The 144,179-nt window shown below is 30.8% G+C and overlaps 8 protein-coding genes and 1 pseudogene across 14 annotated transcripts; 4 read left to right on the top strand and 5 right to left on the bottom strand.

Annotated features, from left to right (window-relative positions):
- The first annotated feature begins 6,520 nt into the window (after positions 1–6,520).
- Positions 6,521–10,204, top strand: LOC122578519 (luminal-binding protein). The gene is made up of 7 exons (XM_043750494.1): positions 6,521–6,696; positions 7,573–7,840; positions 7,924–8,138; positions 8,226–8,468; positions 8,582–9,061; positions 9,147–9,384; positions 9,469–10,204. Exons 1-7 carry the CDS (start codon positions 6,657–6,659, stop codon positions 9,968–9,970), a joined length of 1,986 nt encoding a protein of 661 aa, XP_043606429.1. The 5' UTR covers positions 6,521–6,656; the 3' UTR covers positions 9,971–10,204.
- Positions 10,205–10,476: 272 nt separating this feature from the next.
- On the bottom strand, positions 10,477–14,094 carry LOC122611015 (annotated as a pseudogene).
- A 10,033-nt stretch (positions 14,095–24,127) lies between these two features.
- On the top strand, positions 24,128–28,003 carry LOC122580060 (trehalase). The gene is made up of 12 exons (XM_043752331.1): positions 24,128–24,256; positions 24,410–24,947; positions 25,126–25,245; positions 25,337–25,452; positions 25,534–25,634; positions 25,718–25,827; positions 25,914–25,986; positions 26,075–26,242; positions 26,442–26,529; positions 27,012–27,111; positions 27,209–27,422; positions 27,595–28,003. Exons 2-12 carry the CDS (start codon positions 24,415–24,417, stop codon positions 27,679–27,681), a joined length of 1,710 nt encoding a protein of 569 aa, XP_043608266.1. The 5' UTR covers positions 24,128–24,256; positions 24,410–24,414; the 3' UTR covers positions 27,682–28,003.
- A 6,730-nt stretch (positions 28,004–34,733) lies between these two features.
- LOC122579586 (short-chain dehydrogenase TIC 32 A, chloroplastic) lies at positions 34,734–39,570 on the top strand. 2 transcript variants are annotated; one of them, XM_043751775.1, is made up of 8 exons: positions 34,734–35,353; positions 35,550–35,796; positions 35,878–35,957; positions 36,088–36,244; positions 38,108–38,189; positions 38,530–38,617; positions 39,080–39,126; positions 39,229–39,570. In XM_043751775.1, exons 1-8 carry the CDS (start codon positions 35,230–35,232, stop codon positions 39,424–39,426), a joined length of 1,023 nt encoding a protein of 340 aa, XP_043607710.1. In that variant the 5' UTR covers positions 34,734–35,229; the 3' UTR covers positions 39,427–39,570. The 2 variants fall into 2 exon arrangements, with proteins under 2 accessions (XP_043607710.1, XP_043607709.1); XM_043751774.1 differs by having other exon boundaries at positions 38,530–38,626.
- An 8,677-nt stretch (positions 39,571–48,247) lies between these two features.
- On the bottom strand, positions 48,248–61,661 carry LOC122610034 (transcription factor MYB8-like). Of its 4 annotated transcripts, none has more exons than XM_043783009.1 (3): positions 61,455–61,598; positions 49,358–49,440; positions 48,248–49,026 (listed from the first exon to the last, which is right to left on the bottom strand). In XM_043783009.1, exons 1-3 carry the CDS (start codon positions 61,502–61,504, stop codon positions 48,359–48,361), a joined length of 801 nt encoding a protein of 266 aa, XP_043638944.1. In that variant the 5' UTR covers positions 61,505–61,598; the 3' UTR covers positions 48,248–48,358. The 4 variants fall into 4 exon arrangements, with proteins under 4 accessions (XP_043638944.1, XP_043638945.1, XP_043638943.1 ...); XM_043783008.1 differs by lacking the exons at positions 48,248–49,026; positions 49,358–49,440 and adding exons at positions 60,145–60,942; positions 61,607–61,661 and having other exon boundaries at positions 61,372–61,514; XM_043783010.1 differs by lacking the exon at positions 61,455–61,598 and having other exon boundaries at positions 49,358–49,528.
- Positions 61,662–75,383: 13,722 nt separating this feature from the next.
- LOC122579130 (uncharacterized WD repeat-containing protein C3H5.08c-like) lies at positions 75,384–79,063 on the bottom strand. Of its 2 annotated transcripts, XM_043751235.1 has the most exons (8): positions 78,706–79,063; positions 78,480–78,562; positions 77,045–78,173; positions 76,867–76,957; positions 76,621–76,778; positions 76,480–76,531; positions 76,227–76,397; positions 75,384–76,123 (listed from the first exon to the last, which is right to left on the bottom strand). In XM_043751235.1, exons 3-8 carry the CDS (start codon positions 78,137–78,139, stop codon positions 75,561–75,563), a joined length of 2,130 nt encoding a protein of 709 aa, XP_043607170.1. In that variant the 5' UTR covers positions 78,140–78,173; positions 78,480–78,562; positions 78,706–79,063; the 3' UTR covers positions 75,384–75,560. The 2 variants fall into 2 exon arrangements, with proteins under 2 accessions (XP_043607170.1, XP_043607172.1); XM_043751237.1 differs by lacking the exon at positions 78,480–78,562.
- A 15,341-nt stretch (positions 79,064–94,404) lies between these two features.
- Positions 94,405–96,878, top strand: LOC122611226 (dof zinc finger protein DOF2.5-like). 2 transcript variants are annotated; one of them, XM_043784213.1, is made up of 3 exons: positions 94,405–94,547; positions 95,158–96,134; positions 96,492–96,878. In XM_043784213.1, coding segments are annotated over exons 1-3 (1,002 nt in total). In that variant the 5' UTR covers positions 94,405–94,523; the 3' UTR covers positions 96,493–96,878. The 2 variants fall into 2 exon arrangements, with proteins under 2 accessions (XP_043640148.1, XP_043640147.1); XM_043784212.1 differs by having other exon boundaries at positions 94,406–94,547; positions 95,158–96,878.
- A 4,576-nt stretch (positions 96,879–101,454) lies between these two features.
- On the bottom strand, positions 101,455–106,860 carry LOC122578598 (ORM1-like protein 2). Its single transcript, XM_043750583.1, has 3 exons — positions 106,458–106,860; positions 104,971–105,119; positions 101,455–101,722 (listed from the first exon to the last, which is right to left on the bottom strand). The coding sequence occupies exons 1-3, from the start codon at positions 106,641–106,643 to the stop codon at positions 101,584–101,586; spliced, it is 474 nt and encodes a 157-aa protein (XP_043606518.1). The 5' UTR covers positions 106,644–106,860; the 3' UTR covers positions 101,455–101,583.
- Positions 106,861–108,212: 1,352 nt separating this feature from the next.
- Positions 108,213–110,782, bottom strand: LOC122578127 (BTB/POZ domain-containing protein At3g05675-like). The gene is made up of 2 exons (XM_043750016.1): positions 110,490–110,782; positions 108,213–109,790 (listed from the first exon to the last, which is right to left on the bottom strand). Exon 2 carries the CDS (start codon positions 109,751–109,753, stop codon positions 108,467–108,469), a length of 1,287 nt encoding a protein of 428 aa, XP_043605951.1. The 5' UTR covers positions 109,754–109,790; positions 110,490–110,782; the 3' UTR covers positions 108,213–108,466.
- Between the last annotated feature and the right edge of the window lie 33,397 nt (positions 110,783–144,179).

Here is a 144,179-nt window from a genome sequence, read left to right as displayed (position 1 = left end):
AAGGTGTTACTCCATATATGAAATGGTAGAAAATCTTCGCGAGACAAAAAAACTATGTGGATAGGATGATCTCTAAAAAGAATGGAATTCTTTCTGTTTATGTTATTACTAGGAGAATGCGAGTCTTTATGACTGAAATGTACGTGACCTTACTGGGGTAACTCATACCTGTATTCAAACCTTTGTTTGACCACCTTCAAGATTGTGTCTAGCAGGATTCAAATCTTAGATATCTTAAACCACTAAACCATCTTCGAGGTGAGTGGATGGGATGATACATGATTCTTTGAAATACTACCATCATATGGGATATGGCTAGACCCACCTACGATCTACACAAATTTTTATCGGGCTTGTGAAGATACATCTTGCTTAAACCTAGTACATCATAGGACAGTTATGTTTTGGATCTTCTTTTTTGGGAAATTGACCTAGTTGGTTCTATTTGCTTAGAAATTCCCCTCTTTGTGGAATAAGATGTACATGTATTTTGGTAGTATTTAACTATCCATTGGTAATTATAAGGTATAGCCAGAGTGTTTAATTAATATAGATAGACCACATGTGTTAATATCGTTGCCTCGTTGGACACGTATTGTTTGTAAGATGTTACATATTGATTTAATTTTACTATTTATTGTGCAAATTACTTCTTCTTTGAAAATCTCCACCGACTTAGCCTTGCAATACATCATTGTTACCGGGATAAATTAATATATAACATGGAAAATTTTTCGAGCAAACTTAACTATTTTCTGTCACGCTTTAATGAAAAAGGTCCTTAAATTTAAAACATAGGATATCACTGTAATTAGAAGTAATATGACTTACCAAAATCGGGAAATTTAGACGAAAGCTAACAACACATATATAGAGGACCTATGAAACACAAGAATAGAGTAAAAAAAACAAAAAACAAAAACAAACAAACAAACTCATTCTATAAATTCTCAACATTGGGTAAAAATTAATTATTAAAATCTAACAGGATTCAAAAGACATGCTAAAATCTAAATTAGTTGAGCCCATATGGATGATTAATAGATGGGACTAAATCTAAATAAGTTGAGCTCGCATAATAAAGTTGGTTGGGGTGGTTAATAGTTGGTTCGGGTTGAAGTAGTCTTAAATGGAATTATGGAACCCTCTCACTTGTAATTTTGGATTTATCTTAGACATATCTTGAAAGTTTGCTACCTTAAAACCATTAAAACAGTGTATAAATATCAAGTTTATTCGAGCATGTAACATCTCAATTGTCTAACAAGCAGGGCCGGCCCTGCATACGGACGGGTTGGGCGACAACCCTGTAATTAGGGGCATAAGGTCTAAACAATATTTTATCATACTTGAAATATGTTTTATGTTGTTATGGTAAAATTTAAAATGAAAATAGAACTCAAGTTTCCGTTTTAATCTTAGGTGAGTGTTTATGAAGAAGATGATACACAATACACATTTTATCACTTCCGTTTTCTTTTTTGTTTTTAAAACCTTTATGATAATCTAAAAGTTAATATTAGTCCCTAAACTTTTTGTGAGGAAAAATTATGGAGCTCTTTTGACTAGCCCATATTTTCAATTTATCCATTTGCTTTGTTATTTAGGATTGCTTTATATTTTAAGCCATTGATGGTTTATTTAATTATTTTACGTATGATATTTATTTTACTTTTTGTCTGATAAAGGATTTGATGTTGTAATTGTCAACATTTTATTACATGTTCAATAAATTGTGATTTAAAAACTAAATACTAATCAAAAGGTTACAATTAATTATTTTATTACTCATGTACTTCGATAACAAGCTTTATTTATTAGGTACTTGTAATGTAATGTGAAACCTTTTCTCAATTCATAAATTTTAATTTCATAAGATCAGATGTATTGATGAGTCCCAGTTTGACAATGTTATAAAAGCTTAGGTCGTTTGCTTATAAATTTCTATATGGGGCAAATTTTAGTTATCTCGCCCATAACATCAGATAACTCAGAACCGGCCCTGAGTAACAAGTATAGTAAATTATAGATTTATCTTTTCACGCGGTAGTTATCAATGGAATAAATAAGTCCTTTTAATTAGTGTGTTTAAAATATTCGTATTTGGAATCACAATATGAATAATTCCAAAATCCGATTCGAAATCATATGGATATCCGAATATCCGAATTTGAACATCCATTGACACTTTCGAATTGTGGATCATTATATAGAGTTCTAAAATCATTAAATCACGTTGGTCAATGCATTGCTAGAGTCATTACTACATTGAGTGTGGTGAGTTAAAAATGATTCTAAGAAAATATTGAGCTAAACAAATCAATATAGCTAGTGATAGCTTTTAATTAGCCTTATGTCCAGATCGATATGAGTTTATATTGATATATTCGCATTGCATTTTGTTATCACTTTTCTACATACATATGTCTCTCCTTTTTAAAATCAAATACACCATTGAATAATATGATAAATGTCCTTGAACTTTAGCTCAATTGTTAAAAAATCATCCCTTTTTGCATTAGGTATTGTGTTTAAACCTTGGTGTGGATATAAGAATTAAGTATCTTTATGAGGGTTTGGTTTGGGTATACCCTGGTTCAAGTCTGAGGGGACAGGGTTTACCTCTATTAATCGTCGTGCCTTCGGGCAGATTAGTAGGGGTTTTCCCCCATCAAATATTTGAAATAGACATTTCTACTTGGAATGAGCTCTCTAGCACGGATCCGGTTAAGACAGCGTATGCTAGAACCCCCGCTGCCGAATCAGGACATGAAGTTTTCAGCGAAATTCACCTTTCAAAAAAAAAAATAATAATATGATAACTGGACTAATCCAACCACTTGAGCGAGGTCAAGTGGTCAACCATTACCTACAAAGCACGGGTCCCACCTGTTCTTTAAGACGCAGATTCTATTCAGTTTGTAAGTATGATTGATAAATATTTAGGTATTACTCAAGTATGGGCCTATGGAGTGTTGGTCTTGATCGTTTAACACTAATTAAAACGCTTAATCAACATCATAATAAAAATAAAAACACAAAATTGTTATAGTGTTAAGCTTTGTATGCAAATACTTTATGATGTTTTATAGCTCTACGCCTCTATCGCGATTAATTTTGATTTATAGTTTACGATGTTGTGTATATTTATAAAATAATATAAACTAATTTGCCAGTGTTTATATATAACCTCCACGTGTTATGCAGATAATAATCTAGTACTCGTAGTTTAGTATAGGAAAATTGATCAATTATGCTACTTGAAAATGGGTGGAAAGTTTTATGGTAAGGCAAAGAATTATAACAAGAGCAATGCTATGGTGACAAATTTTTTACAAATAAAAAATCTACAAACACATGTGGCATGAAGTTGGTTCAATCAACAAAGAGAGAGAAAGAGAAGAGAGATTACATAAATATAAACATGATTTGATTGGTAGAAATTATGTTTGTAAAATGTTTGTAGGTCTACTTAGAGTCTAATTGGGCTGGGGCACTTAGTCCAAACAAGTTTATGAATACACTGTCTAGTCTAGTGTCTACTACTCTAATGGATACTTTAAAGTCAAATTCTGGACAAAAATACTTATATGGCATTATGGCTTATTATGAAGTTGGGTTGGATTGGGCTCATAAAAGGTGGTCTAACTTATTCATTGTTTTTGTAATTTTAGTACTCGTAACAAATTGAAATTGGGAAAATAGTTGTTAAAGATAATTTAAAATTCAATCTTGATAATAAAGAAAACTAAACTTATAAATATATATATATATATATATATATATATTAAAACAGTAGTTATTCGAGTTTTTTTAGTCCTCCTCCACAATTCAAAGATATCCTTAAACATTGATACATTGGATTTGTCTTACGTGTCATCTCCATATTTTTTACACAATATTTATTTTTGTTTATTTATATGAATATCTAAAGAAATCTTTCAAATCTCATAAATACAATATAATAATTCAACAAAATCCCGTACAAAATATATGAAAATTTATGAACTATATGTATTTCACTAATTACATCCAATTTTATAGGAAAATATAAATCTTCCACCATATTAAAAAAATAAATTGCCATACACATTTATCGTTTTCCATCGAGCAACGACCACAAAATTGATTTGTCATTAATACATGAAGAAAATCTGAACAAAATAGCTAATTGTTAATTTTTATTGATTGCTATTCCAATTGATTTTTTCAAAAACTCTGATCAAAGTTCTACGATATATGTAACAATTTGTCGGCACATATAAATGTCTTTTCTAATTATATTTTATTGTTAGTTCATTATTCTTTCAAACTTTTTTGACGTATAGATGTCTTATAATTGCCTCAACTATTGTTTTGAAAGTTTTTTAGATTCTTTTTTATTTGTTTTAATTATTCATTTTATTTGTTTTAATTATTCATTGCTCCATACAAAATTTTTAAATAATCGATTATTAAATACATTACCATGAGCCATTACAAGTATTCAGAGGGAAAAACCCCAAGGTTTTGTCATCCCTAAGGATCGAACTCAAGACCTTGGGTAAAACTGAGAGTGCCTCTGACCAGTTAGACTGAACTTAATATGATACTTTTATAATTCATAAAAAAAGCGCAACTATAAGATTGTTTTCTATAATGTAACTAGCGAATTTATCCGGGTTTAACCCAGACGTTTTAATAAATTATAAAACTATAAAATATGCATGTAATTTTTGTTATTAGTTATAAATCTATATGGAGATGATGAATTGAATAACATAATAACTATTAAAAAAATTTCTTTGTTTGTAATAAAAGATTAGCAACTTTAAATAAGTATTTAGTGAGTTATTTTTAATTAAAAATATTGTAAACTATTTATGACATCATAATTAAAATAAAGAGCTTTTAAGAAAAAATGTAGACTGCACATCACAATTTTTCTAAAAATACTTTTGAAAAATAGTTATCTTTTATTTAGTATAAAGATTAATTATTAATTATATGTTTATATAACTCTATTTATGCTAAAAGTTTTGTTTAGATACAACCAACTTTAGTTTTTATTTTAAAGAAAAAACTTCAAAATGAAACGACATTTGAAGTAATGGTAAAGAAGTTTTTAGTTTAGATGAAGTGTTTTTATAGTAAAACCACATATATACCTCTTAAAGTTGCAGTTAAAACTATTATACCAAAGACCTCTAAAAGATAAAGTTTATAGCTAACAACTTTGTTTAAAAGCTACAACTTAAAGCTAAAATAAAAGTTATAAATACAAGCTACAACTATTTTTGCCAAACATACCTTAGATATATAATTTTTGTTTATATATTAACAAATAAATAATACATTAGCATTATACTAGTAACTTAAAGAAAAACAAGATAATCAATACATTAGAATTATACTACTAAATCTAAAAAAAAAAAAAACAAAAACAAATAATTAATCATGATTGACGTCTACATTATAAGCTTTACCAATATCGAATTCAATTAAATTTTTTAATAGCCGCACATCGTGCGAGTAAAAGAACTAATATATATAGTATTTGAATTCAGCTTATAATCATTAGTAATGTATTGTCATGGTTTGTATTAGTATTTATATGAACGAATGGAAGTATAGAACCACATGTATACATATAAAAATATAATAACATTTATAGCAAAACTGAAGATTAAAATATATTTTAATAAAAATCATACTTAAAACTAACTAGCATGATTCTGAGACAATGTGACGGTTGTGATCGTAACAATGACCTGGTGGTGCCTGCGATAAGCGGTGATGGCGTGACTATTGGTGTTGATGACGTTGAGTGGTATATATTGATGTAAATGTAATTAATCTAAAAGGATAATAAATATATTTTAGAAGATAAAAGACTAAAAATGTAAATTATTTCATTAAAAGTATAATAGTTCTTTCGTATCTTTTGTTTTTCTAATCTTTTAACAAAGATCCATAATCTTTATATAGTAATATAAAGTAAATAAGTATATAAATAATTTAGATAAGTCTTACATTATTACTAATAAAATCCAAATTTAACAGACAATTGTTTAAGGATTGTGTAAAGATATCTTTAGTTTTATCTATAAATTTTGAGTTAGATTTTATAAATTAACAAACCAATAAGGTTTTTCTTTCAATTATGTTGAATCACATCTTGTCCAAAGAAATAAGTTTGACATTTTTAATTTACATATTTACATAAAATAGTCTAAAGAAATAAGCATCATATAAACGAAAAATTGAAGTTTCTATAACATTCTCAAATTGTGGAATGCTCCCGTTACAAAAAAGGAAAGGCACATGACGAAGCAGAAGCCAATCAGAAGAGACCACGTCAGACGATACACGAGATCCATCGTTATTGGTTCGAACACACCTCACTCCAGATCTGATTGGTCCACGTAATCACCGATGACATGAAATTACCCGCGATAGATCCGGACAAAGCCCACTCGCATTTATATAAACCTCAAAACCTCACGCGCTATTTTATTGTCATAGGTATATATTCATTACACACACAGCATCCAACACACTCTCTCTATAAATATAAAAATAAAATTTAGAAACACATAACTTCATCTTTAACACCATTTTCATTCTTTGAATTTAATTCAATTAACGGATTTTGGAGACATTTACACGATTTTGCAATGGTTGGCCGCGGCGTCGTTTTAGCCATCTTCTTGATTGGTAAATTACATTCTCCTTCTGCATTTTTATTCTCAGATCTGATCTATTTCTCTTATATTATATTATGTTTTAGATCTGATAGAATGTGATTACTTATTCAGCTCTGTATTTCCGAAATGAATTGATCTGTTTTGTTTGTTTCATTTTTGATATTGTTTGAGATCTGAGAACTGCCAGGGTTTATCATTACTATTACTGTTACCTACATATCACTGTATCTATATATTATTGAGGATTTATTACTATCATTGCAAATGTTTTGCGTTGATTATTTTGTGGATTTAGCTGGTCCAAATCTATTCATGCCTGAATATAACTGTATCTATATCTCTGATAATAAGTTTTTCAAGGAATTAGTCATGCAAATATTTAGGAAGATGATCATAATTTTTAATTTTTCTTTGTTGCAATTATTATCTTATTGTTAGGATTTAATTAATTAATTATAGCCCTCACGGGTCTGGTACTATGTTCAATTATTTGTTTAGCAGCTGGTTTTTTCTTATGGACAATAATAATACTTATATGTGAGAACATATTAACCATAGCCTAATGGTAGTTATGAAATTAATAATAGTATGTAATACAATATAATTGCTTATAACGTAGAGTTGTAGATAATTAATAGTATGTAATACAATAATTGCTTATAACGTAGAGATGTAGATCAACGTTGAACACTTAATTTGAATTTTAGTTTCTGCTTACATTTGGTCTCCGAACTACAGTTTGTGTGGCTTATCTTAACTATATATGTATATATATATATATAGTTAAGATAAGATGTTCTATATATACTTAGTTCTGAATTATTGATGATAGTGAAAAGTTAGGTGATTGTTATGTATGATGTACTAAAAGGATGATGTGTTACAGGTTGTTTATCTGTGGTTTCCATAGCAAAGGAAGAGGCTAACAAGTTAGGAACAGTTATTGGGATAGATCTTGGTACTACCTATTCGTGTGTTGGTGTTTACAAGAATGGTCATGTTGAAATTATAGCCAATGACCAAGGTAACCGTATTACTCCTTCGTGGGTGGCATTTACCGACACTGAGAGGTTGATTGGCGAGGCAGCTAAGAATCAGGCGGCTGTAAACGCCGAGAGGACTATCTTTGATGTTAAGAGACTTATTGGGCGAAAGTATGTACTGCATAAATTTTTATTTGCATGCAGCATTTTAAGGTGTTTAACAGTATATTGATAAGGTAACTTTTGCATGTCAGATTTGAAGACAAAGAAGTCCAGAGGGATATGAAACTCTTTCCTTTCAAGATTGTGAACAAGGATGGAAAACCTTATATCCAAGTTAAGCTCAAGGATGGGGAAACCAAGGTTTTCAGTCCTGAGGAAATCAGTGCCATGATTCTAACCAAGATGAAGGAGACAGCCGAAGCGTTTCTTGGAAAGAAAATTAAGGATGCGGTCGTCACAGTTCCCGGTAAGTAATTAACAGAAATGTAGAATTCTATGGCTAAGATCCTGAAAAATGTTGATCTGATGATTTTTTTTTCAATTAATTTTGCAGCATACTTTAACGATGCCCAAAGGCAGGCTACTAAGGATGCTGGTGTTATTGCTGGCTTAAATGTTGCTAGAATCATCAATGAACCTACAGCCGCTGCCATTGCATACGGTTTGGACAAAAAAGGTGGCGAGAAGAACATTCTTGTTTTTGACCTTGGTGGTGGAACTTTTGATGTCAGTATCTTGACTATTGACAATGGTGTTTTTGAGGTTCTCTCCACAAACGGAGACACCCATCTTGGAGGTGAGGATTTAAGGTTTTGCTTTTAACCCATATGTTATTACAGAGAATGGCTGCAGCTATATTAAGCTTGTGCACAAGGTTTTAAGAGAAGTTTGGCTTTTAATAACTTGCAGGTGAGGACTTTGACCAAAGGATCATGGACTACTTTATCAAATTGATCAAGAAGAAGCACGGAAAGGACATCAGCAAGGACAACAGAGCTCTTGGAAAGCTAAGGAGGGAAGCTGAACGTGCCAAGAGGGCATTGAGTAGCCAGCACCAAGTCCGTGTTGAAATCGAGTCACTCTTTGATGGTGTAGATTTCTCCGAGCCATTGACCCGTGCCCGTTTTGAGGAGTTGAACAACGATTTGTTCAGAAAGACCATGGGACCCGTGAAGAAAGCCATGGAAGATGCTGGTCTTGAGAAGCGCCAAATCGATGAGATTGTTCTTGTTGGTGGTAGTACCAGAATTCCAAAGGTGCAACAGCTCCTCAGAGACTACTTTGATGGCAAGGAACCCAACAAGGGTGTGAACCCTGATGAGGCAGTTGCCTATGGTGCAGCAGTACAAGGAGGTATTTTGAGTGGAGAGGGTGGTGATGAAACCAAAGGTAAGCCAATTTCTCATAATAGATGCCGTTTTTTTCCTAATCTGTGAAAAGCTTTTGTTATATAATTTGATTCATTCTGATGCAGATATCCTTCTTTTGGATGTGGCCCCCCTTACCCTGGGAATTGAAACCGTGGGAGGAGTGATGACCAAATTGATCCCCAGGAACACCGTTATCCCAACCAAGAAGTCCCAAGTGTTCACCACATACCAGGACCAGCAGACCGTTGTCTCCATTCAAGTGTTTGAAGGTGAAAGGAGTCTTACAAAAGATTGTAGGCTGCTTGGAAAGTTTGATCTTTCTGGCATTCCCCCAGCCCCAAGGTTTGTAGACGGATTGACTATTGACATAAGTACAAGAAAATGCATGTGATTTTGTGGATTGACGTCTTTTTGATATTGAAACAGGGGAACCCCACAAATTGAAGTGACATTTGAAGTGGATGCCAATGGTATCTTGAATGTGAAGGCCGAGGACAAGGGAACTGGAAAGGCAGAAAAGATCACCATCACCAATGAAAAGGGACGATTGAGCCAGGAAGAAATCGAGCGGATGGTTCGTGAAGCAGAGGAGTTTGCAGAGGAAGACAAGAAGGTGAAGGAAAAGATTGATGCTCGTAACGCCCTTGAGACTTACGTATATAACATGAAGAACCAAGTGAGTGACAAAGATAAATTGGCTGACAAGCTGGAGTCTGATGAGAAAGAGAAGATTGAAGCAGCAACAAAGGAGGCTCTCGAGTGGTTGGATGATAACCAGTCGGCAGAGAAAGAGGAGTATGATGAGAAGCTTAAAGAGGTAGAAGCCGTTTGCAACCCAATTATCACAGCTGTTTATCAGAGAACTGGTGGTGCCCCTGGTGGTGGTGCGGATGACTCAGCCGAAGATGATGAACATGATGAACTGTAGGCTTTTTATTATATACAGACAAGAGATAGGAAGGCTCTGTTAGTGCAGCTTTTGGGAGTACCTTGAGTCGGATTTTTTGCCCTTGTTCTTAACCTTGACAAACATGTATTATGCCCCCTTGCTTGCGTCAAATTTCTTCTTACCAAAGAAGAAATTTTGAGTTTTACTCCGTTTAGGTTTGTTATTGAAAAAACATTTTCGTATTTTAGAAATCAATCTTGATATGTTCAGTCATTTTATATACATTCTGCACATCGCTTTAAATATAATGAGACTAGTCAAAATAATTACTGATGTGATATGCAAGTTCAACTTGTTGCTAACTTGAACCTTCAACACATGCATTATTTGGTTGATAAGCATTTGAAAATTTTGTTCATCTAGCTGAAATAAACATGTTACATTTTAGCTTTGATCATATGTGTGTCAAAGTTGGTGAACATCGACTGTTTCCATCATCTAGAGCAATTTGGATTTTGGATCATATGAATTCATTCAATATTTAACTATAAGCGAAACTTCTCCCCTTTCTGCCAATATGCCAATATTAGACACCACAGTTTTCTCTTACCAGGTAGAAAAACTAGGAAATACGTTCGATTTGTATGACAAACATTGGTTCCCTCGTTTGCTAATTCCAGGAATATAACCTTATTATTAAACCTAATAGAACTTTTAATCATGAGCACAACTTTAAATAAATGAATCCCATTAAATGATTGTATAAAGTAACAACAGAATGGATATCCAGGATAGACCTTGAACATAGACACAGGACCACATCGAAAGATCTTCCTCAACCGTCCATATGCTGAAAGTTCATTATATGTCATTCCCATGTCCACCTCATCCAGCTAATTCATATAATAAACAAGGAAGTCAGATTAGATGTTTGAAGAGATTGTTTCAAATTAACCAATACAAATCATAGGTATTTTACCTGACTGTAATTTGAACTTATGGGTTCCAGCTCAGCTGTTGATGGGGCCGCTTCAATCTCTGATAAAGATGAAAAACCAAGATGGGTGGCAGCCCATCGCAAAAATATTCGAAGATCCTGTTTACTAATACTTCCAATTGGATTCAAGTCCGCCGAACTACAGTCATACTACAAAAACAAGGCGAAAAACATGTAAAGGCCTTAACTTCAACTATTAGATCAACATACTAATCGTTTGATTCTAGAATTGCAATTGAAGTACCTTGGTTCGGTAACCACACAATGCTTCATCCACATTGGAGCTGCCCAATACAAGATAAAACCCTGGTTTGTTATGAACCCATGGCAACAATGATGCTAATGTAAATGCCAGAACCATTCTAATCCGAGCCTGTATATTCTGCAACCCTAAATTTTCAATGTTTGATCCCCCATCAACCTGTCAGGAAAAATTGCAGGGGAAAATTAATATTACTAATGAATAGACCATGTTGTATTAAGTATTAACATCTTACACCGACTTTTATTTTTTGTGTTACCTTGTAGCGAGGGCATTTTCCAGTAAGCGTTTGAAATAGCGATAAAAAGGCAGACACCACTGTGTCTATAGAAACATCAAGATGCCATAATTCAATCTCATCTCCTAGCACCCTTGCCCGCATTCGAGTAGCATCAGAACTGTTTTGATACATAATCTTCGTTATGAGCTCATGCCAATGATCCTATGGTAATAATTTGGGGATAATTGGGTTATGTTTTCAAGAATTTACCTGTTCTCAGTTCCCATGAAAACCATGTAGAATATGCGTTTGGCAAATTCTTTGCTATCAGTAGGATATTGTCCATCAATATAGTTCCCAATTGTTATTGCATCTGACTTAATTTGTTCATCTCCATTTGCAATATCTACATGAATATGTCCAACTCCTGGTTTATGCTATTTATATCTGTAGTACACGGATCTTTTTTTATGAATCAAGCCTGACCTTTTACTGAAGCTACTGAAGAGCTATCGGCCCCACCCGAGAGTGGAAGTAAAAAACCATAAGCTCCACTTCTTCTTAGGTAATCCCAGAGCCAGCAAGCAGGTCCAAAGGCTATTTCTTCCTCAGGAGAATGATACCGAATCTGCCCCATTACAATAGTGGGTAACTAACATATTGATTCTAAACCAGAACTTGAAATAGCAGTATATGCCACAAAAATCGGTAAAATGTCTCTAGATAGTAATCAAGTTTCACAGTAGTTCCACTTGGCTAACTCGGTGTTTGTAAGAGCACTCAAGTTTTGCAGGTCAATTTCTTTACGATATTTCACCACCAGAAATAGATTGGAACTTAAGTGATTATACCTCCAAACAAAAGTTTGGGTGACCGACGTGGAAGTTGGAACAATTGTGAAACTTGGTTACTGTTTAGTGACATCTGCCCCATAATACATATGGTTGAGCTTAAACACCATCGCCAAGAAGGTAGCTGACCTTCAACGGACTTGAGAGAGACATCTGGAGGTTAAAAGGCTTACACAGCCTGTAAGGTACATTTACAGAGGAAACATGTTTGCTTAAAGCCTGCTTGCTCTTGGAAACTGCTTATAGATCCTCTAAGACTAGCAACCTTCCATCACATGAGATATAAACAATGCATTTGATACTAAATCACATAGAAATCTTGTAAAAAATTTGAAAAAAAAAATCTGCTCTACGATATGTACCGCATCTAGATCAATTTGTGCAACCACCACCTCTCCTTTATCGAGAACTGTGAGCCTTGTGCAATTACATCTCCATTAACAACAATACATGCACATCCATCTGTGATATACAGAACCCATGAAACTCCCGAGAATCTGACACTCTAGGAATTTTACATGTTGATAATAAAGCTTAAATGGAAGAAACACGAGATCATTTACCATAATACAGGCGGCCGCCATCACATCCCTGATGATTACTATACATGTACACTCCGCCACGCGTATTTGTAGCACCTATAAACGCATGCATACGGAGATCGAGCTTTCTTAGGGGTGATAACTTCCATTAGCATTCATGAACACGTTGACACCATTTAAAGCAAGCTCGGTGTGAGGAGGAATTGGAGTAAATAGCTCTTCACATCTGCTGCAACAGCTCTGGTGATCACAAGAAATATATACATCATTACATACATAAGCACTCACAATTCTTTTCACTAAAACAAACAGAAACACGTTTGAGCTTACATGTCCAAAAACTGCATGAATCCATAGCCAAAAGGCACTGTTTTTTGTTGCAGAGCATCAGAAATGTCACTTGGAAGCTGAAATTCCTCAACTTGGTCTTTCTGTTTTTCCATGCTGTAAACCACCTAAGTTCCCGATAGTTTCCATCATTTGCAAGCCACATTTTTGCTCGAATCATGATAAATTTTCTGTTCAGGCATAGAACTTGACAGTTGTAGCGTTCGGACCCTTTGATAACAGGCATACCAAAACTACATAATAAATCATCTGTCCAATCACCAAGCAAGAGGTCCTTTAAGCACTCCCACCTGCACAGTGGAACATCACTAGTTCACAACCTTAAAATTTGTCCTGCTAAAGATTAATTGGACACAAAGAAAATATAAAACCCCAAAACGACCGAACAATATGTATTGTGTATAATTGAAGGCATTCAACAATAACCCAAAATCTATTGTGTGTATCCCAACTTTTGACTTCGAATGTTGCTACTATTATACGTATCCGATGGGACTTTTGCAGACATGACACATTCTACAAATTATTTGGGTGTCATGCCATGTCATCAAAAGTCTACAATAGCAGTATTTGAAAGGCGAATAATGTGTTTATACACATACTGACATACCTACCATATAAAGTCGAACACAATTAAAAACACTTTTGCCTAATATAAAAAACAAAATTCACTCCACTAATGACAGAGAGAGATTAATTAATTAATGCATGGTTGAAATGAAATATAAGAATATATAGGCCGGTAATGATCTAACGCGTGTCAAGTTCTAAGAAATGATCTTCACAACCATAACCAGTGATTTCAAGCTAGCTCTGGGCCAAGCCTGATAATAGCTCCAGATTCTTTAGCCTTAATTATGGATTCTTTAATGTTTTTCAAATTGCAATCAAAATCCATTGCCCATTGATTCAGATTGCATGTAGCCACCTTCAACAACCTCATCTTTTTCTTTTTTCCTTTTTTTTACAATGATTCTATTTCAATCTGAATATCCAAAAAGAAAAACAAAACAAGTGATTGAGACAAGAATATTTACTACTTACTACTCGTACAAAGGAAGGTTTTGAAGTGATCAGAAAAAAAGGAATAGTGGCATATGCAGTAAGGCGGTGTGTTCAAACATCAAAGTCCAACCTGGTTTGGTATATTTTTAATATTTTTTCCACTCAGATAATCAATAATAAAAGACTCTATTGAAAATTGAGTATATTTATTTTTACTATGTTATAACGAATGAAAACAAAGCAGCTTTTGTGTATGTTTATTTTTTTCGGCAGAAATATTTACTGTATAAAATAAACCATTTTAAACATCCCTTATTCGAAGGGTAACTAGTTCTAAGTAAAACATATAAAAATGCATTACACAGATGTTCGCGCCATACACCAACGATGGTGGTAATGGTAACGGCCGTAACGGGTGGTGACGTGTGGTGATAGTCAATCTTATCTGCTTTAATGATTCAAAGTCTTTTTCTTTCCGAAATTGTAAACTGACTTGTCACATTATTACATTGACCAAGATGATAGTGCTACTTTTTATTAATATAAATACCATATATTATATATATAAGTTAAAACAATGTTAGACGATACACATATTTGGTGTCAAGTTATTTCTATTCTCCATTGACAAAACAAGAAATATATATACTAGATCACTTAAGGGTAATGTGTACTACGATGATCATAACACGACTGTTTGAGTATTCGACGAAACCAATATTGTAACTAATTAATCCCCATGCTCGCTCGAACACAGTAGCTTGTAGATGCACTGGCGTATAATATACCATTTTGCTCTCTTTTCCTCAAACCTTTTTCTTGTTGTGTGCATTCTCGACTGCCGCGTCTTCTGTACATAAGAACTTGGGATTTCCATGGCCTCTTCTCTGTTGCAGGGTCAATTGTGATTATGTTGATTGAATATTGGAACCCGTCCCCTTTTATTGTTGGAAACGGCTTGCTAGTTTAATGTGAACCGGCCTATTTAGTTCATAGTAGTTTCAAAATTTAAAACATGTTCCTTTTATTTTGCAGTGAATCAAGGAATTTGGTCCTTTTTGGGCGGATTGCTTTGCAGTATGCAGTTATACGATAAGTGGCATACCAATCTACTTTTCTGCATCCGTGTGCTAGTAACAATTTCATCATGATTATTAATCCCGCATTAGTGTCATTTCTCTCGACCAGTCATCATGTCTTCATGATATTTCCACAATGTATGAACTTTTATGAAATCCAAAGTACCTTTTGACTTCTTTATCATATTTGAATGCCGACTCAGTGATGTTTTAGTTTGCTCCTTTTCAATGTTGTCTCAAATTGGATATACCATGTTCCATGATATCTGTTTAACGGATGACATAATTAATGCCATGGATGAGGAATGATTAATTGGTGATGCAATTATGTCTGAATCATATCTGACATTCACTGAAGGTTGACCTTCTCGTTGACATTTTACTATGTCAAATTGGTCAAAGTTTTATCAAAATCCATCTAGTATATACAAATAGAAATGAGAATATATAGAAGTTTACTAGAAAGGAAACACGTCTAAAATGAGTCGAAAAGGCTAAGGGTAGAGAGTCGTCCAAAGTGACCTTTTTTTGCATGTTGTCTTCTGAATCAATTACTAAAGTTTTTCTCGTAAAATTTTAGTACCATAATGGTCTATCTGTTGTAATCATATTTCAAGCATTAATTTTTTTATAGAGAAGTCAGTCGAAAAAGTTGTTATCAATACAATTATACAAGCTTGGCATGACCCATTTTGACTTGCACTAATAAATACCTGTTTTGACCCGTTACCAAATCTGTCCAGCTCACACGAATCACGCAACCTCTAATATTTTATTATACATAAGGTAATAGTCATGGATTGATAACTGTTTTTGTTAAAAGTAAAAATGTCATAGTCACAGTAAAGTTAATATGTGTCATAGTACTTCATGCATGTATGTTATGAAGGCAAGATCATTTGATCATATGCAGCATTTACTTATTATGTCTTGCTTAATTGTAGACAAAGATCAAAGATGCTAAAGGCTAATGTTAGTGGACTAAAGCTGGAGAGAAAGGAAGTCAAAGGACTCAATTGAAAGGAAGCAGAATAGAGGGATTGAAGATATAAATTAGTGGGTGTATATATACAAACACTATTTTCCATTTTAGGGTTAATACCCATTCAATCATTTTTCACACACAAAAATGTGCAGCCATATTCCTTTCTTTTTAGATCAAAAATAAATCTGTATCTATATCTCTATATCGTATCTTTGATTCATATTTCTCTTTATATTTATCATTGTATCAGAACATTTAAAAATTAATATAAATCATTCATTCATTCGGGTCTTATTTGTATTACTTATCTCTTCTGTAAGGTTATTCTTGGATTATGTTGTGATTTCTTACATGGTATCAGAGCACTACGGTGATTCTGGATTCTTATTTCATATTATGGTTGTTATTTCTCAGATCTAAGGCGGATTCCACCACGGAACCTTAGATTTGATTTTTTAGGGTTTGTTCATCTTCGGTTTGATTCTTGACTAAGTGAATCAAGATCAAATCCTGGTTGTTTGTTGTTTTGTATCTTGACTAAGTGAATCAAGGTCAGAACTATTTTATCTTCAGATCCTGATTGTTTCTTGACTAAGTGAATCAAGAAATAGTTAGGGTTCCTCTTCCTTCCATCCGAGAGCACTGTTTGTCTTTTTGTTCCCTTCTCCCTTTATTTTTTTAATTATTATCTGATATTTATTCTTAACAAAAATCTTCTTATTGTCTCTTCTCTACTCTGAAATTTTTAATATATATATATATCAAATTTTTTATTTATCTTCTTCTCATAAAAACAATAGCGTTAATACTTGACCTGCCTTCATACGAGAGGTTAGGAATCCTGTCACTGGCGCTGTTGTGAGATTAAGATATACTTTCCCAATTTTTTTGAGAAGAGATTATTTGGGGTTTTTTGTTCACTGTGTTTTATGTGTTATTCTTGAACTGCCTTTGTTGTGATTATCTGTTATTTTTTGGCTTTGCTTCTTGTCTGGTTCTTACTCTTTATCTGGTTCTATTGCATGCTCTGTTTTTTTTCTTGTCTTGAATATTTAACATTTCTTGCATTCTTCATACTTATTTCTAGTTTTTTACTATGTCTGGTTCTGGTACTACTCCACCTGTTCATACTGGTATCACACCACCTACTCCACCTACACCTAACTTAAATGAAACTGAATATGATGAAACAACCAAAATCAGTAAATTAGATTTTGGAGATCCTCTGTATTTGCATGCTAGTGATACTCTGAGTACACCTTTAATTGGATTTAAATTGTTAGGAACAGAAAATTACAAAGTGTGGTCTTGTGCTATTGAGTTGGCTCTTGAAACAAAAAATAAGATTGGTTTCATTGATGGTTCTTGCTTGAAATCTGATGATGATCCTGTTCTTGCTAAGCAGTGGGATAGATGTAATGCTGTGGTTCTAAATTGGATTCTTGGTTGTGTGTCTCAAGAATTGTATTTAGATCAAATTTATTCAAAAAATGCTACCATTGTCTGGCAAGAATTAAAAGAAACTTATGATAAAGTGGATGGTTCTGTAATTTTCAATCTACATCAAAAAATTAATTCTGTCACAAAATGGTTCTACTATCTCTGAATATTATCACAAATTAACCTCTCTGTGGAAACAACTAGATGCTATTGTGAAACTGCCTGCTTGTTCTTGCAAAGCTGCCAAAGAAGTACAATCACACAATGATTTAATGAAACTCATGCAATTTCTTATAGGCTTAGATGATGCTTACATGTCCTTTAGATCTAACATTCTTATGAAAGACCCTCTTCCTTCTGTCAAAACTGCTTACAATATTGTGTCCAGAGAAGAATCTCATAGAGGGGGGATGGGTAGTAAGCTTGTCAATGTGTCTGCCTTTGCTGCAAGAACTCATTTTAACAAAAATTCAAAGTTTTTTGACTCTAAGAAAACTTATGATAATCATTTTGAATCTAGAAAAACTTTTGAACCCTCTCAAAGAACTTTCAGACCCCCAAACCCTAATCTTTATTGCACACATTGTAACAGGATAGGTCATACCATAGAAAGGTGTTTTCTTCTAGCTAATAAAAGGTCCTTTAACCAAAATGTCAAAATGTCTAACAATAATGCTAGTATTGATAAAACCCCTGCTTGCTCTAAACCTGACAATGTGCACTCTTCTTTTAATTCTTCTAAATCTCCTGTGACTTTAACTGCTGACCAACTCTCCAAATTACTTAGTTTGATAGATTCTCAATCTGGCACTACCTCTTCTTCTGGTCTTCATGCTAATATGGCAGGTATTAGTTTGTGTCATAATAATTGGTGGAATTTCAGTACTGTCATGCTAAAAAGTATATTAAAATGGATCATTGATTCTGGGGCAAATCAACATATGACATGTTCTGAAGATAATCTTACCAATGTGGTTGATATTAGTGACTTAAACCTAACTATTGGTCACCCAAATGGTTCTTTTGCCACTGTTAAAAAAATTGGAAATCTGCATCTACCAAATGGTGTCATTATGTTTGATGTTCTTGTGGTTCCAGAATACAATGTCAACCTAATGTCTGTTCATAAATTGGCTAGAGACAATAAACTTTATATAGGTTTTGATGACTCTAAATGCTACATTCAGGATTTAGCTCAAAAGAACCTGATGGGGACTGGTAGTGAAAAGGGTGGTTTGTATCTTTATGATGATATGCCTCTGTGTGCCAATGTGGTATGTAATTCTGTTAGTACACCTTGTGAATCTAAATTGCTTTGGCATATGAGACTTGGACATCCTGCAGATCCTGCACTGGATGTCTTCTTAACCCAAAATAATATTGTTGGTGGTTCTGTTGGTCCTTGTGACATCTGTCATAAAGCCAAACAGACCAGAATACCATTTCCCTTGAGTGAACATAAATCAAAAGGGTTGGGTGATTTAATCCACATTGATGTTTGGGGACCTTACAAGGTCACTAGTAAACAAGGGTTCAAGTATTTTCTAACTCTTGTGGATGATTACACAAGAGCTGTCTGGACCTTCATGTTAACTTCCAAAGTTGAAGTGTATGATCACATTTTTAACTTTCTTCAACTTCTCAAAAATCAATTTCACACTACTGTTAAGATCATTAGATCTGATAATGGGTTTGAGTTTGTTAATAACAGAATGCATACCTTACTCACTCATGAGGGAATTGTCCATCAGACCTCTATTCCTTATACACCTCAACAAAATGGCATTGCTGAAAGGAAACATAGACACCTTTTGAATGTTGCTAGGTCTCTTATGTTTCAGGGGGGAATTCCTTTGTACTTGTGTAGTGAATGTGTCTTGACTGCTACTTATCTTATTAACAGAACACCTTCTTCTATTCTAAATGGTAAAACTCCTTATGAGATGATCTATGGGTCTAAACCACCCATTAAACACTTGAAAGTTTTTGGATGTTTGTGTTTTGCTACTCTACTTAATAATTCTGACAAGTTTGACTCTAGGGCTGAAAAATGTGTTTTAGTTGGTTACTTGAATTCTCAAAAAGGATACAAATTGTTTAATTTGGAAACAAAAACCTTTACTCATTCCAGAGATGTGAGATTTTATGAAAACATATTTCCTTTTGTCATGACTAAAAGTAATGAAGAAACTGATTCCAATGTTAACAAGTTAACCCTCTTTGATCATCTCCTAAGTGAGGACAATACCATTAATCAAAGTCCTTGTGATGAACTAGAAGGTATCAATATTCATTCAAGTGATGATGGCAGTTCATTGCCTATGTCTGGCAGTCCAACAAGGATTACCAGAGATGTTGAATCACCTCTTGGCAGTCCAAATGAGGCAACTGTACATGGCAATGAGCCTGCAACTTCACTTGTGAATGACATTGTCAATTCTGAGGGCAGCTGTCTTAAAAATGAACAAGTTAACTTAAGAAGATCTGAAAGACATACCAACCTGCCTAAATATCTCTCTGATTTTCAATTAGATGGTAAAGTTAAGTATAGTCTTGACAAAGTGGTGAATTATACTAATCTTAATCATGACTTGTACTGCTTCTCCACAAACCTTAACAAAAGTATAGAACCTAGATCTTTCTTTGAAGCTTGTAAAGATATAAATTGGGTGAATGCCATGAATGAGGAAATGGAAGCTTTAAATAGGAACAACACTTGGTCTATTGTCACTTTACCTGAAGGTAGACAACCAATTGGTTGTAAATGGATTTATAAAATAAAGTATAAGTCAAATGGTGAAATAGAAAGGTACAAGGCTAGACTTGTGGCCAAGGGTTTTGGTCAAAAGGCTGGTATAGACTTTGATGAAACTTTTTCACCTGTTGTTAAGATTATTACTGTTAGATGCTTGATATCTGTTGCTGTTCATCATAACTGGCCTTTGTACCAGTTAGATGTTAATAATGCTTTCTTGTATGGGGATTTAGATGAAGATGTGTACATGTATATACCAGATGGTTATAATCAGAACAATGCTAATCTAGTTTGCAAACTAAATAAATCCTTATATGGTCTTAAACAAGCTCCAAGACAATGGAACTTTAAGTTGACACATGCTTTGCTGGAATGTGGCTTTGTTCAAAGTAAGTCTGATTACTCCTTATTCACTAGAGAAGTTAATGACAAGTTTGTTGCTTTATTAGTATATGTAGATGACATTGTGTTGACTGGAAATTGTAGAGTGGAAATTAATTCTGTAAAAAACATGTTAAGCTCTAGATTCAAAGTTAAGGACCTTGGAAAGTTAAAGTACTTTCTGGGTATTGAGGTCTTAGAAACCAAAGAAGGATTGTGCTTGTCTCAAAGAAAATATTGCTTAGAACTTTTAAATGATTTTGGTATGCTTGGGTGCAAACCTGCTTTAACTCCTATGGAAATGAATAAAACCTTGAAACCTGCTTCAGAGAACCACAAACCTTTGGAGAACATTTCTGTTTATCAGAAACTCATTGGTAAATTGATTTATCTAACTCTTACTAGACCTGATGTAAGTTACTCTGTTCAAAGCTTGTCTCAATTTATGCATGCTCCTACTTATGAGCATTTTAATCTTGCCCTAAGAGTTCTGAGATACTTGAAGAAAGCACCAGGTAATGGATTGCATATTAAAAAAGGTAATGACCTTTCTCTTAAGGGCTTTGTTGATTCGGATTGGGGAAGATGCATTGTATCTAGAAAATCTGTCACTGGTTTCTCTATTTATCTTGGTAGTAACCTTGTCTCTTGGAAAAGTAAAAAACAAATTACTGTGGCCAAGTCCTCTGCTGAAGCAGAATATAGGGCTATGGCTGCAGTAACTTGTGAGATTATTTGACTAAAAAATTTGTTACTTGACTTAAAAATCAATGTTCAAATTCCTGTAGAATTACATTGTGACAGCAATGCAGCTATTCAGATAGCTGCAAATCCTGTATTTCATGACAGAACAAAACACTTTGAAATTGATTTGCACTTCCTAAGGGAAAAAATTTCTGCTGGAATTTTGAAAACTGTTAAGGTGAAATCTGAACTTAACATTGCGGATTTGTTCACCAAAAGTTTAAGCATTAGCCAACATGAATTTTTGTGTAACAAACTTGGGCTTCTGAATCTATCTTGAGGGGGGATGTTATGAAGGCAAGATCATTTGATCATATGCAGCATTTACTTATTATGTCTTGCTTAATTGTAGAGAAGGATCAAAGATGCTAAAGGCTAATGTTAGTGGACTAAAGCTGGAGAGAAAGGAAGTCAAAGGACTCAATTGAAAGGAAGCAGAATAGAGGGACTGAAGATATAAATTAGTGGGTGTATATATACAAACACTATTTTCCATTTTAGGGTTAATACCCATTCAATCATTTTTCACACACAAAAATGTGCAGCCATATTCCTTTCTTTTTAGATCAAAAATAAATCTGTATCTATATCTCTATATCGTATCTTTGATTCATATTTCTCTTTATATTTATCATTGTATCAGAACATTTAAACATTAATATAAATCATTCATTCATTCGGGTATCTTATTTGTATTATTTATCTCTTCTGTAAGGTTATTCTTGGATTGTGTTGTGATTTCTTACAATGTAGTAGCCTGGCTAGTATAGTAGTCAAAAGTTAGTAGGCTAGAAGTGGTCATATAGTTGACCGAGTTTTATGGAGTATTTTAAGTTAGTGGATTAGTGGTAGCATAGTTTTAGGCATGCACGTTTATTTCAGTTTTCCAGTAAGTAGTTTTGCCTATATAAGGCACTTATGTATTTGAGTTTTATTTAATCAAAAACTTAGCAAAATACTATGTGTTCAAGTGTGTGAAATATATTTTCTGATTCAACAGTTTTATCTATTTGCTAGTTCTATTGGACCAAATATTTTTGAAAGTTATTAATAGAACTCGTCTATGATTTTCCTCTTGTGATTAATTCTGCATTTACCCATATACATATATACTTCTAGTTGTACATCATTTTGCTTTTGATTGATTTATTTCCAAGCACCAAACAAGATGCTCCAGTGATGTCTATAATTCAATAGCTTGTCACTATTGCTCCAACTTCCGAAGCTATACCGGATTAATTGTTTATATAACTTTACGGGGAGCTGAAAGGATAACTGAGGAGCTTGCCTATAATGGTGGTGTTATCATGTTAGTACTCTCTACCCAATTAAGAAAGCCACACGTTTCAAGTTAGAAATCCAAAAGTATGAATTAAGTTGCTTATTTTTTTTGGTCAACTTTGCATCTACTTCGTTAATTTGTTGTCTCTTTAAAAAGAGGAGCAACAAGGCAATTACTTGTGTTCTTGCCTTTGTGCATGTTTGTTATGAATATGATTCTGAGATTTGTTCCTAACTTGACTCCTGTTTTTGATGTATTCACAGTTTTGTCTGTAAGGAGTTCTATTAGTATAAGTTGACAGTCAATCTTATGATGTGGTGACTGTTTATCCTTTTTGCCGTTTTTATCTGTACCCATTTTTTTATTTTTAAACGTCACATTTACTCTACTCAAATAACACTAAACTACCACATGGCCAAAGATTGAACATTGGTCTGTACCTCAATAGGCAAAAAAGCCTCTACCAAGTGTGCTAACACCACATCTATTTCGTATATGTATCAAGCTTTGTAATTTGTAGAAGCTGAGTAAGACACTAATCCGTATATGTTTGTTTGATGTTAATGCTGTTATGTAAGTAAATTCCATAGTACTTTTGAGATTATTGTCATGTATAAGACATGTTTTAAGATTGCATCAGTTATAATTTTTTTAACCGGTCTTAAACATTATGATAGATATGGTTACCAACATTTTTTTCCATACATCAATTTAATCTGATTGGGTAGTGAGTACGCGGAGACAAAGTATTCATTTTAATTGTCCAATTTCGAGTCAAATCTTTTCATCTAACTTTGACTATTATTTCCTCCGTCTCATTTTAATTGTCCAATTTTGAGTCAAATCTTTTCTTCTAACTTTGACAGTAAATATATTTGTTTGTATTATATATTAGTTGATGAAATTTATATTAATGAAAAACATTATTTATAACTCAATCAATTCAATATATGTTATATCAAGTGTTATATAATACAAACAAAAATATTTATAATCACAATTGAAAGAAAGAAATTCAAAATGTCAAACTAGGACACTTCATATGAGACAGATGAAGTATAAAACCGACTAAATTATTTGAATAAACAGTGCTTTTGATGTAATTTGAAAACCTTGTGATGTACACCATTGTAAATGTTCTAAGCATCTTATCTTATCTCTTAATTTTAAATAAATCTTTATCTTATTCTCTCTTAATATCGTATACATTTTCTAAATTTACCTCAAACATAAATACATCCATATTATCAGTAGGTCTTTTTCCTATTATAGTTTTCATTATTAAAACAAAAAAAGAAAAACATAGTAACACCAATTAGAAGATAATCAAATCTCCGAATCACATTAAACATCACAAATCGGTCCACAGTCAAGAACCCTGTCTACTTTGTATTTATCGAAGATTATTCAATCAGCCGGCCTCTTGTTTTCCAGGTACCGTATATTATTATGTATCTATACATATAAATAGCATTGTTTTCATATATTCATGCAAACCCTCTTGTTATTTTTTTTCCATAAATATGGTGTTTTTACAATCTATATTAATCCATGTTAAATTTACTATGTTCATCTCCTTGACTGCAGCCTTTATGGTTAAATCAGAACCTGGTCAGATATGCAAACCAACAGACCATGGTCCAGTGGTACCCACAACCCCACTTGTCCTCTTTTTTGAAACTATCCAAGAAACTGCTCTCAAAACATTTGGTCCTAAAAACTTTGACCCAAAACTTTACGTTGACTTATCATTGAAGTTTGACCTTCCTGTTGTGAAACAAGCTTTCAATGACCTGCCCAAGACAGGAAATGGGTCAGTTTTAGCTTCGGATTTGAACCTTTTTTTGACCAAGTTTATGAATGGTGCAAAGGAGGATTTAGAGTATGTTGAACCTGTTGACTATGTGGCTAAACCAGATGGGTTTTTGCCTAAAGTCTTGCATCAAGGTATGAAAGATTGGGCTCTTGAGGTGCATTCACTTTGGAAGAATTTGAGCCGCAAAGTGTCGAATAAGGTTTTGGAATACCCGGAAAGGCATAGTTTGCTGCCGTTGAAATACCCTGTGATTATACCCGGATCAAGGTTTCAAGAAGTTTATTATTGGGATTCTTATTGGGTTATAAGGTAATTTTATGTGTTTTAATGTTTGAAATTTTATATCATGTCACAAAGTATGCGAAATTGAATGCATGATGCATCATTTAGTACCTCACTCAAATAGCCTATTATTAAAAGCCAAGTTAAGTTATCTTAGTTTATTGACTTGATATCGATATTAGTTGATCGAGTTAATATTGAGCAGAGGACTATTGGCAAGTAAAATGTATGAGACAGCAAAAGGGATTGTTTTGAATCTGATAGACTTGATCGACACATATGGATATGTTTTAAATGGTGCCCGGGCATACTATACTAATAGAAGGTAACTTTTTATGCCAATGACATATATAGTACTGGAAAAACCTATGCCTAGTTTGAAATTTAAGATAAATGGTTGGCGGAAATATTTTCAGTCAGCCTCCGCTCCTGAGTTCAATGGTCATTGATGTATATAAGCGAACTAGCGACATGGACTTGGTCAAGAAAGCATTGCCAGCCCTGATCAAAGAACATGCGTTTTGGACTTCTGGTAACTTTTAATCAGTATAGTAGTATTTTTTTTCTTTTCTTTTTCTTTCCTGAATTACTAATTGAACTTTTGGTGCTACAGGCATACATAATGTGACAGTTGAGGATTCTCAAGGTGTGAGACATAATTTAAGTCGGTACTATGCAATGTGGAATCAGCCTAGGCCAGAATCGTTCACTATTGTAATATATCGAATAATAACTTTCGAGAATCTTGCGTTTAGTCTTCAGACCATCAACGCTTTAGCCTTCTTTTTGCTTAACAGGACACAGAAACTGCAGACAAAGTTACAGATGATTGTGAGAAAGAGCAATTGTATCGTGAGCTGGCATCGACTGCAGAAAGTGGTTGGGATTTTAGTACCAGATGGATGAAGTAAATTGCATTTTTAAACTGTTTCTGTTTGGAATTTCTTCTCCGAAAAAAAATGTTTTTGTTTGATTTGACAATTTGTATATCAGGAATACTTCTGATCTCACATCATTGTCTACAACAATGATTCTGCCTGTTGATCTGAATGCATACGTACTGAAGGTGTGAATTAGTAACCATTTTTGCCAAAATCATATCACTTTAGAAATACTAAAATAATAAAGTTATACACTTTATATGGTTTTATCAGATGGAACTTGATATAGCTTTCTTGGCAAATGTTACTGGAGAAAGTAGTCATGCTTTACACTTCACTAAGGCTTCAAAAGCAAGAAAGAAGGCCATGGATTCTGTTTTTTGGGACGAAGAGAAGGGTCAATGGTTTGATTATTGGCTCAATGATAACTTGACCAGCGAGGTAAGGGGTTCTAGCATATGACGAGTATCTTGTATGCATCAATACGCCCCTCCTATTAGCGTTCTAATATCTTATATCGTTTAATAGTTTTAGGATGTTCATAAATAGGATGCCTCTAATCAGAATCAAGATATATTTGCCTCAAACTTCATTCCTGTACCCCTTTTTAACATTCTAATGTCTATATTAATGATTGTAGGATGTTCATAAATGGGACGCCTCTAACCAGAATCAAGATATATTTGCCTCAAACTTCATTCCTATATGGGTTCAGTTGTTCAACTCAGGTTTGTTTGTGTTTTCCTTTTCATGAGTTAATTGCACAAAACAGAAAAGTAGCATATATTGATTTTAGTTCTGTTCCAAGAAACCATATTTTGTCCCAAACTTATGTTGGATTTACCTTAAATTCATATTTTGAAGGTGCGAGAGTAGATAACATTTTTTATGGTTCTCTACTTTGGTAACGAGCATGTTTTTATGTCCATTTAAGTTATTATAACTTTATTTGACCGGGCAAAGCTTAGTTTTTACCATTGCAACCGGTAATATACGTAACGCAGCAAAATATACTCTTGACGTGTGGTCTATTGTGAGCAGTTACAAACTTATAACTATCAAAATGGACATTTCCTCAAAGTTTATTGTTTACTCTATAACATAACCCCTATTGGAACAAAATTGGTTACCCTTTTATGCGAACTTTTTATTTAAATTCCACTGATGTTTGTGTTTTTAATTGCTCTACATACGTTCTCTTAAATGTTAGATGAAACCGTGGTCACAAAAGTCTCACAAAGCCTGGAAAGCTCGGGGTTGCTACGTGCTGCGGGTATATCAACTTCATTGACAAATTCGAGCCAGCAATGGTGATCTACATGCTCAACACTTATCATTAGTTTTAAATTAGGTGTCTAGGAGGGATCTTTATGATTTACTAAATTGGAATTTTTTGTTGAAAAACAGGGATTTTCCAAATGGTTGGGCCCCAATTCAACACATAATCGTTGAAGGTCTAGTTAGGTCTGGATCAAAAGAAGCAAGATCATTAGCAAAAGACATAGCCCTAAGGTGGATTAGAACTAATTATGTTACATATAAGACATCAAAAGCCATGCATGAGAAATATGATGTAAGCAAATGTGGAGAATTTGGAGGTGGAGGTGAATATGTACCACAAGTAAGCATTTTTTGTCTTCTTTTTGTGGGTTAGTATTATCGGGTCGGAGTTCGGGCCTGAGCATAGCTTTGGGCCTGGATTTAAGTTCGTGCTTTGTTCTTTCACCTAGGTCCAAGACTATTTTTGTGTTTAATTTGATTTTTTTGTTTGTAATGACAATGTTGGCTTGCAGACTGGTTTTGGGTGGTCTAACGGAGTGATTTTGGCCTTCTTGGAGGAGTTTGGATGGGCAGAGGACCTGAGTGCGCATTGCCAATGATCACGTGGGACTTTGCGTATCTGGGCTGGGCTCAGTCCTAGATTATTGGTGATAATACTATCCAATTCGGAGTAGGCTGTTCCGCACTAAACCCATTGAGAAGACGCATCTGATTCTCTTTTTTAACAGTTTGTAGATTTTTAATTGCAGATATATGAAAAGGAATATGCTTGGAAAAAGAAAAAAATTGTAAACCCTTTCTGTTGATTTACTTGGAGAACTTTATACTTGTAAACAAGGTATAGCTCGTTACAATTAAACATGACGTTACAAGTATATCTTGATGCGATATATATTGGGCAAATGTGCCCTTTCGAAATCATTTTTAGGCTTAGTTTCAACAACCAGCAGTACAGTTATTTCTTTCAAAAGCCGATGTGTATATGAAATCCGAGTTGCATTTAGTCGATTGCCACACGTTTATAGATTTGAATTTCAGTATATTTTATCTATTGGTCTGAAGTCTAAACTCGAGGGCGCGTTTGGTTCACAGATTATGATGGAATTGGAATTGAATTTCATTCCGTAGTGTGTTTGGTCGTCAAAAGATAATGTAATTTCATTCCATTGGAATGTAAACGTTCCATCATTAGATGGAATATCCAATCCTTGAGGTTATTGAATGGAATTTCATTCCTTCCTTCTCTTAAATTTTAAGAAACAAGAAACATTTCATCAATTCCATTTATTCAGAATCTAATTCCTTTGACAGATTTCATTTCTTAAAAAAAAAAATTTCGCGAACCAAACGCGCCAAATTACCTATATGTGTACTTTATGAGGTTCCGCCCTTTCGATCTATATCATGCCTAACTGTGGAATGTGGATCCTACATGCTTATAAAATGGTCACCACATACCCAATTATTCTTTCCATATACTAGTGCTACCTTTTCTTTTCTTTTTTTTTTGTTGGACAAGAGTTAAATCTAAACAAAACAAATAATGATCAATTAGTTATCGATAATGAAGTGACACAACGATCACATGGATTATGAATGTTAGGTTAGAGATTGGGATCGACATGGTCTTAGGCCAAAGTTAATCACTTGCAACAGAGAGTTTTCTTTATCATTAAACCTTCAACAACATCCATTAAATAATTGCAACATCAACTGCTAAAAATCTTCACACGAAAAATTACACCACACGAAAAGTTACACCATCATATCCATGGGGGATTTAGTATCTGGGGATTTAAGTAACTTTTACATTTTGTCTATTGTGTGAATGTAACTTTCATTTGATTCATTGTATGTAATCAACCCGCCAAATTAAACGATTAATGTAAAAGTGTATACGTGGCACACCATATGAGCTGCCATGTAAAAGTTTTTGATTGGTCAACCTTAAAATTTTACATTAATCGTTCAAGTTTAGCGGGTTAATTGCATACAATGAACCAAATAAAAGTTACATTCACACAATAGAAAAAAGGTAAAAATTACCTACACTCTAGATACTTAACCCTATCCATGGGTATAGTCTGAATGAAACTTCAAAATTTTGTATCAAAAGAATAATTAAAGGAACACTTTCAATTTTTTTTTTTTATTATTATTATACTATCAAGATATGTAACTATATATGCTATAATAGTGTATAAGATCTTTTTGAAACTATGGAGATTATAATATGTGGATGGTGGTACAAGCATTACACTATTTTTTAATTTCTTCTATTTCTCTTTAGTGTAAGTGTCCAAAAAGCCTAATGTGTGGGAGATTAGCAATCAGGTTGGATTAGTTTGTGAATGTAAAGTTAATGAATAGGACAACATTAGTAAGCTTCAATTCAAGTGGTGCTTGATTTTATGCGTATTTATTTATGCTGTTACTAAAGTATATAATGGGTACAACTACTTTTTTTCAAATATTATATAAAGATTTGAAAGAAAATGTATGTTTCTGTGGGTGTGAATTGTGATGATGTGGGGTTGAAAACTCCTTTAAAGTTCTAATGATTTATTTCTCATATACAAAGTTGACAGCCTTATTTGAGAAGAAATGAGATGATTAGACTCATCAAACCATTGTTAACATAAAGTCATAAACAAGCTATTACTAATCGCCTCATCTATAATAATGAAGATAATCATTATCTAATTGTTTAAGAAGTTGTAAACCCTTCATAACAACTAAAATATCATATTGTTACATACATCGCTAGGACTTGGGAAAACTTAACAAATTCATTATGTTTTAGATATTTGATTTATATAAAGCCCGCTCCTAACGGTATGTCACGTAAGGCATAACACCGTTGGTTAGGCCGTATCTTTATCGTGTCACCAAATACCATTTATTGACGAAGTCACAACGAATGTGTTCCAATCTTTTATTTTGTATGTGTTTTTCAAATTTTTATTTATTTATTTTTTTTTAACAATAATATATTTTTAATATCATGATATTGTTTATGGCTTTGTTCAATTTTTGCTAAAAACATACACTACAACACATTAGTCAATTCTATACACTTTATTCTACACAATTTTGAAAAGAGCTTAGAATTGTTTGCACTTAAAAATGTGTACAAATAATCTACATAAAAAAGTGCGGAAAAATTTAGAAGTTTCACACTTAAAAGTGTGATGAAAAAATGTACACACTAATAAGTGTGTACAAATTTTATATACTTTATGCGCTTATAATTGTGGAGATAATTTCTTCGCAAGTGATTACTCACTCATGATTTTTCAGTCCGACGAAAACACTCGCGAAAAAAATGATCTTTACATTTAAAAGCGCGTACAAATCTAATATTGTACACACTTATTAGTGTGTAAACATTTTTCTTCACACTTTTAAATGCGAAATTTGTAACTTTTTTTCGCACTTTTTAACATAGACTATTTGTACACATATTTAAATGCGAACAACTTACCAAAATTTTACGCATTTTTAAAAAGTGCGTAAAAAAAGTGCGTATAAATAACAAATTTGTTGTAGTGGTAGTTGAAATTTTGCCCCGTCAATGTTAATAAATTAATGTACTGATATTTTTATCTAATTTTATCTAACTTTTTATCTAATTTTAACGATGTAATGTATTTTTAGTTTAGGTTATTTTTTTATTAATGTAATTTTTTTTATTATAATATAACTTTTTTCAATGTAATGTTTATTATTGATGTAATTTTTATTTTATTGATAAAAAAATTTATTTAATAAATATATGCAATGTTTTAATTTTATGTTTAACTAATTAGAAATAATAAAATATTGAGAAAGAAGTAAAGAAGAGATGTTGTTGATAAGAGCATGTTATGAGTTGGGTAAGTAAAAAAAGGTGACGTAACACTAATACGTCTAATATGAAGATGAAGATTGGGTGAGTAAGAAGTTACTATCGGAAGAGGCTTAAAAAAATTCCATCAACTATACCCAAAAGAAAAATATAGTGAAGTTTTTGTTTTCTATTTTCTTTTTTTCCATCGATATAATCTATACCTATATACTTAATAAAAAAAAATACACCCCTTATTGAAAGTCATACTTATACATGAAGGATTGTCTAAGATACTTCTCTCCACATAAAACAACCCTTATCTTATTTGAAAGTCTTAATTGATTATCCACTCGGACTGTTTTCGATTATCACTACATGAGACACTTTGTTAATGGTGTTCGTTGTAATGCACGGGCACCATACAATTACAATGAAATCTAAAAAAATAACAATACAACGCATTTAGACGTCGCTGAAAATACTCAAAAAATAATTAGAATAAAAAAAAATAGTGAAAGTTTATATATCCACATAAAGAAAACCACAGCTCGCAAAGTAAAATTTTTTCTATATACTTAGAGCCATAATTAAGAAGATCTTAAAAGATGATAAATCCACCATGAGAAAAGCATGACAATCATTTGGTTTGAGTGACTTCATTTGAGCACTAACATTCCTCATCTAAAATTAAAAACGAAAAGCTCCTCATATTAGATTATTCGGAGTTATGGGTAGTGGGAACTTGGAAGTCATGAGAAAGATTCTTGATAACCTTCTAATTTATTTATAGGTTTTAATCATTAAAGTCAGTTTTGTAGAGCATATACACTTAAATCATGTTTTATTAGTCAAACGTAGTTGGTTACTATTTTTTTCTCCAAGAAAATTTAGCTTTTCTTATATAACAAAAAAAAAGTTAGAATAATTTAATATAATATGTTAGTCGAAACACATTATTATTGATGATATTATGTAATCTTTGTCTTACCTTCATGTTTATATTATAATTAATCTCAACAATACACTTTTTGCTATATCATGGTATCTGGATTTTGAAGGACTAATTATCGAGGTAATCATCAGATCTATAAATGAGTATTAATACACACTTCGACGACCATGATATATAATATTTAATACTGTATGTCAGCTAGCTAGCTTTATATATCTTTGTTCAAATGCGTGTCCTTGAAATTCTGGACTACTTAGAAAGATTAATTATAATTTCTCTACTATACAAATAAATGAAAAATAATCTATATTACCCATTACAATTTTGCTTAAAGCAATAAAAACCGTGAAAGTTCAAATGTTCTAGCTAACATTTGAACTGTATGCTTACAGATCAAATGATATTTTCGTGCTATTTGTCATATCTTAAAATAAACGTTTCATGTTATCCACTGCAAGAGACTTGGTTATGGATTTCATTTATTAACTCACTTACCTGCGCGCCTTTACGACCTCACAAGTCATAACATGCAGGAACACATCATCATATGCATACAGCAATAGTAATAGTAAATATCATATCAACAATCTCATCTCATAAAATATGTATCTCAAACCATACGTTTGTTGTAGTCACATACTACCAAATATAGAACACGTCATGACGTCATGTAAACATCATGCATATATACTACTACTGTACACGATTATCAGCACATATATTTTGTTGGCATTATCTAGAAACACCTTAATTTAGTCATCTCGATCATCAATCGGTAAACTAGTTTTTAAACAACTTTTATATTCAATAGCTATATATTTAAGTCTAATCGTCACACCAGATGTATGATTAATCCTTAATCTATACTTCTATACTACTATATAAAAATTATACCTATATGTTGAAAAGTTTACAATTTTAGGACATGCGAAATTACCATTTTACCCTTAAATAATTAACTTACACAATCATTTCATTATCTTTCACACTATCCTTAAAAATCAAATATCTTTGTCTCAATTACTTACATCACTTGACACCGACACCACCATATCGCAACTAATGTCATCGTCGCCGCATTGTGCGGGTACCATGCTCGTTTTTATAAAGAATTACGGTGGGCCGTTACGTGAGGGAAATGATCGAGAGGATAGTCCACACGAGCTACATCGAAGTACTCTACCAATTAAGAATCTTTGAAGATTTTCAAAGTCAAAGTCTTGATCAGTTTAATGAGTCTTTCCCATCCATAACCATGTGCAAGCATTGTTTCTTTAAATTTAATTTTGCATCTAAATTATAAAGCATGTGCCTATATACGCAACTAATTGGATTAATGAGTTGTTTTTTAGAGTTGAATGATCTAGCCACATATATAACAAATATACTCATAACTAATCGAATAATAACGACCAACAAAGGTTGGCTAACAGTATTTTCGATGGCGAAAGAAATGATCAAAAACGGCCACAAATATACGTCGATTAGATTACATACATTTGACTTGTTTTAGATAATCGGAACACAAAAGTCACCATCCCCATTTTTTTTATAATATCAAGAATGGTTATTGCTAGTTCCTTTAAATGTAAAACTAAAAGAGAAAGTAAGTTTCCGAATGGTAAATAGAGTTGGACTTTGTAGAGGTCTAAAATTGACAAGTCATTGTCTGCAAAGCTTTAGATCGAAAGCCTCACGTGCAACCACCACACAAATTAATTAAGTCATCCTTGTTTTCTGCTTCTCGGCACTCGTGTCGTTTACCCCTCCCTGCTTTGTTTGTCCATTACTGTTGTTTAGTATACAGTCGAAATTAGTTGCTAATAAAAACATAATCATATCCTTGAATGGTCTACCAATTAAGCAGCTATCCTATAAATCCAAATTTGTACCGTCTAGATAGATGTATTAATGAATCCAAATGCATTAAATTCGGAAGACTATATGTCGACCATCCGAAGGTGAGAAAATGTGTTTTTTTATTTTTATTTTTAAATGCAGAACGGATAAATGGCTAACACCCCAACTTTAATGCGTCCACGCCGGCGGGTTTGAATCTTGGTTTTGCTCTCCCATGTATAGATGATTATAGCATTGCTAAAGCCTCTTCACCACATTTGCATGTGACATGATTTGAACTCATGGCCCCTTAGGAAGAAACCACAAAGTTAAAAACTCCTTAATCACTAGACTATCCCGTATAACACGTCAGCTGAGGTAGTACAAGATTTGCCGTTGGTTTTATGAGTCCGCACTAAAAGTCTATATGCATGTTTTTGCTTGTTGAAGTGTCATGTAATTCCTTTTATTCACACAAAAACTCATATGAGTAACCTATATTTTTTTTAGAATATATATATTTTTTCCTAACTGAAATACTACTGGTGCAAAATAAAATTAGGGGAATTTAATTAGGATGTATTGTTGAGAAAATGGAAAAACTGGCGGATGTATTTAAATAAGCCTAACTTTTAGAGATAGTACGTTTAAGTTAAGTGCGTTTAAAAAAGCTGTAATTAGATATAAATTTTTTATATATGAAATAATATGGTAAATCATGTCAAGGAACGACGAGGAAGAATAGTTTTAGGTAGTCGCCAACAAGTTAATATATATACTCGTATAACAATATATATGTAAGAAGATTGAGACGAATGTAAGATGTCATATCGTTAAAGATGACAGTATTGAATTGAATACGGGTGTTAAAAATAGAAGCATAACTAAAAAGTACAATTTAGAGTAAAGATATACACGTAAGTATAAATATATATAATTCAATAAAGAAAGAAAAAGGGTAATGCAATAATATAAAAGAGCAGAACAGGACGATGTCAAAATTTAACTGAACTTTTTGCATCTTCGGTATCTATCTATCGATCATTCGATCAATAATATATATAGCTATATATATAAACCAATTAAAAGAGTGACAGAAACAAGTGAATGTAAGGCTAAGTTAGGTAGCTAGCTAGGTGCAGTGCAGGTTCAGGACCATCCTTTGTATACCCGACAGCAGGCCGGGCCGGGCCACTCTGCCATGCCCTGCCTTTCCCTAAACCGTGATTTCTGCGATCTCTATACATCTATGTGTATCTATCCACACTCACTTTCTTAATTTCTCTGTTGTTTGACATTAACTTAGATTCACAACGCCCACGCACACACTCTTTCTTTCTCTCTCTCTCTCTCTCTCTCTCTCTCTCCCTCTGTCTTGTTTGCATAACAAGTTGGTGTTATAATCCGACAATAATAAAGTCACTCACTACACTAGTCAACACAACACACACACAGAAAAGTCAAAAAGAAAACCCAAAACCAACACACCATAAATATTTATATTTACGTTTGCTGATCGATCAGAAAATGATAGAATCGATCAAGTACTTGACAGGCACCGTCGGACCAAGCGGCTACGGCTCAAAATCCACTGCTGAACAAGTGACCGACAACTGTGCCAATTTATGCTTCTTGACCGCCATCATCACCGGTGATCGATCATATATTATTATCATCTTTAATTGTTATATATATATATATACAGTACTGTATATTATATTACTCGTACTTTTTTCATCATATTATTCATGCACATGCAACACTTTCATCATCATTGTCGTATCATTGGTGGACTTCTTTTTCTTTTAATGATTATATATAATTAAATTTTGATTACACAAATGAAGGTGCGACATCCGGAATTGGTGCTGAGACGGCTCGTGTTTTGGCTAAGCGTGGGGCTCGTATTGTGATACCTGCTCGGAACCTGAAAGCTGCCGAGAAAATAAAGGCTAGTATATCCTCAGAGTTTAATAATGATAATGATTCATCACTACATATTATCGTCATGCCTCTTGATCTTAGCTCTCTCAAATCCGTGAGGAAATTTGTTTCGGATTTTGAAGCTCTCAATTTGCCTCTCAATCTGCTCATGTAATTAACTTCTATATTCAAATAATGCCACTAGCTAGCTCAATTCGTTAGTTAACGGTTTTCTTTTTCCTTGTGATATAGCAATAATGCCGGCAAATTCTCGTACGATCATGGCATATCGGAAGATGGAATCGAGATGACGTTTGCCACCAATTATTTAGGTAAGTAATCTAGTTTTTAGTGTTTAATTTGGTACGTTCATATCTAACATGTTACGAGTTAATTGAAAGAAAATTAGAAGCTTGAGGATCATATATATGTAACATGTTACGAATTAATTGCTTCCATTAGGTCATTTCCTGTTAACGAAATTGTTGCTGAAGAAGATGATTGCAACGGCGAAAACAACAGGAATTCAAGGACGAATAGTGAATGTGTCGTCAGGCATCCATACTTGGTTTTCTGGTGACTTGATTCGCTCACTTGGTCAAATCACTCGAGATAAAAGGTACGTAGTAATACATATATCTCATTTTTATATGAATATATAAAAAAGGTAATGCTTATTTATATATAATTATATATATGGCATGGGATGTGAATATAAGGCTGTTAGGTATGCGAAGGATTCCACATAAAAATCATTAATCAATAAATAATAAAATATTAGTATGCGAGGGATTTCACACCTAAGTTTAGATGTCGGACAACCTTATATATATATATTGTAGTACGTGTTTGATTTTCTTAAACTATACTTATGTCCGCACAATGCGATGGTGGTGGGGTAGTGGTGGTGGTGACCATGGTGGGGGTGGCAGTGGGGATAGTGATGGGTGACGATGGTGATGATTGTAAAAGTAATTGATGTTAAAGGTGATATTGTAGTTATTTTATGTGTTAGGGGATCTATACTGTAAATTATTTCATTAATCAAGGGTGTTATAAGTATATTAGATGTAGATGTTTAAATTGATGAATAAAGGAGAATAGTGTTTTTGGTTTTTCAAAGACAAAAAGTTTAAGAAAAAAAAATATAGTTTGTTTTATTAGAGAATATAGATTTACTCCTAGTTATCTACTTTGAATTAAAGTTTGGTATCATAAATTAAGATTTTTTGGAAAGTATCATAAATATATATCCTTGAGTATTAGCTCAATGGTTGAAATATCATCCCCTTATACATGAGGTCTTGAGTTCAAGCCTTGGGGAGGACATAAGGAAGTCCCTTTATGAGGGCTTGGCTTGGGTGTACCCATGTTCAAGTCTGAGAGGGCAGAGTTTACCCCTATTGATCGTCGTGCATTCGAGCAGATTAATAGGGGGTTTTCCCCTATCGGGTATTTGAAATAGACATTTCTACTTCGAGAGAGCTCTCTAGCGCGGACCCGGCTAAGACAACGTATGTTAGACCTTCCGCTGTCGAATTGCGACACGAAATTTCCAACGAAATTGACCTTTAAAAAAAATTATATATATATATATATATATATATATACATATTAATCTACATGACAATTAAGTTTGACATAATAGAGTATACGATATCGAGCTTTGTGAATATTGCGAGGGTATTTTGACTTTTGACCATCTAATTAATTAGTTATATGGCAATCCCCCTACACAAAATTTGAGGTAGTCTTAGTGGTGGTGGATTAGACATTTGGCCTTTTATCGTACGTACAGTATATGAAGATGAAGTTTTTATTAAAAGAATTGTATATATAGCTTTGACTTTTGACTTTATATTATTTTCAAATACTCGTTATGTTTTATTTCGTCTTATGCATCATAAGTTAGTGATTAGTCTTATTGTTGAAGGAAGAATAAAAAAGATGGTTTCATCATATCAACTTTTAATTATGAAAACTGTACTACGTGTACGTACTATTTATGTAATTTTGGACCACTAAACACTAAAGATGGGGAAAAATTAAATTGTAAGTAAACTCTAGTAACCAATTCAACTTGAATACAGCCACCTTTTTTACATAAAGGCAGCATGATCGATCATAAATAGTAATGAGCTTTGACTATATCCACGTTGGTTTCATAAAGTATCGAAAATGGTGATCATAAATACATCTAAGTTTAACAATAAATAAATATACATACATGAAAATGATAAATCTTTTTATATATTATTCTAAAAATCCTTTTAAAGTTTTAAAAAGATGACATTTGTTATTAACTAATTCTCATTCCTAATTTTATCTTATGATTTTTTCACATGTCATCATTCAATAATTAAGAAGATTTTTAAGCTATAGAAGATTTTTAAGCTATTTTGTTAAGAGGCTGAATTCCCTATACATAAATATAATGGAGTACGTGTTTGACTATATTCTCTGTATATTTGTCTTGTTACAGTCATTACGATGCAACACGTGCATATACAATCTCGAAGCTCGCTAACGTTTTGCATACCAAGGAACTTGCTCATAGACTCCGGGTACTATACACATATTGCGTTACGTTGTCATCAATCTTGCATATGATAACCGGCCATGTTACATATATATTTCTGTATACCATATATACATATGGGATATATATATATATTGGCATATACTATAAAATTTCTTTTTCTTAAGCAACCAAAACTAGCTATGACTATTTAACCACACTGTTACAAAACATATCTGATATCCTGCTTGATTATATATATGCCCAAATATTGGTCATATAGAATTGAAGATACTAGTACTAATTAACAACTATTATATATAATCGCTAAATAAATGTAAGTAAAATTAATTTAATGGATTTTTGTGTTGATCTTGTGTTAACAGCAAATGGGGGCTAACGTGACGGTAAACTGTGTACATCCTGGGATTGTAAGAACCGGACTCACAAGAGAACGTGAAGGCTTCATCACAGGTACGTACTGTACGTACGTACTATTGGTAGTTTTATTAATTATGATTTACGCACATTTTTACTTCATTGACCAAATGTTAAAGTTAAACCGAGCTGTGAGAGAATGTATATATATATTAGTAATATTACTTACTACAAACAGAGAAAACTAAAATTAATGTCAAAATAAAACTAATATAATTTTTAGTTGATCGATAAAATGTATATATATTTGGGTGTATTTAACACATACATTTAACTAAAGAATTAATATATATGATAATGATATTTACGTGAGGGTGTAATATATAGACACAATGGATTGATTTTTACTGAATAAATTTTGTGAATTATGAATATGTATCTTGGACAAACAAATTAAATAGTAATGTAAAGAATAAAATTGAAACAAGAGAATATATATGTATGTACGTATATATTTAATAAGCTTTAAATTTTGAAATTTTATATTTTGTGTTGCAGATTTCGTATTCTTTTTAAGTTCGAAGCTCTTGAAAACAATTCCTCAGGTAATTATATATAGTTCCTACAAATAAAACTGGCCGGAAACTCTAAAATTTAATGGAGGCAGGCATATATAGTAATTTCGCATTATATATGTGCCACTGCAGGCTGCTGCCACAACATGTTATGTTGCAACTCATCCTGAACTGAACAATGTGAGTGGAAAATATTTTGCGGATTGCAACGAAGCTTCAAACTCTAAAATAGGATACAACCCAAAAGAAGCTGCGCGGTTATGGTCATTTTCTGAAATTATGGTTTCAACTGACTGGAAAACTGTTTTCGCTCCGTTTTCAGCTGCGTAGAATATTAAATTAAGCAACATGTATACATATGTTTCTATATATATTAGACGATACTTCAAAGCATCAAATTAGAAAAATACTTGATACTCCATGAACACATGTAAAGACAGGTTAGATGAAGTTTACAAGTTGTATTTTTCTTAATGTACACATTATATATTTTATATATATACATACAAGTCACAAGTGCATATGCAAAGTCTGATTATATATTTATTATAAGATAATATTTATGTTGGTGCGATGTTAGGCAGATTCTGTCATTGTTATGTTACATCATTTGACATTTAGCTCTATTGTTATTGGATGCTAATTGAAGGATCAAGTTAATTATATAACCATGTTTTATATAATGTCAGGTTTTGGTCTCTATCTGATCAATCATGTGATACATATTTTAATATTAAAATCATCAAATTAAATGGATCTTGTCACTGACTACAATCTGTCTCAAGAATCTACATGCAACATGCATTAACCACAACACATACTAGCTCATTTGATTAATTAAAGTTTTATTTACGCATTTAACCTTTTAACAAATTAAAACCTTCAAAAATTACTCAATAATCTGAAACTGTACTGTGTATTAACTATAACTTTGTAAAACTTCATATATCTTTAATCGTACGAATGAAACTCACGTTTCCGGGAGTATTACTCGTACAATAATAGAACCAAAAGTTAAAATAAAAGGGCCCATATATCGGGCTTGGGCTTTATTATTTTCGAATTTTACTTTTAGTATTTTTATTTATTTGAAAATAAAACTTGTAAAAAGTCAAACATAGAACACTTTTGGGAGATGGGGTACTTTCTAAACCCCAAGAAGAATACCTTTTCTACCGCCAAAAAAAAAAAAAAAAAATTTAAATCCGTCATGTATAAGAAATTAAATTATTATTATCTGGATAATAGGATTGGGCTGGCCCATGGAAAAGGGATTTTGATGGATGGAAAATGCATTTTGCCCATTTCCGTATCATGCATCGTGGGTTGCACCCACCATTTTCTCACTAAAGTAGATGTGGGCTATCTTTCTTTTATGGTCATCAATTCATCATTACCATACCTTTTACTGTTTTATGTATTTTTATACTTTTATTTTCATTATTATTCCACCAGCTTATTCTCAAGAAAGTATACAACATATCTTGGCTATGTTAGTTTTTTTTTAATGAGAAAAGATTTTTCTAACTAAATAGCCTAAATATTCTTTTAATCATGAGATGATTACATGTGAAAAAATCAGGGGTGAAATTAAGAAAAAAAATTAGTGGACAACACATGTCACTTTCTTATAACTTTAGAAGGATTTTTAGGCTGATCTTTAGGAGGATTTATCAATTTTCTCTTTTCATTGGTGTGTTACTTTGGTGTTTGTATTGCGGGTTTATAATTTTTAATGAAATTAGCCATTCGAAATATATATATAGGGGGAAGAGAGTATGAGGCTGTTAGACACCTAAGTTTGGTGAAAACCCCTCACATACCTTTTTTTAAACCATAAAAATCATTGGGGGGGTAAGCATTTATTCAAAATATTAAAATATTGGTACGAGAGGGGGTTTACACCCAAGTTGGGTGCATAACAAACTCAAACTCACTTTTCTTATATATATATATATATATATATATATATAAGGAATAATGAATATGCTTCTAATAGCATTAATCATACATGCTTCTTTTCTCACAAATCATTTAAAAAAATATTAAACATTAAGCCATGTGATTGAAATCAATGTTTAAATTTTTAAAAGATTGTGAGGGGGAAGCATGTATGATACATGCTATTAGAAACATATTCATTTTTCCCGCATATATATATATATATATATTAGATTTTTTATTTTCTATATTCAAAAACTTATATAAAAGGTAACTGGGTACTTATTTCAGGTACGCATAAAGATTTTTAAAAGATATATGACTGGCTATGGGAAAAAACTAAATAAAGTGTATAACTAAAAAGATTTCACGATGTCTACCATCGGTAATAAAGAATTTGGTGCCATTTCTGTGAACAAGAATTGTAACCCGTGCATTGCGAGGAGTTGGAAATATCACCTTTGTTTTTTTTTTTTATAAAAACTGATATCTAGAGACAGTGTTGCCCGATATACAGAACAATACTTAAAACACATATAGAAGAACGCGAAGAATAAAAACGGATGTAAGAAATTATTTAAAAGTAATTGTTATTTAGTTGTAGCGGAAACACTACACAATTATCTAGCCATTGGTTGGTGATTACCTAACTGTTAGGAGCATTTAAAAGAAACAATAAGGAAAAAAAATGAAATATATATATATATATAAGCAATTTTAGATAAATTAAAAAAGGGTTAAAAACTAACCCTCTTATTATGGCGAAAACAGTACGTACATTATACTGTGATAGTTACATGACTATTGACCGGGGTAACAAATATATTTTCTTATTTAAAAGTAGTTTTTTATAGTAAAAAAAAAAACATTATTAAAGCTAATATTATTAAAGCTTATAAAAATAATTGTTTTTTAAAAATTAAATAAAAATGATTAAAGCTAATATTATTAAGGTTTATTAAAAAAAATATCAAGGACACTAAACGACGGCTAAATGAACTATTAGTTACGATCGGGGCTAAGAACTTTAATATATCAATATTTACGACCATAACACAGTACATAAATGGCTAAATATATACTATAAATTTTAAAAGCTAATATTATTAAAGTTTATAAAAAACAAAGAAAAATATTCAAAATGGAAAAAAAAAATGAGAGGAAAAAATTAGTCAATAAGATAGTGGATTAGTGGGTGGAAAAAAAAATGGAAGTGGGCTTACGCCCTTTTGTTTGTCTCGTGGACTTAGCCCAAAAAGAAGAAAAAAATGGCGGCTGCCTCTTGTTTGTACCATCATGCAACATCAACAACATATGTCTGCTACAGTAAGCAATAAAAAATTACTAGTTTTTTCCTACAGTAAAAACCACAGTAAATTAGAGAGGCCATCGACTTTTGGGAATTGTTATATTAATAATTAGCCATAGATATCATACTAGAATTTGCTTTCAATTTTTAGGCTTATCATCTTATACAATGAGGTGTTTTTTATATTTAAAAATTTAACTTGTCACATCAAAGTACAACATATCATAGCCGCCCCAACAAAGCAATAACCTTGATTATGTAATTGTTAATACAAAATCGACTTTTGATTAAATACTAAATTACTTCCTTTAACATATCATAAAGATACCTTGACATGTACTTCTTGTTTTAATTGATTATTTGAAATCGGCTCGTTGAAATCTTAAAGAGTACCAATCTCAAAGATAGCCCAACTCTATACAATACATTGTTGAACGAAACTAACCAACCCGTCCAATCCATGGCACATACAGCAAAATCCAATGGATCGTCACCTTCATGGACCAGAAAAACTTAGTCATACTAAATACAAATCATGGGCATTCAGATAAATAGTCCATTTTGCAAAATCGGAATTGAAACCTCGCTACATCTTTTCCAGAATTGTTCAGTTACAAAAGATTTAGGGTAAATTACACTTTTCGTCCCTGAAGCTGACAGCTTTTGCACTTTTTGTCCCTAACATTTAAAAATTACAATTTTGACCTTAAAGTTGGCAAAATTTTGCAATTGAAGTCCTTTTGCCAAACGGTGTTAAGTTTCAGCCGTTAACTTCCGCACGTGCAAAACAAGTGAGGCCATTAATGTCTTTTCCTATTTAAACTTGAGGGACTGAAAGTGAAAAATGCGACATATTCAGGGATGAAAAATGAAAAATACTTTATTTATTATAAATCTTCACTATATATATATATATATATGGTTTTCGAGTCTTTGGAAGGATATTTAGGCTGGAAAAATCTTCACTGTATATATATATATATATATGATCGACAACGTGCGGCTGGAAAAAAATTGACATTCCCGATTTGTCACCTACTGCTCTTCTTCACTGGTGTGATAATGCTCATTTAGGCTGTAGGAAGGATATTTTTAAAGCTATATAATTCATATGGTGATGCATGGTACATACGAAAAGCGGGAAATATCAATGCAAAATGACATCAAGATGTGTTGTTGTGAAGCGTTTGATTCTATTGTTTGCTCTTCGTATTTTGTAGATTGCTCATAGATGTAGAGAATTTAGGGGGTGTTTGGTAGAAGGTAATCATAGAGAATGGAAATGTAATAGAGAATGAAAATAGTGAGAAAGAGAATGACTATTTGAAAAGAGAATGGATTCCGTTGTTTGGTATCAACAGAGAATGAATATATATAAAAGACAAAATTTTAATTAATAATACATTTATTACATATAACATCTTCAAAAAAAAAAAAATTTCAAAAAATTTTTTTTTTTTTTTTTTTCCATTTTCATCCATTCTCTACAATTTATTCTCTACAATTTGTAGAGAATAGAGAAAATGGAATTGATTCCCCCTTTCTCTTTTCTCATTCCCTTTATTCGTCGCAAACAAACAATGGAAGTATTTCTCATTCCCTTTTTCCCCTTTCCATTCCATCATACCAAACACCCGCATCTTGGTATGAGACTATGAGAGGAATGACTTTTCAAAGTTTGTTAGATGAATGCTTGATAAGAGCCCGAAAATGCCGTTGAAAAGTCAACAACTTGCGGTCAATAATAGGGATGTGGAAAAGGAATGAAATGGATAGAAAGTCAAAACTTTTATCTCAAAAACCTCTAATTCATTCAAAACCTTTTATCTCAAAAACCGTACATCAATAAATGATAAAAATTATATGGGTGTTCTTCAAATTTTATGCTCTTTCATTAGAGAGATCATTCGGTATACTTTTGACAAATTTTCTAAATCCAAGGACGGAGCTCGTGCAGCTAAAGGATTTGACTATCACATCGCCGCAACGCGCGGATACTTTGTCTCGTATGGTTTAATAGATAGCAGTGAAAATATTAAATATCATACGGACTTCTCACTTTAAAGAATCGAACATAGGACCTGTAGGTAAAGCAAAGACACATTAAACTACCATCGCTTGCTGCTAAATGTTTTATATAATAATATATGCATGATTCATGAAAAGTTGGTAAGCTTTTTAAAAAGCATATAACTGGTTGGTACGAAGTTCCTTTCATAATTGATATTTTATTCTATTATTCTAATTTTTTTATCAGCTTTTTCTAATTAATATTTAATTGGACTTAGAAAAGATGGCAATAGTGATAGGAGATACTGAGATTAGCAGCCGGCAAAAGATGTAATTAACATTTAGTCACCTCCGAGTGGTTATAGAGGGGGAGCCACCTTTGATTGGTCAGATTTACTTTTTATTTGGATTCCATAATTTAATAATCTCCCGTATGAAATTACAGATTTAGTCTGTTTACTATATGCATATATGCGAATTGGTCCTCTCAATTAAGGTTATACTTGTAAATTGCAATTGTCGTCATTAAAGGTGAATATTTTGCGTTAATACTATAAACCAAACCTTCATTTACACCTTAAACCTTGCTATATATTACCTAGGCTCATATCCATGGAACAAGGTACATTGCCTGTATGCCATTAAGACATTTGTGTACCACCAATAATTAATCCATCATCTGGTAGCTGGGATTATATGATAATTGATTGTGTTTGTGAGACCATACTTGGAAAAGTCATCAAATCTTTTGTGTTTATTTGCAATAAGAATATTATCACATAGTTTATAGGAACTTATTAAAATTTGCGCAATAGTTATCATAAACTCAAGCTCATAAACTTGAAGTAACTTTTAAAAGTAGCTCGGGAAATTAAACTACAAATATATCGATTAATATATATGTTTACGTCATCTTACAATGTTCCAACACTACTTTGCCGGGAACATAAAACTCAGATAAGTACAAGGACATAATTAAGGTAGTTGTACATTTAACATAAAATTCAAAAGAAGTCTGTAACTACTATATCAATAAAATTTTAGTAACAGATATTCTCTTAAAAGGAAGAAAGAAAAATAACAAAACAAAAGAAAAGGGGAAAAAGAATAAAAATAGAATTGAAGAATTAAAGATATACATAATACGTTCTAATCTACGAGTCCAAGTAAAATTAGATTAAATTATCTATGTGTGTCATATTATTCGCATCTCTTTGATTTTAATCCTGTCCCCGAAAAACTTATGTAAAAGATTAATTATATTCATTTTGTAGTGCATAATCAAAATCTTGAACTAAAATGCTAACCGGTGAACACTTCGATTCTCGATGAGTAAATTTAATTAAAGTTTAAGGTTTCGAACTAAACTTCATGATATATCTTCAATAAATAAATAATAGAAAAAAAAAACTTTAATCACTTAATAAAGTGTAGTTAAGCAACATACATACATGTATATATAATTACATATTATTTACAACTTTAATTCTATATATATTTAGTGCATAAATGATAACAGAATGAAAAGCGAGGATATCGTGGGTCTTATTTTTTAATATATAATATATATATATATATATATATATATATCCTTTAAAAGAAATATAGTATACCTAAATTTATATATTACTAGATCGTGACACAAAGTGCTACGTGTCTTATTTATGCCCATGTTAATTTCGAAATATGTGCATCATATATCTCCCGAGAGTTAAGCTACATTTTTGTCGAGTAATTGAGTAAGATCTTATTTCTCAACTTAAAATAAGTAGTACCATTATCTTAGTGTACGAAAGAAAATGAAAGGCTAGATGCACAAACTTAGTTCGGGCTAGGTCTAACTTTTCAAAAACATAAAAAGGTATGTATTTAATGAAAGGCTAGATGCACAAACTTAATTAGTTCGGGCCGGGTCTCACTTTTCAAAAGCATAAAAGGGTATGTATTTAATAAGTGATTTAACGTTAGTCGTGATACATTTGATGAACTTCAAACTTCTTAAATAAATGGTTAATACTTATGCATTAATTCAAATTAATTTAGTTATCATTGTTATGCCATATTTTATATTTTTGAGAAAGTTTAATAGTAAAAAGATTGACAATGAAGGTTAGATCAACTCGCTGGAGACATCTCTGGTTTTACCTCAGGTCATAGATTCGATTTTTGGAGTGACATGCTTTGGGGTTTTTTTTCTTTGAATCGCATCTAACAGCTTATGGTTTATATCTCGTAATCTAGCTGATGACGAATACAAAGATAAAACCCTATCAAAGAAATAATATGACTTGAAATCCATGTGAAAGATTAGTACAATTGTAAAATAAACAAAATTTTTTGAACAAACTAGATATAGACCGAACTCATATAAATTCTTGAATCAATGTCAAAGAAAAGACATATCATACCATTGAAATATAAAACCATACTTAGGATGAATACTCCGCTAGGGACTTCGTTTATGGATGAGATTGATGATATTTGTGGGTTTATCGGCGATTGCCATAGTGGTAGTTTGACGTTAGTAGGTGTTGTGTGTGTTTAGATGTATTCGGGACTTAGGTCTTGCTGAATGATAAGGGAGACATCTCCTTTTGAAGAAGAGATTTGGCTTGGTGAAAAAGTTAGAGTATCCATAAGATTCCGGCATATCAAAGATAATTCTTAGCCGAGTTGTTGCCTTATAAATATCTGTATTTAGTGAAGGATTTGAGACTATCTAGCTTGCATATGATTGTCATCTCTGACCTCCTACATGACCATCGTAGTCATGTCCTTTCGTAGAATCGTAGGGATGAAGAGTGTATCATCAAATTAAAAAACAAAATGGTGAGCAAACTTATAAATAGACCAAGGTGATACAAGTGCTTGCAATATTTATCAATGCTCGCAAATTAACAACATTTAACCAATTTTCATTCCCTCTACAAAACCAAATTAAAGTTGCTAAAAATCGATATTGCTTAGGTGAATCTAAATGCTGATATTTTTTTCCTCAAAGTCATTCCATATATATTTCCATGGTCAGAAACCTTGTTGCGCCCATGATATACATAAATCCTCCTGAACGACGCCATCCTCATATACTGAAGCTAGAGATGTACAATTGACCCGAAAACTGGTGACTCGTTTTTGACCTTCCTGATACCGACCCGATGGCCCGAGAGCGTAAAGGTTCAGGGCACGGTTCCCGTTTTAATGCACTTCCAGGTTTCGGGTCGGGCAGAATCCGCCGGTTTTTGACACACGTGAATGAAAAAAAGTCCCTTAAACCTGAGAACCGAACTAAAATCCGTCCAAACCCGGCATGAACCGACTCGCCCGAGAGGGTAACAGGCCGGGTCACGGTTTTCGTTTTAATTGGTGCATCTGCGGGTCATGGGCCTTTACTGATAGGGCCGATTTTTAACCCGTACACATCCCCAAGCCCATCTAAAACCTCTAGAAAAGACAAAATAATGAAAACAATAAATTGACAACAATCATAATAGGCAGCAACAACTTAACAATGACACTAATACTCATTTGTTTTTAATGTATAAGCGGGGTATATATGAGGATGTGAGATGTTTCCAACTAAAAATGAATAGACAATAGCAAATTGACTAAAGCTTACGTACGTATTAGTTTCCAACTCGAATAAGTCAAGAATGAGGTTGAATCAAACTCAATCATTTAGTTGACATATATGTACGAATTTTATATATTCTATTCGAATCGTACAACCTCTTTGAAGTCCATACGAAACCAACATCTCAAATACCGTGGTCAAGTTTTTAAATACCTACCAAGTAATAAAGGAAGAGGATTTCAAAATCGATGGAAAGGATCGAGCTAGCTAGCTACGTACTTTGTTACGAGTATATATATTTTATTTTCGTACACAATCGATTTTTCACTATTTCACAAAAGTTAGATATATAAATAAAAAATCACAACTAAATTATACTAGCTAGCTAATTATTAAAGTAGTACTTGAGTATTAATTAGTATAATTAATAATCACACATCTTCGAGTAATTGCAAGCACTCATCATACAGCTTCTCTAGCATTTCACTTTCGTCATGTTTCATCAAAAGCAAATCTAATTTATCGAAATCGCAATCCATTACGCTTGATGATCCGTCATCCATCTCAAACAATGTAGACCAATTCGGCCAACAAAAATCCGTCCCGAGTAAATCAGCATGATCTCCTTGATGATCATCAAACGTTGTTGAACTTGATGATGTACCACTGCTAGTCATCATTATATTATCAAAACTATCGTTCTTTTTCAAGCTTAATGATTCGGATTGTGGTGAAGGCAATGAAACAGTTGATGAAGCGGGTTGATGATCATCAGGAACGATTTCTTCTTCTTGTTTGTCCACAATGCTGGCCTTTTTTGACTTGTGATCTGCCCTTTTTCTCTTCTTTTTCACCTTTTTATTGTTTTTTGAGGCGTCGTTCTCATCTTTGCGCTTAAGATGCGAGTTCCAGTGGTTCTTAATCTCATTGTCAGTTCGGCCTGGGAGTTCGGTGGCTATGTATGACCATCGGTTGCCATGGATAGAATGAAGGCGAACAATGGTGTCGTTTTCATCATCGGTGAAGGGTCCTCTTTTGATACCTGGCCTTAGGTAATTCATCCATCGCAACCTACAACTCTTTCCACATCTAAGCAATCCTGGACCAAATAATTACAGTAAAAGAGTAACAAACATCATCAATATTAAATCAGACCCATTTCAAAACTACATTTCATTAATATGTCATGGGTTTTGCTAAACACTCAGACCTGTAATTAAGGTACATTAAATAGCTAGTAGTTGGTTACATTTAGCATTTTCCATACGATAATAATTCAATATTAAAACAAATCGAATACTACACCATTTTTACTTAAATGCTACCATATATATATAATTAGAGAGAAAACAATTAATATATAGCTACTACGAGTAATTAAGATCATTTTGATAAAGCATATGCATGTTATGACGGACATATATATATACCAGCTTTGGAAGGCATGGAGCGCCATTGACCTTCACCATTGGTTTGAATATATTGAGTAAGGAGTTTATCTTCTTCATCAGACCATGCTCCTCTGTGTAAGCCCACCTTTGAGCAACAGGGTGCTCTTCCCATTTTTTTTTATTTTTTTTTAATTTTCACACTCAATTGTATGTAATGTACCAAGGCCAAGTGTGGCCTTTTAAATAACTTTCTAGAAAATTTAAGCACGTTTTCCTGGAGCTAGAAAATAAAAAAACATTACGGAATTGTTCAAAACCCAACTTTGTCTTTTATAAAGTTTCAAAACATACCCTTGAGTACTAACTATATGCCTATATATTCGGACATCGGCACATGCTAGTATGGACGTATGGTGTACGCTCACAAATAAATAATAAATTATACATACTTTCATTCAATGTTTTAAATATCGATACATATTGGCCGGTATTACTTGAAATACCAGGTGGTATCCCAGTACTTTAAACACCATATTTTGATTATACCGTCTTACGAAAATATCGTATCACCGGTAACATAATACCAGCATCTTTTTTATAAAAATTATTTTTTAAAAAGGAATAAGATTAGTCTTTAGTCATTCACGGTCCAAAAGAGCATCTTTTATCCCTAAATTTCAATCCCAAAATATGTATTTGATATGTTTATAACTTTGTATTTGTTTGCTACAAATAAGCTGTAGGTTTTCATGTTTGCTAAATATGTTTTTTACAGCCCCAAAGTCCATATATATATATATATATATATTTCATGTTAGAAGGAATATGTTTGAAGTAGCCTAACAAAAAGCCATATATATTTCAAGGACATCATATTATTACAAGCTTCAAAATACCGGCTGGTATTTTACACAATACCGGGAATACCGAAAATACTGGATACCGAATGTTATTCCGGTATGATTAAAATACCGGTATTTAAAACATTGTTTTCATTGATCATATTTTAATTTGGGATCTGCATCATCTCCGATGGACGAAAGTTATGGATCCACGTAACATTTTTTAACCATACACAACGAATGAACATATTTAATTTATTGTAGGGTAAATTACAAAAATCATACCTGAGGTTTGTTCGAAACTACACTGGTCATACCTACAATTTAAAAATTACGTGAGACATACCCATCGTTGTCAAAACTTACACTGACCATACCTATCGCTGACGGTCGTCTATTTGGTCGTTAAGTCAAGTCATGTGTGGTGTATGTCAGGTATCAAAATTGTAATTTTGTGTATACATCAGGTATCATCTTTGTAATTTACCCTAATAAAAAAATTATAATATTTATTGTTATATTTCGTTTATTCAAATGGGTAGATATTCTATATTGATATTCACACACACACATAACTATTTCAAATTTAAAAAATAAAAAACTTATAAAAGGATGTCATCAAACGTCACAGGTTTGGGCGTATAAATTCTAAAGTTAGCCTAACGACTAACTCTGAAACTCCAAACCCAAAACGCTACAGATTGCTAATTTTGGGTATATTCTAAACCGTGACGAATTTTCAACTTTGTTTTACCCCTCTTAGGGGATGGCAAAAACCATACGAAAAATTATATTGTTTTTTAAAACGCTTTTTGTTTTGTATCTTTTTAAATAGGTTTCTATTAAAAAGAATAAATCATAAAAAGTAAAATAACACAAATATATAATAATGATAATAACAATATAATTGAAAATTTTAGTGGTTTTCATGGTTTTCATCCGTGTTATATATATTATACACATAAAAAATAATAATGACATATGCATTCTTGTATCAATTATGTTTCTCGATACATTTTTCTTAAAAAAAACTATTTTTTCATAATAAATCTTATCTTTTTTTTTAATATATATCTACCCAACTTAATAATTGAAGTGTAAATAAATCTCTAAAATTCTTAATAATTTTTTATTAGAGTAAATTACACAAATGATACCTGAAGTATATATACGAAATTACAATTTTGATACCTCACATGGACGACACGTGGCTTGACTTAACGACCAAATAGACGACCGTCAGCGATAGGTATGATCAGTGTAAGTTTTTGACAACGATAGGTATGTCTCACGTAATTTTTAAATTGTAAGTATGACGAGTGTAGTTTCAAACAAACCTCATGTATGATTATTGTAATTTACCCTTTATTGTATAATGTCAACAAGATAAAATATCAATCGTTATGAATGACTAAAAAGTGTTATATGAATTTCACTTTCCAAAATTTATGGCCAAATTTATATCCCATATCACCAAATCTCGACATTCTGCCTTTTGGGGGAATGGTGTTATGGCCGGGTTTTATAGTTTCAATCAATCTTTTGTTTATTTATAGCGTCGGGTTTATGTATATCTGATAAAGGCAAACACTTGAATTTAAAGTGGGTTCAGTAGTGTTATATAAATGTCTTGGATAAAAATGAGTTTAAGATTGAAGATAGACTTACAAAAGTCTACGTTAGGGAGGTTCAATATGGAAATAATCATAAATGAGAACTACTAAAAGAAGAAGTTGATAACCGATAGTTTAGATAAGAACTAATTAAAGTTCATAACATTAGAAGTTATTTTAGACTACGTCTTCATTTGTATATATATATATATATATATAGGTTTTTTACCCGCATGATGTGCGGCTATTTAAAATAACCTACGTAAAAAAAATAAAAATGAACATGAACTAATATATAACAATACATTAAAGCATATAAAATTTTTTGAGAAATATAATGATGTATAAAGCACATAAAATTTAACAACCCAATTACTTTTCATATTAAAAGTCGAAAAGAATTTGAAGATGAAATCAAAAACCAACTTTTAAAAAAAAAATATGACAATGGTGTGATGTGTCGACACAATTATGTAATCTATATATGAAACTAATGTTGGTTTTTAGGAAACAAAATCAATTTTATTAATTTCATAATTTTATTTTGTACATACCAATATATATTTTATATTTAATATTTTTTATTGCATAAATAAATAAATATTGTGGAAAGTTATAGAGATGACACATAGGATAAAATCCTATGTGACAAATTTTAAAAATAGTTTTAAATTAAAGGGGGTTTTAAAAAGCTAGGATTCCTATTGTTTTAATATTTATATAAATATATATATATATACACACTAGGATCTTTAACCCGCGCGATGCGCGAGTCAATAATTATTAATTTAATTAAGAACATGACAACTTCTAGATAATTTATAATTAACATTGTTTTGACAAACTTATATATGATCTCTGCAATTTCATCATATTCATTTCATAAAAGATTTAACTTCATCAAAAAATAAAATCATAAATATAAGAAGATGTGAATATAATAAAATAAATTAAGTTACCGTTAATGTTGAACCCATCTCGAAAAAAAACACAATCACCTAACAAAAATCTTTAAAATACATGTTAAAACACATATTATAACTATGATGACATTGTTAGAAGAAATCATGATATCCTAAACTACGAATAAAGCTATAAAAAAACAATAATATAAACTAAGATATAATATGAAACAAAACCATAATAATGATTATGAAATCCTAAAAAATAACATATTATGTTGAAAATAACCCTTATAAAATATGCAACTAATAATAAATAATACAAAATTTAAAATCATATAATTATAAGACTTCGTATGATCTCATTTGAACTATCAGTTATGATAGTAATTATATATATATGTATATATATATATATATTGATATTTATATATGATAAAAATATTGTAGAAATAAACATGGAGATGTCACGTAGGAAAAATCCTACGTGGCGAAGTCTAAACATAGTTTTAAATTGAGGTGGATAGCCTTATAAAGCTAGGATAACTATTGTTTTATTGTGTATATATATATATATAAAAGTCCATAAAACTAACATAGTGCATAACTAATTATCATTATTTAAGTGTTTAACAACACATTGATCCGTCAAAATCAAAAAAATCACGTTTTTTGGTGGATGCATTGTTTTGAAGAATATGCATCCAAGATGGATGCACAAAACAAAAAACATGATTTTCTTGATTTTGACAGGCCAATGTGTTATTAAACACTTAAATAAGGATAATTAGTTATGCACTATGTTAGTTTTATGGACTTTTAATGCATCAAAATGATGTTTTTTAAGTGTTCTCACCGTTCTTATTTTAAAACTGTTCTCACCGTTTTTTAAGTTGGTTCTCATTTGATCGTCACCCTATAGGGTAACACTCCGGTGAAAACACTTTTAAAATAAGAACGGTGAGAACACTTAAAAACATCATTTTGATGCATTAAAAGTCCATAAAACTAACATATAGTGCTTAACTAATTATCATTATTTAAGCGTTTAACAACACATTGATCCGTCAAAATCGAAAAAATCACGTTTTGTTTTTTGTGCATCCTGCTTGGATGCATATTCATCAATATGATGCATCCAACAAAAAACAGGATTTTTTTGATTTTGATGGATTAATGTGTTGTTAAACACTTAAATAATGATAATTAGTTATGTACTATGTCAGTTTTATGGACTTTTAATGCATCAAAATGTAGTTTTTAAGTGTTCTCATTTGTTCTCATTTTAATTTCGTTCTCATTTGATTGTTACCATATATATATATATATATGATTGTTCCCCTATATAGAATATATATATATATATATATAAGGGAACAATCAAATAAAAAAAGATTTAAAATAAGAACGGTGAGAACACTTAAAAACATCATTTTGATGCCTTAAAAATCCATAAAACTAACATAGTGCTTAACTAATTATCATTATTTAAGTGTTTAACAACACATTGATCCGTCAAAAGTGAAAAAATCACGTTTTTTGTTGGATGCATCATTTTGATGAATATGCATCCAAGATGGATGCACAAAACAAAAAACGTGATTTTCTCGATTTTGACAGATCAATGTGTTGTTAAACACTTAAATAATGATCATTAGTTAAGCACTATGTTAGTTTTATGGACTTTTAATGCATCAAAATGATGTTTTTTAAGTGTTCTCACCGTTCTTATTTTAAGACTGTTCTTATTTGATTGTTCCAATCAAATAAGAACAGTCTTAAAATAAGAACGGTGAGAACACTTAAAAAACATCATTTTGATGCATTAAAAGTCCATAAAACTAACATAGTGCTTAACTAATGATCATTATTTAAGTGTATAGCAACACATTGGCCTGTCAAAATAAAAAAAATCATGTTTTTTGTTTTGTCCATCCATCCTGGATGCATATTCTTCAAAATGATGCATCCACCAAAAAACGTGATTTTTTCGATTTTGGCGGATCAATGTGTTGTTAAACACTTAAATGATAATAATTAGTTTTGCACCATGTTAGTTTTATGGACTTTTAATGCATTAAAATAATGTTTTTTAAGTGTTCTCACCGTTCTTATTTTTAGACTGTTCTCACCGGAGTGTATATATATATATATATATATATATATATATATAGAAAGTTAGAAACTCAAAGGAAAACACGTTTGAAGTTGAAGATCACAAAGTTTCCCATTTAATCTATTATTATCAATTCGTTGTTAACATTCTAAAATATTCTTTTTGGAACATCGAACTATTCAACTAGGATTTTAGTTTTATATGTGTGTATTTTTTATTTTTTTTTTGAACATTAAGTTTTATATGTTTTCCATTGGTAACATGCCTTAAAAACATATAAATTAAAACGAAAAGAAAATTTCTCGCAGTTCTCACTTCTCAATATGGTAGAGCGTTTTTTGTTGAATTTTTGGTTTTAAGTAAACGAGTGATCAGTTTTTTTGAAAGGGCACGCAGCACCATGTGAAGCATTAAAAGCATTCTGGTGATCTAGAAGCTAGCATTGAAAGGAATGCGGGATTTCTTTCATCAAAATCTTTAAAGATAATTTACGGGTTTGACACCTTGATGATCAAATATGAAATGATACTATGTCGATCGAGTAAAATAATATAAATACTTTGTCACGTTTTAATGCCTATCTAATATCGTTCATATACATACAACATTAACTTTGACTAAATGTACACCTGGATAATCGAAATTAGTGATTCTGTTATTAAACTAATATGAAATGATACTAATATATATATACATACTAGCGTTATACCCGCGCGATGCAACGGGAAATAAGAAAAAAACGCCGGTAGTTTGATAGTGGTTTGTGGGGCGGCGGCGATGAAAAAGAAAAAAAATAAGGCAGCGGCAGTGGATGGTTGTTTGATGGTGGTTTTGGGGGCGGTGGTGGATGGTGTTTATGGGGGATAGCGTACATAGAAAGTGGATTGCGGCGGTGGATGGTGGTATTTGGGGCGGTGGTGGATGGTGTTTATGGGGGAAGAAAATCAGAGAAGGGGAGAGGGAGAAAAAATCGGAAATCGGATAAACGTATGTGTGTGTAATGAGCGTGATGGAGAAAAAATATGGTAGTGTAAATTAGAAGGGTATAAAAGACATTTTAAAAGTAGAGGTGTTAAAAGGGGTGGGGTAGTTTGCTTATTAATGGAGTATAGATAAGCTAGCTATATGTTATTTAGTAATACTATATCAAAAATATAACTAATTTTATTTAGTTTGATCAGTTTATTTAAATGGCTAATTTCATTGAAATAATCTATCACACATCCGCCAAAAATATCGTACACAACCAAAAACTATATATTTACAAAATGAAATAACGTCTCCGTGTCTTTATGAGCAACCCTAGCAACTTAACTACTAAACTATTGCAAATTGAATTATAAGTAAAATGCGCGAGTAATGTGTGGGTATTATATTATTCATATGTGCGGTATGCATGTTGATGCCTTGCCACTGGATTTCACATTGTGAGGTCAGCTAGCTATCTTTGTATAACCCCCTAAATCTCTTATAAAAATATGAGAAAATGTCACAAATGGTATCTAAATTTTTCACTTTTATTATTAAAAGTCCTTGACACTAACATCTGTTAAATTTGGCTGTTAAATCTGTCACGTGCATAGCACGTGAGGGTATGATTGTCTTTTTGCCAACCATAAGATTTACCATCTCCACAACACCCTCTTCCTCCTCATTCTTTTTTTTCCTTTTACAGGACATCACCATCTCCATTTCCACCCAAACATGTTTAATCCATATTAACATACATCATATGCTTTTCGAAGAATTATTTCATCCATCATTATCAACACCTCTTCATCATTCCAATCCAACAACAATCTTTACATACACTAATATATATAAGTATACACCCGCATCATATTTAAAGGAAACCAAAATTACGGCTCTTAATTCACTTCCCATAGTTTCACATCACAAATAAAATTAGTATACAACAATCAATATAGATGTAGTAATAAAATGATATAATACACCTTAGTTTTTCAAACTTTGACTAAAGAAACTAGAAGAGGAGGAGAAGGTTTCTAAGTCATCACGGCAAAGGTGGTAATCATGACCCAACACTTTTATCTTTGACAAACACCCTGCCGCCTCCATCGCCATCACCCTCACCACCACCACAACCCAGCTATCGCGCACCCATTAAAGCATTAGATTGTGTTGAAGCCGCTGGCCATCGCACCCAACACTTTTATCCCTCACAAACACTTGTACCTAGAAGCTGCCGGCCATTTCTTGAACAAAAAATGACGATCGATTGTAGGCAGTGGAAAACGTGGTGTGGTGGCCCGTTGATTGTAGCGGGTGTTGGGCGGAAGTAGTGGCCCATTGTAGTCGGTAGTTGCGCATGACGACGACCGGTTGTGGCAGGTGGAGATCCCAATTGGCACAACGGCTCAGTCGTATGATGTCAAGATTGGTAATTCATTAATCAAGAAATATTAAAAAATTTGTATGTGAGGGGTTCCACACCTAAGCTTAGATGTCGGACAACCTAACCTTATATTATATATATATATATATATATATATAATTTATCATTAACTAAAAAATGTTTTTATCATAAAGTCCATGTGATTACGAGATGGACCAAAATGCCCTCACGTGATATGCATGCGAGAGATTTAACGGCTAAATTTAACAGAAATTAATGCCAAGGATTACTTGCAATGAAAATGAAAAATCTATGGACCATTTCCAACAAAAAAAAAGTATAGGAGACAAAATGCGAATACGACAAAACACAAGAACCATTTGTGACATTTTCTTAAAAATATGTCTACATACATTCAAAGCACAATATACAACCAAAAAAAAAAAAGTTTACGAGACAAAATGGTCTGTCATAATGAGTGATGTTTGGTTGGATAGGTTATTTTATTCACACCTTAAGTGCGTGCAGAATCTTACCTTGGTTAAGGATCCATTATTCTTGATTAGATCTGATTTCACGGGATTTATGAACGCAATTATTCGTCATTTGTTCCCATCCAATGTTTATATGCAAGGACGATACTTGCTAAGTTGAAGACGGGCGTCGATCTTCATTTACGATTTTAATTGGTGCTTAGCGTAATTTAAAATTTAGTTTCTTTTAAGATGTTAGTGTCGTGTATATAAATTTTTAAATTAAGGTATAATGTGATATTATACATCATTTTAAATCTAGGTTATGATATTAATTTATGAAAAAGTTAAACAGTAGTTGTCTTTATAATATGAAAGTAACATGTACTTATCAGCTAATTTGTTATAATTCGAAAGAGTCACATAAAATTCATTGTGAATCTTAGCATTTGTAAAACCAAAAAGTATATAAAAATAACAATATAGAGACGAATGGTTGAATATACTAATAATTATGTATGTTAGTAGAATGTCAAGTTAATAATGGTTTTTAAAAGACGCTTTGTTTTTTAGTTTGACGTCACGAGGAAAGCAATCAATTAAGATGACGACTTGTTTAACCCAAGTAGCAATATAAGGTCAAAAGTGTATAAAAAGTTTGAAACGCAAAGGAGGACAGCTTGTTGATGGCTAATTTATAGACTATGAATAATTTAAAGGATTAGTACGTTTCAAGCAGGCAGCACCACAAGGTCTATCTACCACGTGAGTTCCAATATCATTTGTTCCACCACTTCCAATCACGTCACCTGTTTACAGTATAATTTGTCACTGAGTGGTTATATTATATTATACTACTGGTTATAAAATGAGAATATTTAAAAATTAAAAAATGATTAATCCTCATAACCAAATAGCCTACTAATCCTTTTAATTATGAGATGATGACACATGAAAAAATCAGGAGACAAGATTAGGAAAGAGAATTAGTGAATACCACATGTCACCTTCTTAATGTATTAGGAGGATTATTAGGCTATTTGGTTAGAAAGATTTATCATTTTCCTTAAAAGTTAATTAAACTTTAATATTATTTCAAGACCGTTTTGGAACTGAGTTATAATATGTTAAAACTGACGTACAAAATCAAATGTCACATGCAACGATCAAAGAGAATATAATTAAAGCTTAATTATAATTAAACGAGATTGATATAACCATTACGTGGTTTAATGGCGAATGTGTCCATTAATACATCTCGTAGCAAGACTAGCTAGCCTATTGTTCTGTGTTATGTGGCAATTTTATAAAAATGTATAAATGTTACTACAAATAAACTATTTAGTGACATACAAAAAATGTCACTAAGTGTGAAAAAAAATCCCACTAAAAATGGATTTATGACAGTGTTATACCAAAAAAATGTCATTATAAACAATGTCACTAAAGTCTTTTTATGACACTTTTTGTTTGTGTTGTTACAACCTTATATGGTTATTGTGGCAATTTTTTGTGTGTCATTCTTAATAAAGCACACTTTTGTGGCATATGTATTGTGTCACTACTCACTAAAACTACCAATGAATTTTAAAAAATTAATTCGTCATTCATGCATAATTATAATAAATTGCAATTCTAATTCATACGGGATAATATTTTTTGTAACTTCAAATTACTGTGTCGGCGTGTCCATGAATCCCATGAGATGGATTATTATATGGTTTTTAATTCTTTATATTGGGTTTTTTTGTCCATGTTCTAGAAATCTTTATAATCATTAATTTATGAAATCAACTGAGATCCGTAGAAAAAGTAATTTAAACATATTTCAGGAAGACAATATTAATTAAAAAAGGAAAATTATTGAACTATTTTAAAGGAAATTGACTTGGCTATGAATTAAAGACAAAGAAACTTGGTAGATATGAAAATGACTTAATATGGTAAAAACAAATTTGTAAAGGGAGGACCAAATAAATGTGTTGGACTCTATGGGAACATAGCCAAGTGAGTAGTGGCCGAGGAAGGGCCATTTCCATAATTCACAATCCAATCATAAATAGTTAAACTACAAACCACATAACCTTGTTGTATAATGTATAAAATAATATATAAAAAAACCCGAAGCAATATGAAAAGTTGTACAATTTTAACATAAAAATACTACCAAAGACACGATGGTATTTGGCTTTGTCTAACTTTTGTCATGAATAATGATCGATGATGTAAAATGAGTCTATTAACTTATTATATGTATATATAACTGTCATATCAAGAGACATATAAGTAAGGTGATTTTAAACTTTCAAATTTTAATATTATATATCATGACTGATATTTTAGTATTAGTATTCGCGCGCGACTACGTAATGGCCGGAGAATTTCCAAAACAGAATATCACCCAATAATTCATATCTGAACGCTACATATTCACACATATAGTTCTCAAATTAACATCCTAACGATCGATATATATGCATCTCACCAAATAATGGGATATGTGTTTGATTTATTTTTTGACACATGACACACAATATCTATATATATCATTGGGCAAGTACTTCACTTACAAAAGTTAGATAATAATAACACATGATGATAGAATTAAACGTATATTTTTCATGATGACTAGCTAGCTAGGCGATTATATCTCCGTCTTGAAGCAAGTTCGAGTACTCACAATACAACTTCTCTAGCATTTCTTCGCTTTCATCATCTTTGGGCATGAATAAATCTAAGCCGTCCAATTCCAATGACATATTGTCGTTTGACTGAGCACCTTCAATCTGATCAAACAATTGGGTCCAATTATAAGACCAACTGAAATCATCCATTGCAATTGATAAATCACCCGCAGCTTCTTCTTGATCAGTTGTTGTGGAGCTCGATGATGCACCACTCATCACCCCGTTATCAAAACTATCGCTTTTAGTCAATGTCAACGATCCTAGTGACTCTGTTGAAACAACATTCATATTATTTTCTTCTAGAGGTTTTTTTGTGGTTTTTACCTTTGTGGTTGACTTTTGATGATTTGGTTGTTTTCGCTTTCTCTTGGGTTTTTTGTTTTCTAAAGTGGGATCATTAACTGCGGACAGCTGGTTCTCGCCCCTGCGTTTAAGGTGCGAGTTCCAGTGGTTTTTAATCTCATTGTCAGTTCGACCTGGGAGTTCGGTGGCTATAAATGACCACCGGTTGCCATGGACAGAATGAAGCCGGATTATGGTTTCATTCTCGTCTTCCGTGAAGGTTCCTCTCTTGATACCTGGCCTTAGATAATTCATCCATCTCAGCCTACAACTCTTCCCACATCTCAATAGTCCTGTGACGTACATATCCTATTAATTACCTCTACATACATCTATAGATATACTATTAGACTTGACCAAAAAGACTTTTGGTCGTATTAACAGTATTTGAAGTGACACAACAATCAGAAAATTGTGGGTTCTAGCTAATTAACTGGCCTAATTGTAATTAAAGAGATTTAGATTTTAAAAGTTAATTTCTCTAACAAGGGCGTAATCGCAAATATTGTACTATATGGACACAAAAATGACAAAAGAAAGAAAAACATCTATATCAAAATAAGTAAATAACCAGCTAGACAAGAACACTTGGCGTCTGAATATAATTCCATCCATATATATGGACCATATGTGAAAAATATAAATATATATACACATACAGTACTATGTATATAAAACTATAAAAGTAATTGTGTTACAAATATTGAACAACTAAGACATACCAGCTTTGGAAGGCATGGAGCGCCATTGACCTTCACCATTGGTTTGAATGTATTGAGTAAGGAGTTTATCTTCTTCATCAGACCATGCTCCTCTGTGTAAGCCCACCTTTGAGCAACAGGGTGCTCTTCCCATTTTATTTTTTCTATTCACAAAAAATTAAAATATCAGATAATAAGAGGGGATTATTAGAGATGTGGTGTGAGTAAAATTAAAGAAGCCAGGCCAATGCAGGACCTTTTAAATAGCTTTCATCTGATTGAATAAACGTGTCACGTTTGTTATTTTGGAAAATCAGTATAGACTTGTCAATTTTTTTGAAAACAGACACACACTTTTAGAAAGTATATTAAAAACAGTACTCGTAACAATTTGGTCTAATATTATTATGAAAGGAAAGACTCAGCCCACACATGTAACATGTTGACATTTGTTTATTTATATTTGTTTTGGGCGAGATCCGCATCCTACTCCGAATATAATAATATATGGACTAAATATAATTTAACATATATATTGTTTGCATTTATGTGAAAGGACACAGTGATTATTTTCTTGTTCTTAGTATTGAAATAATTTTATAACATGTATCCAATGATTTACTCGTATATAATAACAAAAATCAAGACAAGTATTATTATTATTATTATTATCATTATTATAAGTTATATATAGCAAGAAAAAATCAATTAGCTAGTCTGGACGGATTTGAGAGTGTTCAATATTTGCAAACGAACACGGCCTAGTTTGTTTAAAGGCCCAAAAGTTCAATTACTAGTTTGTTAATATTAAATTAAATATGCATATTATAATACCCAACGATTACAATGTGAAATTATGTTTCTGTTTTAAGTTGCTCATTATAAAAAATATTTTGTTATTCTATAAAACGAGGAAATACGTAAATGATATCAATAACCTTTTAAATCCGCTTTGGTTATGTTTTTTGTTATTCTAATAATATTAGACCTTCTTCATATAATATTCGATTATTTTGTTTGCATATGTTATCACATATATGAGTACGAGCTTAACAAATAAATGAAACAAAAACATTTCCCCAATACCTTACACTTAATGTAATTTTTTTAAAACTAAAAGTCCTTATATTTAGTGCATCATAGGGCCTCTAAAATTTATGGGATGGCCCTGTAGCTAGTGAGTCAAATCCTTTCTATGTGATATGTATTAGATATAAAATTTTTGAGGACCACATATATTAAAACCATGTGGTTAATTCTGAAAAGGTGAAAGTGAGATCGATAGTTATATATATAGTTATGGAATATATCTAAAGATAGTTTTAGATAGTTTTGTACAAATTGTAACTGTAGGGACCAAAGGTGTAAATATATCCAACTAATTACTTTAGACGTTTAAACACATATTTAAACTTGTAAATTGTAATATTAATTCTGATTAATAACAGAAAATACTTTTCCCATATATCCAAATTCTCTCTCAATTTTGCTTCCGCTTTAATCTATTCATATGGTATCAGAGACATAAATCGCTTGTTTTGATCCATTCCGGTTGATTATTCCGATCACCTGCGTATTTTTTCCACCATTTTTCTGATCCTTGAATCTAAAATTGATCAGTTTAGGTCAATTTTCTTTGATTTGATCGTTCTTGTTGGTGATTTTTATCGATTCGCTTTGGTTTTTATCTAAAATATACACTGGATCTTTTGAAAGATGCAGGCTTGACTGGTGCCAAACCAATGTCTTTTCCTTTACCTGGTCATCTTAAGCTTTATTTAGACAAAGGTGAACCTTTGTCAAATCATGAATCATACAAAAAAACTAGTTAACAGAGTGTTGTATCTTTCAATGACTAGGCCAGACATTTCTTATACAGAGCAACATCTAAGTCAGTTTGTTTCTAGTCCAAAATTATCACATATGACTGTTGCATTACATCTACTGAAATACTTAAAAGGGTATATTTCCAAAGGCTTATATTATCCTGTCTAAACTAATCTCAAGGTAACCGGATTTAGTGATGCTGATTGGGCTTCCTGCATTATGACAAGGAAATCACTAACAGGATATTGCATTTTTTGGGGCATTCATTGGTATCTTGGAAGACAAGGAAACAGGCCACTGTGTCCAGATCTTCCACTGAAACAGAATATGGGAGCATGGCATCCACAACTTGTGAGCTGATATGGTTGACTTATTTGTTAAAGGATTTACATAATGCAGTTCAAGTGCCATTAACTCTTTTCTGTGATAACAAGGCTGCACAACAAATTGCTGCTAATCCGTGTTATCATGAAGGAACAAAACACCTTGATATTGACAGTCATTTCACCAGGGACAAAGTTCAGGAAGGTTTTCTTCAAACGGCTTATATTCCAACAAATCTTCAGCTTGCAGATTTGATGACTAAAGCCTTGGGTTCAACTCAACATTCGATTCTAAGTCACAAATTGGGTTTACAAGAAGTTCCAACTTGAGGAGGTTATATGAAATATATATAAAGACAGTTTTAGATAGTTTTGTACAAGTTGTAACTGTAGGGACCAAAGGTGTAAATATATCTAACTAATTACTTTAGGCGGTTAAACACATATTTAAACTTGTAAATTGTAATATTCAGGTTAATAACAGAAAATACTTTTCCCAAATATCCAAATTCTCTCTCAATTTCGCTTCCGCGTTAATCTGTTCATAATAGTTTGGGTTATGATGAGATGTCTGAGGTAGCTTACTTAGTTACTTATGAATATTAAGAAAACTTAATAAGAAATTGAATCAATATAGGGTTAGTTTACATGGTAAAAATTTCTCCATTAAAACGAGTGTAGTTTGGTATTTTATTTAGTTTCAAAAAGAAAATTTCATTTGTGAGATATTACCAACCATCAATAGAGGAATTGATATTTATGATATTTGAGACTTAGATGTGTGTGTTCTAGTGAGAACAAAATGCTAAAAATATTGAAGACATGTCCTGATGTGAGTTTCCTATGAATATAGAGTTGGGCATTTAAATATCATGACTACTAAGCCTTATTTTCTAGTAAAAAAAAAATGTTGTAGATTATATACAATCGAAGATTTTTTCCTTCAAAATTTTTTGTTCTTGCTTAACTTACATGAAGAAGTACTAAAATATGAAGATTTCTTCGTTAACTTTGAAGGATAATCTACTAAAGTTCAAATCTAATGTTCCAAAAGTTACTTGTGTTATCACATCTATCTTACCAAAATATCTGTATCTCATCACCTGAAGCTAGCCAAGTCTATATATAGCTCATGCCAATTAAAAGATTGCAATGCAAATGGATCTTCGAATACCGGTAGATTTGGAAATATTGGTGGAGAAGAGGCAAAACTATAATGTTGGAATATTGTATATATATGCATGCATCGTATATACTTTGAAACAAGGACGGTTCCATCTTTAATTTGTAGTAAAAAGCATATCATCCGGACTCATCTAAAGTTTTAATTTTCCATAAAAGTTACCATACGAGTATAACTTTCCAGGAACTATCTTAAGATATTCAAATAAGGATCTACCTTAGAGTACAATTCTATTGGTTATTGGATGTTGAGCGACAGTGTCCATTCGTTTCTTTAGTCAATGTATCGATCCCATAGTTTAGAATCATTTGTGAGTTCAAATTAGTTACGTACAAGTAGTGACGAAATTTATTTATTTATCTATTTTATATTTTTTTTTAACAAGGTCGAAAATTGATATTTCAAGTATATCCAGTTGACCAAAGAATAACACGTATTCCGTAATATATACGACTAATGATATATGTATAGAAAATAAAAGTAATTTTGTTGAGTTGAAAACTTAAAAGAGAATATTCCACTTTGCAACAAACGCATTCATATATTTTGTCCTCTATATCGTACCAAACAAACAATTGATTACGATGTGGTTCTCGTTAACCGTAAATCGTTAATATGAAACAAAAGTATGGATACTATTAAAATTTCGTCCTCTATTATTAGAGATGCAATTCGATATACTTTTGATGACTTTTTAATTTTTGTTTTCTTTTTGATAGTTACACATAACCTACACATGTATAAGTTGAACGAAAATTGTGATTTGGAACGGGCTTCGCTCTTAGTGATATTCATAAAGGGTAGCTGGTGGGGTGATAGATCATTGAGAGTGATAGGTTATAGAGGGTGATTGGTCATAGTGGGTAATTGGTGATGGGTGATCTACCTAACGGGCTCTGCCCTTAACCGCTATGGCTCCGCCGTGGACTGACGGGCTCCGCCCTTGGTCACCATGGCTCCGCCATGAATTGACGGGCTCCACCTTTAACATTCTTTGTTGTGTACAGATGGTTATTTACTAATTTAAATGTGAAAACAAAGATCCTATATATGTGTAGGTACACAATTACAAGAGGGAAAACGAAAATTAAAAAGTCATAAAAGTATATTGAATTGTATCTCTAATTAAAGAGCACAAAATTTTAAGACTATTCATACATTTTTTTTCATCTAACAATTTACGGTTTGTGAGATAAAACATTTTGAATGATTTGGATGAATTTTTTTATTTAATTGAAGAGGGAGAAAGGTAGGGAAAAATATATGGCCCAGAATTGTTCTCGCGTTTTTTTTATTTATGAATTTTTAAATAACCATTTCTCTGTACTTGTATGTTCAATTTTGTAAGATACATTTAATTGTCAAGAAAGTATACTCACATACATACAAGGGACAAGTACTTAATATGCAACTAACGATGCACAAAATGTTTTAGTGTGCACGACCTATAAGAAACTTCTATCCTATACTAAGAACCCAGTTAAATGGTTAAAATAGAAGGTAATATTATTGATTTTTACATCAATTTCTGCATCTTTTTATTACTGATAGTTCAGTATAATAAGTCGAGCTATTTTTTTCCTCTTTTTTTTTTTTTTGCTCCTTTTATATATTTTAATTTATATGTTAATGAACAATGTCCCTAAAATTGATATCGTTTAATGCTTTCAAAAATCTTAAGCAACCACTGATTACATATAATGTGATATGTTAATCTTTATAGTTAAACTCAATTGCCACGTAAACATGCCACCTAAGCAGACAAACTTGGTAGGATCAACTTGTAACCGGTCACCAATATGGCAAGTAACTGATTACTCTAGCTTTAAGACTTTTAAACGAGTCATCAAACATAAAATAGAGGTTCTTTATAATTCATATATACACTATAATAATATAACATTTTCTTGCATAACTAATTGCATTATGACGCACTTGTCCATACATGCATGAAACTAGTACGAGTATTGAGTATCTATAAAACTGAAGAGTGTCGTTTTAAGGGAAAAGTTCCACTTAAGTAGAAAGCATATAGCCAATGATCCATGATCCATGTGGACATGCAACCAAGTTTGATACAAGAGGCAGAGATTGGAATCTTAATTTGACAAAAAGTTAATTAAATGCTTTTGTTGGGTTCATTAAATGCTTTTGTTGGGTGTTTGTTCTTTGTTACAAAAGAGGGACACGCAATATTGGGTAATAAATTAATTTGATGTTATTGCACGTAGAAGTTATTATATATATAGTACCCGTATCACTTGTAACGAACACAAAATATTGAGTTTCTTATTTATAAAACTTTATTAACTTGTGATCTCGAGACACGTATTGACAATATCAAATTCGACGGTTTTTAAATATGAAAGTTTGTAGTTAATAAATTAATATTCATTAACTTAATAAAATTACTATTTTTTTAAGATGTGGATCGGATCATTTGCTCGCAACAGGGGATCTAGCTTACGTTGTCTTATCCAGATCCGCGCTAAAGAGCTCACTCACCCTCAATACCTAGTAGGAGGAGAAACCCCAACTAATTAAGCCGCTCGAAGAGACATAACACCTAATTGGGATAAAACTATATCCCTATGCAGGACTCAAACCTGTTTCATTACTTACGGACTTTATTTATAAAATTCCTTTAAATATATTTCCCATATCTCGAACTTGATACCTCTAATTAACGAGATTATTTATTGTTGTTTTTCCATAGTTAATGATATATCGAGTTTATTGAATACTCGTTAATACGTGATCCCAAGATACAAGTGATCAAAATCGATCGGCAAGTGATTTTTCTACTACATTATTCACTTGTTATACTGCAAAAGGATTTGATATGTACATTAATATTGTCTCTAATAATGATTTGTAACCTACTCATTCGATTTCACACAGCTATTTCATTCTACATTTTATCAATTTATCTTTGTTAAATCCTTCTAGTCTGTTATCGGCACAGAAAAACATATCAATTAAAGGCAAATATTTTTGCACAATACATGCAGGTTCATTATTTTATCTCTTACGAAAATCAAATTCTTAGTCGACATTCAAATTCTTAAACTGAGATCAAATATGATTAAATTATTTTGATGTGAACAAGATTCTTGGGCTTGAAGTGTAAACCAAGGTGAAAAAACTGATTCAGATCGATGATAATGAGACTGTCTTTCATCCTTCGAAAATCAAAACATTAATTGTTTGCATTTCTATGTATGTGGTGTGTGTTCTCAATATTGATTCCATCGCAGCTTTAATGATTTCGTGATGCATCGGTTATAGTACCCCTTACAGATGATCGATTTTCCAATCCCCGTGTGGGGTAACGATCCGTATAGTGGTTTAGTATGTTTTACATGAAGCTCTATATTTCAATTGAGATCCGATGAAAGGGAAGGGGTAAAAAGTAGTTGAGACTTGAGAGTGGGTGTATACATACAAATATTTATTCGATATTTGATTGTGTATTTTTGGTTTGTAAAACTATTAATAAGGGGAAAAGAGTCATAATAAATATTTTGCAGTATAAAAAGTAAAAAAAAAATGTAGTAAAAATATCACCTCCCAACAAAATCCAATTTAACTTTGTTAGCAGCCTTTAAATTCTAATTCATGATGCTTTCGGTTTTATCGGATGTGAAGAAAACACGATATGGCAGCAATACTTCGTTTACAAATATGCATTAATTGACTAAGCTAGTTGGCAAGGGTTGATGTGAGAATTTACGTAACACAGTCATAATTCAAACCTAACAAAGTAACAATTATTATATATGGAAAATGATAAATATTATGCATGTTTAATTTAGATTGTATATACTTATATATATGTACGTGTGTACGTCGTAGTCGACAGAAGAAGATACATATATATGTTGAAATTTAATTTAAAAAAAAAAAGTGAAGAGTAAAAGATGTACATTCTGACTCGTTTGGAGAGTTTTATTAGATCGTATTCCGACTCGGATAAACCTCTTGAGTAAGAGTATTGATATTCCTTCAGTTTTATGTCCTTTATGCTCGATTGTGGTTGAGACTTCTGATCATCTTTTTGCTGGTTGTAAAATTACTGACAAAATTTGAAGATTGGTTTTTACATGGCTAGATATCCCTTATTCTATATTTACGAGTGTGGATGATGCTTTCCAAGTTATTGATGATATGCGCATAAAATCTACTAAAGAGACATGCATTGAAGGCATTATATTTTGTATGATTTGGGTCATTTGAAAACACCGTAATGAACAAGTTTTCTCACCGGTGCAAATTCGTTCAGACTTTTTGTTTGATTCCATTGTGGCTCAATCACACATGTGGTGCACGAGTAGATGTAGACAGATCTTTGTCTCACGTGATGAGTGGTTTCAAAACCCTCTTAATTTTTTGTAAGCCTTTTATTGTATCATATCGTCAAGTGATTTGCTTGATGATATTTGTATTTAATAATATTTTGCCGTTTAAAAAAAAAATGTATATGATCGATACGTACGGACTAGTTTTGTTGTTATAATACACATGTTTAATGTGTATATAAATACTATTATATTATTCAATTACGAGTATAATCATAACATAACATTGGGACGTACATGCATGTTCAAACATTAAAAGTGAAACTTTTTTCACGTCACGGCCTCATCCTGTCTCCCTTAAAACACCACTTGTGACCGACATCTAATGTCGGAAACCGTATGAATATATTGACATAGTGGGCTATATTAGTTAAAATCGTTGGTAAAAAATCAAAAACCTCCAGAATTGAAGCTTATAACATACTAATAATTACATTAAGCTTATCCAATATTTGTATTAAATTAGCACAATTGCACGAACAAACGCAACCACCCGGTGAATTTTATACAAACTAGTAAAATATGAAGGAACATAATAATCACATGATTTTATACAACGACGTACCTCGGTCCGAACGAGATCATAACCCTTCCATTTTGCTTTGTCCATTGTTAAAGATTGACATTTACATAGAGACTAGGTTTCCGCTAATTCTTTATTTTAAAATAAAGTTATATAATTCGAAGGATACATGTTTCAAAGTATTGATATATTAAAAATAAAAATGACATTTGACGTCGTACATAAAAGGTTCTTTCATTTGTTGTCGAGTAAACATTTATTTCCAGGTGGAGTACAATAACTATTTCTTCATGCAAGAAAATGATATACAAAATGTATTCGTTTCGTCCGACTCACAAACGATTACAATTAATTTCAAGGAATCTTGTTTCATGATATCTTTGAAAGAAGGCCTAAAAGGCATATATACAATTTAAAAGCCATTGTCCCGGCCGCAAGGTTGCGAACGAACAAGCAATTAATTAAACTCACAATCAATCAATAGCCAGGTACGAACGTAAACAATCATGATGATATATATCTTACCAATTCACATCATGTTCGATCTACACTATACATACGAGCCCACACATGCCCAATTATTTACAAACTTACATATTCCTATCGTTATTGTATAGTCATTTTTAAACCGTACATTGCACCACAAATTCACAAAACACCCACAACCACTGCATTTCCGTTGCTGAATATTATTTGCACAAGACTAGCTAGCTACTTCGTAATAGAAGGAAATAGAATTGAGCAACTAAGTATATAATGTAATATATTTAAGTTTAAATAAAATAAAAACTTCATCGAAACTGCACTACTACAGTGCTATATATCTTTTCCAACTCTTGTGTCATCAACTACGATTTTTTGTTAGTGTATATGTATTTTCAACGAAAATTAATATATTTCAGAATGATGCATGTGTTTAACATATTAAGCTAGTCAAACGTAAATATGTTAAAACTTTACTCATGTCCTCCGATGCGACAAAAGTTATGGTAGCGGCATTGAAGTAAAAATAGGTTGTGTAATTATTTTAGGAGTATAAAGACATATGTTCGATAGCCAGCACTTATAGGTGAATTGATTATTTTGATATATATGTGTTTGATTAAATAAAGATTTGTAGACGTATTTGAAAAACTTGCGTCTAATTAATCCATGCAAGAAATGTGATGAAATTGATAGTTGGAAAGCATATACATATCAAATATCAACAATACAATAGGAAGATGTAGAAGGGATGAAACGGTAAAAGTCAAAAGTAAAAAATTAAAAATTGGAAAAATGGGCCTGGCTGCGTTTGGAAAAGGCCTTCAACGGAGAATAAATTGCCACCTAATAAAAAGTAGGCCCATTATAATTGAGAGTCGTACGGGTTCCAGCGCGGCAGCGTGCATGACTTGTAACTTTGTTAAAGTGACAAGCCATAAAATCAGACTAAGGGGTCCACCCATAATTATTGTACTTATATTTTTGGAAACTTTTTAGTACGTCCCCCTTAACCACAAAGGTTAATTTTCATACTACGAGTAGCAAACAACGATACCGATCACTTTCTTTCCTTTTTTTTTTTTTCTTCTTCTCCATTATTTGATAGAGTTTTAATTAAATATCCTTACACTATATTTTCAAGTACTCCCCCGTTTCATTTTAGTTGTCATATGACTAACTTTGACTGTAAATAATTTTGTTTGTGTCATGTAACACTTAATATAAAATATATGAATGGATTGGGTTTTTAATGTACTTTGTTCATATAAATTTCATCAACTAACATATAGTACAAACAAAGTTATTTACGGTCAAAGTTAATCAATATGACAACTTTTGAATTTATCCTGGGAGCTCGACAAAACAAACATCACTATTTTGATCCATACATATATCACCGAATTGTGTTATTTAGTGTCGTACGTATCATGGTATAACATTTATAGTTGTGTATGATAAGTTGATATGTATTGATGGTGCATGTGTCGTTTTGTATAATATTAACTTATGTATCTTATATACTATAAAATAGAATATCAAATTTTTATCAGTATATGTTTGATGTGCTTACCAAGATATCTGCTTATATTAAATCATGTTTTTCTAATGACCAATCGACTTGCATAATGTTCATTCATGAATCTTTGAATGTAAAATTGTATAAGAAGAAAACAAATCAATTACAAGTCTAAGTTTGGTCATTTGTAGTAGCATGCATGTTTACTGTAATTTGAATATATAGCGTTTTTAACGTGGAAAATGACGTTTTTTATTTTATTTTTTAGTTGCATTATATATTCCTTTGTAATTTTTTAAGTGTTTGGTTTCTATAACTTTTTTCTACATGTAACATTTGTGTTTTTTTATAATTTTTTCTTTTGATTTTTGTATTCCGTTTGTTTTTTTTTCTCCCTTTTTTTTGCTTTGAATATATAATTTTTGTATTTTTTTTAACATTTAGTTTTTAATACTTTTTGTCGCCTATAAATTTGTTGTTTTTTAACCCTACTTATAAACAAAAACGCTTTAAAATATTACCGACGCGAGCGGCATAGAAATTCCTATTTTATTATAAAATGTATTCTCTTATAACTATTTATAAGTTTTTTTTTCAGGCTAAGAGTTAGTTTGTATTTTTTTTCCTATCATATATATGTTTTCCTTTCAAATATTTAGTGTTTTTGTTAGCCATCAATAGATCTTTTATTATATAAAATTTCCTTGTATTTTCTTTATACATTAAATAAAAAATAATTTATATAATTTATAAAAGTACATAACAAAAAATAAATACATAATGTTTTCATAGCCGATGTTCATGTTAAAGACAGGCTTTTTCATAGCCGAAACTCCCACATACGCACCCACCGAAGCTTAAATCGGTTTTTTTAATATATTCTGGGAGACAACTCTCATTAGTGTGAACTATTGTCATACGACTTCTAAATTTACCCCTTCATAACAAAAACTCTGGCTCCGTCCCAGGTTTTAGCACAAATTTGTGTTTTCCATGTTTCCCCTCTGTAAAAGGAAAGAAAGAGAGCACAAAAGAAGAGCAAAGTTTTAAGTAGTTTTCACTTTAGATATATATTGTTTTTTCTAAAAATGAGATGCATGATTTGAAAAAAAAATGTTTTTTTTTTAAGCGGATATAATATGGAGAGAGATCAATTGAGAAAGTTGGTTAAGGAGAAAAGTGAGATGATGTCGATTTTTAACTTTTTCTTGTTTATTTTTCATTTTTTAATTCTTTTAAAAAAAATTTTAGTGAAAACTCATTCCCAAGAAGAATTAAAAAGTAATAAAAATAAAAAATAATCCCTACACATGTGTAGACACTACAACAAAAATGTCATTTGTTCACACTTACATTAAAGAAGTGTGAAGAAATTTCTTAATTTGTTCACACTTAAAAATGTTTAAAAAGTATCCATATTTAAAAGTGTGAAGAAATTTGAAAAATCATAAATTTTTCACACTTAGATATGTGAGAAAAAAAATTCACACTTCCAGATGTGTAAAACTATATCAATTGTTCACACTTAGAAGTATAAGGAATAATTTGTAACACCAAATTTCCTCAGACAAGGAAGGTGTGAATTTTTTCTTTCCACATATATAAGTGTGAAAAATTTTGAATTTTTTTCAAAGCTTTTCACACTTTTATGTGTGTATACTTTTTAAACATTTTTAAACGTGAATAAATTAAGAAATTTCTTCACACTTCTTTAGAAGAAGTGTGAATAAATGAATTTTTTTTTGTAGTGAGATTTTTATACTCTGCACATGTGTAAGTTGTATTTCTTTTAATTAAATTTTTTTAGTGGGTTTATGTTAGTAAAAATATAAAAAAACTTTTAAAAATTCTATAAAAAAAAATTTTAAAATCAACTTTCTATCCCTTCTCTTATTAAGCCACCTTATTCCGGGATCCTTACCCATGTTTTTTTTTTTTTTGATAATAATTGTTAAAGCCAGATTTGAATTATCGTTGTGGGTCTAATGATAACACCCCTTTGGATTGATTATTATTCTTTTGTTCTTGAAAGCAAAATATATATATTTCTCCGTTTGAAAGATTAACGTGTAGAATTATGTTTAGTCGCATGGATAATTTTAAACAGTTTGGGGCTACTCCACTATAATAGTGGACTAGTGGAGTACTTCATTATGCTTCAAGATCACCTCAACTTACTATATACAGTACAAGATGTATATACTTAATGGTACATTATTACATTGTATATTTTTTTTATTCAAATGCATTATATATATTAATTAATATTAGTTATATATGACAATCATCAATGTGTGTAAAGTCTTTTTCATTATATTTATATCAAATGGAAAGTCCATGTTCTTTATAAGGAGACATATAAAGGTTAAGGGTCAGTAATGAGTAGTCATACCACTATTTCATACAAACCCAGGCCAAGGTATGGGCCGTATGGCCGAAGTCTTTAATATACGTTTCAAAGAAAAATCTTATGATCTATCAATATCACAGATTTCCTTTAAATGTTGATAATCAATCAATCAATATGAAAGTAACTTCAATATGAACTATATGCCTAGAAACTTGTGACGTTTTGGAGGAAATTGCGTATGCGAGTGCATTATCAATGCATTGTACGAGCCTTTGAAATTCCTCTACTATGATCAAATCAAACATAGTCAACTGCAAAAAGTTTTGGTAATCTATGATGGCAATGATGTATGTTATTGGCGACGATAAGAGACCATTATGAGTAAAATCTTATCGCTAAGTTAATCCTTGTGAACACGTAAATGAATCCTAGACACATTTCATGGGCAGAGCAAGACGTGTGTGTAAAATATATACTAATTAGTCCAAACAAACATTCCACCATTAGCGTTGGCAACTCGACCTCTCCATATGTCTAACTCGTTGAGTAACCTAAAAAAGATGCTTTCTTGTCATGGAAAGTTCAAATAATCAGATATATATAATCTTTAGGCTAGCATGCAAATGAACATAGTGGGCTAAGGTAACTATCTCGACAAACAAGCTAATGAGGACCCAGCACATGGTTAGTCCAGAATAATGGGGTACGATAATGGGCTTTATAAGTAGTGCTAATGGACCCCCAATAAAACTATACCATACAATTGGGAGTTTGGGACTATTTGAGGAATTGAGTTAGGTCTGCAAAATGTGTCTGACTTTTCGTCTTGTTTATTCTTACTACCGTATCAAGTCAAGGAAAAAAGGGTCAGTATATATGATTAACCTTGTTCGAGTTAACAAGGACACGACCCAAATTTTCATTCTGTCCCTTTCTAGCGATATGTAATACAAAGTCAAACTGTTTATTAACTAGTTGAGTTTAAACTTGTTTGAGTCTATACTTTTTCGACCTTTTGAAAGAGCTTGAATCCCTTTTCTTTTTTTTTTTAATCAAGGAATGTAGCAGGAAATATTCCAAAAACTGGGCTTTAACTCATTCCAAAGTTTATAAATTAACCTTGAGCTCACGTCAGTTCATTCGTAGCACCAGTTTGATCCACAGCCATATCCGCTGTTACTTGATGCTTATACTACTTCTGTAAGGTTCTTGTTTATAGAAATGGAACACACCGAGACCGTCCCCTGGTTTTCCTTATTAATTGTGTATATCAGCTTTAAACGAAGATTCTTGATCACTACTTTGTCATAAAAATGTTAATATTGATAATTAGGACAAGCGACTCATCATATAAATGAAACCAAAACTTCTTGCTTATTTCCAAGCTAAAAATCTCACTTTAAAATGCGCTCTTCAACAAGGCTAACAACGTTGGGTGTACACTGAATTAACAAAGAGAACTCAAAGGAAAAAAGATGAAAGAAAATAAAGAACAAAACAAAAACGCATGCCACATCAAGTTTCCATCAGAAACAAGATTCGTGTGTTTTAAATATATTCACCAAGTATAACTGTATAAGTATAGGTGTAGTCTCAATCTTGATACAAAATGGTCTATCTACTCAAAGAAGATGGTTTTAGGTTTCACAACCTGAGAGGTAATCCGTAATTCAAATACGTCCTAATCCGTCCATCCCAACCCGCTGCAACAATCACCAGACCCCACATGTGTGGAGCAACAAAAGTGCTCCTATAGGCATTTTTCAAGAATTTGTATTCTGATTTACGCATTGAAGGTGACACACTAACTTGAGTTAAATCCTGAAGTTTCTCAGCCGGCCATGTTGGTAGACCCTTCAGCAACGACTCCAAGAAGAACCCACGATTGGCTGATGGTGATGGCATTCTGGGTGAATCGATTGTGCTCCTTGGGAGAACTGTGTTATTGTTATTTAAGTTATTATTTAACACAAGTCTTGGAGATGGAAGTGCTGCTGCTATGCTTTTAATACCACACCATGGTATGGCCATTGTAGCGTTGTGTGACAAGAAATTTTCATATGATAAGTTGCTTTTGGGTTTTGTAAAGAGCTTATCAGGGCTAATGTGATTCCACACGTATACGTTTGAGTCATCCGCGGCTGAAATTATGTGTTTTCCATCAGATGTAAAGGTTGCTGACATTTGGCTTCCTGAACTTTTATTCCCTGTTTCAGAGGTTTCAAGAATCAATTAATCCTCTACACAAGATTATTGCACAATCTACCACCTGTAAAAATAGCTATTGTAGTTCAAGGCTCACAAACATACCCTTAAATTTGCAAACAAGGTTGACCCCGCAAAGGATTCTCACTTGTGAATCAGCTGATGAAACCATGACTTTCCTGGAGTCAGTCGGGCAAAACTGAAATCCAGTTATTCGCTTAGGCCACTTCTTTTTACTCAATGAGCATATTTGAGTATGCAATTGCATCCGATCATCTGCAAATACATGTTCATCAACTTAGAGCAAAAAAGAAAACTAAAAAAAATGAAAGAAAGTCCTTTTAAGGTAAATTTATACCAATTATATCATAGAAACTGCATTTCCCGTCTAAGGTACCAACAATGCTTCCCTGTAGCAAGTGTCTGAGTATTACAATCATAACTAGATGAAGCAAAGAAGAAAACATAAACAAAAAGAGAATAGATGAGTACGACAAACCTTCCCATCTGGATTATAACATACAGCTGTGACAATATCGCCAAGATCGATCCAATCAACAACCTGACAATTATGACAATCCCAGATGCGTACTTTTCCATCTATGGAGCCGCTAATGAAACAGTTATCATCCACAGGATTAAACTCAACACACGTCACTGAAAGTAAAACATATGCACAGCCTCAAATGATATATCATTGAATAATGGATGATGTGAAAAGGATATGCCTTTACACAGCACTCACCATAGTTGTTATGAGTAAAGACTTTTAGGCATTCATGATGCCCAAGTTTCCACATACGAACCGTATTATCAACAGAAGATGATAGAAGATGCTAAATCATAAAAAGAAAAGTTCAATAAGATCATGAATCGTAGGTGTTTACTGAAACAGAGTAAATGAGAAGTCAGATGAAACGAACCCTGTTTCTAGACCATGAGAGGGACAAGATCTCACCACCATGACCATGGAATTCTTGCACAGGTTTCTCCAAAATTCTGAAGACTTTAGGTGGCAAAATAACACAAGCCAGTTCTGATGATTTAGCAAAACCTTTAATCTTACGTGTTTTCTCTTTATCTGCTTTAAGAGGGGCTAATTCAGAGAGATGGTTAGTCGAAAAGTAATAGGATGAAGGATCGGTTCCTTGAATATCATAATTTTTTGGATCTTGATCTTCAAAAATCTTCCAAATGCGCACAATACCATCTTCACCAGCACTTGCCAAGTATCTACCATCATGACTGAACTTTATCATAGATATTGAGCCATGGTGTGCTGGAAACTCTTGTGTGGCATAAACAGATGATAACTCTTTCGATTTCTTTTTATGTGCACGTACATGAACAGAGTGAATACACACACCGTCCTTTGAATGTACGTGATTAGCCTTTAAAGTCATTGTTTCGTCATGTCTATCTGTAATCCGAGCTATGACATTTAGCTTTTGCAGCCAACCCTTCTTCATTTTCTTTCTCCTAGCCAACAAATTAAAGGTTTCACCTTCTCCTAGTGACGACAAACATAAATTACCTTTCTTCTCAACCAGACCATCTTCACCGAAACCAACCGATTCATTCAATAAAATGTCATCACTTGATTCATCACAATTTCCAGTTTTGACTACAAGACGATCGTTTACAAAAACAGAAGATACCGACTTCACAGATTCATTCGACCAATCAGACAAAGATAGCTGCCTACAATGAAACTTACCATGAAACTCCAAATTTTCACTCAAAACAAACTCGGTGTCATCTCTTATCGCATCAACAAAATCATCTTCATCATCATTTTTGTAATCATCTTGATCACCTTTTTTTAAAAGCCATCTAGAATTCAAACCCATGCATCTCAGGAACTTATCACGTCTAGAATCGACACATTCCAAATTCCTACGAACCCAATAATCATAACCAAAACCAGAAGTGGAACAATCACAATCAGAACCCGAGTCATACATTACATCATTGGCATCAAAGAACTCATCACCTTCGTCTTCACTATTATCACCCATCTTCAAAATTCTTGAAATATCACCTTCTCATAGCCTAGCCCCCACAAGAGCATAATTTAGTAGTACATAATACAAAAATATTTCAACTTTTTTAATACATAAAATTAAAACTGGTGCAACATCCCAACAACCCTACCAGCCAAACTTGAAATATAGATTACTGTAGACTTTGAACACAAAAAATGAATAAAAAGGATATACAAAAGTATTGTATATTTATTTTCTCACTAAGCTAATAACACAAAGAACTGTAATTCTTAAAACATGATAAATAAATAGACAATTTTGCTAAGCATAGCCTAAGGGTTACAAACGGATGAGTTTTTTCCATTTCAGTTACCAGGAAAACAAGTCTGCAAAAGCATATTCAACTAGTCAAGGTTTCTGGGGTGTCACCGACAGGTAGCGTTGCAGCGTCGTTAGCTGCAAAAGCATATTCAACTAAGATTTTTCCTAGATATACAAATCCAAAGCTAAGATTTTTCCTAATGAAATTCTAAGCCCCAACAAAACCCATATAAAATCTTGGAAAATTGGAAATTAGAGGGGAACAAAAAAAAACTAACCTTTTTAGTCATGAAGATAAATTATGAAACAAACACCAAACTTGAAAGAAGTATAAGTTCCAATTCTCGCTATATGTATGTATCTTTGAGTGTATATATCGATAAAAGTAACAAAAATTTTGACTTAATTATATTATATGCAGCATGTATGGAAGAGAGAAAGTAAACGAAGAAGGATCAAAGATCCGAAAGTGGCATTCGGGCATGGGTCGTTTATTTTATTTAGTATGTAAAGTAAAGAATCATCAAAAGAAATATGTGTTGGTGGTAGATGGGTGGAGATGAATGAAGGCAGGAAGGAAAGAATTGTTGAGAAAATTGATTGATTTTGAAGGAATTGTGAGGGGCCTGCTTTGATGCCTCCGTTCAACTAACGGTGGTATCAATGTAATGGAATGTTTACCATATTTAACCTTTTCCTTTCTAGTATTTTCTTTTTCTAGTATTGAATTTAAGTTTAAAAATATGCTAACAAAGATATATTAATATTAATATTTTCTACAATCTATCTAGAGAAATGTTATCTTTGCAAACAATATACACACATTATTTTATAAATTTATATTATATATGAAATCTCTTATATAAATAAAAGAGAATTTTTCTAGAAGATTTTTTTAAAAAATTTCCTAAGTGGCAAACTTATAATTTTTCCTATAAATGTTTTTAGAAATTATGACATCATATTTAAAATTATAATTTTAGCAGCATTTTAGATTTTTAAAAAATTAATCAATCTTAACACTATCTTAGTTACTTCATTAATTTTTCATATAGTTTTATAATTTACATTTTAAGTCTTGATTAAACTTTAATAAATATTTTGAAGTTTAAAATATTTTAAAGAATATTTTGAAGTTTAATAAGTCTTGATTAAACTTTAATAAATGTTCTATTTATCTCCAAGTAAAAATAATATTTTGAAGTTTAAAATATATAACTACATATTGTTTTTTCTACATGTTGAGTATCTTATATAAAAAAAAAAGAAAAAATAACTTGATTTATAAAGTTTAAATTAAAAAAATTATCATCAAATATATTTATGTTTGTTGTTTAATTACACCAAGTATATGTGATACACAAAAGTTTAAAGGTAGCCATTTGCATATTTCACATACATATTTCAGAATAAATACAATCCATTCCGTCGCAACTTCAGCAACGGTAACACATTTTTAAAAAACTTTTATTAATATGTCCGGGTTTAACCCGGGTTAATAAGCTAGTAGATCAATTATATTAGAATTTATTTTCTCTTTTTTTCTTTCATTTTTTCCCGTTGACGAGCTATAAGTTTTTATGAGTTTGTTGGTATATAGTTTGATATTCTAACATTTCTCATCTACATAAGGTGATAAGGAGAATATTTAACGATGAAATCTTTTTTTTTAGTAGAATCAACTCTAACTCACCATGCAAAGGGATAAGTGTCACTTCGAATCTCAATCAGGGTTACGATATCGCAGGATGACTATCCTAAGAAAATCAGTTGAAGTTTCATCATCAACCGGCCCTGGTGACATTTAATGTTCACCCGTAGAAGTGAGTCTTCTCTTATCAATGTGTGTGATACAACTGATTTTTTACTTTGTTAATTTTGATTATTTTCTTTTGTATCCCAAAAGATTGTATCCAATGTAATGACGCTATCCATATAGGTACAAGATTAATTGTAGAGAAGAAAACAACGAGAAGAAGAGACACTCGTATGCATAGAAAGACATCAAACTATAGAAAGATCGACAACTCTAAAGTTTAATTAAACAATAAGACCCGACCCATACACACAAATTCTTTATTAAATCTGTTTTTCACCACTCAATTATTGTTATGACTCTATCATCTTTAAACCATACCGCGGTACATTTAAGACCTATAAGTATAACTGTTGAACGGTCTTTAACTAATTATATATAGATGTCATCATCACGTACAGAAGTTTTAAAAAAAACTTAGCATTATACAGTCAAACCTTTATAAATGAATATTCGATAAATTAATAACCTTGAAAAAATTAATAATTTGTCCGGTCCCAAGAAAATTGGATCCCAATCAATAAAAATAATAAAATAATAATTTTTTTAAAATCTCAATATATTTATAATGATCATAACGAAACTAAAAATTATTAATTATTAGGAGCTTTCAGATTTTTATATTGCTTAGTAAAAAGCCACATTTTTTTTAACTTCAAATATATATTGAGTTTATCTTTAAATATTTTCATTGTACTCAAGAGTTGAGGTATTGTTTTTTCGTATTGCAACAAAAAGTTGTGAAGAGTTTTTGCCGTTCACAATGCTTATTTTTAAAGTTATTGAATCATCCTCAACTTCGTCATCACCAAGATTTTGATTGATTTCGCCATAATTTCTTTAATACTTTAAACTTCATAACCTTCATTATTTACATCATAAATTAATAAGAATGTGATTCATATCCATTTTGTGTTGATAATGCATACTCATAATCAAGTTCTCAAGCTCACGAATGTCTTCTCTACAACTTACATCTTAAAACCTCTTTAAATTAATAAAATATTAATTTATCGATATAATAATATCTTGCTCATTGATAAAATATCGCGGTCCCGATATTATTAAATTTTACTGTATGCCAAATTGTCAACACCCAACATATTTAAAAAAGGAAAATGCTAAAATAAAGTCTTTAAGGCTTTACTTAACGTGCATAAAAAGGTTGTACATTTTCATATCAAATGTCCACCCCCTGATTTTATGGTAATTGTACAACTATTTAATGCACCTTAACGAAAGCCCTTAACGCTTCGTTTAACAAAACCCTTATAAAAAAAAAGACTTGTATTGTATGCTTTTTGTAAGAAAATGTCAATCAAGTTCAAATTTGACTGATATACTTCGTATTAGTTTATAAATATATAGTTATACTAGCTAATTAACTCGGATTTAATCCTGGCATATTAATAAAAATGTTATAAAAACCTATTTTCGTTACTTAAGTTGCGACAGTCTAATGGTACTCAAAACCTCAAAATAATAGTCTCTATAATTGGTTTACTAACCCGTATAATATACAGATAATTTATAAATATATTATGAGAAAATTATTTAGATGATGAAAATTAAAAGATCATGTATAAATTATTAGAGTTTTAGAAAGAAAATAAAAACATTTTATTTATAAAAAAAACATCATAAAATAACAAAAATAAAAATGAAATAAATTTTAAGAAGGAAAATATTTGTGACATCATAAATAAATTAAATAAAAAAGAACTAAGCTTTAAGAAAATTTTTGAAAGTGACAAATAAGCAAGTTTTATTAAATGATGATGTCACAACAATGTTAATTTATTTAGTATAAAATAACATCATAAAATAACAAAAATAAAAATGAAATAAATTTTAAGGAAGAAAATATTTGTGACATCATAAATAAATTAAATAAAAAGGAACTAAGCTTTAAAAAAAATTTTGAAAGTAACAAATAAGCTCATTATGATTTAAGAGTCGACAAGGGCAAGTATATATTCAATATTGAATGTAAGAAAACTTTTTCTTCTAATATATAGTATACAAACTAGAAATAAACACCCGTGCATTGCCGCGGGGTTTTTATAGTAACGTCGCGGATAAGTGTTCATTAAGCTTAAATGTAGTAGTTGTGTATTCCACACGTTGTCGCAGATTATATCACACACCTTGCAGCGGGACTCAAGTAGATTGTTTTTTTAGATGACAATGTTATTTGATAAAGTCCCTAACATACATTAATTTGGCACTCTAACAATATAGGCAAAGAATGATTAGAAATAACTTCACACCAAACACAGGTTAGGTATAAATGGAAGTTGTTTGATAGAAACATAAGAACCTATTATAGAAACGTAAAGAATCAAAAGTTAAATATAGTTATTGACATGCAAAAATGTAAAAGATATAAAATTTTAGGGGGTTTAAAGGTGTAGAGGTAAAAGTTTATGGCAAAAAATGTAAAAGATTAAAAATTTAGGAGTTAAAAGGTAAATAAGTGAAGATGGAAAAAAATGTAAAAGATTAAAAGTTTAGGGGGTTAGAATGGAAAGAGGTAAAAATTATATGCATGTATGGTTATAACTTAAGCATAAAAGTTTATAAAAAGTAACTAGGTTTCTAGTATATATACTAGTTTTATTTACCCGCGCTTTGCAGCGGGCCCTGAAACAATAAAAGTGATAATAAAAGTAAACACTCACCTTAAATAGTAAAATATTCGTATAAGTTAAGTTTAATGATAGATATCAAAACACCATTTGTAACACTAACGTTTTAAGTATGCATATTCAATGTAAATAACTGATTATTAATTAGTATGTTATTATTTTAAACCAAGCTCATTATCAAAAATGAAATACTATAAAGAAATATTGATTAAGTTAGAGCTTTTTAAAAGAGTAGGTACTTAGGCTATTATGCTGTTAAAGTGTCAAAGATGATAAAAAAAAAAAGATAAAGATAAAGGGTAGTCACATGCTTTCACCACCACGTTAACACGTGTACATTACAACTTTTTATTCATCTTTACGTTCCCGTCTTTCCATTGCCAGATCTCATTTTATTCTTTCTACCAAACTCTCCCTTTTTGTCTATCACACACAAAATCATCGGTTAATTTTCTTCTTTTTTTTTCAAGCGGTAGAGGTAGCTTTTCATGATGTTGTGTCATATAATATACAAAGCAAACATTACTCCTTGCTACTATCAAATGTCAACACCACCGTCGTCGTCATCAGCCAATACCTCCGACGGGAAGCATAGACAAACCGACCCCGCAGCTATATGCCTGTATCTTTGTTTTCTCTATCACATTCTTATATCAATGATTTGAGATTATATTTAGGTACATATTTTTTAACAGATTTAGAATGTATTATTGTGTATCATGTTATTATTATCGATATATGAAATGAGTGCTGAGTTAGTCATCAGAAATGCCGATGACGAAGAGCGGAGGAATAAGTCGTTAGTGTTGATGCTCTCATTCCCGTGGTTGTTGCAGCCGTAGTTTTTTCCGGCGACGGTTATTGTAAGGGTTGGTGTATATATATGTGTTATTGTATATATGTTGTATAGGGTGTGATGCATTTAAGAGTTGTACCTGCTGTTTAGGAATTTGTAATGCATAGGAATCAGAAATACTGTTTTTTATTTTTTTGTCGTACCTTTTGGCTTAAAATATTTGTATTAGTTATATAGAGTCCATGGCATAATAGTTGTACATCTTGCAATTAAAGGTGCACTATTAGCTACAGTGAATTGCCCACACAAACCGACGTTAGTTTTTGTTTTATCTATGCATTATATAGTTGTATCTCTAGCTTTATAGCCTATACTTTTAGCTACAGTACATTTGTCTCACAAAGCAAACTTGCTTTTTAGTATATATACTAGAAATAAACACCCGCGCGTTGTCGCGGAGCTTTTATAGTAACATCGTGGACAATGATTCATTAAGCTTAAACACATTGCCGCAGATTATATTACACACCTTGCGGTGAGACTCAAGTAGATTATCTTTTCAGATGACAATGTTTTGGTACAAATTTGATAAAGTCACCAACAAATATTTATTTGACATTGTAACAATAAAGTATTTTATTAATAGGCTAAAATGTAAAAGATAAAAACTTTAGGGGATTAAATGGTAAAGACATAAAAGTTGATGGGCTAAACTGTAAAAGGAAAAAATTTTGGGGGTTAAAAAGTAAAGAGAAAACTTTAGGGAGTTAAAATGTAAAGTAGTAAAAGATGATGGACTTAAATGTAAAAGGTAAAATCTTTAGGGGTTTAAAAGATAAAGAGTTCAAAGTTGCATGTATGTGTAGTTGTATCATGTGCATAGAAACTTGTAAAAAACCAATTGGTGTTTAGTATATATATAAATATAAATGACATGAATATAGCAACACAATGGCTTTGCTTTGTTTTTCTACTTTAATTTACTAGTAAATTGTTAACAAGTTGCTTTCTTGTCATGTTATGTATTATTGTATTATTATATATGTTACAATTTGTATCAACTACGTTCACTCATGAATAATGCCAAACTTTCGTAGACTTTAGGTCGTTAGTCCATTGCCACGTGTTCTCCTCGACTCCAATTTATTCTAACCTAAATATCAAAGGTACGTAGTTTAGTAGCGCGTGTATAATTGGTTAGGATGTTTTTAAGGAGGCTTAGAAATTTAAACCTTATGCATTTAAATAATTATGGTTTTGAATTTCTAACATCTCATATGTTAAAGCATATTATCCGTCCCACTAAAAGTGTCACATTTTAAATATTCAAAGTCTTTGTTTTTTAACTTTAACAATAAATATATTTTTGTGTATTATATAATACTTGATTAAAGTTATATAAATTGATTGAGTTATATAAATTGATTGAGTTATAGATGTAGTTTCATTAGGTATAACTTTCATCAAGTATTATATAACACAAAAAAATACATTTACGATCAAAGTTAAAAAACAAAGACTTTGAATATTCAAAATGCGACATTTTTAGTGGGACGGAGGGAATATTATATATCTAAAATGGATTTGTTTTCTAAAATATAAGAATCTTAATTACTAAATTTTGTACTTCGTTAATGTCCATATATTGAATGTATTTGTCCATATCTATACTTCTATATTATATTATAAAGAATATAGTCCTTTTGTTGAAAATTACATATAGAAAATTGTCTAAAATACCCTTAATGATTAAATTACACTATAAGTATTTTATCTTTTAAAATAACTCTATTAACCGTTTACATCAATTATCTACACAACTTGACGTCACCTCTACCACCAACAGTCACCCCACCACCACACAATCGCCGCCATAACCACCGCCGCATTGCGCGGGTTCCGTGTTAGTATACATAAACTTTTATTTATGGGTAAAACAAATTTTATCCGGATTAGAATAAGCTTTTAGTTGATTAAAGTTTATTTATGAACAGTTGATTTACTGCTTATTAAACATAATTGTAGATTATTGATTTAAAAGTTTAATTAATAAAAATATTTTAAAAGATAAATAATAGATATTGTAATTTAATCATTAATATTAAATAGATTAATATTAAATAGATAATGTATGTGAATATATTTTAAAGGGTGCTAGATAAAAATATTACATAAGTTTCCAACACTTCCAAAAATAACGGCTTGTTTTTTTTTACAAGATAGTAAAGATAATGTTATTATGCGTAAAGACCATATAACACACGAAATTATCAACCAGTTACACTATCTATACTATATTATAAAAGAAATAACCCCTTTTATTTATGGAAGTGTTGAAAATATGTAATATTTTCACTTAGCACCCCTTAAAATATTTCCACATACACTACCCCATAACATTAATGATTAATTTACACTACCAATCCTTTATTCTTTAACATATTTTCATTAACCATTTACATCATTTATCCACACCACTCAACGCCGTCTCCACCACCAACACTCGGCCCCCCACTACAACGGCATTGTCACGACCACCGTCGCATTGCGCGGGTAACGTGCTAGTATTATATTAATTATCAATCAATCAATATCTAATATGTCGAAAATGTAATTACTTTTTTGCTCTTTTTTTTCGAAGATTACTTTTCTTTTGGGCATTTATTTAGCGAGTTTTAACTCTTTTTTTTAAAAAAGAAATTCAAAGCTTTGCTCTGAAAAAAACTGGGAAAAAACCAAAATAGGGGCTTTAGCTAAGGCCTAAGGCTCATTCTCTAATGCCATTGATTGCGGCCCATTTTGTTTTATAGTTATATATTGGGCCAACTACTGGTTTTTGCATGGATTCTCATTTTTTGATCGAATGGCTTGCATAGTTGCATGATTGATTTGACTCTTGATAATTGCAACTTGCAAGTTGCTTCCAGTTTAAATATTCACATTTGACAAGATGCTGGTCTTAGATATTGATGGAAAGTTTACATAGTAAAAAATCCAATCTAATTAACCACTAAATCACGTACTAACAACCAAGCTAATTAAGTTGCGTTTGACCGGATCTTTTGATATTGTCAGTTCTTGGTTGCTTAATTTGCATAGAATATATATCCAAAGATGTTTTACAGGAAGTTAAAGTTGATTTTTCCATTTCTTGTTTGTATTGGCATACTGGGCTGCTTTTTCAATGAAATTTGATGCGTGAATTCTTTATTTAAAGTAAATTTATGGGTTTTGCTAAACAGAGCCCTACGAGCTTTCGCTAAGGTGCATTAAGTACTTCTACACTTACGATAAAATTTAGGGACGGGGTTTTAATATGAAATATACAAATACTTTTATGCATGTTAAATGAAACTTTAAGAGCTTCAGTTAACATTTTCTCAAATTTTAATAAAGTTGTATCTAATACAGTATCTATCTTGTATTTTTTCCAAAAATAAGCGTGAGCGTAGAGTGTGACATGGAAATTGGGCAAGCCCATTATAAAGGTGATGGCTTATCCCATTTCGCTAGACCTTCTCCAATAGGCCAATGCCAGGCCCATGATATGCCGAATTATATATATAAACTAAAAACTAAAGTTGGAATGTGAGGGGAGTTACTGTAGTTAAAAGTACCCCCTTTAGCATAAGGTACAAGCCTTTAAAACATCCAACATAATTAACGAAGTTAACGACGGTTAGGTAGCAGACTTAACGACTGTTAGGTGACGGACTTAACGACCCTTATTTTCTTTTTTTTACTGTAGCTAAAAGTACCCCCCTTTAGCATAAGGTACAAGCCTTTAAAGCATCCATCATAATTAACGGACTTAACGACGGTTAGGTAATAGACCTAACAACTGTTAGGTGACGGACTTAACGACCCTTATTTTCTTTTTTTTACTACATAACTTTTATTTTTTAAACTTTCCACCAAATTTTTTTTTTTTTTTACATTTCTCCTTTTACCTTTCGTCACATAGCTCTTGCTTTTTAAACTTTCAACATACAAACTTTGTTTTTAGGTATAAAGTTTATTAACTTTTTTACTTTTTTTCATATAACCTTGTTTTTAAACTTTGCTCTGAAAGTTTTCTTTTACGATATAACTTTTGATTTATTACCAATGTTTCATTTTCTTTACTTTGAACCACAACTTTTATTTTCTTAACTTTTGTCACACAAATTTTGTTTTTCGGCTTAATGTTTTTGTAACTTTTATCACCAGAGTTATGTTTTTCTCCCGGGGCAACTTCCGGGTAGAAATACTAGTTATGAGTAATAGGTAAACTCGATTTTAGAAAAAAAAAATACTAGATTTTAGACTCGTGTTCAACACTGGACATGGGATTAGATTTTCATACATTCAATTCATAAAAACTTAAAATTTTGGAGATATACGGTTCTAAGTGTTATACTTTGCAAGTTGTAGTACAATAATCACAAGTTCGTCATTGTCATTATTAACTGAGAATGTATATTTATATATATATCTATATTACAATTACAATATAAAACATTTATTTTATTGTTTTTTTTTCCTTAAAATAAAAAGTTGATAACCCAAATATCTTTATATATATTTTGTTCACTAATTTCAATATATCAACATAATATACATAATTTCAATATATCATCATAATATACCTGTAATATCATTAATATATTTTTTTTATAGCATATACCTTTATCCATTAAAATAACTACACTTTTCTTTTTTATATCAATTACTTTTATACATTAATAACCACAAATAATAGCGTGACGCCACCACCACACCAATACATGCGTCTAGCCAACCATAAAAGGAATGATTGTTTAAATACGTACACTGTACACATACAGTAATATATATGCATGCTATTATTATTATTATTATTATTATTATTATTATTATTATTATTATTATTATTATTATTATTATTATTATTACCTTTTCGATTGAATATTTTTATTAATAAAAAAATATCATGCATGCCAAATATATACATTTTAAAGCATATCGATGAAAATGGGATCAAATAGATACAAATAAAACGTGATAATTATAAAATTTGAGCACATTAATTGTATTGTATGGACATGCAGCTGAGAAAGTCCAAAAGGCTTAAAATGGAAGCAAAGTGGGGTTGAGGATTGTGATTGATCGAGCAACCAACCAAAATTCAACATCCTTTCGAAATTACAAGTTACAACTACATATAAACCGCCTTTAATGATATATATATATATATATATATAGGATCTCCTTGGATATATTACAGACTATATATATCATACTAGGTTTTGACCCCGCGCGATGCGCGAGTTGACTAAAACACTATATAATAACCTTTATACATGATGAAGAGGTAGCGAGCATATTTCATTAAAATTACGTAATGTGAACCATATAAATAGTTTAGTAACATGCAAACATATATATACAGCCAAAAGTTTGACAAAAGTATGAACTGATTGAACTTGAGTCCAACATGCAATCTCTAACCGCATACTTTACATAACCAAAAGCGAAACCGAATGAACTTGAGTGCAAACAAATGCCTAGAAAGTTAATAATGCAAAAAACAAATAAAATACATCTGAAGATCCAACGGGAAAAAAGTTAAAAACCGTAAGAAAAATAAATAGTGTACAAATGCCTACCATCATTGTTGGTTGTTCTATTTTTCAGGGCTTGATACATACAAAATGTTTTAATTTTTGTTTAATCTAATTCAAAAGATATAGAATGAATGTAGATTTACAATTACTTTAATTTAATTTGTGTGCCTTAAAATTTCATATATCGTTTGAATACCTATAGTTTTATGCATAGAGATATTGTCTATAAATTAAACTATTTAAATTTGGTACATATAATCAAAGTGTAATTAATATAATATAATGTCAAGGTATATGAGATTCGAAGTAATCTTTTAACTAATAAATTTAGTTGTTTATACGTAATTTTCATTTTATATTCATATAGTTTCAATATATTATGAATTATTTAATTTGAAAAAAAATATGGAGATGCCACATAGCTTATAATCCTATGTGACAATATTATAAAATAGTTTGAGTTTTTAGAGGCTTTATAATCATTCGGATTCCTACTGTTTTAATAATTATATAGATATGCTTCGAAGTTCAGTTCACTCTTACTCCACTATTTATGATCAAATTATCATCACAAAACAATATGGAACATTTAGAAATTGTTACTACAAAAATAAAATAGAAGTGTCACCAATAATTAAAGGGAAGTGATACAAGTACCAGGCCAATGACTTATTTAAAAGTAAGTAAATTTATCAATTATTGTGGTATGAATATCACTTCGTTAAAGGTACAAAATGTCGGTATTGTCAAATGCGTTTTCAACAAGAAAATTGCGGATAAAGAAAAAAAAATGCTTTGGTATGTGTAAGTAATTACTATTAAAAATGTTCAAGTTTTTAAATGTCAATTTTCAAGCAAAATTTTCAAATTGATGTATTCACATTGTTGATTTCTTACCACAAGACAAACTTAAAGATTAACGGGCAATGACCTAGCTAGCTTTTGGTCTAGCAGTTAATCTTAAGGGAAGGTGATCGAGAGATTTTGGCTCTTAATTTGGAGATCCCAGATTTTGAATCTGGGCATGAGGGTTTATTACAAAATTGGGTAATAACTAACATTTGTCGTTAAAAGAATTCGTAGTGATCAATGACAAATAATATTGATAGTTTTACTATATATACTAGTTAATTGTTTAATTTGGATTGTTTAATTTGGAGCCAAATCCCCATGCGAGAATGGTGGTATATATGGTAGCTAGTGGTAGTAGTATATATATATGATGCATGATCAGGGAATGGAAGGGGGTTGAGGTGTAAAAGCATTAGAGAAAATTAATGGGGTCCGTGTGTGTAATTGTGGGAGGCAATCACGTGACATCATTGATCAAAGAAGAGGGTAACATGGATGATGTTCCGACATTTGGGCCCTCAATCTGCCTAATTAGCTAGGTTGGAGAGATCCTAGTTTGATTTTATTAAACCTTAATTATATACTGTATGTATATAGTTAAGCATTCTATTTATTTGAAATCTCACATACATAATTAGATATGATGATTAATTAGGTACCATGTTGCCACCATGACGCCCGCCGTCCTGTCTGTCGACCCATGATCACCAAAAAGTCATGAACTATCAATCGATAGATGGTGATCTATCTCTAATGTTCGAACATATATATATATATATATATAGCCACTTCGATCAAATGAGTATTTCCTTATCTTTTATTGCTTTTAAATATAACATATGACTTAGATGGAAGCCAGCTGGTAAAAACACGCACATTGCCCGCCAGTCTGTTATCACTAAACCCGAGTTACCAACTGGAGTCGAAGCTATGTGAGTTTTGCTTGACTGATCGATCATCGACATTTGATCCTCATTTAAATAAGCAATACTTGCTAGAATGATATATATTCTCATATCCTTTAATTTGTTCTTCGGTTTAATGCTAGCTAGAGCTAGCGACTAGTCATTCTCAAATACCAATTTTCTCCGAATAGGTTCATAATCTTAATAAGCTTTTTCATGATCAGACACATGATATTGATAAGTAGATATATAACATAACTAAAAGTATGGAATTATTCAAAAATTTTAAAGTTAATTGTATATCTACTACATTATTGGAGATGTAAGCTGGTGGTGGACTCAACTTTTGTTAAATATATAAAGACATTAGTTTTAGTATAAATCCGTTTTGGTCAATCCATAATACTCGTAATATTTGGTTTGATCAACTATTTTGAATGGAATCCCTTTTACATATGCAATAAATTTTATTGCATTCTATTATAATAATATAAAAGGAACGAGAGAATCAGAGGATACAGAATGATTTTTACTAAACTTGATGGGACCAGGGGAAAAGGAAGTTCAGCATTTGCATGCGCAATATGATGTTGTTTGGGTCCCCCTTTCACTCCGCTCTTTGAATCTGGTTCTCAAATATATTTCTTTCCACTTACAAATTAAATTGCCCCTCCACATATCAATAAGCATTAAGCAAGCATCTTTTTTATTTAACTGATAGTATCACTTTTTATATCAGTTTGAACATCTTAATTTGAATTTTGAATTTTTCTTTTATATTTGACTTTAAGCATAAATACATTGTTTGTTATATAGTACTTGATGTAAAATGTATAAATTAGTTAAATTTGTTTACTTAATATTGTGGTATTATTATTTTGAAAGCAACGAAATGAAAGCCATTTTCACAGTTTAACACCTCAAAAGCGCAAAAATTAGACCTTAAAGTTAGAGTCCAATAAATTAAAATTGTCGTGGTTCTAAATTATTTTTTGGCACAATATATCCTAATATCCTATATGTAAAGTCATGAGTTAAGATGGTCTTTAGAAGTACTGACAAGAGAAGCAAATTTGTGACTTCTTTTCTTTCTTTCTTTCTTTCTATTATGAACAAGATTTGTCATGGAGCGATACAGTGTTCTAAAACATAAGTTTTTTAATTTTTGGAGCATCTGCGCTTACTAGCTTTTTGACTTCATATATTAAACCTGATAATAACTGATCGCTTTAAAGCACAAGCTAGAAAGAAAAAAAATAAAAATGTTTTTTTCACATAAACAAATAATATGTGTGTATATGAATTTTAATATATGTATGAGTTTACCTATGAGCTGAGCTAGCTAAGCTAGCTAACCACCATGATAGAAAAGGTGAAGTTGTCGTATTATATTTGTGGCCGGAGTTTGAAATTAACATTCAAAATAGAGTTATATTACCTTTAAATTTGGATAACAACATGTATGCATAAATATAAACATGATGCTTTATTAAAGTGATCAACCATAGCCAAAAATGGTTCTTTGTTGCCATGTTTGTCAAATTAGCTAGCCAATCACTAAATATATGACTTCACAACACCTATTACAAGTACGTTCTTTAATTTGTCTTATAAAAGAATACAAACTACTTCTTAATTAAGTTCTTTTCCACACTTCTTTACCTTTTTTACTTTATTTGATTTGACATATAATTAATCAACAGTTTTCGATCAGCAGCTAAATCTTCAAATTGGAACTTTTTTTCTTTTTGGAAGATATGTACAAAAATGTAATGCATTATAAATATAAAACAAAACAAAAGTACTGCACATGGATTTAATTTTAAACATAGAACGACTCAACTCACTATAACTTCAAATTTTTCCTTTATCCTTATCATTCTAATTATAATTCGTTCTAGAATCCATATATATATAGCATTCTTTTATTAATATTAATTTATTTATGCTAGAAAAAAGACCACAACGACAAAGGCATAAGTTTCAAAGAGCCACACAAGACTACAAGCACTTAGTTATATGCAATATAATAATAAGAATGTTCTAAACTTGTGCTCATTTGTTAAATATATATATATATTTTTGTTTGTTTATAAAGGTACAGATCGAGATACAAAGTAATTGCAACGGCCATCCTTTTTAATTTAGTGCAATTACAATTATTACCATCATTTTATATAACTATATACAGCCTTTTGTTGGTCCTATACTCCTATTGGACATGGGTATATATATGTTTGTTATGTATAGATCGAGTTTCTCTTTTATTTTGATGTCAAAAGATATATAGTTACATATAGGTCGAATATCACTACAAGAAATTCGGTTTGTAGGGATGACAAATGTCCCCAAAACCTTTAGCGGCGACATTTGTGATGACACAATATAAATATATTTATATTTATTGGAGTTTTAAAATGAAGCTCAAATTCTGCTCTAGCTTCGAGTCAAAAGATCTTAATGAACCGAGTGTGAACAGCCCAATAATTAACAGTCTTTCTGCAGCTATCAAATTATAAAATGCCCTCATATATGAAACGTGTATATGTCTTTCTACTAAACATATATGGTTTGAAACTCTCTTACACAAGGTAAAAAATAAAGGTCAGTATAGCTTAGCATGTATGTATGCAAAAAATGCACAAAAAAGGTCAGTATAGCTTAGCTTATAGAAAAGAGTATATATACTCTGTGTCTATACGGTATCGTTGACTGGGTTGCTTAACAATCTTTAAGTTCAACAGACGCTCCCTTTAGGGGTATATGTAGCGGCCCCTATTTTTTTTTCTTCTCCAACAACATAAATTACTAATGACATAAGTGAAATCAGTGTGTGTAGTGGTCGGGGTACAAAAAATATATGTGGCGTTGATGTAACATTTGTGATCGTCATAAATCATTTTTCTGAGTGACACTCGTAATAATTAGATGGACAAACGAATGAGGCCTGCAAGAATTTTTGAATCAGATACACGTCGTTATTTAACCAAAGTTATAAAGAGTGATAACCAGTATGCCACGCACATTAGAAACGGTTTTAGTGACTCTCATCTTTTACATTATTTTTCACTATATATGTAATCTTTTACAATATTATATATTGTTCATTATTCCACGCTCATAACTCATTTACATGATTGTAGGTCGATCATATATACGAGTAATAATATAATACCCGTAGAATGATTTATTAAAAGCTAGGTACGTAGATATAAAACGAAAGAAAAAAAAAGATTTACACTTCATTGTTGGTTAAATTTAATGATCGATCGATGTAATGTGTGTCAACAAGACCTAGCTAGATAGATATAGTAGATATATACATATATACACGCGTTAAAGCACATAGAGAACGTCCACACAAACTTCTCACAAAGCATCCTTTTTAAGCTTTTTGAAAAGCAGTGGAAAGTAAAGGTGGTTCCATCTCAATCTCTCTCTCTAGCTTTTCTTCTCTCTCTCTCTCTCTTGTTTTTTTGTTTGATCGATCAGCCATGGATACGGCTCACTGGCCACAGGTACGTACATAGCTAACTACATCTTCTTCAATTCATCATCCCCACTAGCTAATTATCTATTATCTAGCTAATGGTATTTTTATTTATTTGTTTATAATTGGCTGATGAACCTTTTCATTTCATCAAAACTGCTACTCATGGTATATCTTGACCAAAAACAAAACAATAGAGCTTAATTAGTTATGTATACTATTGATTATGATCATCCATGATATATTAGCTAGCACGCAAGTCGTCTTTGATCTTCAGCCGTACCGTCTTTTTTTTATTTATTATTATTGATCTCTTTTAATCGATCATAATAAATATTATTTGTTTTTCTTCAAAATTATTGTGTTGATCAGTTTTTAGTTATAGTAGTACTGTATGTATGTATGTATGTATGCAATAAATGGTTAATTAGTTAATCTTGAAAGACAGGTTTTTATAGATGTTTGAAAAGTATAAAAAGCAGTCTAATTTGTTCTGTTCAATTGTCTGCAATTTTTTTGGATCTTTATGTCTTTATCTTCTCTTTTTATTTCTTTTTATTTGTTTGTAAATTAATATACAATTTCTTACTTTTTTTTTTTTTTTTTTTTCTTTATGGGGTTTTAATTTGTTTATATAGGAGATTGGAATGAAGCCAATGGAAGAAATATTAGTAAAAAACACAACAAATAATTCTTCATGTTTATCAAAACCATCTTCAAATAATAATAATAATAATAACAATTCTTCATCATCTTTGGAAAGAAAAGCAAGACCACAAAAAGAATCAGCCATAAACTGTCCAAGATGCAATTCTACAAACACAAAGTTTTGTTACTACAACAATTACAGCCTCTCTCAGCCAAGATACTTTTGCAAGACTTGTAGAAGGTATTGGACCGAAGGCGGGTCTCTTAGAAATGTTCCTGTTGGCGGTGGCTCCAGGAAGAACAAGAGATCATCTTCTATTTCATCATCTCATCATCATCATTCTTCCATGTCGAAAAAACTTCCTGATCTTGTTGTACCTACTCCATCACAAACACCACTACTTTCTCATCATCAAAACCCTAGGATACATGAACATCATGCTGGCCAAGATCTGAATCTTGGTTTCCCATCAACTCATCATGATTTCAAGACGATTTCCGAGCTAATCCATGTACCGAATTTCGATGGGACGACGACTAAGAATAATAATAATACTAATTCTACCACCAACACCTCTACCACTACTTCAGCTCAGCTTTCAGCTTTGGAACTCTTGACAGGAATCACATCAAGGGGAATGATGAATTCCTTCATGCCAATTCCGATTCCTGATCCAAACTCGGTTTACTCTTCGTCGGGACAGATGATGATTTCCATGCCAGAATTCAAGATTCCTTCACTTAATTTTTCCTTGGATGGAATGGGAAGTGGTACGTATGGAAATGGGATTCACGAGAATTCGAGTGGGAGGCTTTCGTTCCCATTCGAGGATCTCAAAACAAGTACGCCGACAACTTCTCGTGATGGCGGCCATCATAATAATGTTGATGATGATCAACAAACTAGGGATCAAAATGGCGATACCAATGGCTTTTGGAGTGGAATGTTAGGAGGTGGTGGTTCATGGTAAACATTATATCATATATATTTTTATATATATCTATATCTATATCTATATCTATATAGAGAGATCGAGTGTTCAAATTACAACAATCTTTGGGGGTTTAATTAGTTTCTTTCTTTAGATTATTTATGGTTGTTTCAAATGTGGTTATTTTCTAGTAGTCTCCAAAATTATTTGTGGGTGGTAATTACTTAATTGTTTGGATTTCTTGATGAGAACTAATTAACTTGATCGGATCATACAATTAATAGTCAGTTAATTAGTTGGTCTCTCTTCTTAGTTATATTTTATAAACATGGTCATTTCTTAGTGATCATATATACCTATCTTGATAAATCTTATCTTGATCTTCGACTAAGACGGGATATTACAAGTATACAAGATCATCAGAGAAGATCGATCTGCAGCTAGCTAGTGAAGAGAAAACAAATTTAAAGCCCAGTTTTTTTAAGGGGCCGGGCTAAATGTACTTGTAGTGGCAGAATTCAGATATTAAACTAATTAAGAAGAGTAACCAACTACTGTTGTTTATCATTAATTGGTTGATCGGCTTTTATGAGGCAAAAACAATAATGCATGTGTATGTATATGAATGATGTACAATTTGTTTAATTAGTTAACTTCGATCGGTTGATAGATATTTTCTTGAAGCAAATTTGTATTCTTGCTAAGCTAGCTTTTCTGGTAGTGTATATTGTGTACTATCTTTGCATACCTAATTAAGCTCAAGTCTTATTTTTATTTTTTTTGATCTATCATTCAATTGAATATGAGTTTTGTTTGTGTCTGAAAGTGTAAGAACATCTAGAATAGATGATATGTGGAGAAGTTGAAACTGCTTCACCTGCTTCAACTGAAAGTTACAACCACTTCATTCTATATGGAATGGAAATAGTCTTCAAACACATACACATCAATATCAATATATATACATATGGATACTTAATTGTACAGCACTACCGAAGATGCATGTTTGTTGTTTCTTACTTTTGGAGTTTATTTTAGTTAACTTGTAGTACAATATTGTATTGTATACTTCGATCTTCGAAAATTATTTACTACTCATAAAGTAGCTATTTAAATTAAATGCCTACATATTAACTTAGGGGTTGGGAGACTTTGCCTCTCTAAGAAGTCCCTGATTCAAACCTGAAGATAATGCACATTTTAATTTATTATGGTTGGATTGGCTCAATGAAATTATATATCGTTAAATAAATAGTAAATAAGTCATTTATATATTCAACTCTATCAACTTCCATATTTTTATCTTTTTCCGAAATGAATAATAATGATTACTTTACCATGCCATGTTTCCTTTATTATATTATTGTTTTCAGTCTTCTTGCTTCCACCTTGTAAAAGGATCTGACAAGAACCCTACTTTTATAACTAAAAGCTTATGCTCAAATGAGGGACCTAAAACATTCCCCTTGGTGAATGTGCTCAAGAAAACGGAATGTTATATATATATATATAACCCAATCTCCTCAAAATCCACTTGATGATATCTAATAGGCTAATAATTAATTTGCTCATCTAATAATTTATATATGTGTGTGTGTCAAATAAAAAAAATCCAATGTTGGTTCTTTGCTGTAATCCACTTTTGATGTATATATATATGCATAATAATCACCGGCTATTAATTTGTGCGTACATGTACATGTTAATATTATATATATTTTATATACTCGTATGTAAATGGCACAGAGATAGAGATGCATGGAACATGTAATGGTACATGATGTTGGAGGTCCCTTTCACTTGCCAAATTCAGAGGCCTAATTTACTCATCTTTGATGTACTAGGGTTTTCTCTCAATGTTGGGTCAGTCACATGAGTATCAGTGAAGTTAAGTTTTTATCCAAAAGTGAAACTTGAATACGTCCATGGTGAACTCAAAACTTACTTCTACTATATATCATCATGTTTTATGTATTTATGCTTGTGTTTTTTTCCTGAAAGATACAACTGTTGATGAATACGATATAATGAGTAATATGTAGTAGTACATCATATATTAATGTCATGATTAATTGTATGAATTTTAGTAGGATTTGTACGTATTTATTATGATTTGTTGAATGTTCATGAATGAAAATACGTATCATTTTTATTATCACAATTAAATTAAAGGTACGTATATATTCTTGATTGAACATTTGGATCGGAGCATGTCAAAATTCTGAGGGTTGGTTGTATCGGTGGAGAATACATTATCTAGCTAGCTTGCTTAATTAGTGTATTCCCTTGAAAGTTTTGCAACTACTAATTCTTACTCTTGTTATATTATACTTGAACAAAAAATGTACGTACGTAGGGAAATTAACATATCAAGTATGAACAGTATGAACAGTATATCTATATAGAAGAGCCATCTAATAAGAACAAAATCAAAGTAAAAACATATAAGAACCAATAGTAAACTTCCACATCACCAACTATTAAAAAGGAAAATTTAGACAATTCAAAAACACACTTAATTAATTTTTTTCATGAGAAGTTTATTGATTCGGTTAAGTTATTCCTTTTCAAAACCAACTTTTTCATCTGACCGACTTTTCTTAATCGAATGCATTACATTACTTTACAAACCAATTCCAAAAACTTCCACATTAATTTATTCATTAACATTTTTTTGTTTATTTTTCAATTATTTTATGAATATACTGTGTTTATTTTCTCATCAACATACTTAATATTGGTTGAATAGGTATGTGATTTTTTATTCAAAAGTCTTGGTTTTTATTGCATCCATGGTTGTTTTAACATTAGACATATACTACATACAACATACCGACGACAGGTTATTCATCCATACTAGAGTTACGTTCTTACATTAGATACATAGGACGGGACGTATCTAGTTACGTTGTTTTAACATAAAACACATACGACATACATATAATATTAAACAAAAAGTTATAGAGTGGTGCAAGCTTTTGGCATAGTTATAATGAACAACTCAGAATGGGACAATGTTGGCGTTCATTGCTCTACACATATTTATCCGAACCTTGCATGGAAACTAAGGTGGATGCACTCTTTTATAGATGGATGCATGTTCTGATTTTTTTTTATTGTTTTTTGTTGTCAAGAATGCTTAAATAAAAAACCTATAATGTTTATAATAATATATTAATATACATTAATAAAATATGAGATTATCTAACAATTACATTAGGAAACTCCAAAACTAAGGTGGATGCACTTTTTAATAAATGGATGCATATTATTATCTTTTATTTTATTGAGTATTATTTTGTTGTCAAAAATGCTTAAATAAAAAAATATAACGTTTTTAATAATATATATCAATAAAATATGAGATTATTTAATAAATTAGATTAGAAAACTCGAAACTAAGGTGGATGCATTATTTTTATACATGGATGCATGTTCTCAACTTTTTTCATTGTTTCATCAAGCATGTTTCAAAAAAAAAAAAATGTTTATAATAATGTACTTATTTGAACGTATGGAAAGTTTACTAGTTTTAAGAAACATGATTATCCAATTGTTAAATTAAGAAAAAAAACTAATTAGTAACTACCTTTTTAAATCTTTCGTAAACTGCAAAGAACGTGTGGCCATTTTAATGCATTTTTCTTTTTCCATTGATTTATTAAAATACCTCCTTGTCTTTTAAATTCTATTTAAAATGACTAATCTGCCATTAATTGGAAGGATTATTTCAAAAATGCCATTAATCATCTTAGCCTTTAATTTTTTTAATCCAATGATCAGAAACTGTTCTTACTGTTCTTATTTTTAACTTGTTCTCACCGGAAAGCTACCCTATATATATATATCAATTAATAAAAATAACTTTCACATGATCGGAAGTCACTGTGTGCATAACTTCATATGAGATTACGTGTATGTTAAATTAGGAAATAAATAGACGAACAGTACATAAGAGTTATTATAAGCATATAATTTAGATCGTAGGATATAATACACATTTGGATTTTGGACCCATCAAACCGCACTCAAATTAAGGTAGGGCATTTCCCATAGATATATCTCAAAGTGACATTTTGCACAAGCAAAATTATTGATCATATTTATAAAGCATGCTACACTACCGTGATTAATGTGTCCCAACAAATTAGGAGTGTGCTCCAAGGTGAAAGCTTCTGGCATATGCCATGAGGCCCTAGGCTTGGCAGACACATGGCTCGTCTCCTGACACGAATCACAACTTTACAATCTATACACACATTATTTTTGAACAACAGAATTTCATTATATTTTATCTTCGGCAAGATATATGCTAAAGAGAACTGTACGTAGTTTATATCAAAGGTGAAGGACAATCTTGGCATATAGGCCAAAGAGAAGCTTAGCTTATTGTATCTTGACGAAAAGTATAAATATGATATAGATACAATATAATGAAAAATTGTGGGACTCCTGTCACATTCCAAAGAGAATTATACCTTGTTTTTGTGTTTTCAAATACTCAAGTAGCCAGAATCTCATATATAACTATCCGATACATTTGTAGACAATGGATAAAATCAAGCCAACTTCAAAGGAGAATTATAATTGGTTCAAAGGTGTTAATACGAAATTAGAAGCTAATTACAGAGTAATTTAAAAACGTAGCTCCCAAATCCCATAGACATATTGATAATTTGAAAATGTGAACCATAGTCACCTTCTTGACTTTTCTTTTCATGTGGTTTTGCCATCTATATATCTTGTATGGCACCGTATGGTTATGTTTATTTGAGACCTTTTGTTTTTTGCCTAGTTAGTAACTTTTTCCAACTGTTTATTAGGATTCCAAGCATCAGTGAATCTATATCTATAAGATGATCACTGCAAAAATTTGATATTACCAGGACCATCAAACCGCATAGCTCATGGAACCCAAAAAAAGACATTAGTTTTTTAAGTAGCAATGGGATTTCAACTGCTGCCTTCCTGTAATGATCAGGTTCTTGTCTCTTGCTTTTCTTGAAAAATTCATTTATTCTAACTCAAACATGATTATAGATACACTCCAATTGGCAACCAAAAAAAAGGCAACAAAAGAAGCTATAATTGTCTCATAGAACTCACTAAACAATTAGATTTTAAGTGAGTCCCCTGAAGTGCACAATTTAGTTTGCGTAAGGCAAGAGTGAGGTATGACTGTATGACACATGGTTTTTCGATCCCATTATACAATTGGATCCTATTTTGAGTCTATTGTAAGAGAAACATAGTCTAAACAGTTTTGTCACCTCAGACATCCACTGACTCGTTACAAGGTCTTAACGAGACATCATGAATCCCGATCTGCCACATAAATGATAAATAAAATATAGCTACACGTAAAAAATAAATTAATTTACCATTTGATCCGGTTCCAAAGACAGCAGTTACCCTTTAAGAGGTTGAAATTACAAATGCGTGTATAGTTATCGGTGCAACTAAACAGAAGTCTATTCATAGACTTCACTCTTCCGCATTAATTCCAAATATTCGGACCTTGTGCATGTTTGGAAACTTGGCAACAACTAGCACGAAAACTGCCACGGTGTTTAGGAACAGCATCGGGTTCTGGTAGTCTGTTGTGTGAGATGCTATCAAGTACCTGTGGATTTAAACACATCATCCTGTGTGAATTGAAGTACATAACACACGACACAAATAAGATTCACACGCTATTCAGCATTGTAAATTTGTAATCAGCTCATACATACAAGAATTGTCTGGGAAGTCATAGAAAAATAAGGGGATCATATAGTCAACAATGAAATTATGAGAGTAGTCTCAATGAAATTAGGAAGATGATAAATTGATAATAATATTCGCTACATTCCTCCTATTTTAAATAGATCATTTTTCAACTTTTGAAATTAAACTTAGAAGCACCGGTATTTCTGATCTCTCACTACAATCATTTTTCTGTATTTTCGTTGTCCTCAATTTAATTGCTGTAAAAAGAGCAAAATCTCTAGTACTGCAGCCTTAGATGTATAATTAGCATGGTAGATAACCAAAGGGAATGACTGGGGATTTTGAATGAAAAAAAAGGAGCTTGCTAGGCCTTTGGAGCAAAAGCGATAACGAGATATATATCAGTGAGAACAGTAAATAGAGCTAGTCCCATGTAGTAAATCTATTCTGAAATAAAACTTGCATCCATATATAAATACAATCATATGTTGGAAATTTGTTAGTGGCTATAGGCATACAATCTGGATAATGCTATGAATTGTGTTGGAAGCACAGTCAAGTGGTAAACTGGTAATTCGACCAAACTATGCCTTGGGTTACGATAATTTGCTTTATTTAAAGTAGCACTCAAATTTTAGGTACAAAAATGATAGCCAAAACACAACGAATGTGTACGTTCATTATGTTCTTCGAAAAACCGAAAAAGAAAAGTTTACCTAATACACAGATGGTATAAATTGGCAAGAAATAACTTAAAAGCGGTAGGTAGCGAAGAAGTGGCAGTAGTTAGTTTTGGTGCACAACACCAGTTCTAAAGCACACAAAGTTAATACGGTTGACGATCAAGCAGTTGCCACTTAGCAGTGACAAATCTAATAGACTAAAAATTATGTGTTCATTCTACAACAGCAGGAAATAACATGTGTACTTCACAACAACTAAATAATCACGGTGGAAAGATGGTTCTGACTCCAGACATTTGGAATATAAGCAAATCTGAATACTTTATACGCATGGCTGTGTTAGGGAAAATAATATATATTGTGGAAAGTTAAAGTTACAAGGTTTAAATTCGCATCAAGAAACTATTTCGATTCTTATATAATGAGAATAATTTTATAATGAGATAGACGTGAAACTAAGAAATATATACAACAAAAGAGTTCAAAACACGCTTCTACCATGGTTATAAAACTCGGCTGAGTAATCGAACTCGAGGCAGATGCTAGAAAGGGTCGAGTTAGCCCGACTTGGGCTATAAACTCGGTCAACAGGGTAAAACTCACGACAACTCAGGCTTGCACAACTCGTGTAAACTCGGGTCAAAGGCAGTCAAACTTTTATCTTTTTTAAATAAAGTTTTATTAAGATTATCACTTTATCTTTTAATTCTTGTTTTATGTTATTGTTTGTGTTTGACTGTTTCACTAAGTTTCTGTTAATTTTATCAGATAATAGTTTATTTTCAAACTTTGAAGTATTATGTTGATGTTTCTACTGTTAAATTGAGCTTTAAAGTATTATGTCAATGTTTCTAAACAACTATAGTTGTTTACGTTTGAAGTTTCTAGTGTATTTCTAGTTTTCTATTAACATATAACTTCAAGGATTATTATTTTTGTATATAATAAGTCCCGATCCGCTTACCCCCAAACTGAGTCTGGGTCACTAAAAACTCTGGACTCACCCCCTCTATGAGCCGCGTCCCGGTCGCGGGTTTCGGAACCTTGATTTCTCGTAAAGAGTATGAAGAAGCTTTCATATGTGACTTAGAGCCTTTGGTCTGACGGTATTAAGATGACCCAAGTGCCCAATAACATAGAGGTCTGGATCAAGTTTCCAGATTGGACAATGGTGCATTTAAGGTGTGTAATGGGTGTGTGCGTGTCTGGTCATTCAAAAAGATAAAAAGGAACACGATGAGAACTTTTACAGTAGTGGACAAATATGACTCAGAAGCTAAGCACGATGAACTTGCCTCGGGGGTAACTTACGTAATCTAAGTGGATGACCGTAACGAGAAGCTGGTACATATTTGTGAACCACAAAGTACTATTTTTGATATCTAGGGAAGGTTTGAACACAACTATTTGGTATCCATAAAGTAATGAAGTATATCAGCAACAATAAAAAATTCAAGTAGAATTCCACTTTAGATCAATTTTTCAGTTAAACATATATGTCATCCATATATTCATATATTCGTATTATAAGAACAAAAAAAAGTGTAAATTAAGATATAGAACATAGATACCTTGCTATTTTAAATAGGGAAATGGTTTATGATGATAAACTACCAGGAATAATAAATACTAAACGAACTACAAAGTCTAAAATCTTTGTATTTTCTTGTTCCCTTAACTATAAGCTTGTATTCGGTAATCATAATACCCATTTCTAAGTTATACTCTTCTTCTTTTCTTATTAACACCTGTGAAAGTTAGACTCTTCTCCTAATAAAGTAAAAATCAAGTGAGTAGCCTCAACACATTGTTTTTAACAGCAAAACAAGGATGTAGAACTCGAAGCATAGAAGAGAGGATTAAACAAGACTTCTCTATTATATATTCACAGTGAACCCAAAACCCAAATCCTGCATGAGATGACTATCTAAACTCACATTTTTTTCAAAATTGATGAAAAAAACCTGAGCTGGTTCAACCTACTGATCGTATCACACCTCACACACGAGTTGGCTTGTCAGAAAAGGCTTGGCCGCTTGGGGCTTGATAAGGCAAATTGGCTTTCATGGTTGCCCTGGCCTGAAAGACTAACGAGGCATTCACACTTCAGCTACACTAGAGTATGCTTTCTCTATGATCATTGACTAAGACCAGACAAATATGTGTATGCGAAATTAAAGGTACACACAAACAGCTTCATATAAAAGCCTTAAAACAACTTATAATCTATGATCTGACTACATATGCCTACAATTTTCCTTCACCAAGTCTACAACTGTAAAAAATATCTAGAATATTTGCTTATCAACCTATATATGACCTTGATTCATTCACATATCAATCATTACTAAGCCAAAAAAAGGCATATGATTATGCATATAGCTCAGCAGAGGATTACAAATAACATAATTCAATACATCCTAGTGATATAGCCTTCACCCAGCTTATACATAAGCTCAAATATAAAGGGAAAACTTACAGCACGACAGGGACGAGAGTAAGAAACTTCCTATTGCGAGTAAGCTGCTTGCCACTATCGATTTGCTCCCACCACGTCAACCTGTTGTAGATACCCTGGTCATCAGCAAAAGGTGTCCCCTTTTTCCAGTGAAAGAACTGGTATGTCAACTGATTACAACACAAATTAGCAATCAAAAGTTAAGAAATTTACACCAAAATACTAAACTTTCAATTATACTTTTTGATGTTAAAAACTTATCAATTTGATACTACTGTGTGTATCTATCCTCTTAAGGTTAAGCACTTTACCCATCCTCTTATAACTTGTGAGCCTGTGATGTGCATCTCCAAACACATAATCCGTCTTCTTAGAACTTGCAAACCGGTGATGTGGTGCCGCTTTTTGAAATAGGTATGTTCTAATAAAAATTGAATACATACAATAGCAAAATGGGTATCACTACATCCTCATTTTGTAATACCGTTTGTTTTTTTACCCCAAATGTGCTTTGCTAGTCGGAGGACATGACCAATACTTAGAGGATTAGGATTAGTTTAGAGGAATAAGGTAGATAAGTAACCCTTTTAAGGGTTTAGAGGTAGTTTATCTACTTATATGTAGAAATGTCATGCATGATACCTTTTACTTACACCTTTTAGGGGTTTTAAGGGTAGTGTCCTTGCCAGCTAGGCGCATAGGTTGATTAGCACACGTTTAGTGTACTTGGGTCCTGTGGGTCCAACGGGCCCCAGGATTTCCTATTTAATTTCTACGTTATGTTTGTATGCCTGGTTGATGCTAGTCATATTTGCTTGGTTCTATGCGGACGATTATCTCTATTATGTCTTTAGGTTGATGTTTGATTTGTTCAAATATCCTATTAACTATGTACTGCTAGATGTGCGATAAAGTGTGCTATGTGGTATGTCCGCTACCCTTCTATACCCTTTAATGTTGTCAGGTGACACTCGGCCGACAGGTATGGTAACTAAACTCTTTACACTTTCCTGCTTTTACCTCATTTTGGCCAGAGGTCCTTATGGAAGCAATCTCTCTAACTTTGGGTAGAGGCAAGACTGTCTACAGTTCATCTCCCCCATACCCCACTCAGGGATTGGGTCATGTGGTTGTTGTACATCTTCATTTTTGGTCCAGTTATTAATATAAAGTCTCTTAGTTAAGTGGTACAAAACAAAGTGTATCTTGTATACGATAGGAAAGGCATACACATCTACTTAAATATTCATCCACAAAAATCGATTTGCAAATCGAATTAACCAGTTTTCATAAGTGAAAGCCAGCGTAAAGTCGAAACCCTAACTAAAAAACTTTTGAAGCAGCACATACATGATCTAAGGATACCTTATTAAAACATAATATAAAGTCTAACAACATATTATCATACACCTAAACTAAAATATATATATGTAAAATTACACATCAATCAATCAATTAGTATATAGAAATAATAATAAGAAGAAGAAGAAGAAGGGTAGAAAAGGAACCACGGCGTGAGAAAGGTTAACGATGGTCCAAGCCATGCCAGGGGAGCAACCAAAAAGAGAAAGAACAACAAGCCAAGCGAAGAAGAGAATGAAGATGTAGATGGTCCATACGCCTGGGTACGTGAACCATTCCGTATTCCGATTCAGATCCGTTGGTTGTTCAGCTTGCACATACAAATTCGCCATTTACTATCTCCCCCTCCCCCTGCCCCTCCCGCTCTCTCGATCGATCGATTTGTTTTTGATTTGCTATATATTTGAGAGACAAAGATCCGGTTGGAAATGATGGTCTAGTCCGCAATTTTATTTGATTCAAGATGTCGACGATTGTTGGATGTTGACGATGAAAAGAATGAAGAAAAGATATTTATTTTTTTATTTTGAGAGTTAAGAATACATATGCTCAAAACTCACAACACTTACGGCTTCAATTTTGTCACGCATCTTTCTTTTCGGCTTATTTAGATTTTTATTACGTTTTCATCACCATGATACATGATATAACTTTGACAAAAATTGATGGTTACATCTGAAATGAAATAGGAGGTCTTAGTGTTACAAATAGGAGGTCTTAGGTTTAAGACTTGAGAAGTACATAGAAAGTCTTTCTATGAAGGCTTAGGAGGCAGGGTTTACCCATATTGATCGTCGTGTCTTTGGGCGGATTAGTAGGAGATTTTCTCCCATCGGGTATTTGAAATAGGCAATTCTATTTCGGGGGAGCTCTCTAGCACGGACCCGGTTAAGACAACGTATGTTAGACCTCCAGTTGTCGAATCGCGACACGAAGTTCTCAAACGAAATTCACCTTTCAAAAAAAAATAATAATAATAATAAAATTATTTTGAAAATTTTAGGTATTAATTTTAGTTTTCCTAATAGTACTCGTATAAAATAATTGCAAATATAACTTCTTTTTTTTATGTGGATATTTTAATTTATAAATATACCTTCAAATGATGAGACATGGACTTACGGGTGATGTTGTATGATTCTGTAAACCTATTGGGTGTCCGATATATGGTGTATAAGAATTACATCATTATATCTAGAGGGCGTTTGGGATTATAATATAAAGTGATTATTTAATTATTATGTTTGTAAAATGCAAATAATCTAAAAAAGTGTTTGTGTGAAAAAGTGATTATTTGCTATGAAAACGCAAAAATTATTTTGTAAATGCAACCCCAAACATCCCCTTAGAACAGGTCAATCAAAAAAAAAAAAAAAAATTTATATTCGGGAAACTTTCACAAGCCATATTAACTTGAATGTAAAGGTCTAACCAAGCTTCTTGCCTGTGGTCGGTTCCGACTTGGGGGGCTTACACTATGTTCTCAAGATTTTTATGAGAAAGAAAAGAAAGGAAGTTAAAGGATATTATAACTTTTTGTGTTTTTGAGTTTATTTTTAAAGAAGGAAGTGAAAGGAAATGAGATAAAGTGGATGGAAAATTTCAATAAATCTAGTTCAAAAACAATCATCCTACTTTTGGGATGATTTGGAAGGAAAGAAGTTGAGCACTTTCTTTTCCAATCATTTATCTTTCACTCTTTATTTTTCTTTCAAAAACAAATTTAAGAACATAGTGTTACTGTAGGTTTAGGTTGGAAACCTACCTAAGTCAGTTCGCTTAACACTTTGGCGAATTATATCATATGGTTAGCTTTTAATTGAATTTTTCATTTTTTTTATAAAGATAGTTGATTTTCTAGATAGTGTCCTAGTAATAATAATTTTTTTAAAAGACGAGTGTTTGCATTTGTATAAGAGTATCAAAATAAAATAGATCAATGAGTTGAAAGTACATATGTGGCGTCAACTTAGAACTTGAGAGACACCATTAATAAGCCTCACAAAGATCACAATTAGCGATCCAGTTTCTCAAGAAGAGACTACAATTTGCAACGGGGAATTGCAAACAACTTAACAGATTTAACAAAGGTTGTTTCTTTAACCTTTTACTTTGATCTATTTAACTTACAACCATATTACCAACCATTAAGTGATCACAGGCTTACAGTAGGATTACCAACTCTATCCAACCCCTCTACCAATCTTCTTTTAGCCGATTTTGTTCTATAACACCAAATCTCAAAAGCTTCACTCAAATCGGGATACTTAACCTGGTCCCCGCTCATCCAATCAGCTAAAATATCCCCTTGATCATTAGAAGGAAGAGCTGATAAGAGTGCCACTATAGCCCCTTCAATATTCTGGCACAAATCATCGTCCATCTTGTAAGGATATCCGGTCTCCTTACTCCCAACCAAATCAAGAACAGGTTTCATCTTTCTGATATAAGGAAGCCAAGTTTTCACTAACTCCACACGACGTGCAGGTGAAATGATCACATTACCATACCCAACTGCATCCAATACCTTCCAGTTTAGTTCTATAATCTTCAACTTTATGCCCCACATGCTACTTTTTAGTAGTTGATCTTCCATAACTGCAATTACCCGACTAGAAGATTCAATCCATTTGTCAGTGAACTCTTTCATTAGGTCCATTTTTGAAAGAATGTTACAAATCCATCCAAGATCAGAGAGAGACTGCATCACTCTCTTTTCTACTGCCTCCTCGTCAGTCTCTGAAAGTAAACAAGAAAGCTCTTTATCGAATATAGAACAAATGTTCATAAGTCCCTTCTTTGACTCTGCTTTAACTTCTTCGTCTGCTATGACTAACGGGATCTCTTCATCATCATCACCTAACATGTACTCTACTTGTTCTTGAGCTGAAGTTTTCAACTCGTCCCCAAAGGGTGGGGATTCTGAAACAATACACGTGGCAAACTGGATGGCTGAGATGAATACGGTTTTCGTAGCAGTAAAGTCAACGGGTTGAACCCGAGCTAATATGGGCATTGCTACGGGACCCAGTTTTGAAACTACTTTCAAGATTAATTCTTCTTCTTTATCCTCCCACGGGACAGCTTCTAAATACTGAATGCAACTTTCAGTGATTTCTTGACAACTAAATTCTGTTGCTAATTGAAGAACACCAAGAGCAGAGTGAACAGAGTTCCAAGATTCCAACAATGACTCTTGGGAAAGGTAAAAACGTTTTAATAGGTCGACATGGTGCTCGTAGTTGCAATCTAAGCAGGAGATATCAATAAAAGCACCAGAACTTGGATCAGATAGTTTGTCTGCAAAATACTTACTCTTTTCTTTGAGGATTGATGAATGGGAATAGAACAGTTCAGGTCTTCTTTTGTTGTTTCTTAGACGAACAACAACATCGCTCGTGGTTATGTCATTTAGCCCAAGAGACGCTGATGAACTTTCCATGAGTTAGATAGGTATATGCTGCCAATTTTCATGCTTTCTGCAACATGTGAATGGAATTCTCAGATCGTATATATATTTCAATCTGAAATGCACTTCATTAACATTTCTAACTATTATTGAAGAACCATTGGGGATTTAGCCTAGCTGTATTTGGGGCAACCCATGAACCCTACAAATATGAGTAGATATTTGCCAATCTAAAGATATAACATGATTACAACAACATTATACACAATAAGACGAAAGAGGGAAAGAAATTTAGAAGATCACCGACTTATGTAATTATGAAACATTGATATAAAAGCTAAGAAAGTAGTAGTTCAACATAGAAACCATAACATGAATTAACTCAATTGATCATATACAAAAGGAAAGTATTAATTACAGTAGTTGTTTTTCACATAAGTTACAGCATATTCCAAAAGTCAATATTTGACCATTACACAAAGATTTGAACTTGGACTTTGAAAAAGACAAGGTCAAAATATGTACTTCAGTTGTAAGATGCAACAGGCCGGTACCATGTACTAATAATGTTTAACAACTTTATTATCACATCGAACTAATTTTAAAAATAACACAAATTGAACAGATACATTAATTTTTTGGCTAGCAAAGTACATCTTCATCCTCATCCAATAAACAAAACAACCCGGATAATCATAAAACAAACTATATAAAAACAACCACCATAGGTCTACCTAGAAAAAAGATACAACAAACAAAGAATTATTACCTTATTAAAATTGTAACTTTCCAACCATGGATGAAAGCAAAATTTGTGTGAACATGGAAGCAAGATTGAAACTTGATAAAAGGGGCATCAAAGAAAAGGGATGAAATGAAATGGGTCTAAGTTAGATGATGAAATAGATAAGCACAAGTGGGTATAAATTAGGGTTTTTGTGAGATGAGCTAAAATGCTTTGTTTTGCAGGGGAGATATCCAAGTGTCCATGGAAGGACAACAATACGCTACAAAAAGATAAAGTATCAAATTACATATTTACCCTTTACTTTATATTTTGATTATTGCTTAATTGGTTAATCCAAGTATCTTTTTTTTCTTTGATTGGAAAAACTAAAAGTATTTAACTTTGAGTTACCAACAATTAGAAATATGCTACAAAAGAGAAGGAGAGACGGCAAATATGAGGTTTTGGGAAAGTACAAACTTTTAACATTGGATCCTTAGTTGGGGAATAATTAGAGTTTACAATAAGGTTTATTAGTGTATATTTATGTGATAAAAATGGGTTAATTATTAATTGGGTATTTATTCAAGAAAACAAATTTTTAAATAAAGTATGTATGGTTGAATGAATATGAAGGTTTGAATGTTTGATGACGAGATATTGGCCATCCAAGTTGCATGGATATAGTTTAGTTTTTGTTCAACTTGCACAACTTGGCCCAATTGCATGTGAAGTGGGGCTGTTGTTATTTTTGGAAATATTGAAGTATACGCAAGAATCATATCTTACCTATGCATAACGTTATTGATATTATATTATAGTTTCTACAGAGTATTAATTAAATTAAGAATCATTAATATAATATTAAGTTGTTAAGTCAGATGTTCATGTATCAAGCACAGATGTATTTATGATCATAAATTACAAAGTTATATATTATTTGTTATTTGTTATATATGATTCAATGATTAGCATTGAGTAGATATATGATCTTAAGCATTACACTTATTATAAATATATAAAAATTTAATTATTATAAAATAAGTATTGAAATAAAATGTATAAGATAATTTTGATCATTGAATTATGATAAAAATTATACACAAAGATTCATGTGGGTGTTCTCCTTTTTAAATTGTTCATAGATAACGATTCTTTTTATTTCGATGCATGTAAACAATCTTATTAATGTATTATGTTGATTGTTTCCAATAATTTCTATGATCATTTTTAAAATGCTTACCTAATATTTCATACTTTAGGCCAATAAATCACCTTGGTGGTGATTAGAACTAGTTTCACATATACATATACACATATAGTCATATAGGTAGATAGGGGGTATTAGCAAACTGAAGTTGTTTTACCACAAAAACCCCCAGACGATTAAGAAATACCATCAGACGTCTTAGGAGAGAAGGAAAGTTGGTGAGTCCTAGTAGAACCTCAGTCAGCCGGGGTAAATCAAATAAGAACACCCTTAAAACAAGAACACAGTGAAAACACTTAAAACCTCATTTTGATACATTAAAAATCCATAAAACTAGCATAGTGTATAACTAATTATCATTATTTAAGTGTTTAACAACACATTGGTCTATCAAAATAAAAAAATCATGTTTTCTGTTTTGCGTATCCATCTTGGATACATATTCGTCAAAATGATGCATCCAACAAAAAAATGAGATTTTTTCGATTTTAACGGATCAATGTGTTGTTAAACACTTAAATAATGATAATTAGTTATGCACTATATTGGTTTTATGGACATTTAATGCATCAAAATGATGTATTTAAGTGTTCTCAGTTTCTCACCGTTTTTATTTTAAAAGTATTTTTACCGGAGTGTTATCCAAAATAGATAGATAGATTTATGTTTCGTTGATTCTAATGGACTGCGCGGCGCAATGCACTTAAACTATCCAGACTTGTTGTAAGTATCCACTTCAATTATTGGGCCGATATTGGCCAAGAACAGCATTGGAAGCCTACCTACTATACTACTTATGCGAAGAAATGTAGGCAAAATGTTACAGCCTTACAGGTATATTCATAATGCTATGTTATATGCATTTAAGATCAACGTATACGAAAGAAGAAAAAAAAAAGTGATGAAAAAGCATAATAAATAGATTATACACGTTAAATGTTTATAACATAAGGAGCATTATTATAAATATTTATTTTTTGAACATCACAAAGAAGCATTATTAGATTAACGTTATAAGAAGATCACATTTTTTTAATTTCTTAATTGATCATATAAAATATTAATCTTCACACTTTATATAATTAATCAAAATATATCCTTCTAAATTTAATATTAGTAATGAAAAACGTAAATTAATGATGAAAAAAAATATAAATTACTTATAAAAAACAAAAGGTGAACTTTCTTTCACTATATATATATATATATATACACTAGGTCTTTTACTCGCACGATATGCGGTTCTTTAAAAATGATGTTTTAGTTATATGAATATTTATAATAACTTTTAACAACTATACATTATTTAGGCATGTACATATAAATCTATATTATCATTAAATGAAAATTTTTACATTTATTGAAATAGTTAAATTCAAAATATAACTCTTATTATTTATGAAAATATTTGCATTTATATAAAAACATACGTTATTAAATATTCATATTAACTATTACATATATATACTTCACGCAATACTAATGAACATAAAATGAAGTTAAAATGTAAATATAATGTAAAATCATAACGATCTTTTATTTTTTGCAAAGTGATATGTGACTTATTAGAATTTCATCACACTCTTTCAAAGAAAATAGTTTCATAAAACTTACTTCATCAAATAATAAAATTCGTAAAAGTTGAAAAGCTTTAATTAGATATAGTTAGAAACCAAATTCAAATTATAATTAGATTACAAAGAACAAACTTATTATTCAAATTACGTTGAATTCACCTAGTAATTGATAATAGTTTTTATAAAACGTAAAATCTCCACCACGAAAAGGATAAAAAACCTATATTACAATGTGATATATAATATTGGTTATATTGGATAGTAAAATTAAGAAATAAATAATTTGAAAACCAAATATTTTCCAATTTTAAAAATAGATTTTAAATTCATACGGTTTCTATTATGATATAGAATGTGATTTTTTACTTTTATTTTTGTAAGATTTTGTTTATATATAGATTTTATTTTTATTTAATTTAATAGTTTTAGATAATATAACTTTGTAGATTTATATATTGTAAAAAAATATAGAGATGCCACATAGAATAAAGACCTATGTGGCAATTTTTAAAAATAGTTTTAAATTGTAGAAGACTTTAAAATGCTAGGATAACTATTGTTTTAATATTTATATAGATATAGATAGGGATCAAATGAGAAGGTGGCTTAAGGAGAGAAGGGAGATAAGGTGTTATTGTCCAATTAGAAATCGCCATGTGTCAAATTAAAAAAACCACGCGGTGGCATTTTTGTAAATAAATTGAACTTTTGTTATATGCGACGCGGTGGCATTTTTGTAATTATTTTCTCCGTTAACTATTAACGATCCGTTAACTCTTTGTACATCATTTGTTATTTTTTTTTTCGATATAACCTATATTCTGTACGATAAAAATCCAATTTACTATTCAGAATGAAACCAAAATCGAATACATCTTCATCTAAGGGTAATTATTTTACAGAAATCGAATAATTTTAAATAGAAAGTAGTAATTGTTATTTATTTATTTTTGTTTATTTATGCAGGAAACACTAAAAAGTTATTAAAAATAAAGAAAAGTATAACATTTGAGTTAGATGAATCTGAAGTTGCTTTTTCAGATTCAGAACCAGTTTTCGAATGGTGGAAAGATGTTAAAAAAGGTATAAAAAAAAATTCAGTAGTTTGTGTTTTTAAATTTTTTTTTTTTTTGAATTACTTTATACATCTGAATTAGGTCATACGAAATTGATAGATCAAACTAACAGACTAAACTGATAGATTAAAGGTGACAGCCAATCTAATACACCTAGTTGATAGATTTGTTAGATTTTTGTTATGTAAAAATAGCTTCTAGACATGTTTGTTTAAATTTGCATATATATTGTACGTTTTTTCTTTATTTTTTTTTAAGAGTAGCTGACAGTGTGAAGCTGAGTCAGTTTGGGTTTTTCATGTTAGTTTTTTTTTAAAAGTCTAAATACTCTACATTTGAGTAGATTATATGTGAAGCTGAGTCAGATTTTTTCCCTCTTATTGTGAAGTTGAGATTTTTTCCAAATATCTCTTTCATTAATTTAAAACCACGAACAGGACCGTAATTTAGAACAGATACTTGCACTAAAAACTGTTGTTGTGTGTACTTAAGTTGTCGGTTACCTCTAAGGAAAACAACATCTGTGCTATTGATAAAGTTATGATTATGACCTTCAATAAACTCAGTAACTGCATACATTCCTTGCTTGTTCCTCGTAAGTTGAATACAAGTTAAACATTCTGTTCTTATAGACGGTCTTGATCTTCTTGTTATTTTCTTTTTAGTATTATCATTCTGTATTATATTACTGTCTTCAGATTGACCAAATAAAGTAGTTGATTCATTTTGTTCAACAACAGGTTTCTTATTCTGTTTTTTACCCTGTTTCACACAATTAAAATACTTTGTTGTCACTGTCCTGACACCATATTTACCTTTTGAAACATAAAACCTGCCTAATTTTGTAGTGAAACCTCCTTTTCTGGCATAATTCTTATAGAAACGAAAACCTTCTTTAATCGTCTGAAATGTTTTCCCTTTAAATGGTTTGAAAGCAGTATCAACATCTGGGTTGAATGCATCTCCGCCATTAGGTGTTCTTGTACGTATTCCAACTGGTGGTAACATCTCCATTGCATGAGGTGTTCCATGTTGAGAAAGCACATAAGAAGATGACCATGCATGCATCATAAATAATTGTGTTTTGGTGTCAAAAATATGAACAATAAAAAAACACACAAATAATATTCACAGTATCTACACATAATCCACACAAATGTAGATTATTTATTTTTTAATACTTAAATACGAATAATCTAGATAAATGTAGTCGTATAGTTAAAACTGAATCAGATTGACAGTATATTTTTTCAGATACTCTACACAAATGTATATTATTTACTTTTTTTAATACATCTAAATATGAATAATCTATGTAAATGTAGTCGGATAGGTAAAACTGAATCAGATTCATAGTATCTGCAGATATTCTACACAAATGTAGATTATATTTTTACTTTTTAATCTAGTTAAAACATAGTCGAATAGTTAAAACTGACTCAGCTCCACAGCATCTTCAAATAGTCTACATAAATGTAGATTATTTACTTTTTTAATATGACTAAATATGAATAATCTACATAAATGAAGTCCCATACGTAAAACTACCAGATTGATAGTATCTTCAGATGACCTATACAAATGTAGATTTTATTTTACTTTTTCTTAATACACCTAAATATGAATAATCTATGTAAATGTAGTCGGGATAGGTAAAACTGAATCAGATTCATAGTATCTGGAGATAATCTACACAAATGTAGATTCTATTTTTACTTTTTAATTCCCCTAAATATGAGTATTCTAGTTAAAACATAATAGAGTAGTTAAAACTGACTCAGCTCCACAGTATCTTCAAATAGTCTACATAAATGTAGATTATTTACTTTTTTAATATGCCTAAATATTAATAATCTACATAAATGTAGTCCGATAGGTAAAACTGAATCAAATTGATAGTATCTTCAGATGACCTAAACAAATGTAGATTTTATTTTACCTTTTTTTTAATACCTCTAAATATGAATAATCTATATAAAAATAGTCGAATAGTTAAAACTGAGTCAGCTTCACAGTATTTTCAGATAATCTACACAAATGTAGATTTTTTTAACTTTAAAACCCAATTCGAACAATCTAATGAAACTATCAGCTAGGTCTATTAGCTTGGTCTGTCAGCTTGACATCTGAAACTGAAAATAATTCAGCTTCACAAAAATAATAATATAAAATCTGATTCAGGTTGAAATTTAAAAAAAAAAACTAACAAAAACTAAAAAGAATAAAATCTGATTCAAGATAATATAAATTTAAAAAAATTAAAAAAAAACAAAAAGTAAAAAGAATTAATAATTACCAGGATTTTCATGTAATTCTTGAAGATCCATCATATGCGCAGGCGAAATATGTGTAGAAAGAGAAAATTTTGATTTTTGAAATAGACGGATCTGATAAATTCTTGTAGATCTAAAATTTTATGTATCGATATAAATTTAAGTTGCTTTTAACCAAGATAACGGAATGTTAATTAGTAACGGAGCTCATTATTTACAAAATTGCCATCGCGTCGCATATAACAAAAGTTCGCTTTATTTACAAAAATGCCACCGCGTGTTTTATTTTAATTTGACACATGTCGGGTTTTTATTGGACAATAACACCTTCTCTCCCTTCTCTCCTTAAGACACCTTATTCTAGGATCCTCACCCTATATATATATATATAACTAAATAAAAGAGGAAATTGAGGGTATATTTGACATCCTAATCTTCCTCTTTGAGCTTAATTATCCATCCTAATTAATCCTTTATTTTTCTATATCTTTTTAGTTAAAACTTTATATATATTCTTATTCTATTAAAAAAAAACAAATCTTTTTCTCTACCAAAAACTATTACATTTATACAATATTAAAAAAACAACCTCACGATTTGTTTATGTATTCTGGCCAACAACATGGTAAAATATTAAAATCCTTTTGATTTAGCCGATTATAAATTCTGTCAATTTTGATAGATACAATAACTTTTATGTTTAGTTTTTTTTCTAAGTATGTTAATAGTTAACCAGTTCTTTTTTCTTCTATTTCCTTTTTTTTTATCTCGGTCTTAAACATTCTTTTTTTGATTTATATGCATTAGTTATATTAATGTTTAGGGTTTATTATTATTGAAGTCTTCCATATAACTACTTCATCAACCACCTGCTTAGCATGTTTCGCTTTTCTTATAACAATTAATACATCGGTTTATATCCCAACTATTTATTGATTTGTCTTTATATTAATCCTCTATTTTTTTAAATATTTTATTTAATTTAATTCATGACCGACGTTATTATTAATTAAAAACTCTTTTTATCCTTAAAATTCAACCAAAAATTATTTATCTATATATACAACCTAGAAAAAACTCTTACATATTCTCAAACAAAAAAAAAACCCTCACATATTCTCAAACCCAAAAACAAACCTACGGCAAAAAAAAAACTACAATTGACTACAAATAAAAAACCTTGAAAAACTTTTTTTATTTATTTATATACTTTGTTCATATCTAATTAAGTAATTATTATTATTATTATTATTATTTTATTCTTATATTATTGTTATTATTATCTATTATAATTTATTTGTTTTCCATTATAGTTTCGTCATGGCTTCTTCTTGAACAACAAAGAATAAGACCACATTAGTTTATCTTGAAAAATACGGTGATAACACTTAAATATTACATTTTAATGCATTAAAAGTCCATAAAACTAACATAGTGTATAACTAATTATCAATATTTAAGTGTTTAACAACACGTTGGTCTGTCAAAAATGAGAAAATTATGTTTTTTGTTTTGTGCATCTATCTTGAATGCAAATTCATCAAACTGATGCATCCAACACACACATATATATATAAGATTATAAGTTACTACTCGTATAACTGATAATTAATTTAATTAACCCTTGAACTATAAGCAATTTCAGTTAGGGCATTGTTTACAAATGCTCGTTTGATGAACGATGATTGAAGTTTGCAACATTTTTTTGATAAAGAACAACATTGTAACTATTTTCTCTTTTGTTTTAAATATCACATATATATACTGATTGTTTATCATGTATATCAGTATATTACAGTCGTGCATAACATATAATATACTCGTAATCAATAGCGTACATTGTACGTGTATTACAATATCATTAAGCCTCAAGGTTATGAACAGTGTCACCACCACGTGGCACTGTTCCGTTGGTTTATATTTCATTCCGCATCATTATTTGGATTTTGCTATATCGGATCCCGTTCGAGTTTTATTCTTTAGGTTTTTATTGGTTTTTTTCACAGTTTTTTTTGCTTTGTGTTCTTAACAAATATATTGGGCGCTGACACTGTTCTATTCGTCCATATTACTATATATATTAAAGCCCATGGTTATGAACACTCACCATTGACATTAATATTCTTACACGATACAATCATGTGGAACTCTTTGATTGGATGATGTTATATTCCGCGTCATTATTCGAATTTTATCACATTGCATTCCGTTTACTTTTTCGATTTTTTTTTTTGCACATATTTTTTTTGTTAAAAGTAAACTAGTATATACTTAAACGATTTTAACTTTTATAATTAATCCGTTAACAACTAATTAAGAATTTGTAATAAGATAAGACTTCTTTTCAAAACAAACAAAAATATGACCATATAAATTATCTTTGTTTAGAAAAAAAGGACAAATGAAATATAATTTATTGGAGATTGGAGATTACATATGTCACTTTCTTAGTTGATACAAGTATACAAAAAGAAACATCTAAATATTTGGATGGATTTGACCACAATCATAATGTTAAAATTGCTGATAGCATGTCACGTTCAATGTTAATTTCGTTATCTAACTCAAGTAAGTAATTGTGAAAATAATATAGGGGTGGGGGATACTATTTTTTTTGTATCGACAATGACATTAGCCGACCCTCGAATCCAAGAAAACAGGCGGTCGTCAATATGAAAAAAGATGATTGTTTTTCTATTATATCATTTTGTCAAGCATCCTGAAAAGTAGAAAACATATTTCCCTTTATTAAAACATCTCATATATTGTATATTTTGCTTATAGTCCCATATACACAATATATATATTATTTATTTCTGTGATGCAAAAATACAAAATAACTACTGTTCACATTCCATTCTCATAGTAAAATAAGTAATTTGTTCTATACATATATATAGGGTTCGGACTTCGGAGATAGACATCAAAATAAAAGGTATCTTAATAAGATAAGGTAAAGAATATTTTTAGCTATTTTTTTGTTTTTTTGTTTTTCACTTTTTTCAATTCTCTTTTAAATTACTCATTCCAAAAAAAGAAAAATACATTTTTTTTCCTTTTCCAAATAGCTTAACCCATAAGTTATAGACGAAATGGCTAAGAGTGAAACACGTTAAATAGATTACATCATCATTGATCACCCTATCATCCCTTATAACATATTACTCTCACCAATTACCCCTTATGGATACCTTTAAGGGTGAAGCCCGTGTCATGCCCTTCTATATCTAGCTACTCGGAGTATAAATTTAATTTATCTTTTTTAATTTTTGATGAGCTAATTGTAAAAATTTATAAAATAAATAAAATTAAAAACAAGCTAAAAAAATAAGATAAAAAACAAAGATTTTTTTACCTTTTCCTGCTTAAGATCCTTTTTTGGAATCTCTACCACATAATACGAAATAATAATGTTTTTATGGAAAACGTTAAACAAAGTTCTTATGGCTTTACTTAACATGCATAAAAAGGTTGTATGTTTCCATATCAAAAGCACACTCCTTAATTTTTATAGTAAGTGTGCAACTAATTATTGCACCTTAACGAAAGCCCTTAAGGCTTTGTTTAGCAATTCGATCATTAACAATTATTTACATATTTTAGATGGGATCAGAGGTGATATATAAACCTATCATTAACAATTCGATCTACATGTATTTAATATGAAGATAATCTATCTATAAACCCTTATAAAGGGTATTGAGATTAAGTTTTAAGCACTTTTTTTTATTCCCATACTATCCTCCTTAATTACATTATATTTTACATCCTCTCCTTTAAATGCCAAAATTATCCCTATCAAAATTTAAACCCACAAACAAAAACCATATCAAAAAAAAAAATATATCACTTTTTCCAGCCGATCTCCCTATCATAACCCTTGCCATCAATTAATCACCATCAACAACTAAATCACAACCTCTCTCTCTCCGGATTCATCGCCCCAACCATCGCCGCCGGATTCCTCACCGTCAACAAGGGTTTTTCTAATATTGACAGCCGCCTTCTAGCTGCCGCAACGCGCGGGCACCAGGCTAGTTCAAAGTTGAAAATGTTGGAAAACTTAATACGTTACACAACATGCAATGTAATACCATGGTTTATCTTTCAAGGCATAGTATATTTTAACTAAGACACTAATTAATTTCAAACATTTTCAACTTTGAACATATTATCATAGGAACATATTAGTTTTATTTATATATTTAGCAAAGTCCTTTTCTTTTTTTACTTGATGGATTTAATAATTTCTTATTTGTATTTTTAATATCACAAATTATTACTTGTATTTTTTCTTATATTTGATATGTTTCCTTTCATTTTGTTCTTTGGTTTTCAAAGTGAGATTCAATCAACAATATATATGTATATAAACATATATGTAGAAGAGAAAAGAGAATATAAGGATGTCCGGCACCTAAGTTTAGGTGTGAAACCCCTCACATACTAATACTTTATTATTTCTTTTTTAATGGATAAATACATGGGCTCTCATGATTTTTATGGATTAAAAAAACAATATGTGAGTGTTCCACACCTAAACTTAGATACTCGACAGTCTTATATTCCCATCTCCATATGTAGAATGTATGATCAACATAATTGTTACTCTGATTTTGCAACCAAAATTGAGCAAAGTAATGGGTTTTGATCATTTGAAAACTAAAATTTTCGTGAAAACTAGAAAACTGACTAAAACACACTGTGATCTTATCTAACACAACGTGTTTTTAATATGTTTTTCAAAAACACATTATGTTAAGTTTATATCACAGTGTGTTTGAACAATTTATGATTTACAGCTCTATCAAAAAACACACTGTGATTTAAAACTTAACACAATGTATTTTAGATTACACAATAAAAACACATTGTGTTCTATAAAAACACAATTAAAATACATTGGGTTAAACTCAGATCATAGTATGTTTTGACAGTTTTTTAGTTTTCACAAAAAATTTAGTTTTTAAATGAATATTTTACGCAAAGTAATATGACTCTAGACATGTTAATGAAATACTTAGTTGAGCTCAAACTCAATTCAAACTCTTTTAGCTAGAGTATTTATATATTAAAACTTTAATAAGCAAACCTCGAATTATATTATATATAAACTAAAAGACGTGCATCGGTTTATGTGCACGCCCTTTTAAGGGTTTTAACAAAAATAATTCTTTAAGTTTAGTACTCTCACAGTAATGGTCCTCATAAGCTAACGATCGCTAAAATTTATTCGGGTGTTTAACAGAAGTTACCAAAACTGCTGCAAATCAAGTCTTTTTCTCTAACAGAGAGTTAAGTTCTTTTCTTTAATTGATACTAACGATCGTTAAATGCTATTTGAGTTTCCAAATTGACAAATCGACTTATGTTACACTTTTGTAACTATCTACTCACAATATGTCTGATCCGCAACCAAGTATTGCGTGATTTCGTGCCAACATTTTTTCTATATATTTTATTTTATCTTTTTTTTTTTTATTTTGTTTTTGATTTTTTATTTCTATCTTTTTATTTGTTTTGTTGGTTATGTTGTCTTCTATTTTTTTATTATTACTTTTTCAATAACAACCATCTTTACCAATTAACTTATATATCTATACATTGATATAAATTATTGACACAAGTATGAGTTTGTGTATATGTACTCCATGTAATTTGCCTTTTTCGTGTATATGTTTTTAAAAAATATATAAAGTCGAATATATTGTATTGGGTATCTAAATTTTACGTGCTATGTTTTCAGTTTTTGGGTTTTCTAACCGAGTTCTTCCACTTTTATGTCGTATGCATGACACCTACAATTCAATGACAAATTATTAGCGTTTTTGGAATCCTCATGACATTTAAATGATGTATAAAATACTCCTGAAAAGAAGTTGTGTATTTTATATATTATCACACACAATAAACGTCTCAAACATTCTATAAATTTATATTCTACCATATCCATAAACATAACGTTTCCTGGAGCAACGCCCAAATAACATATCTCGTTGTTTGCTAAGTTCAGCGTATTCATATAATCATATCCCTACTTGGATGAACCATAAATTTATGATGTTTACTACAAAGTATATTTATATATATTATTCTATAAAGCAAACTAGTCATTCCCTTTTAAGTAATTAAGATTTTGAAATGACTATATTACCCCTATTATTTATTCACCAATTTAAACATCTTCACCTATTTACCTATAATATCCATAATGAAATAAATTACACCATATATCCTCCAACCCTCATATATCAATTAATTTACATTCACCCGGCGTTGCCACACCTTCGTTGCTACTACCATCATCACTATCGTGCGGACATCCGTTTAGTTTATTTGAGAACGAAAGTGGAAAACACTCAAAAGAGTGAAAGAGTAAGAAGCGTGAGTAGTGTCTAGATTGATGATCGAACATATGGTAATGAGTGACGTGGCATAGAAGCGAGGACCGCTCATCATGTGGAAATTGTTTGTGGCTCTCCTAACCACGGAATACACTTAATAAAAGTTGGAGTTTATTCATAATAACTAAATTAAAGTTGTCAGACCGGACCGAAAACATAAATACAAAATATATTAATAGTTACATTATTATTTATAGTTTTTGATATTAAAAAACTAATAGATTACAATAATAATTTATAACAAATTCATATGTAAGAGTAATAATAATAGTAATAAAAATAATAAGAAGAACTAAAAGAAAATTAATTAATATTATTCATAGTTTTTGATATCAAAAAAACTTTCATATTGTGACTAATGCAAATAATAATTTATATGAGTATATGATATATGTAAAATATGTTAAAGCATGATTAATTAAACAAAATATTAAGTTATAACTAATTTATATGTGAGAGTAATAATAATAATAGTATTAATAAGAAGAAGAATAACTAAAATATAAATAACTAAATAATAATAGTAATAATCATAAGAATACTAATAATATTTATTATAAAATAAAAATAATATAATATAAATACATAAAGAAAATAAAATTAAAAAAAAAGTAACAACTAAGCAAAATATGACATGACAACTTTATTATTTGATTATTTATTTGTTGCTAATTTATTAGTGATTGAGACTATTATTGGATGAGTTGAAATATATTAATAAAAAAAATTAAGTGAAAAAAACATAAGAATTTGACACATATGCAAAATGATGATTTGTTAAGATACAATCAAACATCTAACAATGTTTAATCTTGACTTTTATTAAGAGCCATGGCCAAACAAAAGTTAAAATTTATACAAATTTTAAATTTAATTAAATATTAGTTGGCCTATATCTATTTTATTTATTAATGATGATTAAGATTAAGATATAGTTAGTTATATTACATAAATATTTGCCAAAAGAAACGCACTATAAACCTGAAAAACGTATTCATGAAAGTGCTAATGAAGCTAATGAATCTCTCTATATATAACTAAGAGATGATAGTTTTTTTTCTAAGTGACACTCCTCTTTTCGTGTCAAGTAAGTTTTTTGCTTATGTGGATTTCATGTTTTTTGTAGATATATTAACATTTAAATCTATATTTTTTAGTGCTTATGTGTCACTTAATTCGCCACATCATTATTTGTCTACATGGACATTTGTTTTTTTAATCAATTTTAAATAACATATAAAAAAGTCATATACAAGATTAGAACTCATGACCTCTAACTTTTAATATTATACACATACCACTTGATCTAACTTAATATTTGTTTATTTTTTACAAAATATGATAGATATTTAGTGAATATTAAAAGTGATTAAAAGACATTGATAATATAATTATCAATCTTTGTAACTTATCACTTTCTATTTTGCTTTTATATTTAATTATCTTTGTACGTGTAATATAATTTAATTTAATATAATATAAAACTAGATTACATTGATAATTTTATATAATATTTTACTATCCGATTATATTATCAATGTTAAATTAGATATTTACTTTATCAATTTCACACATATATTTTTTTTATTTTTTTATTATATATGATTTAATTTACTATATTCACCTTTATATATATATTTTTTTCTTTATTCTACTTTATATGTTCCTTTTTGATTTTACATGCATAATAAAAATATAATATTATTAAAAATCATTTAATTATTATTATTATATAACATTTATTAATACTATTGGCGTATATATATATATATATATATGTTAATCATTGTCTTCAAGTAATATTACATAAAATCTTATATTTATAATCAAGTTAATATAATATTTATATTACCATGTATCGCATGGGCTTAATCTAGTTTTTTTTTATAAAAAGGTATAATGGAAATTCATAAATGGCGAACCCGTCTATAATTAATTAATGATAAGAGGATAATAATTGGTATTGCCTAAGGTAAAGGATTGAGTTTTTTAAGTTTTAAAGTATATATTAAAATTAAATCCCTAAAAAATAGTTTTAACAAATTTTAAAATAACCATTAATTATACAAATACATATAAAAATTACACTCAGGCAAAAAGCTGACTTCTTATTTAAACATATTGCACACATAATCATAAAAAACTATCATCTTTTAATTATATAGAGAAAAGTCATAACATTTAGGATTATATATAGGAAAATAATTAATCTATCTAACAAGATGACCTAAAAAATCTTCTTAATCACAAAATCATGTCACATGAAAAATTTAAGGAGGAGATTAGGAAAGAGTAGAAGTAGATTACATTTGTCATGATTTTAAGATTCTTAGGAGGATTTTAATGTTATTATATATAAGGAAAATGATTAATCTTCATAAACTTTAGCCTAAAATTTTTTCTAGGGTAAATTACACTTTTGGTCCCTGAACTTGACACGTATTTTACTTTTAGTCATTAAACTTTAAAATTTGCAAATTATACACTAAACTTGCCACTTTTTTCCACTTTTGGTCACCGCGTCAGCTTTGTTACCTTTCCTCCGTTAAATTGTCCAGATTCATTAGTTTTGTTTTTCAGTTTTCGTTCTTTTCATTTATTCCATTATTAAAAGTAATAATCGATGAAAACTACATTCAAAACTCAATCCATTTATATGATTTATTACAAATTTGCATGACACAAGTGAAAATATTTACGATTAAATCATAAGGCGTTATCGGTTATTCAGAGAAAAAAAATCTAAAACACGTTACTCCGGATAATCGTTACAGTATCTTATTTTTATTATAGTTTAGCAATAGTTAATTAATGAATTAAGGAAAACTATATAAATTTATATAACACAAACAAAATATTTACGGTTAAAGTATAAATGAAGACTAAAAAATTCAAACAGAGACACTAAAAAAATCTGACTTTATAAATAAAAATTTCAACTAACAGTTATATCATCGTCGTTAAAAAAATCAATTATTTTATCTAATTAAACTATTTTATAATCAATAAAAGTAGTAAACTGTAAACATAAAAAAAAAAACTGTTTCAAAACCCCTCACAAATGAATATGTTTAACTAATCGTACAAAACAATATCTAAGACCTAAAGTTAGGCTGATTATCACTTCTAATAATGGAATGAATGGAAAGGACGAAAAGTGAAAAAAAAACTAACGAATCTAGACAAGTTAACGGATGAAAAGTAACAAAGTTGACGTGGTAACCAAAAGTGAAAAAAAGCTAGTGGCAAGTTTAGTGTATAATTTGTAATTTTTGAAGTTTAGTGACTAAAAGTGTAAAACGTACCAAGTTCAGAGACCAAAAATGTAATTTACCCTTTTTTTCTAAAACTATATAAATGTGACAAGTGGATTCCACTACTTAATCTCTTTTCTTAATTTTCCCCTTTAAATTTTCACATGTCACCATCATATAATTAAAATGATTTTTAGGCTAATGAATTAAAATGATTAATCATGTCCCTAAACCACCTCCTCTCTATGTATAAAGGGGTGAGTTTACTATGAAGGTTACGCTTTTTTATAGACATTAACGATAACCTTGGCTGGAAAAGTGGATCCAAACATCATTTTCATTAGATAATAAACATAACATGAATGGTATTTTTAGAAAGAAAAACTTTTATCAAATATATATTTACCAATCTACCAATATAACAAGGTCCTAAATTCTTTTATGGAGAAACAAGGACCATTAGATGAGTTTAAACTTTTAATTACAACCTTTGAATCTAAATAATAGTACCATTACCAAATTTAATATCAAGTAAACACAACATTAGTCTATCTACTTTGGATAATTTACACTTTTTTGTTTTCCATAACTAATTTACAGTTTCCACCATTAATATTTAATCACTAATATTAATAAAACACAATATTAGTCCTTGTATTTGAAATAATTAAATTTTGTATATTTAATTATGTATATACCTAAGAAGCCATAGATTGATCAGTGTAATGTGTAAACATAATGAACTAATATATATACTAATGCATGTATGAGTTTATATTGTAACCGTATTATTAAGTTATCAAATCGTTTACAATTATATTATATACATTAAAGGTCTTTTAGATTATCCGACTATTATTTAACTAATATAGATAACTATTAATTTAAATAAAAGGAAAAGCATGTCATTCACTATATATACTAGATACTAGATTAAACTCATATGTTGTGCGGGATAAATGAGAACAAAGATATAAAAACAATAATTGATAGTTACATTATTATTCATAGTTATGGTAATATAAAGAACTATCAGATTACGACTGATTAAAAAAAATATATAATTTATGAATATATTATATACGCTAAGTATAAAAGCAAGACTAATGAAACATAAATATTTAAACCATAAAAGTCTTTCTCATGATATATAATTATTAAATATAATATAATAAATACTTTTCAAAAAATAAACATAATATAATAAACAATCTTATTTGATAAAAGATAATTATCATTGAATTAATTTTAAAAAAAGTAGTATAATGTATATAATCTTTGTATTATATATAAAATGGAAAATTAAATATTAATGATTAGGATTATGATTAATGATTATGATCAAAAATGATGATAAAGATTGTACATGGCAACATAGATATAACAATTTAAATGGAAAATATGGCACCTCTTTAAAAATCTAATGTGACAAAAAAATTAAAAATGTCACCTATGAAACTATCATCTATTAGTTACATAGAGAGATTGAATACATGGTATATAATTATAAACACATGATGAGTTTGAATTTTTCATTACATGCCTTAAATTTTTTTATTAACTTAGTTTAATTTCGTACGCATATTTAAATTTCAATGCAAGAACAATTACCTTTTATATATTGACAAAATATTACAAGAAAAAAAATTAAAAAAACCATTTTTGATGCAAATAAAACTTTACATAACAATACAATTGTATTTTAACATGTTTTATCTATAATTAATAATTATGTTATTCTTAAAACTTATTGTGTTTATTTCGCGTATTTATATTGTCTCGCGTAATATACAGAAAATATAATTTTACTTTTATATATACAAAAATACGATTTTCTTAAATAATTATTAACCAACTGAAATATTTTATTTCATTTAATTAACATTTGCTTATGTTGTTGATCCTATCAAATTGAAAAACTTATTACTTGACACTTTTTAATAAGTTATTCATTATATGTTTTTCCTAATAAAACTAGAAGTTGAAATTTAGGGTCTCTTATAAGATTATATTATGAACTTTCAAAACTTAATTATTGTATCATAATTTGCTTTTACATAAGTTATGTTAATTAAAGTAAATATTAAAAGTTTAAGATTTTAATGTCCTAAATATTTTAGTTTTTAAATTTGTTACATAAATCCAATATTTGTTTCAAATATTATTAATATTAATAATAAAATTCAACCATGATTTTAAAAAAATATTTTGAAAATTTCTAAAAATTTAACTATAAGTACATATTTCGAAACCTCAATATATTGATGTGAAATTAATTTTAAAAATTTCAAAAGGTTAACTATAAACACAAAAAGTAAACTTTCAAAAGGTGAGCTACTGGCAAGGTCTTAAACCTTAAAGAAATCCATCAGGGTATAAATCACACTTTCGAAGTTTGTATGAGTGGATAATTAAGAGGGTTTTCAATAATACTGGGTTTCATCTCAGACATGCATGGTTCAAATGCTAACTACTTTTGTTTTCTTAAATTTTCGTTATATGTATATTTATATAAACATTAAACTACGTGAAAATTATAAAAAAATGACTAATATAGTTACACTAATTAAAGAGAAGTCAAATCCATATAGAGCTCTTATTTATATTTCGCTATACAAATCTGTTTATATTGAATTTCAAACTATCACTTGACACAATAATTTGAAGTGTTATTAATTGTTTATAGAAACATAAAATCATGAAATTTTATGGTTTTTTTTCTCTATATAAAGACATACATTAACAACAAGATACTAATTAATTTACAACTTTGGCACCATGATAATAATTAATCTATTTTCAACATCTTTTATATATGGTTGTCAATATATGATATTGTGAAACGATAACTTGTCACTAATTAAATATGTTATCTCGCGTATTACGCGGGACAATAATCTAGTTTATATATATATAACTAAAAAAAAACGTACAGTGAATGTTATGCCTGTTATGTTCGTGTACCATTAAGTTTGACTTAACATAAACGGTACTATAAGCAAAAGCTAATGGCATAGGGGGTGGTGGAGCAGGACCATTTAGACATATGGTCTCGATCAATCAATCAATCAATTGCCAAATTGCAGTAGTAAACTAATTAATTAAAGATGCATACTATAGATTAAGTTTCCGTATATCGTCGGTTATGAGCTTTATGCCGCCTTTATCTATAGTAAATAATTGGCTATCAGAAATATGGCAAGCAGCTGGATGAATCTGTAAATTAAAGCTTGAAATTAATCGAAATGAAAGCTAGGATTCATACAAAAAGTATATATAGTGGATATTAATCATGTTGATATATGAATTGTCTAAATTATTGTTATTGCTTCAATTATATAAGGTTCCCGATGCAATGTAAAAATTAAAAAAAAAAATCAACTTTGTGAGAATATGGAGACATGAAAACATTAGAACTAAATTAAAGTAATAAAGCACCATGCAAATGTAAATACTCCATATATTAGCTGGAAGCTAATTAAGTTTACATATATAACACAATGATGTAAAATAGTAAACTTGTTGGAACCCAAATTATCTTTTGGCCCGCTTGTATTTGGTCCCCATTTGCATTCGGCATGTTTCCCAATAAAGAAAGAACACTTATAGCTTCATTTTTTTTGGGTCAATTTAATTAAACGCATTTCAATAAAACATTCTACTAGTCTAATTGGAAACCTATGTACGTACGTACATGGTCACAATGTTGATGATATAATAAGCTTCCAAATTAGTTCTAATTAATACGTACGTGCTTCAATTCGATTTCTTTCTGGCCGATACAGTGATTCTGGAATTAATACGGATCAACTTATATATATGATTTTGATAGATCTATAAATTAGTCGAAATGGAAAGGAATTGAATTGAAGAAAGCGGATTATTAAGTAGATTTTGATGTAGTTGACTTCATTTTAATTAATTTTGACACAGATATGATGAAGCGTGTGTTGGTTGAGGGGGGCAACAATCATAACTCATAAGCAATGTATCCATGTATAAAGACACCACTTTGCTCGCTAGCTAGAGTCCCTCTTTCTCCAAATTTCTATTAACTTTTTCCAATTTTGGATGTATGTATAATTTAATTCATTCTTCAAATTGTTTCAAATAAATGATACTACTCGATTGATAAATCTTTAGAAAGTTACTACTTTATGTTATTACTACTCGATAATATGAAAGATACTACTCGATCAGTTAATTACTACATTTTTCTAATACATGATTATATGAAAGCTCATTAATCATTTACATAAACATATATCAAGTTAACTCATAGCTAGTAATTAAGCTATATATGTAGATCAAGATACAAGAAAAAGTCAAAAGAAAATTAATGAGAAGGAATAAAATGTCTACGTACGTACGATTCCTATATATTGGTTAATTTCTCTTCATCTACGGCTTTATTTGAGTGTATCATTGTTATGGTGTGTAAAATTAATTAATCATGCATTACGTGAATATATAATAATCCTCATAAAGATATAATTATATATGGGTTAACTTTTAACATCCAATTTAAACAAACAAATAAACATATATCGTCTTTAGTGTACATTCACCAACTATCAAATTAATATGAAGATAGATCATTTGGATCCTAAGTTCTCCTAAAGAACACCCATAGTAGCTAACCAGCAAACACACTTTATCAACATGTCTATAAATAACCCTATTTTGTCAAGGCCCTATTAATCATTTAGTAGCCATGAGTATGCTTTACAATGAATTAATGTTCTTTAAAGAAAGAATTTCTTTTTATTGATTGATGGTGGGTTTTGAGTGGATCGTAACAAGATATATATATGCAATTGATTTGGGCTTGCTAATTATGAGTAGCAAATAAATAAATATATAAATGTGAAAAGTGATACTGAAAAGTGAAAAGGAGTGAAAAAATGAAAAAACAAGATTTTGAGGGGTGTCAAATTGTCACCAAAAGTCAATATTCTCATACTGAGACATGAAGATTTGGGTTTAGCCTAAAGGCCGGGTCCCGTATCCAGTGGAGAAGATAGAAAAGATCATTTGAAGGTACACAAAATTCTTCCCACACCATCCCCTATTATTATGCCAAATAATGAATGTTCCTTAAGGTTTTCTAGTGTTACCACTTTCACACCCCATACATTCACCACAAAACTATAAAATCATGATTTCTTTAACAATAAAGTTATACGATATGTACAATGTTTACAAGTAAATTTACAACATAATGTCATCCATGAGTTTTTACAAATGTGTACGAGTATAAAAAGTGTAAAAGCATTAGAACATTGGGTCTAGAACAAGCTAGAAAAAAGCCCCTAGGCTATGAGCAATGAACTCATCACAAAGACCCAAAACCATAATACGCGTTCACCTAACGTCTTAATTGACGATGTACCCCTCTAAACCACTATACGAAGGTCACCTACGCGAAGCATAGTCACGAAGGATAACCTCACAGAGGTACTCAACTAAGATGTACGATCGAAGGATTAATACAAATCCTTCCAAAAGGTAAACACATTCCTTACCTAGTCCTGAACACTCTAGATTATCCTTCTAAGGAAACTAGATCGGACAAACATGGTAAGTAGAGTTTGATACGAAGGAGTAGGAAAACCCTAACCTTCTCCTCCAAGGAATCTCCTCCTATAAAAGGAGGAGACATCCCTTATAATCGATATACTCATATCATCACACATTCGGAACACCACCGAATAAACCCTAACTCAAACGATCATCGATCTAACATAAACCTTAAAGTCGAATACAATTCGACTTCCACTTTCATACACTTTCGTTGGCGTAAAGGAACACCGTTCCTACCTTCGGGGAATCGCCAACAAACCCTAAAAACCTTTTAGGGTTCTTTCTTAAAACACCTTCGACCTTAAAACCCTCTCGACGCGGTTTGGTGCACAATCATTAATCACCCGATCAAAATGCTCATAGTTAATTATTAAAGTGAAAGTACTACATAAAACACATCTTTTCTTTTATATAAAACAAAGGGAATCCATCCTCATTCTTAAACTTTTAGGCTTTAACATATCTAAACTACCTCTATTCTTTATTCACTAATTTAAATATCTTCACGTAATATACCTATAATATTCTTAATAAATTATTTACAACATACATATCTCAATCTTTAAAATAACTACATTACCATTACTTATATAAATTATTTTTACATTAATAACTATACCGTCACTCGCCGCCACCGTCATCACAGCGGCGTATTATGCGGGTATCTGTCCAGTATAAATAATATGTATTCATTAAATTTAAAAATCTAGACTCCTGATGTACTAATATTACATTACACTTGTACCTATCCAGTACAAAAATTCAAGATAATAGTTAGGTACCGAGTCTCATATGTCCACCCAGCTAGTGTGCCTAGCTAACGTGGTTCTAATTAAATTTTTCAAGAGGTTGGTTTGGAAACATTTCTTCGCTTTTTAAGACGTGATCTCTTTTATTTTTATTGAAAACTATAAAAGAAATTAACTTTGACCAAAACTGAAACTACATATTATGGCCATTTTTTCTTCTTTTTTCTTGATGAACTTCATATAGACACATTACGTACGCAACCGTTTAATAACATTCTTTGTTTCGTTTGATACTTCGGATTTAAACGCTTAAACATATAACAATTCACGAGTACGCAGCGGATAAGAACATATACGTAATCAAATTAATTAACAAAGGGAATTGAATATATGTATCTTTTAGCGTAAGTTTCTAATAAGATAATAAATAATATAATTATTATTAGTTAGAGTTTAAAGTAAAACATCTCTACGATCACACACTTGACACCCCTATAATGTATGCCAGTACCCGATCATGAACTCACAAACCCATTATGTTCCTCAATGTACTAGAAACTGAAACCAAAAAAACCTTTGTTGCCGTCAAACAAAGCTAACCACAATTCATAAAAATCCATTGTAATTGTAATTTAATAATATATGTTCCTACGATGAAACAAATATTAGTTTTTGTTTTCTACATAAACCAAAGTTAAATAATATATATATATATATATATATGGTTTTCTTTTGGTTAGACCAAGAGAAAAGAGAAGAGGAGGTTTTGTTTGGTTTTTACAATTTTAATTGTCTTACAAAATCTTTAACCCATGATCTCTTTATATAGCACAATTATTAGGGTTTTACATTTGATAGACAAGTTTAGTCAAGGATTTCCTAAGCCTTTTAAAAACCGGCCCCTTTAGTGGAATTAGGAAGTTCCCTTAATTTCTAATTTTCACTTAAGTCCTTCTCCTTTTTCTTTTTTTTTTTATAATAAACACTTATTAAACTTTTAAGTTTGGTTAATTAATTATTTGGTGATCATATTAATTAATACATTACTTTAATATACTAATTAACCAAACTTTAATTTACATGTCATTTTGTGTAACCCAGTAGGTTTAAATAGTTACTGGACATGCGTTTATTATAACGTGATCACATACCAACAACTTCAACTCTCAAGCTATTTTTTTTCTTCCAAACATCCAGTCGAGATAAGATATTTGAGAAACATCACCATATAATGATGAATCATTGTACGTACCTTACACAACGAGATGTTGTCCATGAGTCGTTACAAGTATTCAAAGAAAAAACCCTAAGATTTGACATATCTAAGACTTGAACTCAAGACCATAAAAAAACCAAAAATATCTCTGACTAACTGAGATGACCATCATTGACAACTCTCAAGCTATTGTTTGATCTGATGATACCGTGAATTTAATGCAAATGGTTAGTAATAATCTACTTAAAAACGTTATTGTTACAAATTAAACTCGTTAGGTTTTTGATACTCATGTCAAAAAGATTATTTATCAACAAAATATCTATAACTCTTATAAAAAAATAGTTAACCAAGCTTTTTAAAGCCCTCTTGCAATTTAAAACTATATTGAAAAAATGGCACATAAGATTTTATCCTATGTGTCAACTCCATATTTTTTTCAAAAATAAACTATATATTTTGAAAAAAAATGAACTTATATATATATATTAATTAATAATTAATAAATAAATAAATATATTGTAGAAATCTAAGATCTTCTCTTTAACTAAATAAATAAAACAAATTAAGTGAAAAAAATAGATTTAATTAGTTAAAAGATAACATCGAAACTCATAAATCTTAACATTATATTAACTACACCTTGAATATATGTTCCAAATTTAAACTTTTTGTTTTAATAAAACAATATCCTCTTTTAAGTATAAAAACTACCTTGGTGTATACCTTCTTCTTTGCCAATAGCCGGTAAGTACAAATAAGATGAGTTTTATGGTAAACGTTCAACTAATTAATACACTTTAACAAAAATCCTTAGGGTTTCGTTTAACAAAAAAAAATAAAAATTGAGTCATATAAATTCAAGTAATTGTAAATCACCCGGAGTCCGAGACCTACCCTACCGTTAAACCAAATTCTACATCCTAATTTTCTTTTTCTTTCTCTTTTGGAACGACACATTCCACCTCTTCTGGATTAGTCAATTAGCTAGATTAAACAAAAATTAAAACCACCATGGTGTTGATAATCCATTTCTAAAAATCGCAGCAACACCTTCAAATGAATATAACTGTTTTACTTTTTGGATGTTAAGAAGAACATTCAACACATAAGGCATAGTCAAATTATCCTCTTTGAATTATATATCCAGCCAATTGTAATTTTTCATGTGACTTTTAACTTTTTTGGATAGAAATGTAGTGGAATTGTCACTTTACATTAAGGATCAAATTGTATGTCTTTGAGTTCTGTTGTAACAAGACGACTACATGATACATGTTCTAGATGTAGATCATTTAGTGGCAACAAAAGGCAAATTACTAGAATTACTAGAAGAAAAACATATTACTAAATTCTTAATGATAATTTAAAGGTATAGCTTAATAGCTTAAGTCCTTTTATCTCTTTAAGTTCATATTTTCTCAAGCTTTTGGTTGAATCTATTTCTGTTCAACCATATATTTATATGTTACTAAACTATTTATATAGTTCACATCACGTAATTCTAATAAAATATGTTCGCTATCGTTTCTTCATATATAAAGTGTATTATATAGTTTTTTATACAGCTCGCGCATCGCGCGGGTCAAAAACCTAGTATACTTATATAAAAAGAAAACTTCATCGTGTAGGTATGCTTAGTTGAAGAATATATGGATATTTGTGAATAATGGTTTTATTCCGGATAATTTTTGTAACCCCTCCAATAATCCACATTATAAATGTAAAATAATGAGATTCTAACCCCGAGTCCCTAATAGATTACCCTAAAATCAAAGAACCTACTAATGAGCTACCAACTCCATTAACAAAAATATATTAACAAAAATATATGGATATTTGTCTATATATATATATGACGTTGCTTGGTTTTCGTGCGCACACCTATTTTGGCGAGTAGTCCCTGCCGTCAAATACTCCTACAACGATGGTCCATAACGTTAAAATAAATTAAAAAAACTCTAACAAGCATTAACGGAGGTTAACTTCTATTTGGGTGTTTAACGAGAGTTACAATAACAGTTGCAAATAACGTCATTTTCTATAACAGAGAGTTACGTCTTTGTCCCTAACGAGTGTTAAAAAAAGTTAGATGTTATTTGGGTGTCTAACGAGAGTTACAAAAGCTACTGCAAATCATGCCAGTTTCCCTAACTAGCATTGGAGTATATAGTATTTGTGTTAAAAATGGTATCGTTTTATCGGTCGCCCAATTTAACAAAAGGCCATGAGTTTGTTTATTAATTTTACTTTTTTATTTTTGTCTTATACTTTTAACTGAAGTTATCATTTTTCTAGTCATTTTTGGCTTTTTAGAATTTATCATATAAAGTTAATATAGTATCCGCATTCATTTATCTTTATTTTCTACAATGATTTGTATAAGTGCGTTTTTATTCTTTTTCTTCTTGTTTTGTCACTTTTTCATTTTTATTTTATTTTTTTCATTTTAATCATATATAGTTGCTACATCATTAGCATTCGTTTTTTTATTTTTTCAACTATTTATACAACTGATCATGCAAACGATTGTAATATCTTATGTTTGTACACGAAAATACATTTTCAAACACACGTTAAACAAGAAAAAAAACGAATGTATCTATTGCCTGTATAAGAATTCTGAAAGCAACGTTATGTCACCCGAGACAACGCCCGAATAACATAACTAGTTCTTTTTAAAATGTTGATCGAGATCTCAATTGTCCCCATTAGTTTTCCTCACATACAAATATAACACGAAACTTTTGAACATAATATAGTCCTGTTTGTACATCCAATCGGGTCTAAATATATAAAGATAAGATTACAAAGTATATAAGTTTCTTGATGGTGATTCCATGTTTGAGGGAGTTCTCCTTGGTACACTGGCGTGTTGGGATGTGATATATGATCTTTTAGGGTTTTTCATCCATCTCTTTTCGTTCTCCCTCTTCTTTCTTATATAATGACGGTGTGTCTTAGATAATAAGTTGGAGATGCGGTTAAGTCTCATGTATTCTGGGCAAGAATTCCATTATTTAGAAAAATGATAGGATAGTATATTATTCGTGCTTATCCTTTAAGTTGGAGCTCCGTGTAGTCTACATGTAGTAACCTGGGTGGCTGGGTGTAATCTTCGGCTGGCGTCTTCCTGGATACTGATGGTTTAGGTGAGTACGCCATTAAGTCCAATTCTTTGAAAAAGATGATCACATACTGTAAATAAGAAAGAAAAAAAAACAAATAAATAAATAAAAGTGTAAGTAAACATGAAAAAGACGATAATGTATTGACAAACATATGTTGCAAAGCATACATATATCTAATATCAAACAGATTCTGGTAATTTTTATATCTTATATATGTTGGGTCAAAATCAAATAAATGTCTAATCCGTCACCAGCATGATTGCAAGTATGTTTTTTTTTTTAGCATCATTCATAATTTTATTTTAGACAGTGATGTAACGAGCTTAACCTAACACAAAATTTCTAACGTGGTCAACCTACTTAATTCTATATATTATATTAACTGGTCTAAACGTCATTATTGATATCGTTTACTAATTTTCTTCTTTTATAAATTACGACGTCAATGCCAATATCGGTTACGTGGAAGGATGTTTAGATAGTTGTAGTTCATAAGTTCCATTAACCAATAATATAATATATAGTATATACTAATACTAATACTAATCTATTATACATTATATTATTATAAAATCAATGTCATCAAACTTAAATTTTAAATTTCTAAGTATTTTTTACTAATTCAACATAATCACTTTCACTAATAAAATTTGGCAGAAATGACAATTTATACCTTTGTATATGTTAGCTAAAAACCAACAGAGGGTTGATCACACCACTTGTTTTATGTACAAATTTTAATTTTAACTTTATTTACGTAGTGTGCGGTTATACTTTTAGTATATCAAATCCCAAAATTTGAAATCAGAAATATATGAGCTTCTCCCCACAGGCTTTTTTTTTATTAAGAAAATAAAAAGAAATAAATAATAAAGTTATTATAATAAAATAAGATTAAATATAGCCTTTTGTTTTTCTTTTTGCATATTTCGTATCTTTTCTTTTTTGTGTCGAAAAGTCAACTTGGAGAATCCAATAAACTACAAAAAGGAAGAAAAGTCGGTGATAAGCATGAACTTTACCTTATTGTTCATCTTTGTTGATGTTTAAAACACTTGGACATTTAATTTAAAGAATTGATGATGAAATTTGAACCAAAGTGTCGATTTGAAATTGTTTTTTTTAATTAACGTACTTTAAGTTTTCCTATCTACAAATATCTTATAGCCTTGTTATAAGTTAAAAAATTTATGAAAAAACTGTATACAAATTTATTTATATATTAGTACTCAGACCTGTCCAATGGACGGGTAGTTCTAATATATTAATCAAAGCTTACTAATTCTTGATGGGTAAACTTCTCCTTCATAAATCTCTATATATATTCTTAGTAAATTGATTCTTGATGACAACTTATGATGTTCTTTTAGTCAAAGCTAATTCATGAGTGTTTTTCTTATGTAACGAAAAGCTAGCGAACAAACAGTAATTTCTTTTGGTTTCTATTAAATATAGACGAATTAAAAATTTACACAATAATGGTATTATTCGAGCATATATATGATCAATATCACAACTTAATCAATACGAAAATTAAAGAAGAAACATACGAAAACTAACTCCATATAAATATTGATTCTAGTTAAATACATACCAACTTAATCAATATCATTAACCCTTTTTTTTTTCCAACTTGAGTTAAATAAAAAGAGAACAAAAAGTGTAGAGTATATAATTTGAAAAATACATACCAATTTATCAACAAACACCATCTCGAACATTTTGATTTTTCTTCGGGTTGTTCCACTCCGAAACAGTCCATACATGCACAACACGGAGTCGTAGATGATGGTTAATATGTGTTAGCCTAAGATCTTCAAGATGAGCTAATGTGGTCTTATTTTTTGTTGTTGAAGAAGAAACCATAATGAACCTATAATGGACAACAAACTAAATTAATAGAGATAATAATAACAATAACATAAAAATTCAATGTTAAATAATAATAATAATGATTAAATATGAACAAAGCATATAAATAAAAAACTTTTTGGATAGTCAATCGTAGGGTTTTTTTTTGCCGTAGGTTTTTTTTTGTTGATAATATGTGAGGGTTTTTTCTAGGTGGTATATATAATAATAATAATAATAATAATAATAATAATAATAATAATAATAATAATAATAATAATAATAATGGGGAAAGGTTATGTAAAACATACAGTACATATCTATACTATATTATAAAGCAGACTTCTCCTAGATTTTCAACATTGAACTTGAAATTTTCAATATTGATTTTAAGTACTTCCCCAAAATGCTCCTCCTATCTATTATATATTTACCTAAAATAACTATAATACTCTTTCCCTCTTCTCAAATCTTAACCAATCATCTTTTTTCTCTTTCCTTCATAAATCATTTATTCCTCCAATTCATTCAAAATCTTTTATCTCAAAAACCGTACATCGATAAATTATAAAAATTGTATGGGTGTTCTTAAAATTTCATGCTCTTTCATTAGAGATGTCATTCGATATACTTTCGACAAATTTTTAAATCCGAGGGCGGAACCCGTACGGCTAAGGCATTTGACTATCATACTCTATGACATATCAACTCCTATAACCTATTACATTTTATGACCTAGGTATCACCACCACTATCTCACCGCCGCAACGCGCGGGTACTTGCTCTCGTCTTAGGTAAAGCAGGAGGGATTATGTAAAATTCAGAGGGGGTTATGTATGTTTATCAAATTCAAAGGTTTAATTTGTAACATTTTTTAATGTGACAGTACCTAAGCTTAAGTAAAGTCTGCAGAACAGATAATTTTCCTAATAATAATAATAATAATAATAATAATAATAAAGATTTTTTTATAAGATATTTTATTAATGGTCGGTCATTTATTAAGTAAATATTACAAAAATAGAGGATTGATAATGAGGAAATATTAGGCTAAATGAGAGGGATTAGGAGTGTCAAGTGTACCCCAACCTCCTTTTTTAGTTATATTATGAATAATATAACAAAAATGGTTTTAGTGAGAAACAAAAGAAAATAAAAGATATAAAGTGGAGGAATAACACATGAAAGAAATCAGCAAGTTGTAAACCATAAGATATGCTAGAATAAATCATATGAACTCAAATACAAATTCATATATAATTCTAGCATATAATCATGTAGCTAATAAGCTTTTGGTTTAATGGATAAAAAAAAGTATAAAATTAACTTGGCTCTTTGAAAGTCTGATATTCAAATTCGGACATTGACGCTTAATTAATAACTTGGAGTTTTGCAAATATACATGATGGTATAGGTGGTAAGACGTAAATCGGCTAAATGTTTATATTGCGTTTTTGAGTTTTTTGAAAGGAAAAAAAAAGCAAAAATAACATAAAAGATTGTAAAATAATTTGTGTTTTTAAGTTTAACTTAAGGATGAAAATGAAATAAAATGAAAGGAATTAAAAAGATTTTTTAGTTAATTTTGTTTAAAAGAGTTTCTTTCTATTTTTGAGATGATTTGAAAGAAATATAACATAACTTTCAATCATTTCCTTTTTTTTATAATTCAAACTTAAGAATATAGTGTTAATGTAACTAAAAAACAATGATTTAGATGGTGTTATTATCTAAGTGTTGCATCCACAAAAATGATTCAACCTTCTACTTTCTAGTCCTGTGAATGAAAAGTTATTTAAAAAGAAAGAATGAATGAAACTGCTTAATGCCGTCTTCTGCGAGTTTTGAACCCCAATGCCTCGGCGGTGTATGGGACCTCTACCTAAGTAGAGAGGTTGCTTCCATGTTCTACCTAAATGGTGCTCCAACCTTTGCATGGGATAAGGATCAAACCCATGACCTCTGTCTCCAAAGGCGAGGATGTTTACGTCTTATATATCTTCTTAAACACAGTTATCCTTCTTTTTACAATATCATAACCCGGTAAATATAATGAGAAATTAAGAAGAGAAAATAAAAATGTGCATATTTTATGATTTAAAAGAAGATTCAAAAAGACGTTTTGGTGGAAATATCATGTTCAAAGATATGTTTTGCAATAATAATGTTTGAAATAGTTTTTTTTAAAGGTGTGAATTGCGAATGTGAGGAGTTTTATCAAATACTATTCTAATTGTGTCTGTTTTAGAGAGTTTTTTCGAGGAGCAGATCCCCTTAATTAAACCATTCGAACAAAAAAAACCACATTGTCTAGACTTGAACTTAAGATTTTGAGTTTATATAAAACCTCTCTCTGACTCATCTTAAAACGAACTAGTGACCAATTCACTTAAGTTAGTTGGTTTAATGTTTCAGCTTTTTATTGAAAGGTATGAAATACTCGCGAATGACGGAAAGTTTAATATACGTTGTCTAATTGGATTCGCGTTAGAGACATCTTTGCAGAATAGACACTCAATTTAACTCTATTTACTAATAAATCTTTATTATCGAGATATCAGATATCTAAACTTACTTAAATTTACTATAGGTAGAAATTAAATACATTTGAGTTAAAGATCTCAAATATATTTAAAATAAAACTTGACTATCTGTTTATCTTTACAGAAAAATGATAAATCAATCTAACTATATGATTATTTCAAGTGTTTTCATCAAAGAAATAAAATGAGTGGAATATATTTATCATATGATGAAAACTTTAAGTTAATTACTCGTATTATGTTGATTTGTTTAGTTGATCTGTCATTTTCCATCTTTAAAAATGAAACCTAATACGGGATAAGCTAATGGGGATTAATAATCGTACCATAACTTTTGATCGATGTATCAATCATGTGCATATTATGTATGTACAGTCCGTTATTAAAGTTGTATCAAATGGTAGATGGATAAAAAAACATGGTGCTAATGGCCACCCGCGTTTCAAACAGTCGTATATTGGTGTTCCAGTATCTTGAATCCATGTGAGTGGTGCCACGGTGGTGCATGGTTGTTAGTGATAGTTGGAATGGAATTTACGAAGACCAAGGTATGACTCCGGCAAATGGCAGGAGATAGCGTCAGAAAATGCACCCCTATAAACCCCACAGACCACAGCTATTGAGCCACTCCCCACCTATTTATCATCACTTCCCAATGACACTTATCAATCTTGCTATTATTGCCTCTTTCACCTTTTCCTTTTAACTCTTCTTCTCGAAATATTCTCTACTCCAATATACCCATTTTATTCTTATCGGTTAATGTAACTTCTTGATCATTCGTCAATCTGTGTCCCCAAACCAAACCATATTCCACTAGCATTGTTTCTTGTGTTATTTTAACATCTAATATTGTTCGGTATTGCTGTATCATGTATATTAACGCTTTTTTATGTGAACAAAACTAGTAGCAAAAGTTAAGTTAAATATATGAAACTATTTTAACGTAGATACGTAATAAAGCTTCACTTTAAAAAAAGTTTGCAAACAAAATTCTTTTTTTTTAAAAAGGGTTGAATCATTTGCCCGTAACAAATGATCTAACTTACGTTGTTTGAACCGGATCCACACTAGAAAGTCTCTCTCACCCTCGATATCTAAGAGAAGAAGAAACCACCAACTAAACATCTGAAGAACTCCAACCTGTTTCACTGAATGACTTTCTTTGAAAATTTCTTTAAAATGTCTTTTCATGTCTTAGACCACAACATGATAAATTAATCACCTTATTTTATTCCAATTTTTCTTGAAGAGTTTGAAAAATGTATAACCTTCATTTTTGACAAGTTAAACTTACAGCTAGAAACCCCAAATAATAGTATCAATGAAAATGATTATAGTCACGCGTCCGCTTATGCTAGTTTGTTGTCGCCTATTATAAAATTTGTTTTCATAAATGGCAAATGTCATTTGTTTGTTGAATTATATCAAAGTCATTAATGTCCATCTTCTCTTCTCTTACATGATAAAGAGTTCATTTATCTATAATTCTATACTTATAAAACAAATAACCTTTGTCTAAATTTTAAGTTTCAACATTTACTTTCTTAAAAATATTATCTTTATCTCTACTACATCATAAAACATTTGTTCTTGCTAAATTTTTTCAGCCACTCATTTTCACATCTTTCCTCAAATCTTAACCACTCATTTTTTTTCTCTCATGCATAAATCATTTGATTCCTCTAATAATTAAAAATCTTTTATCTCAAAAACCGTACATCGATAAATTATAAAATTTATATGGGTGTTCTTAAAATTTCATGGATCTTTCATTAGAGATGTCATCCGATATACTTTCTGTTAGAATATGATCACGTAAAATGAACGTATGTCCGGAAAGTATTTAAGCCTACGGGGTCACACCTCAACATGAATGTAACTATAATTAATTAATATATTAAATGTAATTTATTGATTAATTTGATCACGAAAAACTAACGATGGTCCGTTAAAAGAGTTAATAATTAACGGTACTTAACTAACGGACTTAACGAAAGAGACTTGAAATTAGGAAACAATTAGGAGGCCCTCTAGAATGTTCTGGGGGGGGGGGGGTCGATTAAGGGGTTTCAAAACCCTAAACTTGGTCATCAAGTTTCCTAAACACTATAAATAGAGACCTAATCTAATTGTTTTCAACACACAATTCATTAGGTTTTCTAAAACCCTAAAATCTCTTCTTCTCTCTCTCTTGGTTCGATTGACTTCAACAAACAAAAGGGTTTCGGGGTTTTTGTTTGGTTCGAATTAAGGAGGTAGTAACAAAGGGTTGTTCGGTTCGTGATCAAGTACTAGCATACATACATTCCAACGTTGTGTGTGCAATCGTAGAATGGTTTAATTCAAACCTTTTTATAAAGGTTTCTTGCTTTATTCTCTCCAATTTAAGGTACACGTTTTCTATCTTGGTTAATTAATTAACTACATAGATTTTATATTCCGCTGCGTGCTTTGTGATTTGATTTGATAATAGTTATATAACCCAACACTTTCGACAAATTTTTAAATCCGGGAGCGGAGTCCGTACGGCTAAGGCATTTAGCTATCACACTCTACGACCTATCATCTCCTATGATCTATCACCCCCACCATCGCACTGCCGCAACGCGCGGGTACTTTCTCTCGTATTATAAAGCAAATAGCCTATGTTTAAATTTTAAGTTTCAACATTTACAATCCCAAAATGTCCTTCCTCTTTATTCTAAATTTACCTAAAATAACTATAATACTTTTTCTCTATCCTCAAATCTCAATCATTATTATTTTTTCTCTTCTCCATAAATCATTTTATTCCTATAATTCCTTTAAAATCTTTTATCTCAAAAACCGTAAATCGATAAATTATCAAAATTATATGGGTGT

Source organism: Erigeron canadensis, chromosome 8 (assembly GCF_010389155.1).
Source record: "Erigeron canadensis isolate Cc75 chromosome 8, C_canadensis_v1, whole genome shotgun sequence".
Lineage (NCBI taxonomy): Eukaryota > Viridiplantae > Streptophyta > Magnoliopsida > Asterales > Asteraceae > Erigeron > Erigeron canadensis.
The sequence above is the reverse complement of the archived record's forward strand: the minus strand, read 5'-3'. Positions and strand labels throughout refer to the sequence as shown.

Bases quoted from the DNA above. Each gene is read 5' to 3' on its own strand.
- LOC122579130 (XM_043751235.1), bottom strand. From the start codon at position 78,139: ATGGGTGATAATAGTGAAGACGAAGGTGATGAGTTCTTTGATGCCAAT. The intron at 76,398-76,479 runs GTATAAATTTAC...ATGTATTTGCAG, and splicing joins CAGTTTCTATGATATAATTG to ATGATCGGATGCAATTGCAT. The intron at 76,124-76,226 runs GTATGTTTGTGA...CCTCTGAAACAG, and splicing joins CCTTGTTTGCAAATTTAAGG to GGAATAAAAGTTCAGGAAGC.
- LOC122578519 (XM_043750494.1), top strand. From the start codon at position 6,657: ATGGTTGGCCGCGGCGTCGTTTTAGCCATCTTCTTGATTG. The intron at 6,697-7,572 runs GTAAATTACATT...GATGTGTTACAG, and splicing joins TTTAGCCATCTTCTTGATTG to GTTGTTTATCTGTGGTTTCC. The intron at 9,385-9,468 runs GTTTGTAGACGG...ATATTGAAACAG, and splicing joins GGCATTCCCCCAGCCCCAAG to GGGAACCCCACAAATTGAAG.
- LOC122580060 (XM_043752331.1), top strand. From the start codon at position 24,415: ATGGTTAAATCAGAACCTGGTCAGATATGCAAACCAACAGACCATGGT. The intron at 25,635-25,717 runs GTAATATATCGA...TTTGCTTAACAG, and splicing joins GGCCAGAATCGTTCACTATT to GACACAGAAACTGCAGACAA. The intron at 26,243-26,441 runs GTAAGGGGTTCT...TAATGATTGTAG, and splicing joins ATGATAACTTGACCAGCGAG to GATGTTCATAAATGGGACGC.
- LOC122578598 (XM_043750583.1), bottom strand. From the start codon at position 106,643: ATGGCGAATTTGTATGTGCAAGCTGAACAACCAACGGATCTGAATCGG. The intron at 105,120-106,457 runs GTTCCTTTTCTA...TGTTGTAATCAG, and splicing joins TTAACCTTTCTCACGCCGTG to TTGACATACCAGTTCTTTCA. The intron at 101,723-104,970 runs GTAAGTTTTCCC...TTAAATCCACAG, and splicing joins ACTCTCGTCCCTGTCGTGCT to GTACTTGATAGCATCTCACA.
- LOC122610034 (XM_043783008.1), bottom strand. From the start codon at position 61,504: ATGGGAAGAGCACCCTGTTGCTCAAAGGTGGGCTTACACAGAGGAGCA. The intron at 60,943-61,371 runs GTATGTCTTAGT...TGTACGTCACAG, and splicing joins CTCCATGCCTTCCAAAGCTG to GACTATTGAGATGTGGGAAG.
- LOC122611226 (XM_043784212.1), top strand. From the start codon at position 94,524: ATGGATACGGCTCACTGGCCACAG. The intron at 94,548-95,157 runs GTACGTACATAG...TTGTTTATATAG, and splicing joins ATACGGCTCACTGGCCACAG to GAGATTGGAATGAAGCCAAT.
- LOC122578127 (XM_043750016.1), bottom strand. From the start codon at position 109,753: ATGGAAAGTTCATCAGCGTCTCTTGGGCTAAATGACATAACCACGAGC.
- LOC122579586 (XM_043751774.1), top strand. From the start codon at position 35,230: ATGATAGAATCGATCAAGTACTTGACAGGCACCGTCGGACCAAGCGGC. The intron at 35,797-35,877 runs GTAATTAACTTC...CTTGTGATATAG, and splicing joins TTGCCTCTCAATCTGCTCAT to CAATAATGCCGGCAAATTCT. The intron at 38,190-38,529 runs GTACTATACACA...TTGTGTTAACAG, and splicing joins AACTTGCTCATAGACTCCGG to CAAATGGGGGCTAACGTGAC.